Below are 112,740 nucleotides of genomic sequence, written 5' to 3'. Positions count from 1 at the left end.
CTTTTCAATCTGTCTGAGGACATCCCAGAATGCACCACATTGTGTCTACACTATCATTGCAATGGGACTACGCAGATCTCTATCACAGAATGAAGTACTATTGAAACGTGAACCCAAAGCACCAGAGAATTTCACATACAGGAGTTGAAAAAAACCTATTTCCTCTGTCTACTTTATTGAGATCACATATCACAAGTATCCATGTAGTTTGCACTTCAGTATTTTCAAATAGCAGCATTTGCTTGTTTGAAAGCCAAAGCAAAATCTCTGTTCAGGTAGGAAAGTTGCTCAACTCTGCAAGTTTATTTTTTCAAGTCTGTGTAAAACTGTTTCTGCAGCAAAACTACGATAAGTGAAAACCCACAAGGAATCGCACTCTGGCTGTACAGATGTGCACAGAAGGAATATAAGCCCCAGGAATGAAAGTAGATTTCCCAGTAGGCAAAGTTGAGCTGTAGTTTAAGTCTTCAGTGAAATTTTTGAAGCAGAGAATATGATGATTCCCCAGGGAAACCACACAGCCACAATGCCTTCGCATATTTAAAGATTACCATTCAGGGCTTTTAAATCGAGCTCTGTGTTTCCATTAATCCACTGAGCTGCTAGCCCAATCTCACACTGGCAGGCTCACTGCTCTCTAACAATTGAGAGCTTATTAAATATTAAGGTCTTAATCTTAAGTACTTCTGTTTGACTGAGAAATTCTAAACAGCACACCGAAGATAAACATTTTCTCACTAATATATATATAAATATATATATATATACACACATACACACATCTACAGAGAGAGAAAGCAGTATTAGATAAAGGCAAATGTCCCCAAATAGCAGGAGAGTTGTGTAATAAGTTGTGTAATAAATCCATTCATTTTAAAGCAGCCCATAAATCCCCACAGTCACATCCCCTTCCAGTTATCTAGATCCAGCTTTCACAGGTTTACCTCTGAAGGACAAAAGTTCACCTCTCTCCTGGCCTTGAAATGCCAGCTTAGGAATTAGAAAGATGATCACAGCAGGATTCACACTACTCTAATAATGCTACACTACAGGTAAAGAGAAAGACAAACTGTTTTAAATGTAGCAGCACCAGAAGCATGTCTGGTACTTGACTTTCCATTCCATTGTTTTCAAAAGCATTCACCTAAGATAGCTTTTGCTCAAAAAATAGGTTAAAATGCATGTACTGAATGTGCATCCAGTACAAGATTTTCTGAAAAATCATTTTCTACCTAACAGGGACAGGGGTCATCTAGGCAGATGCTTTACTTTCCTCTTGTATTTCAGAAGGATCATTTTAGATCCAGAACAACTTGGGGTGGGTTGGGAGAAACCAGGAAAGCTTTTAGCAGATATTTTTAGATTTTTCATACTAATAAGGCTTTCCACTAGACCCAACAGTAGAAGAGATGGTGACTGAGAAAATGGCCAGCAGCAAACGAGGGTCCTATTTCAGGATCTGTCCTCTGAAAAGGATGCTGAGTGCTGAAATGCCATTTGCCTCTTACACAGATCTGTAGTGCAAGCACTGCTGCCCCCTGAAGCAGGCCTGTGCTATCACAGGAGTGTGGCTTGTTACACAGTCTGTGGAAACAAGACTTTCCCAGATCACAGAACTCCTCTGCCTTCTTTCTCTGCTCCCCTCTCTTCAACCCAAGCCCTCTGCTGGAATCAGACCTGCTCCTCTCCGCACAGCATCACCATTCCCCTGAGGGCTGGCATGCTGAAACCTCTCTGCCAGGAATCAGAGCCACATCAGCTTCCCTACAAACAAACTTCAATTTCTCTTTCTAGACAAGCTCAGATATCAAACAATGGTCAGGAAGGCATTACACCACAGGAGCAAAATGTAGAGCTTGCCAAGAAATGAAAGAAATACAGAGCTTAGAGCCTGTGTGTACACATGCAAACCTAGAGATGGATCAAAACTAGAATAGAAGAATTAGTGCTGAGGTAAAACACAATTAAGCAAAACACCAAGCAGCTGCCTGAGGCTCTTTCAGCAGAGAGGTCAGCACAGGCTGGTGGATACCCTGTCCTGCTCTATGCCAGTGGACACCACTCTGACATGGGCAGCATGTGGGCACTGTCATTCCCATCACAGTATTTTACACATGGGCCCAAGAGAGAAGTTGCAAAACCAACATACTCACAAAAATTTTCCATTATTTTGTTAGATCTCAAAATGCAAACTACCATTTGGATCCATTTTGGCCAGAGGTTTAGCTGAGACTCAGCCTCATATTTCCCTGACCCGTGGCATGTACAGGGCCATTCAGTATGGGACAAAGTACTTTCAATTCCTGATATCCACATATAACATCTCAGAAAAGCAATTTCTGCAGTTAAAGTGCAATAAAGTAACAAGGTAGTGAGGGCCAGAAAACACATAAGGCTTCAAGTCCCCTGGAACAGATAATACAGTATGCAGAATTATGTAACTCATTTTGTACTGCAAGTCAATCCCTTTATTAAAAGGGGATTACAACAACCACAGCATTTGGTGTCATTCACAGACACATAACCCATGTATTAACTCCTGAATATGCAAAACTCAATTTGATGATATGCAGCTGCAGTCTGCTTGGCCTGCCTCCCATTCCCCCTCCCCCAAGTTTTTTACCAACAAGAATGTCAGTAGCTCAGATTTAAATTTCTAAAGAAATGGGGGTTTAACATTTACACAGGATTCTGTGAATGTCTGTCCTTCCTCCACTAGTGGCCCATATGGCCAGAAAATTATAAGATCTGCAGTGAGACAAAGTTTAAAATAAATAAATTATATTCAAACTCCTTTGTAAGACCTACAGGCCAGTCCTCGAAACAACACAGATTTAATAATGAAATGTTCTTCCATTTATCAAGAGGGGTTTTTTCCCCCCCGGCATTTACTTTGGATTGTTCATGCTCTATTCCATACTTGAATACCTATTTTATATAGACAGTCCTTAGAAATACTAATGAAACATGTTTACAAATGGTTCTTTATGTAAAAACACAAAATCATTTTAATGAACAAAACACTTGAGGTGAAAAATAGCTTGAAGAAAACTGATGTGTTATTTAGGTAAGCACAGGAAGGAATTATTCTGATAATCTGCAGAACAATCCATGACTTATTTAATAAAAATAATCTTTTCAGCTTCTTTCTAAATAATTTCTTTTATAATCTTGTCTCTTCATAAGTAAGCCAAGTTTCCCTTGCCATAAATTCTATTCCAATAATAATGGCAAATGATTGAGACATTTATCAGGACACAGGTAATCTGGAAGCTACACCAAACACCCTTCCTCAGGGTGATGCACATTGGATGGGCTATTAATGGCATCCTTTCAGCTGAGCATCCCAGGTTTTACTGTCTGGCAAAAAGCAAAGTTTTACAGTGGAAGAAAAGCACTGCATAGAGAGACACTCCAAGGGCTTACCAGGTGCTGGTGCTTTCAGTGCTGCATTTCCAGACTGCTCCAGTACAACCAGAAATTCAGAAGCATTTTCACGTGCGGTGAGTCAAGCTGCTCTCCTCCTGCTCTGTCAGTGGGTGCAGTCAGTCTGAGGAACATATCCCCATCACCAGGAAGAAACTGCATTTAAGTGCCTGACACCTGCACTGTAGAATGCTTCACAATAAGCAAAGCTTTCATTATTTTGGGGTTGCCCTGAAATAAATAAATTCTTTCAGATGCTACTATTTACTTCCAGAAAAGCCCCAAGTGAGTTATTTAATGCTGCCTGTGCAAATAACCTTAAAATCCTTTTTTATTACAAAAATAGCATTTTCAATAAAATCTGGCTAAGCTACACAATTTCATGGCATAGCTCTGTTCTCAGAAGTGTTTTCATTGTGCAGAACCAACATCTACTCTTCCATTCCAAATAATGGTTTTAAACTTGCTGCAGGATGGGAAGAAAGCATTACTACTTTCTTTATTCCTCCTATTCTTGCTGAGTCTACATGAGATGAAGCAGAATTATGTTTTCATTGGAGATTCATCAAAAGAGCTGCAGTCAAGCTGAGCTGCACTGTTAAATTCTGTTTTAATTAGAAACAACAAAAATCCTTGAAAACAAATGGGCTCCCAAATATGCAAGTCAGTGGCAAAATGGTCCCTGAACATTAGCAGTGACTGAATGTCAGCAGAGGAAAAAAAAAAAGGCAAAAAAGCTTTCACTTACAGAGAAAACAGCTTGGAAATGAAAGCTGACCAGCAGTTTGACTCAGACATCAAACACAGAGACCAAAAAGTCAGTCTTGAAAGAGAGAAGTACATCCCCTGAAGCACATACACTATGAAGCTTAAAAAGCACAGGGTTAGCCTGGCAAACATGATCCACTACAGACCCTGCTCCTTTCTGTCTTTTCAGCTTACCCAGACAACATGCAGAAAGACCAGGTCAGGATGGAGAGAGGATGCCCAGGAGTAAAAATTCACCTTATGACAGGAGGACTAACACACCATTATGCCCCCTTTGAAGTGTGACATCATGACTAGGAAAATAATCAGGCCTTTTAAAGATCCAGCTACTCTCTGTGGCTCTATGACTTATTGCAGCAGTTATTTCCTCTACCTGACTGCGTGCTGTACAAATTACTATTTCCATTTATGCTTTGCATAACAACTTGTCTTCATATCTACAAGCAAAGCCATTTTTCCTCAGTGTGTCGTGGTGAGGGGAAGGACACATCAGTTCTCACATAACAACTCAGAATGGCAGTGTGCTCTGTTCACTCTGACATGCCCACAACCCCAACTAGATGCCAACAGATTGTTCTGCAGTGAGTGATTTCGAGAAGACCCTCACAGTGTCAGTGATGAAGGGACCTTACTTTGCTCTGCCTTGCTCAACTCAGCAGCAGGGTCTAGCCAGCATGTGGTGGGAGACAGAATCATAGAACATCCACAGTTGAAAGGGACCCACAAGGATAATTGAAGCCCAGCTCCTGTCCCAGCACAGCACAGTCCCAAGAGTCACAACATGTGCCTGACGATGTTTTGCCCAAATGCTTCTTGAACTCTGTCAGGCTTGGTGCCCTTACCACTTCCCTAGGGAGCCTGTTCCAGTGCCTTAACATGCTCTGGGTGAAGAAACTTTTCCTAATATCAACCCTAAATCTCCTCTGACACAGCTTCAGGCCATTCCCTTGGGTCCTGTCACTGGGCACCAGAGAGAGGACATCAGGATCTGTCCCTCTTCCCCTCACAAGGCAGCTGGAACTGCACTGAGGTCTCCCCTCAATCTCCTCAGGCTGAACAGACAAAGTGACCTCAGCTGCTCCTTGTATGGCTTGCCCACTAGACCCTTTACCTTCTTTAGATGCTTTTTCTAGTACCTTTATATCTTTTTTATATTGTGGCACCCAAAACTGCCCCCAGCACTCGAGGTGAGGCTGCCCCAGTGCAGAGCAGAGGGGACAATCCTCTCCCTTGCCCAGCTGGTGATGCTGTGCCTGATGCCCCACAGGACACCTGTGGGATCTCAGCCCCTCAGGACTGAGGTGCAGAGTGACCGAGACCACCCCTGGGGGGCTCGGGAGTCCTGGAATGTTGCCAGAAGTGTCTGGTAGCTGGGCTTTGATCCTACACAGGAGACGACATCTGTATGAGGATAGGAGGATTTCACTGGGGTGAATGGTGAAGGGATAAGTTAGTTAGAGTGAAACACAGGATTTAAGATTTCTGTACAGGGGGGTCTAAAGAAGTAAGATGGAGGAATTGGGGCGTGTCCTGTTCTTCTTCTTCTTCTGGGCCTCCATCTTCTGTGGTGATGTTGGCACTTTGGGATTGGCTATTACTAAAAGTGCACTGGTTAATAAGGATAGAAGGTATTGGGGAAAAGTGATAAATATTGTATACCTAACTTCGAGTATAAAGATAGGTGACCGCCCCAGAGGCTCTCAGTGTGTGCTCATGGCTGACTGCTGAGCAGACCTCTGTCGGGCAGAGGGAAAATCTTTTAGATAAACAATTAATAAACACCGAGACCGAGAAAAGATCTGAAGTCCCTTCTCGTCCTTTGAAGCGCGGGCTGTCCAAGGCCACCCCGGGCCTTTCCAGGCCATCTAAACAGCTGGGAATCCGACAGACACCCAGGGTAAAAAACCCTGGCTCCCATTTGACTTTGAGACAGATTTACTATCTGGCACTGCAAAAGTAATTTTCTCTTTTCTTTCCACTTTGTTCTTTGTCTGTCAGGTCTGTTTAAGGCTCTGTGCTCTTTGGAACACTGTCCACTCTACCTTTTTTTCCCAAGGCAGTTGTCCCTAACAACCAAGGGCTCTGAGAAGGAGAAGGAAAAGGTTTCTCATACAACTCTGATTATTTCCTCTCCTATCCATGATGAGTTTAATACTGCACACACTTGAAGCTCAGATTATATACTAATATGTATATAATATGGGAAGGCAACAAGTATTTACAGTATTCATGTTGTCATCTACAAAATTCATTCAATAACTCTCAGCACTCTGCTAAAAAGCACTGGGGAAAGTCATCAGAAAAGTAACCTCAGTTTTGACAAATACATATGCCAAGGACAGAGCACAGACTGCCAAAATATTTCACAGTCCTAGGGTCCAAGACAGACAATGCTCAAAAATGCAGAGGGTTTCGGTTTCATCTTGCTAAGTCTCTCTCTCTGCAGGTCCTACAGAAGGAAGAAAAGGAGGAAGTGCATTTTTTTCTGAAAGCAATTGTTCTGCACCATTCCCTCCCTCTCAAGCAGCAATAAACACTCTGTTTCTCTACTCTACCCTGCCCACCACCTTAAGACACATGGGTAGATAAGCTCACTTGCTGCAGTCAAGGGGAAAAGATGAAATCTGAACACAAAACTGTGACCTTGCTCAGAGATCAGAAGTTTAGGCACTGTATATTAGACACAACAGCAAAGTTTTCGTTCTGGGGAGGATGATTATTCTCCCTGCCACTTTATGTATTTATTTAACTCTCACTAAAGCAATTCAAAAAGCTGGTTCCGTAAAAAAAAAAACACCTCTTAAAAATTACTGATCATTCCCTCTTGTATCAAAGGCATTAATTTCAAAACTTAAAGCAAATGTAAAAGTCACAATTTAACCCTCAGAGCTTTAAAATAGTTAATAAGCTGCTAAACCAGGCTTTCAAGACGTCCTCACCCAGTCTCCTGTGTGCAATTGCATCCTCACACCAACCACAATTTCAGAGTTGATGTGAATGGAGAAAGGAGGAATTAGATGGAATTTTAAATCCCGACCCACTGTTTGACTCAGAAAGTCCATCTAAAACACTTCCCTGCTAACAGCAAACGCAATTTCATTTTAGCAGAAAGTTCTGAGCTATAAATCAGAAGTGGGATGCAGAGACCTCATACTGCAGACAACAATTTAGTGTTGTGATTCTGAAAGCACCATTAAATAAAACACTTTAGAGTGTTAATTTCAGCTAATTATATCAGCAATATACCCAGGCTCAAAAAATCAAGAAGGATTTTAAGTTGGATCTACAGTTGTAAGATGTGATACAACATATTTGTAAAGGGAGACTGCTACTAATTTATGAAGAGACTATTTACTTATGCTAGCAGAAGTGCTCTGCAGGAACTGTGCCAAACACCTCCACCTGGTTCCTCAGTAGCTCCAGCTCTAGTGCAAACAAAGACACTTTGGCATTCACTTAGCCAAGATCATCAGTTGTTTTAATGAGGAAAATGAAAAATATTATTAGCACAAAGGTTTTTCCATACTAAGACATGAAAGAGCAGAGCAAGAATAACACAACCACTTGTTTTACACAAAAGCTCCCAGCACAGCAACTGAAACAAGGGGGAAATCAGGGCAGAGGTAGCTGCCATGAGCAGAGCTGAGCTTTATCACCCTTCCTCCCACAATATCACTCTAATAACTGTAGGGATTAGGGAGCCAGCTTTACAAATGGCATAAATTACTCTCTCCTCCTCTCTCTCCGTGTGGTCACACAACACTCCCAGGCATCTTTTCCCTAACTTCCACAGCACAAGGATGCCAATTTGCTACTGCTGGGCCTTCATATACTCATGATATACAAACGTGTCTGCTCACAGAATTTGTTTTATTCAGTCCGGAAAGGAACAAAGGAAAATAGAAAAAGATTGCAAAACCTATAATAATAGCCACATTATCTAAAGCAACTTCTCTATTCCACATGAGTTCACCTGAAAAATCAGAGAAGATGCCGTAAAGATTGGGTGAAAATGGACACACACAGTCCTAAATAATATCTTACACTGGGCAGCAATTCTATCTATTGGCTATTTTTAGTCACAGTCCCATTCTCCACAGCTGCAAGCAAACACAGCATATAATGGAGTATATGCTTTTCACCAGTGCACTACAAGAAAACTGACTGCAATATATTAAAAGTCCTACCTAGACCTTTCCTAAATGAGACTGTAAGGAATAATAGAAAAGTAGAAATTGAAAAGCTGAAAGTTTGTATGGAGTTTTTTTAAAACTGCTCTAACACTTGAAAATAAAGGAAAACAAAATTCAGTATTACCTTTTGGAGCAGGATGAGCAGCAGAGGTAACCATAATGTGTAGACTTTACATACTGGAGGAAACTGTTGAAATCCCATAATCTTCTACACCATCTGCACTAACCTTTGAGGAAGGTGAGGCAGAACACTCAGCCAGTCCCTGCTGCAGCCATACACAGAGCAGAAACTTAACAGCAAAAGGTGACAAGGCTGGAAAATTAGATATCCCAGCTCTGAGAAAGTGCTCATGGATTTTCAGAAAAATGCAGCAATCTGGGAAGCCTTACAGCAAGTCACATATGCAAAAAACCCCACGGTGTGTAGACTAGACATGAGAGGGTCTGTGCCCTCCTGCCACTATGTGTATGTCCAGTGAGATTAGTGGCTTCTGGCAAATGAAATAAGGAAAGTTAGGAGGTCTCTAGAAATACAATATGCTGCTTATTTACTCTAAATATTTCCACACGATCCTCATTACTGCTCTCAAAAAATCAGGTGGGCAAGGTAATAAATGCCCTGTGATTAAACTCTGCTCACACCTGTGCCCAGCTGCAAACTCACACACAGAGGGACAGGGCTTTAGTTTATGTTCTGCCTTCCCATCCTAGACAATTGCTAAATTTTACTTGATTTGAACTCCACACAATGAGGGAATAAAATATGATAATCTATGTGCCACATGAAGGCAGCTCAAAAGTGCCCATCTGCTTTGGTCTCAGCAGTTAAATGGAGAATAAGTTCTAACATGCTGGAAGTCAAAGCTGACTTTAAAAGCTCTAAAAAGCTCTCTAAAAGCTTTAAAAGGTCTTCATTAAGAGTTTGTAAGAAACTTCCTTGTTTGTTTCTAGGAAAAATAGCATACAAGTTTTTCTACAGTATTTTTACTAAAATAATTGTCAGTTACACTGTAACCAATTAGATATTGAAATTATCGAGAAAAGGTAACTGATATAAGTAGGAATATAAAACAACAAACTGTTTCAAATTTTGAGTCTTAGATTTCATTCACCTGCATTTTTGTGCAAAATAACATTTTGTTATAATGTTCTCATTCCAACAGAATATATTTAAAAACACATTTTGCTTTTAATTTCATATACTAACAAGGTAAGTGATGTTAATTATTTTTGCAACTGTTTGAGTAAGTAGCATTAATCCAGTTGTATTCCAGCTATTTTTTCATATTATGCTTGGTTTTTTTCTAAAGAGATGATATGTTTTTCCCCAATGCAGACTATCAAAGTGATTGCCTGGCAGACTACAAAACACCAATTCAGGCTTATTTAATTTGCACTTATTACATATAAAAGCAATCACTGAAGGAATGTTATTTTCAGCAAATAGTTGCATACAACCTCTTCAGGCTGCAGAGGTAGGATCCATCTGCTTTGTGCTGCCATTTGTTTAACTGAAGTCACAGAGCTGTACTGTGTATTAATCAAAACAGTAAACTTCAAAAGACATGTTCCAAATTCAGGAGAGACTGTAATTACAGTTCCTGTGAACATCCATTAGCTTTACAGTCTCCACAGATGAGCATGCACAAAACACTTCCCCCACTCTTACAAATAATTGCCACTGGTAGCTCACACCAGAAATGAAAAAAGCATTTCATATTTTTGCTTGAGCCTATAAACACTAAATTGTTACAACTCACTCAACAATTCTTTATAACTAAGAAGTGATTAGAGAAACTGTTTTAGTATTCATCCTTTGGTCTACCTTACCACATTTTCTCTTCTTCTCTCCCAACTTTCTTACCTGGAAGCTACACTTGGTTCTGCAGTTTCACACCTATACGTGATAAAAAAAGAAACTATAACATGAAATACTGTAGCAATTTTTCTTGAAGAGTAGCACCTCACAATGAGACAAGTAAAACATTCAACTTACATTCCACAATTCTCTGTTAAATCTTTGTAATCTCTTTACAAAGCCACTACGGCAGGTCAAGTTTTCAAGATACACTTACCACAGGAGATAAGATGGGATGCTGTTCTTCCACAAGAATGGTCCATGTGGTCCTACAAGCACCCAGATAAGTCCTCTTTTCTGTCTCAGTAAGATATTTAGTTGTGTACAGATACAACCCCTGCCCAATACCTGTTAAAAGTGATGATAACTGACAATAAAAATACCAGCTTCATATCAAAGGCCAGCTGCAAGAATCAGCTGCTACTTCTTTTTCTCAGTGAATGCAATAAAAATTGTGCAGAAAAATGTATTTATCTTAACCCTGCGTAAGTCTCACCCAAAAAAGAAAATCACCCAGAAATACAAGAGCACATGTCAGTTGGAAAATTCTCCACTTGGCATCAGGTAGAGAATGTAAAGATACCTTTACATTCATTGTGCTTGAGATCTTATACAAATACAAGGAAATTCTTCTTGCAAGAGAGGAAATTTCTTGCAACAAAATTATTCTTGCAACAGAGGCCAGATAGAGGAAACATTTTTTTAAATGTATCTTAGAAAACTTAATGATAATACACTGTGTTCAAATAAAGACTTCCACTTCACTGCCTGCTATTCTAGGCGTAAAATGTTTTAATAGAAACACTAAATATTTCTCCCCAATCATACCCTTGATCCTTTATGTCCAGTATCTTTGGCCTTGCCCTGCCAAGTACCTCATTTTAGGAACACTTGCTTTTTTTATCTAGGAATAAATAATGAATTACCACTTCAGCACTCCCTCCCACCTTCTGCCCTCATGCAGTTTTCCCCACTTGTCATAAAAGGAGATGCTCTGCAGGACCCTCTTTCATACCAGCATCTCTCTCCCGTGTCATCTTTTCATAAGTGTGTTGAGGTGCAAATTTCAAAAGAAAGCTGTTTTTCTTGTGGCTCACTGGTTTCTCTATTCTCTGTTATTACAAGACAACCTGACATTCCCACATGTTGAAAAATTAGGGAAATGCAAGACCAACCCATCAGAAGCTGTTCTGCATTCATTCTGGAGCTCACAGCCCTTCTGATGCTCATTTCTTCTTTTCTTTTTTTTTTTTTTTCTTTAACAGAGAATTTGATTATTAAGAATAAATTCAACTTTGTTTCTTTTAGAATATTATTTCTAATGCAACCAACATGTTTTGCCTTTAGAGACAAAGGCAACATTCTTGTTCTTAAGCACCAATATACCATGGATGGCTCAAAATCCCATCTGGTACTTCTTACCTGGTATTTATTTTTCAGGAAAAAGCAAGGGTTATTTTTATCTTTTTCAAACACTGAGGTATTTTTTCTACCCCTAAGGATGGAAAAGACATTTCTTTCCAACATAGCTGTACTCAGAGAGAAACAGGAATCATGTACCTCACAAAAAATCATCACAGGATATAAACAAAATGAAAACTGTGATAAATTATGTATATCTTTTCTAGAGAAGAAACAAGATAAAATGAAATATCATTTTCTTCCTCACATCCAATTTGGGAAGCTACCTACTAGCTAATATAAAAAGGGATGCCATTTCAGAACACAACCCCTTCCATTTCTGAATATTTTTTCTGAGACATTGTGGTTCAATAGTGCCACTGAAAGTAGAAAAAACAGTGTAATAGAATTTAATTCTTGTGCTATTCTAGATACCATTGCCAGCGCGACTTTAAATTGCTTTTGAACAAACTAGAAAGTTCAAGTTAATTGAACACAAGGATTCATGTAGCAAATTATCTTACTACTAATGGTATGTAAGAAAGAAACCTGATTAGTTACCCCAGCTGGATACTCGCAATGTGAGAAGTCAAGAGATGCCAGAACTAAATCAGAAAGGTGAAGATCAATAGTTCTTTAATCAATGGTGGATTACAGTGGGATTTATTCCGCTGAAAACAGCAGGGGCAGATAAATTCCCTGCTGAGATTAATTACTGGGAAGGGTGGATGTGAACAGAGGAGTGCAGTCATCTCTGTGACAACTCTAAGTGGCAAGAAGAACACCAGTGGGAGTACAGAGCTCTTTGCCTGAGTCTCTGCTGGGGACCAATGACACCTTCATCAAATTCCCAGCACCTCTTAGTTCCTTAGAAGAAATTGCCTTGAAGCCTGTGGATTTCTACAAACACAAATACTATAAACCAAGAGGCAGGGACACAATTTCTTGGCTTTGTTTTTAAACTGCTGGGTTTTTACAGCCGTTGGGTTCCTAAAAAATCCATATTACGGAGACAAAAGCACCAATGAGTGTAGCTGAATAATGACAGCTTCATGCACAAAGGTGCTGATGACATTTACAGAGCCTGCTTAAAGTCAAGGGGTCGTCAGAGCTGCTGGGGCTTTGTCTGCTGGGATCCATCATGTCCATGGAATCCATGATTAGCATTAGAGCCTTTGTTGCTGAATGTTACAGTTCCCACAAACTGGCCACTAATGCATCATACTCTAGGGCTAAATACTGTAACTGAGCCACCAAGCTGGCTAAGCAGAGTAAAGAAATCACAGAGCATCTCTTGTACCAGAACTGATTTAGCAACAGGTCATAAATTGAAATTACTGTGACTTTGAACTACTTAAGGAATTTACTAACATGACAAAACAAACAGAGCCAACAGCTTAGCTTGTCAGTGCTTGATTTTCTACCAGCTTGAGGGAAAGTCTTCTAATTGGTCTCCCCTCCTGACATTTTATGTTCACTTACCTTACCAGAAGACAGCAAGATACAAAGTCCAGCAGATTTTAAATTTGCTGGGTGGAATGTGATGGATTTATTTGTTCTCTTACTTTGATTATTACCAGTAGCTCTTTGAAAGGTCTCCGTCTTAAACTCTGATCAGATGGCATCAACTTTCCCATTTTACTTCTTGTAGAAAACATTTCAGAAAATATTTTCAACTCTGACTCCATCCAGCTATGTTGGTCTGTTTTCAATACCTTGGAATTCAGGTTCTTAAAGAGAAATTTCTGTGGGTTTTTACTCTGAATTTTATCAGATACCAACAACTATGTCTGTGGGGCAAATCAAAAAGGATTCTTTATTGGGAAAAAAATGCAAGTTTAATACACATAGATATAAATTACAAAAAATGTTTTAAAAATCACCTCTCCAGGATACCCAGATTAATTGAAGGAGCCTCAGTGAAGCAAATAAAGTCTTTCTAAGATCATCTCTCATTTTAAAGCAGATCATAAAAATAGTCCAGGCCTTGTCCCAGTTCCCAGATGGATATTCCAGTGCCCAATTCTTCTGCAAGCGCCAAGCGCAACTGGATGGACTAAAAGACAGATAAAGCAATTATGTCTCATTCAGAGATATCAGACACTCCACACTGCCATCTCTTCATGCCATTACCAGACATTTAGAAACATCTACCCTTGAACCAGCTACTGAAAAACCTTGTCGGTATTTCAAATACTCTCTGGTTAGCAAGCAATCATTCAGTCAAAGACAGTTAATCGTACCAGTTAAGTCAATGACCTAATAAAAGATTACCATCTAAATTGACAAAATGCCACAGAAATAAATCAGATTTATGAACTATGCAAAGGACTATTCTAATTTAGGCCATCATTTCACAATGTACAGAAATTCTAACTCTTCCCAGAAATATCTCAGGGGTAAAATAAAACTTTATCACTGAAGACGATCAGAACAATTTGTCAAATACCATCAAGATCTCTTGCATACCCTTGCCTTTTCCCAGGACAGAGTCACAATTTACATTACAAAAACTCTATTTTAAAGAGATTCTTGGAGATAATAATTAAAAGTATCTCCATTTGATCTCCAGCAATTGATTTAGAAGAGTTAGTTTAGCCACTGGTTAACAAGGGAAGCAATGCCACAATTCACATTCTGCCTTTTTTTTTAAATTCAAACAAAAATAATTATTTTTCCATCTTTTGCTCTCAGGTTTTCCTACGTTGAACTACAGCGCTGCAATATTTAATCTACTCACACTAGGGATGTGTTTAAAAATAATTTTCATGGGAAACAGAATAAAGTATCACAGCATCATTAACAGATCCACTGGGCCTGTCATTCATGACTGCTTTTAACTAGTCATGAACAAACTAATTTTGAGCAACCTGTCAGTGAGTATAATGTTAAAAGGGGAAAGAAGCACAATTTTCATGAGGTAATAACATTCAGTGTTTCCCAACCATCATGACCAGCAAACAAATCTCAAACTATTTCATTACAAGAATGTTGAAAAGGGAAAGAAAACCCATTTCCATGCATTCACCAATCACCACAGGTGAGTGGGGATCTGTTAGAGAGGAAATAATGAAAGACATTTACAGGAATGGGTTTTCTTAACCTGGTTAGTACTGACAATGGCAGGGTGAAATCCTTCCCCAAGGCTGAAGAAAACAGCATAACAGCACAAGCTATCTTTTTTCTGATATGCTCACAATGAAATTTTCTAACGCTCTCAGACACACAGCACTAGCAAGAACATAGATGTGGTAGTTAATATCCCATATGTGATAGTACTTCCACCCATATTGGATTAATGAGGGGAAATATCCCTTTACTCATGGAGCTTAAGATAACAATCCAGAAAAACAGAGCCTTAGATCATTTCCTACTAGTTTATCCATAAAAAAAAAAAGTCTCTGGTCTCTGTAAATATAATGTAGTTTCACTACAGAAGCAATTCCCTTCCAGTACTAAATGCCAGCAGAGGTTTAACACGCTGGCTTTTTCAGGTTTTTTTCCAGTTTAATTTGAGAAAGTCTAAAGATAACTTCCTAGGAACTAAGGCTGTAATTAACCATTTTATCCTGTATTCTGCTCTACTGCAGACTATTGTGTAGAAGTTTTCAAAACACTGAAGTATGTTCCACATACTGAAGTTCTGTTCCACAGAGCTGAAGAAAACAGGGTGATATAGGCTAACAAAGAGAATCAGGATACAGTTACAAAGGAAGGCAAAAGTTCTCCAAGCTTCCAGCCACCATAATGAGAAGGAAAATTTCTTTTGTATCTTGTCTGAGAATCTGCTAACAACATGTCTGATAGTACATGAGCTGTGCACTTGAACAGATCCTCTACAGCACTGGTTTGTCCTGGTCTGTCTTATCTCTAGGCATGCTTTATCTTCAGAGTCCCCAAAACCCCATTATGCATGAGAGAAAAAACCAACCTTCTTGCACAAGCAGCTGAGTCTTTGAATCATAACAATTTACATAACATGTACATGAGGGCAAACTTCTTTCACAAAAGCTTAAACCAGTTCAACATTTTCTGAAATATCTCAATAATGAAAGAGGTCAAGTAAACATCTCTGTCCTCTTAGAGCACTCTGACCTGAGAAAGTGGCACCTACCTTCAGTGTTGGGTAGAAGACTGCATGTTTTCCTCCCTTATTTCTGCAAAACAAGAAAACCAAATAGTCACAGTAGCTTTGATAGATAACAGGATTTTAAACTAAGGCTAGAATTCAAAACCAGGTTTGTCCCTTCCAAACTTAAGCATTCTGAGATACTGTGATACTGTGAAAAGGCTGACAGTGAAAACAGAGGATCCTAGAAGAGATCTCACAACAGAGATGGTTTGATACCGTATCACAGTAAACACTGAGGTATTTTGTTGCAACTGGATGACAAAGCTGTCAGATTGTAACAGGCAGCTGTGCTGATAAATGTGCAGCTGAAAAAGATGAAGACATTTGGTTTTCTGATGCAAACTGTGAAATATTTTCTCCAATTCCCTGAATTACTATCTTTCAGGCTAAATTAACTGCCAGCAGTATAAAATATACAGACAGGGCAAGCTATACTGGGCACAAATACCAAGATGGCATTTTAAACCCCTAGTAATAAGAAGGATGAGTTACAAGGGGTCTCACAGCACCACTTTACCACTTAGGCCAGGAGAAAAAGTGGAGTGCATGGACAGACCAAGAAGGAATTGCTCCTAAAATCCCAACACTTGCATAAGTGAATACCTGCCTGTGCACTGGGACAAGCACTCTGATTTCTGCAACTATTTGTAACAGACAGTCTCTGCCTGCTACACGAAATCATTAGCTGTGCTTTGCTTAAAGATTCATGATTTCATTTCTCAGCTCTTGCAGACGTGCAAGATTTCCAGGTGAGAAGCCTCACCAGGGAAGCATACATATTTCAGGCCTGGCTGCCATCCCTGTCCAAGATAATTGAACCTTTGCAAAACAAAGTGGTCACTGAAAAAGAGTTCCTTAAATAACTCTCCCCTGCAGCCAGCTGAACCCCTCAGCTGACTGCCAAGCAGAGCACAAGTGAAGTTTAGAGTGATTTTCGGACAGAGTGGGCTTCAAGCATCAAAAATTCCCCCAGGAAGCCCCACACAGGAACCTCCAAAGTTTGGCTTCAAAGGAAAAAGAGGAAGTACTACTGACAAGCTATCCCTTTGCAACAAGATCATTTTGCCATGCAAGAAATGTAATTCAGACATGAACCCCAGAAACATGCCCTTTGAACAGAGTCCTCAGAGTTACGCTTTTGAGGGCAAGTTTTCATCTAGTGCTCATTGTGTCTCCAACAGGATTGGACATTAAAGATCAGTAAAACAGAGCTTCTGATTTATTCCTTTTTAGTTAACACAAAAAACTGTAATTGTTTGGTGCAAACTAATTTTGCAACAGGATACCAAATAATTAAAAATGAAGGCATACAGATCCCAGTCCTTTCATACAAACACATGAAAAAAACCCCAAATTTAAACACTGCTCAACAATAGATTTTTTCCCTGATAAATAAAAGAAGAAAATTACAGGCTGAGAAACACCTTGAAAGTTAAACTAAAAATACAAAGGTAGGTGATTTGTAGGTTTAGTTTTAATTTTTGTTTTTTGGTTGGGTTAAATATTGACAAATATTTTAGACCAGATTTTTTCAGAAATAAAGAAGTTTTGATTATTTTTAATAAAAGCTTCTAAAATGTGTTTTACTCTTCCTTTCAGTTGTGTATCTTCACATTAACAATGCATTGAGTAATATAGAAGACACAGCTTTGCAGAAGTAGTAGGATTTGATTGTATAATTTTGATATTTTTGCATAAAAATAGCAAATTATCAGAGGATCAATAAGATACTGCTGAGTTTATTTATTTGAATCTATTTTAAATGGATTCTTCTAGATCAGGAATCCTCTTGTCATTTCACAATAAACAAGGGTGGACAAAGAACACTATTGCTCTTAACGCTCTCAGTTCTTTCAAAAACATTATCTGGAAGTCCCTTAGTTTTACTTCTATTGCATTTCTCTACAGTCCATTCCATCTAGTGGAGGTTTGTCACTTAAACAACCTAACCAGCAGGATTTGTGAAACCAGGCTCCTGTAATATAGATTTTTCTCAGAACTATTTTTGGCTGAGTTATTGGTAATCACCCGACAGCTCCCAGTACTCATCTCAGAGCCTCTGATTAACTGACACTCAATAGATAACTTTGATGGATAATTTCTAAAGATATGACCCATCAGACTTCTCTTCTAAAGATTGTTCTAGTTTATGTAATTTCATTAATCCTTCTCTGATTTTCTCCTCTCACCCAAAACACTCTTTTCTGCTGCAGTTCAGTGTTGACACACAGATCACAATCAGCAGAATTTCCATTTGCTGAATTCAGATGCATACTACAGTCATTGGCCCATGTCCAAAAATATTTGCAGAATGGTAAGTTAATAAATGTAACTCACTTTTTGTATTCAAAGTAGTGTTCAGCAATTTGTTCATCCCAGACAATTTTTGGCTTGTGTTCCTTCAAGGTTTCAATGTACCTATAAATTAAGAACATAGATAAGGAATTAACTTTTCTAAGAAGCAGTTATGAAATTACATTACAGAAATTTCAAAAGAGCAGTTTTACCATGTTTAGATGTTAAGCACAGTATCAAAAATATCTTTTTGTTGACAACTCATTTCCTAAACTACTGTGAAATTTCATGTTGGCATTTTTAGGCTATTTTTTTCTAAAGTGTTGCATATAAATATCTGAGGGGAGGGTGTCAGGAGGTGGTGCCAAGCAATAGGACAAGAGGCAATGGGCAGAAAGTGATGCACAGAAACTTCCACCTGAACATGAGGAAACACTTTACTAGAATGGATTGCCCAGAGAGGCTGTGGAGTCTCCTTCCCTGCAGATATTCAAAAGGTATCAGGGCACCATCCTGAGTAATATGGTCCCTGGAGTAGGGAACTTGGACTAGATGGCCTCCAGTGGCCCCTTCTTATTTTTGTGATTTGTGTGACTCTGTGAATTGATTAATGTTCATTGATAGCAAATCTACAAGAACACATGAAGGCACTGTTGTAATATTTCTACAGTCTGAAACCCATATGCCAAAGCACAGGAACTGAAGTCATCCCTAGGCTGTACACAACTGCGTCCTCCACTATGAGGCTTATGTCATCAGGAAAGTTCTTCTAGGCGAGGGGCTTAGCTAATCTTCTAAAACTGAAACTGTCAAGGAAAGTTCACTGCTAGGTATTCCTGCATATGGATTTTCCCCATCACTGGCTTCTTGGTATTATTACCTTGCATGGACATTTTGAACATGGAATGACCTATCTCCCCTGGCACAAAGTGAGGATAGAGTACTACTTAGACCCAAAACGATGGGGTAGAAGAGCTGGTATGCTGTAAATTTATAGCTCATAGTATCCTCTCAGGGCAGAGACAGTGTCTGCATTTCTGACAGCAAAACAGAAACAAAGCTGCTGGCTGCCACACGTCAGAGGACCAGAAGATGGCAAGCTACTGCCAGTGATAGAGGCCACACAGGTGTCACATAAAAATGAGAAGTCTCATTCCCCTGTCTCTTCTGCATTTTTTAACCTGCATCTTTGGTCATCTCTTTTTGAAAGGTCTATCAAAGCCATCTTCCACAATTGGTCTCATTCTTGCAGTAATTTCTCTGCTTATGACAGGATTTGGATGGAAACATTTTCTTCAAATAATCTTATTTATTATTAAGAAATTTCCATCAGCCACTATCCTGACTGCATCAGTGCTGAAATTCCATCTCACTATAACACATCAAGAAACAGAAAAATTTTGTATTGCTCAGTTTGAAAAAGATTCGTTCTCTCATTTGGTACTATTTGAAATGCAATTAAAATATTCAGCATTGCCAGGATCATCTTCTCTCTTTTGCTGTGGCTTGCTCATTCATATATTGGCAAATTGTTTCCTACTGCTAGCAGGCTTAGAAAAGATTTTCTTTTGTATTTATATGAAATGAACCCACGCCAGGCATGGATTTATCTACATAAGCAAACACACAGGAACATGTGAGCACATGGAAGAGCTCTTGCACTCTCCCTAACCCACACATGCCCTGGAATAAAGGACCTTTTCAAATGGGGTAAATTAGACCTTTGGAACCTGCCCATACCTTTTTAAGACATAAAAAAAATTTAAGTTGCCCCCCTAGAAACATGCAAAGTGACCTAGTTTTGTATATTTAAAATTTAAGGATGGATTTTAACGAACTGTCCCATTCCAGTAATGACAGGAGACTACATTAATATAGAATATGGTACCAAGATGTTCCAGAGCAGAAAACAAAAACTACCAGCCAAGACATCCTGGCACACAGCTTTGTTCCTGACTGTATGACTTCAGATGGGAAATCTTAATTCTACTACCTAAAATTCCCAACACAATTAAAGAGTGCTCAAAATACTTAGGAACAAGCTTTAAAAATAGAAATGCAAGTGGAACCAATTATTATACCCTTTTCTATTAAAGGTATACTATTATATTAAACTTGTTAAGGCATATACCACATTTAATGAGCACTCATCTTGACCACGCACAGAGAATTTATTTCCCTTTCTTCTGTCTCTAGGCATTTATCCCCACAGTATGTAACAGCAAAACTGAACAAGTTCATCTTGAAATCACATCTACAGTGATGAGACTAGCTACAAACTTGAGTTGGGGAAAAAAGAAGTATTAGCCTCCAAATTGTCATTGCTATCCAGTAATCTTAGGGAGCCTACTTGAAACATATGAACTTGGTTTTTATGTTTCTCTGTTAAGGACAACAAAAATTCCAAGCACAATGTTCAAAACAATAAGCTCTCATTTACTTCAGTTGCAACTGCATGCTCAATGCCTACGAAAATCAAGCTTTATCTTTTTCAACGAGACACAAAGTTTCTGTGAAGAGTTGGGAAGAGGTGCATCAGCAAACCACATCTCTTTCCCATGGGTCTTCTATTGCCCTAACTTGGGAATAATCCATTCCCTTCTTGTAGTCATTTCCCCTTTACTTGATTCCTTTTCTTTCAGTAAAAGAAAGAAAGTAAAAACTCCAAGAGATGCCATATTATCCTACTATCTCAGTAGTATCCTACCATGTGCATCATAAGTGTGTAGAACTGCAGCAGCTCAATCACAACGCACTTGCTTGACTCAAATTAATGCATACCAGGCACTCTTAATATATAATCTCCTAGCTGGGGCAGTACTTGACTCAACAAATATTTGACATGCACTGGTTAAAATAAATAAATAAATAAACAGAAGAGCAAAATTTGCCATCGCACCGAACAAGACAAGGGATGTCAATGTGTCTGGGATAGCAGAATTCTAGATAAATTTTCAGGTTCTCAAAAGGAAAAGAAAGGGGCAAGAAGCTCACCACAGCCAGCTTTCCTTTTTTTCACCCCTCATTTCACTCTGTACCTTTCAACTCATATTTATTGCTATTTTTTCATCCTCTCTTTCTAATTTATCCCTCTTACTACTGCCTCTGTGCCAGTTCACTCCTGCTTTTATACTGCTATCCAGACTAATTCCTCATCCATCACCTCCTAACTTACTACCTTTCTTCTTTTACCAAGCTGCCTCAGCAGTTAAGAGAATGAAAAACACTGAAAACTCAGCTTCACAGCCAGCCTTGCACTACATATTTCCTAGGAAGTTTGTGACCATTTGCAGAGCAAGTCATGCTGTTTCTGTGGTGCCAGCCTGAAACAAGGTCAGCACAGATGAAGTACCTGGATTATTGATGCCAGCCTCTACTGAAGCACCAGTGCAACATATAGAAATGACAGATCTGCATGGATCATCAGCAATAGCAACAAAAGGCCAGTGTCACCTACATGTCCACCTTGCAAATATGTGTTCTGACACAGACAAGTGCCATTCTGGCTCACTTAAATTGCCATGCCTTTGTCAAAATGGGCACTACCTGCTATTCAGAGAAGAACAATTATTTGTGTGACAGATACTCCTGGTTACAAACACTCTGGGTTAAGGCAAACACTCCCTTCTGCAAATTAAAGGAGAAGCCAAAGCATACATATTGGAGTTGCTGTAAAGTCAGTCCTGCCAAAGATGTGTACCTATGAACAACCCTAATGTGGCTACACCTACACACTATTGCACTTTACTGCTTATTCAATGAATAAATAAAGGAACCAGATGAAAGTTTCTCAGGATTTATGCCTGGTGTTCCTTTTCTTAGATGCTTTTCTTCCAAAACATGAAAAATGGATGGCCCTGGAATATGTTAAGGTAAAACCCACAATCTTTAGTCCCCCTGAAGAAGCTATTTATCTTCATGGATAATGCTTTTTTCACTGAGAATATAAAGAAACCAGTCTCTAGTATATCTTTTGCAACAAAAATTTACATTCTAGGAAGAGATAGTTTTGTATTTAATTCTTAGACTAGGATTTATTTATGAAGTTAAACTTTTTAATCTTTGGGTGTTTTGCTTTCCTAGTCCTGAATCACTCTTCAACCAAAAAACTTTAGTGAAAAGGAAACCACTACTGAGCATACATTGCATTTTAATGCTCTTTTCTAACACTTTATATTTTCTCCCCAGTTCTCACATGAACAAAACTCTCATTAGAAGCAATAGGTCTCTAATCAGAATGAAGGATCATTTTCTCCTGCTACAGAAAATTGAGTTTACAGTCTTCAACTGTACCATATTTGAGAGATTCAGTCAAAGAACAAAAATACTACTCAGCTTTAAAATCTATACCACACATTTTCTTTTCAGTTTTCTTCAGTTACAATAGGCTTAGTTATTAAAATGTGAACCTACCAGGAATTGTATCTCCATAAATACCAACAGTGCCTATGCATGGCAAGTTTTAGACACAGCTGGACAGGGCCCATCTTCCCTCTTTATAGGGAGCTGTATCTTTTAATAAAAGTAAGAGAAGTCACACAAAAAGCTGTATTTTAGAGCTCAAGAGTTCCAATTTCTGATGCAAAACAAATAGACAGAATAGCTCCAAAACCAGTTTTTACAGGCACACTCCTAAGAACATTCTCCGTACATATCTCCCAAAAAAGCACCAGTCCATTTCTCCACTGCTCTGGGTACATCAGGACACTCTGTGAATGGGAAGATACCCATCTTCAAAACAAGAGGTTTTAGAGAAGTTGTATATATAACCCATAAGTCAAACCCCTTTTTATTTCATGTTTAATTTTAGCCACCCTAACACTTACCATTTAAGGTTTTTCTTAAATTAACCCCTTTTAGTTGAGACAAAATGTCAAGAAACAATATAATCTGGAGACATTTTTTTAAAAAAGTTTTTAAAAGTGGGAATTTTTTGGCCTTCTCTGCTTCTTAGAAGATAATTTCTAAAAAACAAATGCAAAAATTCTGAATATCCTATAAGCTATTGAATGATTTAGTCATGAAACTAACAGTTTTGATAATAGGTGTCTTCCATTATAATAAATAGAAACACAAAAAGAAAAAATTTGAAAAAGAAAAAAGATTTTATACAGATTTTGAGTTCTCAATCACTCAGTCCCTAAAACTGCAGCTTGCAAAAGGCAGAGATGCCCTACAATTTAACCATCTTTATATATTAGCCTTTAAAATACTTTTGAAAGCATTCATAAATTTATGAAATACCTAGCAGGCTCATTAACAACATAATGTTATTTATGTGTGTGTGTGTATGTTTATCTATACAGCATTACACAGTGCAGAAAAAAAGATCAACAACAGACTGAATGATTAAGCTTTCACCACACTGGTTCCATCAGGATCACTTAAGAACCTTTTTACTCATCTCCTCTCTCCACTCAATAACACCATATTTACAATTTTTATGCTTCCAACTTTAAAATGTGGTAATGTTGCATAGCACTTTATCCCTTGCTTGCACATTAAAGAATTCAGATTTTAACACATATCCCACAAGTTCTTTCAAAAGCAAATAGGTTATCCAGGAAAAAGACAGTTACTATGTATGTTCTAGAGAATCAAAAGTATGAACTAACATGGAAATAATTTTTACTCTGAAGATTTATACATCTGAGTGGAGAGCACACTATAAGCCTGTCTATAGGGTATATTATCCAAAAATAATTGTTAAGTCTTTAGATTATTTAATGTAAAAGAACTAATAAAGGCAGTTTGAAGAGAGACATCAATCAGTTAGCTGTTAAAATATCCAAATAGCAGCCTAGAAATGAAAAATCTATAAGCAAGCACCATCTTTCTCTAGTAATCTCTCTGTTGCTGCCTGAACCTTGCTCTGTCAGTTTTAAAGGTAATAAAGAATATTTTTACTATTTTAATAGTAACAGGTTTGCAATGTAGTAGTTTTTCTGGGTGTATTGCTTTCAGTAAGTTTTATAAAATCATTCTCACTGATTTCTTCACTATACTTCATTACTGACTTGATAGATGACACTTTTCAGCACTTCCACACCAACCTCACACAAACCCACTGACCTGGTACTTCTGCCATGATCACCAGCCCAATGAAAACAAGAACAAGCTCAGTGACATTTCTATCATTACTCTGGGCTCTTCAAAAGAGCATCTTGTTCAGCATTTCCAAAGTAATTTGGAAACAAGAATACTTTGCTAGACACAACTGCAGAGAAACAGAAAATTGTTCCTAATTTACAGATTTCAGCAGACACAGTAGACAATGTCAAGCTTTTCAGAAGCATCCTTGTCTCAAGAAAAAATAAGCATCAAAACCTTCTTGTGCATTACTGTGGCTACAGAAGAAAACATAAAAAAATACATATTTCTATGTATAGAGCTTTACATGTTAGTGGTTTCCCTTACTGTCGGCTTCACAGAGGTTTTATAGGGAGACTCACCTGAGAATTTACACAGTGGTACACTGGCAAATTATCCACAGGAATGTCAAGTGCAGCTGAAAGCAATACAGTGCATGCTGCAATTCTCAATATAACCAAAAAGGCAGTTCTTTGCCAAAAAAAAGACCCTACAAAGTTACAGGAGGATATAGGGAGATAGAATATAAGAAAATAAAGGTAGTGTAGAAAGTAATCTCATCCCTAAGGAGTTGCAGCTGGGCCAATTATCAAAGATTAGGAGCAGGCCTGACTTTAACAGGGCACAGCTGTAACCAGTGAGAAGAAGAGTGCTATAAAGAGTGGGGTGGCCCCTTGAGAGGGGAACTGGAGTCAGTGGCTGCTTTGTGAAGAAGAAAGAGGTAGTGCTCTGAGGAGATGACCATGAGAAACACCAAGAAGGCATGAAACTTTTGTGATAAGGAGACAACAGTATGGAACCCCTGCAAAAAGATGACAACAGTTAGATATTGATCTATTAATAGAATTAATCACACACAAGGCAGAAAGGTGTGAGCATTTATCTATATATTTAAGATTTTTACTCAAACTGATGGATTTGGGAGGAACATACGAAAATCTCCTTAAAGAAAACAAGACCTTGATTTTTAAGTCAAAAACGATTTCTTAGACAATGAGGATAATAATTAGATTGAGGGAGAAGGTCTGCTTATCTGTTTGTGTGCCTCCAGTAACACATTGCTGTTCAGCAGCATGACTGTTTCTAAAGGAAAATTGAAAATATGTATTGTTGAGAAGCCAATGTGATTCTTTCCTCAGTTGGGGTCAAACCACTGCACTGACATTACAGAAGCTTAATGCCCATTCTTCATAGAAGAAACACAGGTCCTAACAGATTCCTATAAGGCAATGTATCATCAAGAAACAGTGAAAGTATTAGTGCTTCCTAGACCATACATAAAAACTTACATTCTGCTCCAGCTCACCGAATAATCTGCCTTAGTTTCTGTCTTAGAGTCTCAGACAAGACAGAGTGTTTCTGCTTAAAAATACTTCTCAACATGATGAAAACTAATGTTTGTTTATCCCTACAGGCTTATTTCAAGAACCAGCAGGTTCACCCTAAAAATAAAATCTCTGAAGACAAAACTGCTAGTTTAAGGGCCCATTTCCTGAAATGTTTAAGTAACACTCACTTGAGGTTGAAGCATTTTCAAATCCATCACTCCAAATAAAATACTGTGCTCTATTCTTCTAAGAACTGACATAATAAGCACTGCATTTGAAAAAGTGGGGCTATTTATCTTTGGATGTGAGGCTGAACAAAGTTTAGATCCGCCAATATATCTGCTGCTCAGCTTCAGCTGTAAATAACAAAAACTAAAAAACTATGCTACTTCTGTTGTGTGTCAGATTGGGTTTGTTGGGATTTCTTTTACTCACATCACAAAAACTTTACAGACTTTCTTCTTGCTGAAAGTACACAAATCAGCTCTATTAACATAGTGCTACACAGATTAGCAATGAAAACTGTTATACTGGATTTGGAGCCTGGTCAGATTCAGTTAATCTTAATTCAGTGTATAGGAGATGAAGTTTGATCCACTCCAGTATAAAAATAAATTTTGAGTGCAAACTCATCTACTTTGATATTCTTAATTCTTCTATACCTCCTTCATTTAAAAAGGTACATATTAAAAAATCACATTTCTTTTCCATCCACTTCTAAAAGGTCAGATGATCTTAATGCAATTAAATACCACTCTTAGCTTTCCCAGTTGCTTCTTGTATTTCTCTTCAACCACTCCTGAATTTAAATCATCCCAACACAACACAAGGTCAATAGCAATGTCATCCAGCAGGTTTAGGAAACACAAAAGCCAGCAGGAACATCTTTTCCTCACCCTGTGTCAGGAAGGGAGCAGTGCAGTTCTTCCTCCAAGCCTCCACCTCAGCCAGGCAGGTGCTCATGCCCTGTTTCCAGAGGGTTGCTGAGATGCCCTGTTTGAGTCCCATGCAGGGGCAAGGACTGCTTGGTAGCAAAGGCGAAATGAAGGGAACGTGCATTGGGGAACATGCATCGGGTGCAAGCAGCAGAAGGCACCAAGGGTGGGACAAGGACATGAGGGAAGAGGAAGATCTGCTCCCAGATGACTTATGTCAGGCAGAGCACAAAATCTGCAGGCTGCAGGAAGGACTCTGGGGATATAAAACTGACTGAGGCCAGCAACTGCCTTAGGAATGAAATGCTGCCTCTGTTGTCTCTCCCAAAATAGGTCACACAGAAGGAGAGCTGTCTGCAAGGAACCAGAACTTCAGACAATGAAATAAACAAACTACAGTAGGAGACTGTACCCTGAAAAAGCTAACCACTATTTGGATTCCCTTTGCTTCTGAGAACAAGACACAGAAAAGTATCTGCACTTCCAAGCAGCCTCAGAAGAATGTTCAGGTTCCTTAGCTGACAACCACATCAGGCCTGCAATTTCCACTACTATCATGAATGAGTGGTTTGTCTGCTTAAAGCAACACCATCAAAGGGATTGGCAAAAGGAGGAGCTAAACACCAAACACCTTCTATAAAATAAAAGAAACACAGCTCAGGAATAGTTTTTTTGGCATGTAGTAGTTATAGAAGCACAGTAATAAATTTAAGTTATCAAGCTTAATACAGCAGATAGTTTCATATGAAAGAAATCATAAATTCCATCCTTGGCAGGGAGGATTGTAACTAGAGAAGTTAAGTATCCTAAAGGAAAATCTATGGCAGACCAGTAAATTTTCCAAACCTCCAGTGTCCCATAAAGTATGAACTATATACTCTTTTCCATCTTTTGGGACCAGATGAAGTGAAGAACAAAGAACACTGTTGCTGACTTTTGAGTTAATTTTTCATACTTGGCAGAGGGCTCTTTCTCCTCTCAATTGACGATGTACATCAAGAGAACTAATGCAAGACTTTCAGACTTTGTTTTTTGAAAAGACAGAATGATGACAAATTCATGCAAATGAGTATTAATCTCTCATAAAAAATGCAAATCTCAGAAGGTTAATACATTTTTAACATGCCTTAAAATAATCTAGATATCATATAATTCCTCAATTTTTGGCATGACTTGAATTGAAGACAGGCTATGAAGTCATAAACTATCTTTTAACCAATGAGAGTGGAAGTTTGTGCCCTTTTAAATAACTATCTTTATCAAGGCAGCTAAGTAAATATTTGAGAACATGAATTTTAAATCACTTGATATTTAGTTATACTAATGCATATTCATGTGACAGTGTTCAGTTTTAAAGAAGAGCCTGGGCACTTTTCATCATGAAAAAATGGCAGAACATCTTCCTTATCTTTGCCATAACTCCAAAACCTATTTGTATATTCTTATCTATTTAGTTTCTGCTGAAGACACATATCTTCCTTCTGAAAAAATCTGCTAAGATTAAGACTAAATTAAAAAGCAAAAAGAAATATGCACAAACTTATTTAAAATTATTTCCAAAAGAGCTGTTACTTAAATCAAACAGTAACACTTGCATTGCAAATCAGAGGACAAAATGATGGCTGCCACATTTTTTCCCCCTTTAAATTTCAAAATGCAATGCTATTTACCTCTAACAGGCGTGTAAGTATTTTTTAAAATCTTAAATTAAACAGCACTTATAGCATTAACCTCTCAAAAGATCTCTGGTTGGCTCAAGAAATTGCTGGTTTAAAGGAAGAATTAAAAGGGCATTATACTCAGCATACGTGGGATCTGTGCACATCTAAATTTTGTTAACATCTGGGGAAGTTAGAAAAGAAATTCTTTTGCAGTGCTTGTATGACAGAAGTTTGCTTTTTGCAATTATTTGAACAAATTCAGATAGTAAGTGTTGACAAATTATCCTAGTACACTGCTAAAGTTAAAACAGTTAGGCATTTCTGTCTCCAAAGTTGTTCCATATGCAAACATATTAAATTGCAATAACACTTTCAAAACACTATCACTCTGCACTACCTACACAAGTCATCCAACACATGGAGCAATCACCAGCACAGCTGTGCAATCGATAAAAGAAGAATGTCCTTTAAACACTTACTAACTGTTAAGTTAAGCAAGTTAAATATTAAGACTATGATATGCATGTAAGAAAGGCAAATCCAGAGAGTCGAAAGCAAGATTAAAGAGTGAAAAATACTCCAAAGGATCAATTTCTAAAAGCATAGTGGCTGAGAGATGGATACAATGTAGAACGAAGGCACGTCTTTTTTTCTTTTTTTTTTTTTTAAAGCACAATTCAGAAACAACTGTTGGGGAAAGAAGCTTTCATTTTCCTTTTTTCTTCTGATTTCATCAGCGAACACTGCTTCTTTCAGAGGCCCAGAAAAAGCATTTGATTGCTTTAATTAAAAAAAAAAAATTGTTACTGGTGAATCATGTCTGACAAGATTCTGAAAGGTTCATACCCACAAACAAGTCAAGTTTTCTACCTAGAGGCAGGCCTGAGGGGAGAAGTAAAGCTCTACTTTTCATTGCAAAGAGCTATTTCCAAACCACATGGCAGACGTGCCACCTGGGAATAACTCCCTGTGCCCTACATACCTAATTAACATGAGCTCTTGCTACAGTGGTATGCACAGAGAAGAGGAATGAATGACCTTGTTAGGTGAAGACACATAAAAAGAAGATGAGAGCAAGGCTTGGAGATGAAGAGAAACAGATGGGACTGTCAGCTGTAGAGCCCTATAATGCACCAGCACGGATAACATGGGGAATATTGCTTGGATTAGACAAAACAGTTCCAACTGCAGTCACAGGAAGACTTACTGACCTACATTTGGGATTGGTAAGGCTTTTGCTGCGTGGTATTTTAGTTGTACTTACTTTTACATGAAGTGGAGGGCTGTAATCTGCTCCTCTCTCACTCTGCATTGCAGCCACTCCTGTAAGTGCCAGTACTGCTTTATACACTTTGTAGTCTACACACAGCTACTGCACCACTTCAGAAGCTCTTTAATTTCAATCCCCCACCCCCAGGATGGTACAGTTTTCTCTTTAAGAACCATTACTGCCAGAAAAGGGATTCTGTACTCAGCATCAAAAATGCTCGGTGATCAATTCCAGAAGTCTTGAAGATAAATAAAAATATCTCCTCACACCATGAAAAAAGTGCAGGTTCTTGTCTTAACAATAGGCTCTAATGCCATAACTGAGATTGATTGAACTTATTTGGCAGACTGATTTAGGCACTTGCTGATTTAAAATCCCAAATATTATGTTGTTAGAAATATTTTCTCTCCCACAAAGCTCTATATTTGTGGATTATGATGGCTGCTGTCTTTGATCAAATGCTCAAAAAGTTTTCAAGCATAAGACCAAACTTGGAGGAAAAGAACCTGCTGCAACACACGACTGACAGTCAGAACACAGAGAAATGCCCTGAGAAATCCAAAATGCATTTTATTGGGCCATTTGTCTATGTGGACAAGGCTATCACATACATCACACGTTACAGACTTCCTAAGAGGATGAGAACAAAAGAAAAAAAATCATTGAGGACAAGAGGCAATTTTTATCCATTAATATTTCCAAGCAAGGAACAGCAATTCAAGTATGGTAGATACTTTTTTTGGATCCTGGGGAATGAAGAAATAGATTACTAGATCTATTAATTTACATTCACAAAACATATTCCAATTACAAGTAGTTTCTGACCCTCTCTGGCCCCACAGCCATTGCAAGAACCTCTTTAATTACTTGTCTTTTTTGCAATAAAATACAATTAAGCAGCACTAATTATTTGACACAAGATATTTTAAGTATGGAAGAGGCTAACCAGTTGCTATAACAACATAATTGAATGAACTTGACTGGCAGGTACTATATATTCTTCTCCTATGGCAGAAGAGTTTTGTTCTGCACCTTCACTTTCAAATGTATCATCTTTGCTCTAATTTATACCTACAATAAAATAAGAAGATATTGAATAGAAGAGTGCTGAAAGAATTCACAAAACCATCATTGTTACAGCATTTCAGACCACACAATAATACATAAATATTAAGCAATTATGACAGAGGTGGGAAGACCATGGATTAAAATAAAAAACCTATGTAGAAACAAGGTCTTCTTCTGAGGACCGAAGTCTGGGATAACATTATAAATTAGACAGAAACAATACCAATCCAAAACCAGTCAATAATGATAGGGATTTTTTTATGATAAAACAGTGACTTATCCCTACATGGGTAACTAAAGATGCCATGATGTATAATTGTTTCTTAAAAAATACTGCAACATCATGAAAAAAATTAATTAAAAAAAATCAAGTCAGATATCCAAAAATTATAACTGTCTAAATTTCTCTATGTGATTCCAGATAATCTTCATTGTATTCCCCAAAAGATCACAGAGGGAAAGGGAGGCTGAGAAATTATCAAGTTGGCCCAACTATATTACACGACAGGATTGGGTAACTTCAGGAGCACTTTTCTCAATGTTCAGAACTCAGGATAGATTAAGGAAAGATGAACTGTACAGAAGATTTAAGGAAAAACATAGAAACATTAGGATTGCAAAATAATTAAAATAGCAATAAGCCTGGTTACTAAAATATCAGTACGAAAAAAGTCAATATACTTACCCACACATATTAAAAATGGAATAGACAACAACATTACTCAGTATATCAGATGTGAACAAAAACTACTCAATTTACATCATGGATTATGTTTGTAGAGACAGAAGAATAAAATATATTTTTCATTACCCTAGTCATTGGAAACATTAATATGTAGATTGTGTGCTGAAACTTACTGAAGTTCATGATGATTTTACAAGGCTGAAGTAGATGCTGAGAGCAAGTTTTGATCCCATCAGTTTAGTAAATCTAAGTGACTAAGTAATGAGGGAGCAGGACCTAGGGATTAACTCAGAGAACCAGTTATGAGGTAAATGTTCTGCTGCTGGTTTGCTACTCCTACCTCTCTTTTATGGTCACAGGCAAGTAATTTATCAACACAGAATATCCCCAACATAAAACAAGGCTGTACTTACTTTTACTAGATACATTGAAACTTCACACTGGATATCATGCCCACATTAATTACTTCCAACATTATTTTAAAGCCTCACATAAAGAGACTCAGGTCTCATTTGGATGCACTGTTCATAAAGAAATTCTGAAATTTTAGTTAACATAGGAAAGGGCCATGGAGGATTCAGCAACAATCCGTGCTTGGTGGGAGCCTGATTGCACCATGTTCCTCTGTATGAGCCAAATAATTTAAAACTCCTTGCATTACATAAATGACAAGCTAGCAACCTCTAGAAAACACACTCAGCTAAGCAATGAAGCTGGGGAAGGATCTGGAGCACAGGTCTGATGAGAAGCAGTGCTTAGCCCACAAAAAAAGGAGGCTTAGGGAGAACCTTATGGTGGTTTATGAGTTAAATTTCTGAAACAGAATGCCAGTACAGAAGGTTGAGCAGAAATAGAAATTAGACATAACAATTCATCTGTTTTCTCCCTGCTACTTCCTTTTTTCTTTTCAAAAGCATTAGGAATCACAGAATGGCTCAAGTTGGAAGAAACCACTGGTCATCTCATCCAACCTCTCTTCTCAAACTCTACAGCACATTATTCAGGGTTATGTCCAGGCAGCTTTTGAATAGGTTAATGTCCCGTATCGGCTGTTTTTGATGGCCTGGAAAGGCTCGGGATGGCCTTGGGACAGCCCGCGCTCCAAAGGACGAAAAGAATCTTCAGGTTTTTTCTCGGTCTTCAGTGTTTATTAGTTTTTATCTACAAGATTTTCTCTCGGCCCGACAGAGGTCCGCACAGCACGTCAGCCATGAGCACACTCTGTGCCCTCGGGGCGGTCACTTATCTTTATACCCAAAACTATGTATAAGATATTTACCTATTTTCCCCAATACCTTTCACCCTTATTGACAAGTGCACTTTTAGTAAGAGCCAATCCCAAAGTGCCACCACCACCACAGAAGATGGAGGCCAAGAAGAAGAAGAAGAAGAAGAAGGACAGGACACGCCTGAATTCCTCCATCTTGTCTCCCTAGAACCCCCCTATACTAAAATTCTAAACCCTGTGTTTGACACTATAATTAACCTATCCCTTCACCATTTATCCCCGTGTGATCCTCCCATCCTCATACAGGTGTTGTCTCATGTGCAGGATCAAAGTCCAGCCACCAGACACTTCTGGCAACATTCCAGGACCTCCGAGCCCCCCAAGGGTTGTCTCGGTGACTCTGCACATCAGGACTGCTGTGCTGAGATCCCACAGGTTAAAAACCTCAGGAAAAAAGAGCAATGATTAATACCTAAGGTAATCTCTATGGTAAAATACTTGATGGGTGTAAAGCTTTTCAGTTTTCCTTTGGCCACAATTAGCTAACTAGAGAATTAAAATCAGCATTCAAGAACAAGCTACCAGTTGCTGATCAAGCCTTTCACAGCTGGAGTTGAACAGTAAAGGGACCTGGTTTAGTGCACTTGCAGAGCAGAGGGAAAGAAATCAGAGCCTCAGCCCCAGATGATGCAGAACACAATGAGACAGCAAGGCCCTTCTTACAGTACCTCAGAGTGGCGCCCCAGATATTCAATATGCACTGAATGTGAAAATCAGCTGTAGCTCACTAACAGAAAATTAAATACATCAAAGAAAATGCTGATGAGTGATGTTCTTGTATTGGCTGTCCCAGTGAGGCAAGTCAGCAAAGAGAATTAAGTAATCTGTGGAATGTTCCCCTGATGAACCAGCAGAAGAGGACCTTGTAAAGGAAAGTATGTGGTCTGTTAAGACTGACGTGACAGACAGGACAACTGCTGAATTTAAATGTAATTTCAGGAGAAATAAGAAATTTCTTGAGAGGGCACACCACAGTCCAATGGTTACACTGTGTTAAACACTCATTCTGTGACAGCATTAGTTGCTGCATTTGAAGTATCTGTAAATCAAAATACTGGACAGTTTCCTTGCTACAATGAGAGTACAGTGACTGAAAGGAACATTACTACTGTTTTCAATAATAAAACAAAACAAAACAGTTTTTTCTAATTCATGTCATAAAATTAGATGTACAGGAGTAAGTGAACCACCACATCTACAACTGTAAAATTTTCAAAGCCCAGAGAGAGAAGTTTAATGCAGGAGAGAATAGCACTGGAAGAACCCTGGTAATTGAAGGAGTGCATAGTTCACAACCTTGAATCAGAGAAGAATATAACCATGTTAAAAACAGGAAGTGATAAAGTAGTTTTACACCTGTAAATTCAGCAAAATGTCTTGCTGAGTTATTTTAGGCAAATCATCATGGTAAGTCTCAAATGGGCAGTGGTTGAAGTGTACACATGATCCAGGTAATTCATGTTAGGAAACACAGAGCAGTTTGAGGCTGCTGCAATGACAGCACAGCAAGCTGAAAGAACTGCATTCTATGGTTTGCAATTGACTGTTTCAAAACCATGTGCACAGTATTCAAAGAACTGACAAAATACCAAATTTTCCAAATAGCAGTGTTGAGGAAACAGTGTCTGAAAGACGTACTTGAGGATTTCTCACAGGGAAAACCTGAAAACTTATCAAAACCAAATATTCATCTCACTTTTTGATTACTCAAAATGGTACTCTGTAAAAATCTTCTCCTAGTGTCCTGTTTATCAACATATGCAATAGTAAAGCATATAAATTGCACAAAACAAAGTTAGAAAGCCTAGAGCTGTGCTCATACAAGAGACATGAATGAAAGTCAAAAGCAGTACACAGCTGCTTTTCTTTACCATTTGGATACAACAAACCAGACCTGACAAATTATGATTTATTACTAGTGTTTCTTAAGTCTAAATTTCTATTCCTTCATGTCAATTACAAAGATAAATGTTCTCTTATAAAAATCCTGACTATAAAGGTAAATTCACAAGGCCATGAAACACAGATTGAATGCTTCCATCTCAAATTTGCACATAGCACAGTAACACAAAACCTGCATGCTAGGTCTGACCCTCTAATGCACTGAGCACTGCCTTGCAGGTGGTCAAGTACAGAGCCTCAAACATTTTCACACATTTTCTTTCTATTAAGATCCTTTGCTACAGAAGACTTCAGAAAGAACTAAGTGCTCAAATGCTTTGGGCACCCTGGGTTGCAGACTGCGGAGATCATATCTAAACTGATGGGGAAAAGAGAAGGCTCAGGCCTTAGGAGTTCCAAATCTATCATATTTTCTTTCAAGAGCTGGTAAGGGACAGACTGGTCATCTGTCATGTCACTTAAATATATCAACAAACTTTAAAAAGCATTGAAATGAATAATTAAGAAGATCATAAATTTTGCACTACCCACAAAATGAATGTACTTTATGTTTTTCAAATATAAAAGAAATGCATATTTCATTATAAAACAACATGGACTGTTGGTGGCAGTAAGAGCTGGATTTATGCATTATTCACTCCTGAAAATACTCATTAATTCAAAGACTGTCTGATGGTGTTCATGCCCTTCTGCAATACTAAGCCCAAAGGGGAGTGAAGGCATTTCAAACCCAAAACTTGTGTGTATCACATGGTTTTGCTGGCAGTGCAACTCTGGGAAATACTAGCAGAGCATCCAGTCACTGCCAGTTACACACTGACCTGCAGCCTACAGAAAGACCAACTGAAAGAATATGGCAAAGCCATGGCTGCAGGCAGTGTTTCCAAGCTTACCAGAAAGCATTTGGCATGACCTGAGCATTCTCAGGTTCAGCCCCAGGCAGGGTCACTTCCAGAGAATGGCAGTGCAGGGGTGTGGTGATCAGATATCCTCTGAACAGAGAGAGACATAGCTGTCCCAGGAAAATCCTGGGAAGCTGTGAGAAGTGCATTAAAGTGCACTAAACCAGGTCCCTTTACTGTTCAACTCCACCTGTGAAAGGCTTGATCAGCAACTGGCAGCTTGTTCGTGAATGCTAATTTTAATTCTCTAGTTAGCTAATTGTGGCCAAAGGAAAACTGAAAAGCTTTACACCCATGGAAACTTAAGAGAAAAGAATTAAAACAATTATTATCTCTCTTTCTGTAACTGTTTATAGATATAGCTCTCCAGAGTGTGCTATCCATAGTTCACCAATAGTGTGAGAAGTTTTTACTTGGAGACCAATCAAGTCTCACCTTAGTGAGTCACACTATAAAAAGATCCTCTACTTTCATTAAACTAACCTTCTAAATCACCCTTTGAAGACTATAGTCTTTCATTCCATCCCTGACTCAAAGCATCACACGGGTGCATCAGCCCATGAGTTTCTGTAATTCACTTTCTGCCAGTGGCTAAGTGGGAGCAGAGCATGGCTGCAGATCAAAGTGTGAGCAAGTGAAATGACAGCATTGGAAGACAACAACTGCTCTGGTGCAAGGGACTAATCTGTGTGACCGAAGGATGAGGGCATGTATCTCCTACCAAGGGCAGTGCAAAGGCAGATTGGAAGTAAATTGGGCATACAAATGCATCCCTTAAAGAGAAAACAGCTGTTACATGATTTTCTTTTTCCCCATAATTTTCTATTTCTGATGTTTCAGAAGCCTGGCTTTCTCTGACTTCAAACTCTCTCAAAAGGGAAAGAAAATACAAATAGGAATCCATAGTTCTGCACTGAATAAGGTTTTTTCATCAAATTACTAGACATACGGACTGTTTATCTGGCAACAGTGAGTGGTTGTTTTCACAACAGAAAGAAAGCATAGCATTTCACAAATATCCATGTTGTGACCTCTGCAGTTCACTCCATATACAGAAAAATCTGTAAAAATTAGCAAGGCTGCAAAATTTGTTGATGATATGAAAATACTCAGAGCCAATTAAAAACCAGACTTGCCCAAAATGAGTCACAAAAGCTCAGAGAAACAAATTATGTCACAATAAAATGGCAACTAAAGTTGGATGCCAATAAGCACAAAATAGTAAATATGAGAAAAATATATGGGTTCTGAATGAGTTTCCACCACCCATAAAAATGATCTTGGTGTTTATGTAAGTTGTTCTCTCTCAGCATCAGTCTAGCACTCAAAAATTGCCAAGAAGCAAACAAAATATTAGAAATTAATAAGAAAGGACCTCAGAAACAGGACATACAAGTGATAAACTGTTTAATTAACTACATTAAGTATTCTGGATGCAGTTTGGGTGTTTGGAAGCTCATGATATTAACATTTCAACTAATCATACAGCAACATTCAGCCAAGGGTCACGTTTAACCAACCTTGCCAATTTCCAGCCAACACCACTGTCTGCTACACATTCCTTTGAACCAGAAAATAAATACAAAACCAGAAATCATTTGTATCACTTTGCCCATAAGTACGGTAATCGGTGAGGTGAATGTAAAACTTATGTAGCTTTAGCACCTATTTCAACTTTGTTTTCCCACAGGGCAAGCATGTGCAATTGCAGTAGATGAGGGAGAAATCTAGGTAAACGAAAAAGTCTGGGACAGTTCCATCAGTCATGGTTTAATCTCCATACAGGAACAAGCATTAACAGAATGTGTCAATCACCAGCAAAGTTTGTGGCTCAGGAGGAATCAGAAAAAAGCAGATGAGATACTGAATCATGGTCCAACAAGTGCTGGTTTGGTGCATAACGCTTGCCTGGGTACACGTCAAACTCCAAGGTGAATCTAAGTAAGTGTATTAATTTTACAGTGTTTATAAAGGCATTAAAAATAGAACCAGGTTCTTAATGTTAATTGCAGCAGATTTGGCATCTTACTGCTCTAATTTGCTCAGATAATTGCACAACATACTTAAAGGATCACAGGTTCTGAAATTTGGTATAACATTAGTTTTTTAGAAATATACACCATGCATGTACACTGAGAAATGCCTTAATAAGAGAGTAAGCCATGATTTATCATTTATATATGGTTTCTGTAATACTAACTAGCCATTAAATATGATAATATTTTTTTCTGAAGTCAATTCTATTAAACCTTGGAATGTAAGAACACTGATAAAATGCCTGTTATTTTTAATCACTGTTACAGTATTTCAGCAAGTCAACAGAGATAAGCTACATTTTCTAGTAATTTGTTATTTTTTCACTTGTCCTATTGAGAGCATATTAATTTTCAAAACAGACTGCATACCAACTGGCTCTGCCAATGTGATGTCAGTTAATACATAAATGGATTTGTTACAATGATTTTAACTTCTCTTTCAAAAAGAACAGTTACATCAGAATTATTTTCCAATCACTGTGATAAAAAGGCAGCAAAAACACTATTTGCTAAACTCTAATCACAACTTGAAGAACATACTAACATACTGTGGCATTCTAAAACTTTACTCAAGCAACCCAATATCATAAATGTAGGTAGTACTACAATGGTACCACGGTTGAATATTACAGTTGGAAGTTCATTGAGATTTGCTTCAGAGATTTCATAACTGCAAGTCATAAGCATGAAAGATAACACTTGATGCTGTGAAAGAAGTTCAGACTGATAAAAATGCTGGAAACTTGCAAGTTAAAGTGAAAGATGAGAATTCTTTACTTTTGTAATGAAAATAAACTCCATAAATAACAAGCACTTCAGATATCACAAAGCACATCTATTTCTTGCCAGTTTGCAGTTTTAGGCTATAACACAGGATAATCTTGGTCTTCCTGTAAGTGCACAATCCCTCAAAGTTTAATCTTACAGTAATAATTAACAAAGCAATACTTCATGATAAGACATAAACCCATAAAAGAATGAAACTGTTTTCCCTGTCAAGAAGACCAGGCTAATCTGTGAAATAGTTCATAATTAAACAGTCAATTGGTACATCACAATTTAACCCCACTTTGTGATCCCTCCAAAATGAAAACACACCTATAGGACTGACCAAGATTTTATTGGCAGCACCTGAATCAGCTACTTCATCAGAATAAGTAAAATGGACAAAAAGATAAATGAATCTGCACTAGGGTTTTGTCAGCATAAAGCTTTGCTAGTTAAGAAAATAACTTCTATCACTCTTGTAGTATTTTAGGCAACTACCAACCAAAAAATTCTATGTCTCCATGTCCCCCGGAATAACAATTTTTGCATCAGTATTATCTAATCTGTGCAAATTATGCAATTTAGATAGAATAGGAAAAGGATCAAAATCAAACTGTGTCCTAAGTGTAAAACTCAAATACTTCAATGCCATTCTCTTTCTCTATTTCACTACAGAGATGTAAAAAAAGACCAGTGCTTTGAAGCCCCTTTACATTTTGTGCAAGTGAGAAGAGTAACAAAATTGTTAATGATGTAAATATAGAAAGTTAAAATTTTCAAAATAGAGAAGTAGAATTTACAAATGTAATTCCAAATGAAAACCTGAACTTGGGCAATCCCGTGCACCTAATTTCTTTTCTGCTTACAGCAACTTAAAAAAAAGATGTATGCAGTCTGTCTTCTCATAATTTTTAAAGACTTAAGCAAAAACAGATTCTAGAATCCTAGCATTGACCAACTACGTTTTGTAAAAGCCACAAAGTCTACTTCTTCCACACCCATGTCTTAGCAAATAGTGTCACTTTCACTTGCATTAACAAGACTTTGCATTGCCATTCCATCCATGTTCTATCCAAAAGCAACATCACAATCAGCTTTTCACAACTTTTTTCTGCAGTACAGATCATACAATGTAGTCCACAATAAATCTTTTAAATATAATTTCTTCAAGATGCGTTTCCATCAACTACCTCTGACAATTCCAAGAATGTCACTAAGTTATGAATTTTGCTTAAGGATACAAAAAGGTGGCAGCAGTTATGGCCTCAGGGCACACACTCTGCAGTTCTCTGTCAGAGCAGCAGCTGCTCTCCAAGGCCAGCTGCAATAAACAACCATTTGCTGCCCAGCTACTCAGAGGGAGCAACCTTGGATGAGGTCTTGCTGCATAAGACAAATCTCACTTCACTTTTAACTCTAAATGTACAATTGAAGTGGGATCCTTAGACAAGGCTGCCTGGGAAAGAGAGACAAAGGATTATAAAAGGAGGGGTTACACAATGTCTCTTTGGTGGGAAAACAGCAGGTGGACAACATTTTGTTTCCAAAGCAGAAGGGCAAAAATTTTGTGCAGGAGGGGAATCATGAACTTCTAGAGGTTCTGACATTATCTTCAAACAATACTTTACTGAGGAAAATAAACCCATAAGAAATACACAGACATTTATTATTATGCTCTCTGTATATATTTCCTTTTCTAGCTAAAGTGGAAGGGTGTTTGTTTTCTTGGACCAATTAGCAAAACCCAGTGGATGTTTATTCATTCATTTTTCCTCTAAATAACAAAAATATCCAACAAGACAAAATGCAAAATGAAACTGCACAGCAGGGGCTCAGGAAGAGTCTGTGCTAACAATGAATTGCAGGATTCATGCATATCTAGGAACTCAGACAGTTGCAAAGTACAATCCATTAAGGATCTGCCTCCAAGAAATCTATCAGGGAACCAGGTGATAGCACTGTACCAACCAAGACCCAGCAAAGGTATGGGTACAAGGGTGATGGTGAACTTCAAACCCACCAACCTGCACCTGCAGTGATGGAACCAAGGGGTGCCTGTGCCACACTTTCATTGCTTGCTCAGCCTTTTTTCTGCAGCTCCTGTAAAGACTGTTCTAGGTAAGACGCAACTACAGGAACTTAATTTTTCTGTTAAATCCCTGGAGAAATCTCAGCACATTAATTAGAAGTGCTGCAAGTTGAAAGTAAACATATCAACTGATCTCAGAAAGTTGAGTGAGCTGTTCTGGAGAACTTACCTGAGTACTGATTCCATCCATAGGAACAGGATAATACAGATGTATTTTGGTGATGCTTCAAAGACCTCCCAAACCCTTGATAAAAGATTTGGCTACAGTCCACATGAAAAAGTTTAAGTACTTGATTGCACAGCAGATGCAAATCAAAAGACCACCAAGTGACATTTTATATGCTGTACTGTTTTGAATTTATACTATTTTCGTAGTGGCTTTGGAACAAGAAAGAGCTGCTGAAGTCAGCTGCAGCCAACATTTTACTGGTTTACCTACAGTCCTTGTATTGGTTCTTGTTTATTTACCTGTTGCAGATAAATCTTAAGTTGTTGCAGTAACAGATTTCACTTAAAATGTTACTTAGTAGAGTGGCTTTTATTTATCATTTACTTATACTTTCAATTAACTCACAGCCAAGAAACCAAAAGTAATTTTCGAGCAACAATTGCAGTGTCACTGAAGTTTTTGTTGGGACAGCTGGATGGTTATAGGCCTGATTCTTGTTGCAATGTATCTCATCTACTAAGAGAGGGGGGTTTTTTTTGTGCTACAGTGTCTTTCACACACTTTACACTGGGAATGTTTTCTCTGGTAGCTATACCTGCAAATATTTTTATTGCCAACTCCAAACATTTGCAAACTGTAACAGATGCTTCTAAAATGCTCAAGCAAATATTTACAAAAAATCTGAGGTCGTTAGTTACTTTAGGTGCAGAAAATTTCCTTTACAACGCTGTGCAAAAGAGGAAGATAAAGAAAAACACTCCAGGACATGAAAGAATTCTTTTTTAGAGAGTTGTAGTAGAAGTTGAAAATTTTTGTGCAAAAATTTTGTACTTGAAATCTTAATGTATGGACTTTATGTTACACTGAGGTAAGTGCTTTTCATGCATGGAGCTAGAAAGAGGACCTATGTTAGGCAATATTATTTTCTGTCTTTACGTGCCCAACTGGATGCATGTGCATGGATCATGGCAATGTCCCTGAACAACAATCTGAATCTTCAGCTGAACTGATATTTTTGTAATAGCATGATGGGAATAACAGTACTAGACTAACCACAAGAAAATGTGACATCAGAAATTAAAAAATGCATACTACTAACATTGACAATGCTTGGAAATTTGGTAAGAATTTCCCATAAATTCACAGTTCCAGCTTACATCAGTCACTTGCTCAAAATCCTACGAATCCCAATGAAATTATCCTGTAACAGTAACACTGATTAAACACTTCTTGAGTTCTTTACTATGTTTGGTATTTTAAAACTTTTAGGAATATCTTATCTGTCAACATTTTAATTTCTACAACTTCTTAATCCTTAACTATCTCCCTATTAGCCTTCTATGTTTTATCTTAAAAAACCTCAAGCTGCCAGTGTGTAAGATTAAATAACCACTTTGGTTGAGAAAAATAACATTCAGCCAATCAGATAAAAAATAGAGTACCAGGCTAGCAGTTACTATAGTTACTTAAGTCCTGTGTTTAGGAACAGCTATTCCCTAGACATGGTTTTGTATTACATAGAACTACAGAAAATCCCTAATCCCCTCAAACCTTCCTGGTTTTCTTTATCAGTTTTTCTGTGATTGTGCTATAGTCTGATGGCTGAAAGTTTTATCCTTGCCTTAATGACATGAAAAGCTAAAAAGATCCCCCCAGGCCTTCATTTTTAAATGCTGGTTTTATCTGCTGAAGTAAATTATAAACATTCCCTAAACTATCAGAATTTATCTGGAATTCTGTCTCCACTTTTACATTTGGCATATAGTCCACTTACTCCTTCCAGATTCCAATAATAAGGCTAGTTAGAATTAACAAGTATTGGTTATGATCCAGCCTGTTAATAGCAAGATTGATCCATGGTATGTTTTATAGCTTGTTAAAAGTTTATTAGCTATTGCAGATCATCAATAAAACCTGTTTAATTGGCCAATTGCTACAGCTGCTGCAGTGAGTGATGCTTGCAATTCTTCCCATGTTTAGAGCAGTCTGTTCTCCCGAATTCTGCCTGTCTGATATTCCTTTTACAGGAGACTCTTGCTGCAGTTTTGTATCCAGTGATAACACACCAGTTTTTGCGTCTTAACAGTTCCTATGAGGAGCACTAGATTAAGTTACAGCTGCAGTCAGAAGAATCTTTTTTAAATGTGTGGAAAAAAGCCTTTCAAGTGTCTTGGCTTGATAAGTAGTAACTCCACAAAGTCAGTGCTCTGATGGGCTGACTAAGGATTACTATTTTGTTCAAGCCATTTCACCATCTCACATGGCTCAGCAAGTATTTGCACTGAAAACATTCAGCAACCAAACATTTGGCCAGCTGGAATTAGAAGAATGATGCTATTTCATAATTATTATTAGATGCAGTGTAACTTTATATGAATTATATTTCAAGAGATAAAATTATCATATTTAATGTGCAGAAACTTCATTTTCTCCATAAACCACTTATTCTAATTGCTTGTAATATGAAAATTGTGTTTAAATACATCATGGGTGCTCCCTAAATCAGCTCTTAGCTGCTGCCTGGGAACAGCTGACTGCCAAGCTGTAGTACAGCTGTCTATATGACATTACAAGCTCTTCCAATGCTCTCAGAGCAACCCAGAAAGTCAGTGCAACATAAGGAATATCATCTGAAATTTGCTTGTTAGAACCTGTTGAATGCTGTGTATATTTCAGAGTTTCAGACCTACACTAACCAAAGACAGCCACTCACCAATATGCATTTGGGGCAGCTGTGCTCAGGCTTTTACCAGCAAAGAGCACAGGCCAAGTGTTCTTCTGAGATGGGGCTACACTTGCAGAAATTCCTAAGAAGCAAATGCATACAGTGTTAACTTATTTATTCATGCAATCATTCATTCATGAATTCCTTCTGTAGATACTCAAACACTCTATGCCTGAATAGACAGAAGCCCTCAAACACTGCTCTAAAGTATTTCTACAGGACACCTCTGTATAGTTCTAAGTGGAGAGCAGTACTACAATAGCTGAGAACAGCTTGTTATGCCTGGGAATTTCTTTGCATGCAACTGTGCAAGGTCAGTAAAAAGAGGGAGTGTGTTCTTCAAGTCCCTCTAGACCTTCCAATTACCCTCCTGTCTAAGGGTAATGTAAGATAGCAAAGCTCACAAACACACACAGAAGAGAGATCTAATTCCAGATATTATAGTCATTAATAATTCCAGACTATAGTCATCCTAGGTTAATTTTAAAACTGTACGTCCCTTATAATGGAATTTTTAAGGTTCAAAAAGAACTTTAAGATCCATCAAGTCAAACTTGATGTCTCTAAGTGCCACATGTAGATGTAATGTCTTCTGAACACTCATGAGGATAACGATTCCATCCCTTCTCTGGGCAGCGTGTTCCAATGACTGACCACCCTTTCAGTGAATAATTTTTTCATGATAAACCTCCCCTGCTGCAACTTGAGGTTATTTTCTCTCATTCTGTCTCTTGTTACTTGGGCGAAGATACTGACCCAACCTGACTACAACCTTAGGCAGCACAGCTATGCATTCCTGACATTCAAATCCATCTTACTTTGCCTTCCAGTACCAACTCAACACACAAATATTACACTCTGAAATGCAGCAACACATGACATATTATCTTTCCTTGTTGAACAACAGCAGTGCTGCTGTGAAAACCTTTCTCTTGCAGCCTCTCTCTGCCCCAGATTTTGTGAGATATGAGCACAATGGTTCTGTAGCAGAGAGTATCATCCTAGCAGATTGTTAAATCTGCTCACTAATTATACATTAAGCGTTGATCAATGCTGAAAGCGAATTAATTCATTACAAATACATGACATGTATCTTAAGCTACTATTAAGGCTGGTCTTCTGAATAATGAATGAAGTTACAATGAGTTCTAACCACAGTTCAACAGGATAATCGTATTTCAGAATAATAGTTTATGCTACAAAAGCTTAAGTACCTTCAAAGCCAGTATGAGCTCATCAAGTCACAAAAAACGAGGTCAACTGCAATTCATACTGCTGCTTTAGAGTTTTACACATATTCTTTTAGATCATCTTTACTGATAAACTTAGGTATTCAATTTTTAACCATGTTTCAGTATTTCTTACCTTTCAGAAAGGTATCGTTAAACCATCTTACATAGAAAAGAAAGGGATGAGGAAGAAAGATGTAGATATCTAATAAATATCTGATTAGCACTGCCACCTGTAAGTTTTAGATAAAAACCCATTCATTTCTCAGTGCTGAGCTGCTGCTTCTACTCCAGACCCTCTTATATATTCAATTGCTTTCTGATCATTTCCTGTAACTCCACCAGTTCAGTGTATAAATTTACAAAGATCCTTACAATACTAAATCCACTTAGAGGCAATGTATGAGAACCTGGGAAGAGAATATTGTCTACAGTTCTACCTCTCAATTTGAGAAAACTCACTTTCCTGCATCTCAGTTCCATGTCTGAGATGAGTAGAAACTCTGCAAGCTCCAAGAAGCTGTGATGGTGGCTAGAAGGAATTCATCCCGTGCATGGTACCAATGTCATGGGGCACCTTTTGGGATTTTTGAGATGCCAAATGGCATCCTCTGTTCTATCCAACCAAAATAACTGAATAAGGTATGTTATGCTAAAAAAAAAAAAATTTACTGGTCTAGAACATAAATTCTAAGATAAAACATATAGCTTCCTTTCCCCTTATTCTTTGCTTCCAAACCTCATAGTCTTGATATTCACAGACATGCAAAAGCTCTAAAAACAAATTTGAGTGTTAGCTCCTGATTACAGCACATCAATACTGGGATGCAAACAATAGACAAATTCTGAACCAATATGATGGACAACATAATTTTCTTAAAGTTAAATAAAAGGTCACAGAGTATTTACAGATACAAGGCAAGGCTGTATTAAAACAATATCTAATGCTTTGTGGGAAAATCTGAGGAACAAAAATTGAGAAAAAATGATGTAATTTCCATTGACAGTTTTTCTTCTAAGACAGAGTTGAGAGGACATGCCTGCTATGCATCAAAGACTGGGGATAAACTCAGGTCAGCACACACAACCATTCACTCACTGTGTGGGTTACACTGCAGTCCGTCACCTCTCCTCTTAGGGCAAAAACTCCTAGAGCTTTGTGATTTCCTAAATCTTTTACTAGTGAACAGGAATCAAAAAACAAGGATCTGACAGATGGCATCTTGAGATGGAACAACCAGCCTTATGGGAGGTGTCAGAACCGTGGTTTTGTCAAACTTCAACTTTTAAATCAAATTTCTTAAGAGCCAGTGGTACCAAATAGGAAAGAACACAGGTAAAATTTTCTCCTGAAGTAGCAATCAGAAAGTCATTTGAAAAATGACACTGAACTTCTTCTAATACCATCTCTTAATAAAAGATGAAGATGAGACTACTGGGTTTATGGCAGTGTTTAGTATGGTTTCATGTGTACCTCGGTCAACCCCACGTGCTGGTTAAGGACACAGCCGATCTGCAGGGCACTGAGTAAGTCCAACTGGGCTGATTAAAAAAACCCAAATGGAGGGAAAACTTTCTGTGCTACTGTAGGTTTTACAAGGCTACTACTGTTTTCCTTTAATGCAAAGACCTAAAAGACCTAACAAGATTGGAAATGTGAGCAAAACCAGATACCAGTCTGGAGCAAAGATGCAATGAAATGCAACAAGATTTTGTTTTGATTGATTGAAAGATCATTCTCATGCCAAGTAGTACATGCTTCACACACAAGATGGCTGTTCATACAGTCCTCCACCAGGAACTTGATCCTTTATATGGTAATACACACCATCTCTTTATGGTGTGTATTACCAGAAACTGGAAATAATATCTCTCTCAGATTTAAAGAAATTAGCATGTTGGCTGCTACAACAGCTAATGCTGCATTCAGTATTATTACAGAAGGGTTTTGGAATATACTTTTTAGCTATTAACTCCTAATATAAAGAGTTACCAACTAGTAACAACATTTATCTAGGGAAGGAGAATAAATCAAGCATTTCCCACTACGGGATTGTCAATGTTCTTCTTCTAAAATGTTGATAATCATTAAACTCACTGGCACCTTTACAACATCATAACAAACATAACCCCGGAAACATAATTCAGTCAACCCCTTCTGAACAACCCTTTTGGCAATCACAGCAGGTAAGATATTAACTGTTTGGTTAGAAACATTACCACAACATAGAAACTGAATAAAGATACAATGAATACTGATTTTATGAGCATGTTACAGAAGATTTTCCATGTACTGGTCTAGTAGCATTTAGAACAAAGGCCTAAAGTATGATATTTGGGTGCTAAGTACTATCAAATTATACTTCAGTGTGAGAAAGATCACTGTCATTCTTGGTTATGAAAATGAATGTGCATGTATTCAAAGAGTCAATTCTGATGTATAAACATCCAAATTACTCAGCAGTTTATCATACAATGTCAGGACAGAATCAGCACAAACCATTAAATCATCTTGGCCTAAAACACAGGTTAACTTGCACAATCTGTTCATAAAATCAACCAACCTCACAGGAATTAAGTTTCAATCAGTATTTATTAGTCTGTAGCACTACAACAGGTTTTTGTTAGAGTGTAAAACTATACTTCTCCTTGACTGAAACACTCAAGCTGGTATTTTTCAGTTTATCGAAGAAGTATTATTTCACTTAACACAATAAATTAAATTATACCAATCATTATGTGTGCCCCAAATATTTTTATTTGCCATACTCTAAGTTTTTGTATTACTGAAACTCCTTTCCACCTGAGAAAGCCTTGGTGTCCTACATAGTAGGATGGTCTCACCAGCACTAAATGATCACTATGCAACAGTGCTGCCATCAGCATTGTAATATCCTTCCATGTTAGAATGTCAAAATCTTCACATCTAAACAAACATTTCAGGGCACTGACATGTTTCACAATTTTTGCACTGAGGGAGGGATGGGGAGCCCAACTTCACGCTCAGATGTCAGGTTCATAGCTAGAAAAGGGATTTCACAAATTAAAGTAATTTAAGTTGGTTACAATTCCCTGTGCAAGCATATAATTAATAAAATGGGAATAAACCTTGCTGTACAATTTGTGCCAGCACTTGCTCTAATTTCCCAGACAGCCACAGCCTCATTACCTCCAGATTTGTGCATCTCATTATGATTCTGACACTCACACTTGTGCGATTAGTGATGAAATTACAGATTCATCCTGATTTAGTGTGGCCTTTATTGCTGTTAATTAGGCAATGAAATGTGAAAACTGTTACGGCATTTTAATTATCTGAATGCAATGAGATTTGTGTATTAAAAAAAATAATACACAAAACAACAACCCAAAACCTGGAGAATGGTATTTTTTCTTAGAAATAGCAGCTGGTTTTGATGGAAACAGCTGATTGAGGAGATCTGAAAATTTATTTTGCTGCTAATTGAGGTGATGGCTCGTTTCTCTATCAGCCATGTACAGTTTTATTTTTTACAGGAAGATAAATATGCCTTCTTATCAGAGGGTATCAAAACGTTTAGTAACAAAAACCTGAATGAAATATGGACAGATGAATTGCTTAATCTAAGTAAAATTTTTGTATTTTTTTTGCCAAGATACTTCAAAAAAACCCCTACAGGGGTTGGAGGAAAATCACCGATGGGCACAACTTCTGTGCAGAAACAAAATCTCAAAGGAGGCAGCACAAAAATCCAAAGGAAAAAAAACCACTGAAATCTCACCCTTGTTGCTGGACCTAGGTTGAAGTAATTTCATAATTACTGGTAGTTTTATAACAATTTATGCTGAATGGTAATAACAACGCCACTCTCATCAGACTCCTGCAGTCAGCTGGAATGGAAGGTGCATGGAAATACAACTTCTCTGGTGTAACCACAGCATGTGCTAATGACAGCACATATCTGCAATTAGTCCTGTATGAATGATGTATGTCTGAGTGTCTCTTCTACTATTTGATCTTCTCACTGTTGAAATTAATGTTTCACTAAGCATTATTGCTTTGCTTCACTAATAAACTAGTTATAACTAGTTTGTTAGATTTTGCTAACATCTAGTAATTAATCATCATAGCACATTTTGAAGGAATTTGGTTCATGGGCAGAAGGCAGCTTTAGAGAGATGGAGAGCCAAACACCCTTGTGTGCTGGCACCATGTCTGCCCCAGGACAGCTTGCAGGAGAAGGAAGGCAGCCGGAGGTCTACAGATCTCACAGAAGTCCTCTGTGCACCTCTGGGCTTCCCTTACTGAAGGGGCACATCAGGCAGGCAGGTCATGTGTGGGCACTTACAAGGCACACAAACGCTCAAGTCTGAGTCCTGGGCTGCGCCACACTTTGTGTGTTTGTATTTCTGTAAAAACTTAGCTACAGCAGCCTGTCCTCACAAGACCCCAAGAGAAAGCAGAGGCTGGCAAGCCTTCAGATAGCTGCTCATAACACACAGGTGGAATTTGTAGAAAAGGACTGTTCTTCCTCACTTTTTACTACAGACTCAAATTTGCAGGACATTATTCTCATTGTACCTATTTAAGTCTTTCTTAAACAGTATAAACTATGCGTTACTGTACTTGATTATAAATAACTTTCTATGCAAGATACTTTTATTTTGGTAATTCTGATTAAGCAGCATTAAACCTCTTCACTCTATCATATATTGGATATAATTTCCTTGGGTTTTTTTTTACAAGATCGTGCAACAAAAAAATTAGTATTAGGTTTCTTTGCAAAAATGAAATTGAACTGGTGCCACAATTTCTCAATAGGCATGAGATTTTAAAATAGATTTTAAACAGACAAGCATCAGGAAATTTTAAAAGTAAGGCTCTTATAGAAATGTCAAATTTAGTAGATTTTATGCATGTATATCTCACACACATGTATCTATCAGTAGTTCATAACATTAAAATATAATTGACATTGTGCTGTACTGGGAACTTCTCTGATTTCTCATTTACATCCTCATCTTCATTTATGTACATTATACTTTCTTTTTTAAAATGAAATATCTATGGAAAATATTGTCAAATATTCTATACTGTTCTGTATATCTCCAGTGAAGCCAAATTGACAACATTATGGTGAAAACACTGAGAAGTAGTAGCATTATTGCTACTACAGACCCACTAATTTTCACGATACAAAAATACATCATTTATCTATGTATTAAGCGCAGAAAGTATGAAAAAAACCTGAGTGTTTCAGAGAGATTTCATCTATTGTTTCTCTCATGCCTTCTCCATCCTCTGTACTTTTAACACTACAATCAGTTCCCTGAAAATAATTTTGGGAATTGTACCAGAAAGAAAATATTATTGAATGGAACATGTGCTGGAGGAACTAAATATGGAAGAAATCCTAGAGTGATGGGCTTAATATACAGAAATAAACATTAATTTATTCAGCAATTTTTCACTCTAAAGCAAGCTTCCCCCAGAAGCAGTGTACAAAAATAAGTACCAGCATTTTTCAAATACTAGAAATGCAAATATTAGGCAATTTGCCAATGGCAACACAAGTCAATAAGAGAATTATGAGCAGAGTCCAGTTCCTGGCTGAATTCTGAAATTAAACTGCTCGTCATAAAGTCCTTAAAGTCAGGGCAAACAAAACATATCACTAATAGAAGCTCAGAAATTATGTTGACAGAATATATATAAATATGTGCACACACTCAGTGTGTCCCTTAAGCAGACTCACTTCAGTCCCTTAAGCTTCTTGAAAAAGCAGACATCAAAATCTGTAAAAGTAAAAGCATTGCTATTTTACTTTCTATTTAAAAACACTGCACAGTCACCTGTTCTGCTTCAGAGTGTTCTTAAGGTCATCCATTTTTGCATTATAGGATCCTATCATCCAAACCCCAGACAACAAAAGAACTTAGGGTGTGCATTCTTAATAAATATCCTACTACCTTGGAATTATTTTGCTTGCCAGACAACCTTTCCTTTTTTTGACCATTCATTTGAACACAAAGAAATAACAAAAAAATCTCTAGCTGGATACACACACTACAGGGAAAATTTTACATCTGTCACAAAGCATAGAAAGGATGTTACTGGCTCCACCAGGCCACCTGAGCGCCCCAGCTCAGTGCATATGTTCCCAGAAATTAATCTTCCTGTGAATATGATCCTTTTGGCACACAAGGTTAAGTGCAGCCAATTAATGTAAGGACTAAGACAGACTCCCAGGTGTGAAATCAAATGTATTGGAAGGTCTAACCAGCTTCATTAAACTATCTCAGAATAACGAACATCTTAAAAGTGAAAAATTAATTAATCCTAAATAATTAATAAAGTATATTTTATCCATAACTTTGTACAGCCTTTTTCAAAGGCAAATAAGGAGAAAAGCAATTAAGTTATTCCTGCTGATCCCCTTATTTTTTTGTCTCTGTATGGAGAATGAGACAGTAAACTGTTATTTCTCTAGCTTAAAGGAAAAGGTTAGTGTGTAACACTGAAGTCTAGAAGATGCTTCTTCCAATAAATTTGCAAGTTAATGACTTATGTATTCATAATCTATAAGACTGCTATACAAGTAGATTTTCCATATAATAGTATCTAATCAGTACAAGATGGTGCATTTCATTAAATGTTTTCAAGTGACTTGAGGATGGGGGCACTCACATGAATACTAAAATAAGCACACTGAAATATCAACAAATTATTGAAAAACCCTACTGTACTACCTCCTAAACATCACTTTTCCTTTAATCCTGGCCCAAAAGCTCTCTGCTTCTCATTCATCCCCAGGCAGAGCTCCAGCTCCATGCACTCCAGCTGCTCATTAACACAGAGGGTGACACCTACTCCTCATTTCCTGCCTGTGCTTCCTAAAGATCCCCTGTTTTTCCATTCCAACACTCCAGTCATCTTGATGGCAAGAAGATCATAGCCCTGCAGGCATGCACCTCTCTACCTCCTCTTGCTTATTCCCCACGCTGTGCATGTTTGCACAGACGCATTGAAGCTGGGCCCCCAACGACACCACTTAGTGGCTGGAGTGTCTGCAATTCCTTTGTGCTGCCCTGTAGACGTTCTTCTGCCCACCTGCAATCCCTCTCCAGGCTCAGAGCATTTATCAGTGGTGCAGGCATCAAACTAGTAAGAGTAGAATGAACCCAAGCTCCCCTTCCCCAGCAATCTTATTTTGAAACCAAGCATATGATGTATAACACAAGTGGGGTTTGTCATTAAACACTCCATCCCCGAGCTTATCTGATTAGATACGAGGTGTCCTTCTCCATATTCTCTGTTTGCTGAAACTGACTGGTTATGACAGTGCTTAGAATAAAGGAAGACGGACAAGAGAGATATTGTACAGAAAATCTGTATAATGGAAGAAGACAGATTTGCTGAAGAGATGTCAAGAATTTTACTACAGTTTTCTGCTTAGTAATCAGGACTGTGTCGGCCTCTTGCAATAGCTCACAGAGCCAGACAGCACAACACTAACTTGACCTAAGATTACAAAAAGCTCTCCACAAGCTGAAGTACAGCAACATCTCAGCACTGCAAGAGAAGTATAAAAAACAGAAAGAAGCTGTGTGCTCTTACCCAGCACTGATACTGCAACTGAACACTGAAAAAGCTCAAATTAAGTGTAAAACAGTCCAATTTAATAAGGGCTGTAAATGATGTTTTTTCAGCCTTCCAACATTATATGCCAGCATCATCAGTACAGTACAGCACACTCATGCATGGCTGATAGAATCCATATCTTTCCATCATCCAGCACCCCATACCCAGCCTGTGTTTCCCCAGCAAAGAAGACTGCTTAAGACTATTTTAATTTCTAGGCGTACTTGTTCTACCACTTGTCCTAGCCCCAAGATGACAGCTACACCTTTCACTGAATCTATGAAATTTTTACACAAAAAGAGAGAAGAAAAAAGGCACATGATTTAAAAAGAAAATACCCAGAAGAGGTGGGGAGGCTGGTGAAAAATAGCCAAGCATCAGCACATTACGCAAGCGCTGTCAAGGCAGCCAAGAGGGCGCTGAGAATACAGACATACAGCAGCAGCTAGAGACGGAGTACATGGGAATTCTTTTTGGTAGTAAGCATCACCTTTAGATCATAAAGCAAGGGGTAATTTTCTCCTGAATCTTTTTATGAACACATTAAGGTACAAAGGTTACTCTACAAGAGCACTGCATGACTTAGAATACATTGAATAAGCATGGCAGACACATGAAGAAAGATAAAGTCAAAATGTCCTCGCCCATACAATGTTTACATGCAATTTATGGCCAGTGTTATTCAAGAGAGTGATTCAGGTACTAGAACTTGCTCTCTCTGGTAAAACATTTATTACCTGAAAGCAAGCTAACTCTCATTTTACAGAAGTCAAACTATTATGCCTTAACAATATCTTTTGGATCTTGAAATAATCCCTTGATATAAGACAGTTATGCTTCTGTTGATCCATCACAAGAATTATGCCTTTCTATCAAGTGCTGGCTCTTTGACACCACCCAAGGTACATCTGCTTAACATTATTTAAGAAAAGCTGAACCTAATTTCCCTGGATATCACTTTTAAAATTATATTGTCTTGAAAGAATACAAAAAAATTGAAGCATACCCTCTGCTAATAGCCACTGTTAAGGAAAGTATACTTACTATCCAGGGTAATTAGATACAAGCTTCTGAATGTCAATTCACCACACCGAGCTGAATGTCAGCAGAACAATCAGCTTGACCACTGAGGTCTTTATGAATTGCAGACATTAGCAAATCTCAGTAAGAAAATACCCTGAAGTATGTACTTGCAATTTCCCTGCTATTAGAGAGTATTAAACGTTATTCATACGCCACAGCTAGCATGAGACAAAAACAGAAAGCTTACATAAGCTCCTATTATGAATAATGACTACTGAATGTAAAAGTAATTGAAAAGGAGATTGTAGGCAGACACTGGAAGGCTAGACTTGACTTAGCTGTAAAAACACACAATAATGTAAGGGACATACAGCTGATCCATATCCATTTATAAAGACTGCATGTGATGTGCTTACTGAGATAATTACTGTATGCATATATGAATGTGGTTTAGTAAAAGAGCTATTAAGAAACTGTACATAATCATTGGATTAACAAAAATTGCCAGGTTATGAATGATTCAACCAGAAAACATCACTAATGGAAATACTGGATGTCTTAAAGCTCAAAGCTGCAACAATTATTTTGCCAAAGTTGCAAATCTAAAGGACAGCAAACAACTAGGAAGTAATTTCCAACTTTCACCTAGGCAAAACACATTGCAGAGGCCTGCTGTGCAACCACAGTTTATACACAAGTAGATCACTCAGCACATATTTTAGAAGCAAATTCTCCTACAGGAAGATTATATTTAGAAGGAACACTCAGTAAGACTAGAAATGGCAACAAAAAACCAACTAACACACAAGTCCTGACCAAGGAATCTTTAAGGAAGTGCTTCTTTCAGGTAGATTGTGTATTTCAGGAAGTGTGCTAAAATATCAGGAAATATCTACCATTCTCTAGCATTAAGTGTTTTCAATGTTCAGTATTTTATATGGATTCATTAGTATGAATTGGTCATACAGGGACTTAAAGTTTTCTTTGTAAAGAGCTTAAACACCATGCCTGTCAACATCAATAGGTTCTAAGCTTGTCTAATACTTCCAAGAACATGTGTGTAAAGAAAACACTGGTCTAACAATTACTTAAACTAAAAAAACATTTCCAAAGGAAAACTCTTTTTTCTCCAATCTTCCCAAAACCTTGTTATATAGAGGGTTATGATGCCCACTCACATGTATGTAAAGCAGACAGAGCTCTAATAGCAGTCACAATGTATGATCCCATGCTTTCACCAAATTACAGTGCTTGTTGTTTCACTAACATCCATTAAAGAACCTCCCTAACTGCAAAAACGTGCCACTAAAATAATGAGGAGTTAGAAGGAGAAAGAAAATTGTGTGGCCCTCTGATATTAAGAGGTCATGGCAAATTTAATCAGCAAGTGTTGCCAACAGTGCTATATCCCAGAGTTCAATCTATCTGGAGAGAAAAGAATATAAAATGAAAGCTAAACTGTGACTGAACAGAGAGATTGAAAACAACCTCCTTTCATTTTCAACTGGCCTCTTAACCAAATATACTGTGTACAATGGTGACCTTACCCCCTGAAGACAATGCACTAGAAAATTGGCAAATTTTTTTTACATCATACATTAAGGAACCCTTTTTACTGCATCCTTCAAAGTGTATCAGTAGTAAACGCTGGCCATTCTGAGAATACTCATTGCAATTTCAGAAAACAATTATTCATCTCTGATACACTGGTTTGCTTCATATGAAACTGGAAAAAAACCCTAAACCTCTAAAACACAACAGAGAATTCCATCATCTTCCAAAGAATTCTTCAGTTCCAAAAATACAGAAGCAGAGCATCAGCATGTATTTACAGTTAAAGACCTTTGAGACTTAAGGTCCTTAAAATCATATTAGCAATAATGTCATTCAATATTGAATCTCAAGGAGGTTTAATAAAAAACTACTCTGAAATGCAGCACATCTGTGCAAAAAGAACACATTAAAATAATACAAAATCATGCCAGTCCTGGGAGAAAAAACACTGCTTACATAATGCCCCAGGATAATCTGTGTGAGTGGAGAATGAGTTTGCTTTTTAGGTTTGATGGAAGCTCCTGGTAAACCTCATTCTCTAGAAACTTCCAAAGTGAACCCAAGTTTCTACTTGCACATAAAGCAGACAAGAACTATTACATTGTGAACAAGTATGATTTTGTTTGTCATTATTTTTAAGCAACATGCTGTATTACCTCCAGTATTTAGCACCAGAGGAAGAAAAACCTCTTGAATTAAAACTCCTCAGAAATCTTATGGCAGTTCCAATTGGTTGTACAAATGCACATCTCATAGGAGACTTTGTGCAGATCAGGAATTCCACATACTGAAAAGCAGAAATGCAACTAAGAACCACCAGCACACAGAAGTGATCTGTTCCCTTGTAGTTATTGTACTGAACAGCTGCTCTTCAGTTTAATATTCTAGGGAAAGGTTTCTTGGCTTTTTGCAAAGAATAATAGTAAAGCTATCCTTAAGAAAAAACAAACCATAACAAACCTAAAAATGACCTTCCTTACTAATACCAAACCACTGAACAAGGAATTTTCTAGCTTGTGTACAACAGAACCCAAATGTGTCTCAACAAATAAGGCAACTGAGAGGTATTTTCATACTGGCTTTCTCAAGACATGTACAACTTTCTGTTGCAGAAACAACTCTCTGTTACTTCACTAAATCTGTAAAAAATCTGAATTCCTGTCAGGATTTTTCATTGAAGAAAGCTATTCTAATATGTTAACTTTAATCATAGCCCAAACCTTTAATATTCTCACATCCAACTCTTCAAAATAAAACATTTAAATAGACAACAAAGCCCTGAAACTACACTGACAATAGTGTATAATTGGAAAATATACATATAGAATATTTCTTCTCTACTGAGTATGATTCTGGAATCACTCAAGCATTTTTTTGAAAAAGCACTTTAAAGAAATCATGCTGTTGTTAACTACTTATTTTGTGCACTGACTGTTTTGTTCTTATTTCCTTAGTGACTACCATTATACATAACAAAGACTGTTTAATTTCTCTATAGCTGCATTTCTTTATTGATCTTTTGAGATAATTTTTCAGGTGCTTTCTAAAAGAAGAAAAAAAATCCAAATCTAAATGAAATTATTACTTGAAACATAGCTTCTCCAAACAAATACTGGAAGCAAAAGGTCACAGTTTACTCTTCCAGAAACCATGGTGGCTATCTTTCTTTATTTTAAAAAATTATTTTTTCTAGTGATGCTGATACATTTAATTCCTGTGGAAAACACTTCTGTAAATCCATTAGTTCTATGTTTTTCATTCAGATAGTTGATTCAGGCTTGCCCTTCCAAAGACACCCCACTCAGTTATCTCACCAAAATATATATTCTAGACTGTTCTAGTGGGTAAAGATAAAACTTCCTCAGGGGAGACTACAGTGGTCTTGTTCTGGCATGACTAAAATACACATAACTGCAGGACTGACATTCAGCTGGAACCAGGTCCCAGTGGCCAAAACACTGCCATACAATGATGCAGCACACAAGGTACCAAGCGTGCCATGGGTTGTAGAAATGCTTGTACACAGCATTCCATGAGCTTTTCCTCATGGATACTGAAGTACCGACACAATCTCCCACCATTCCCTTTTGTTGCCTTCCAATATCGCTGCCCACAACTGAGACCTGAATTCCCTTACAAACCATGGCATCTCATTTGATTGCCCTTGGACAACATGTTGCAGCTTTGTCATTGCCCGCATGGAGGAGCAGTAATGGGTAACAGTCTGAGGGCTGCACTTGCCTAAGAGCTTTCCTGGTGATGTCCTTAGCCCAGGCTGCAGGGAGGCAGCGGCCTTCCCTGCAAGGAGGGTCTGTGCAGCACACTGACCCTCTGTTCCCCTCAGGAGGGAGTCACCCACCACTATAGCCCATCTTTCCTTCCTCGTAGAGGTGGGCATCGTTCAGGTGCCAGTCCTTTCTGTTCAGCAGTATCTCTGGTGTGGATGGGCCATCACCCACATCACCCTCTGACTTACCTTGCACATCCAGAGCCTCATCACTGCTGTGTACAAGCATATGGGGAGGCAAGGTGGACAAAGAGGGAGTTTGCCTGCTGCTCCAAACAGGGACTTGTCCTTGTTCACTCTTTTTAAGTTACTGCCTTCTGCATGGCAGGGGAGGAATACAGGATCCCCTTGATCCTGTGTATTTTCTTGTAGCTGTTCTTGTTACTGTCTCAGGGAGAGCAGAGCACGGGTTTGCCAGTTGAATTCTTTCTCATCTCCCTACTAATGACCCCGTGTTCCACTCTTGTACTTTGAAATAGCAGCCAAATGTCCTAATAATGGTGGCTGATAAGCGTGGCTCTGAATAACAAAGTGCAATGTCTTTGAAAATACTGTTTTCCATTTCAAGTAATGACATTAGGCGATTCAAAAGCATTATTTCATGCTTCTTATAATAGCCACACAAAATGGAAATTTCTTTTTTTGCTCACAGTAGCAGACAAATACACATAAAAATGTATTGCTAGTAAAGGGTCATTTACTTCTTGTTTTATGGATTTTAACCAGCATTCACATGAAGCCTGAGCAGAAGCCATGTAATATGACTGATGTAGAATGAATTCTATCTTACTCAAATTATTTTGCAGTCTTTATTCTCATTAGAGAAGAAAGCTCCTGAGGTCAAAAGATAATGGAAATTATATTTCATTTTACCTTAGACTACAAACTCTGGAACTAAACCCAGTGCTTGAATATCTGGATGCATTTAGACCTGCTCAAAGAGCATTTAATATTCTTCTATAAATAGCAAACTCTGTATAAGTTGTCACTAGTAGAGAGATAACTTTTGAAAGTGGTATTATATTTATAGCCAAAAAGTATACCACATTCTATACATGCAGTGCTCTCCACACATATATGTAGAAAATATTACAATAAAGTAAGCATTTTTATACTGCAAGTGCTTCTATTTCTACAATCATGTAAGCTTTTTCATCAAACAATTCTTTTTGGATAAATAACATTTTTTGCTAATTCTAAAGGGAAAAGCACCTAAGAAGTTACCGCATCAATGAAATGGAATGGAGCCAAATGAGGAATATACTATTAACTTCTAGAATACAAAATGTTAATTCTTTAATGTTAACTGGCCTTTTGGGATTTCTAATAAGCTGAGTCTAGCATGCTGTGGGATTTTAGCATTGACACGTTTCTAATGAGAGGTTAATGAATCTAATCTCTCAAACCATGGTAAAACACAAGACTGGGAATCAGGGAGCCAGTTCTGACAGTGGTTGGCTGTGTTCCAGTGGGGTTCACTTATTCATGAAGAAGCTTCCATCAGATACTGATGGAACATGAAGCGAGCTGGAAAAGAAAGGTCTCTGTGGTGTAGAAGGAACTGTCAGCAGCCCAAGGAAAAGGCCAAATTAAAATTAAAATTCATTAACCTTAGCATCTGTCGAAGAGTTTTGAAAGGAAGAAGGAAAGAAGAAAAAAAAGAAGGGTGAACACAGTAGTCTGAGATAGAAAAATTACAACTTTTTACCTGTTTACCAGAAAACTGCCTATTACATCAATAGCCTTATTTCTCCAAGAACAGTTTCTTTGATAAATAGAAATAATGTAACATAGCTAAGCACCATTCTTCCCTGACAACTCATCTACCTGAATATGACACATTTCAATGTAACAAAAATAACTTTCTCGGTCCCAAATTTTTGTATGGTCAAGGAGAAAGTATCCCACCAAGTAAGTCCACCCATCCAAAAGCTACTGCAACATTCCCTGCAATCCACATCCAAAGAATCAAAGGGAGAAATGCATAAGCATAACTTAGTCTGAACAAAATAAGTACACAATGCACAGCGGATAGGAGAAGTGAAGCTTCCTGCACCTTGAGCAGATGAAGTTTCCTACAAGTTGAGTTTTACATGATTCTCTGGCAACCAGCAATCAGCTTATGGTAGGGAAGCTTACTCTCTTCAGAACCCTAACTTAGCTTTGCTATATTCAGGACAGTTTTCATATCTTTGAGAGCTTCATCAAACATGGTTTAAAGTAGTTCATGTATGCAAAGGGCACTGAAAAGGTTGTAGAGGACAACTGCATGAACAGACTGACCAACAGAGGCAGTAAAAATTGATTTTCTTAAGTAATTTAGGAAAAAAAAATCTGAATGGCTAAGTGTGGAATATTCAGGATATGAAATTTATCAAATAAAACTGAACCATGTATTTGAACATTAACATATATGAAACATGCGTAAATTTCTCAAAAGCAAACAGAACTCAGTGAAACTTCATGCACTTCATGAAGAGCTACTACTTTTCACTGGTAGAAGTTCAAAAATTACTTCTTAGCATCTTAATGCATAATTTACTTAAATTCTCTCCTCAGAACTGCCTTTTTCTTTTTTTCAGACTACTCTAGTGAGTACTTGGATTTTGTCTTCATACATTTTACAATTCCTAACACTGGAAAGCACAATTCTGCACTTCAACAGTGACACAGCATGGGTAAATAAATAAATACATTTAATGCAATTTCTTCAGCCAGTCTCACTGCTTTTCAAATACTGCAACATTTCTATGCAACTGTGAATGATTAGCATCCCTCCTTCTTCCCACTCTGTTTAGCTCCCTTTTATGTTTGTTCCTGTCTACAGTATAGACCTTTTTTCAATACAAGCAAGTCAGGATGATCAAAAGTCCAGTAATAGTCACAACATTTTATCTATATCTCCAATTTATTTTCACATTAACATGCCCACTTTCCCCCCAGCGAGATCTTGGATTCAATGCTGGATGTTAATTTAATTCACTTTCTTTGGGAACTCTGTTTCCTTACTCAGATTAGATAAATCCCAATTCTGGCACCAGGAATATCCCTTTTGATGCTGGAACAGTGGGAGAAGGTTTAAGTGGCTCTGAAGGCAACATACTCACAATCTGCTGAAGCATTCTTATTTGAGAACTTTCTATTTCAATGTTTCAGAGTTAAAAATATATAGAAATTAGAATTATAAATAGAATCACTTTTTTAAACTATGCTTTAGCACAAAGTAGGATAAGAGACATGTCATGGGTATGACAAACTTTCCAGGAGATGAACATATATATTAAAATATGTAGAAGTATTAGAGATTCTGAATAAATTGTTGAAAAATCACAGATCAAATAGCTAGCCTAAACAGAACAACTTGGAATGAGATTTACAGCACTGGTAATTATATTGGACTGTTATTTCTTTCCAGAATAGAAGAAACCCAGTAAAATGGACCTCCAGTACTGGTAAAAGACAGTGTCATGTATCCTTCTCCAACAAAGATTATTCTTTCTTGGATGGACAACATTTAAAACTTTTATTCTATAAAGTAAAATAGAAAAGAGGGAAAAAGGCAAATAACTTTGAATCTCCTCAAATTAATTTCAAAGTATGAGAAAATATTATAAAATCTCAAATTATCCTTGAGATAGTTTTGAGATAAGCAGCTCCTTCTACTACAATGAGGACACTGTAAAATTACTTTAATTCTAATGGAGGAAAATGCTGCCAACTAATATTGTGAGGGAAGATAAAATATCAAATGCCAACATTTTCAGAAACACATTTTCCAAATCCAAAACAAGATCCCTTGCTGCACAGTATTACTGGATCATTCTTAGAAAAATCACTTGACAAACTCTAAATTTACTTCATTCTTTTCAAGGTTCTAAAAGGTCATAAAATCTCCCCTTCAGTAAGCTATCAAGTAATGCAGAATGTTCTGATTTCCCTTTATTTATTCTCTGACATAAAGAGAACTGCTCTCCACTGGAAGGCTAGAGAAAGGCTGAGTTCTCTGGCTCATCTCATGAGATGATTCTTGCATTGTCATTTGCATGATAAAAATTATTTACGTGAACCACTGTTAGTATGAAACATGTTTAAGAAGCAAAAGTTCGGTTTGCTTCCCATTATAGTGATTTTTTTTCCCCCCAGCAACCCTGGTAGAGGTTTTGCTTGTTTAGCAGGCTCCATATTTGCTATTTTTTTCTTCTGTCAAAAATCTGACCTCCACACAAATTGTCTGAAGACAAAAGGCAAAGTGACTCCATTCATGAAGACTGCATGACACAAGGCAGGAAGTAAGGTTAATAGAGAAAACCTTTAAGAGAAATCAGAGGAGTCAGAAATCAGGAAGAATGAGAGAAAATGTTAATTAATTAACTGACTACAGGTACGCTCAATTACGATCAATTAAAATAATTCAAGAAACTGGAAATCATTGAAATCTATAACTGGGTAAGGTGAAACACCTCTTTTCCTTTAGTGGAAAAATCAAGATATTCCTTCCTCAAAACCAGCAAAACAAAGCACAGCCCAGCTCGGCTCTCCAAGCTGACAGCCAAATATTTATTATCCTATTACTGCAGAGTGTTCTTGAATTTTGCATTAGTTATATTTGCCATAGCTCAGAAAAATGCACTACCAGTTTTTTAATTTTAAGTGGTATCTTTTCAATTTTAGATACAGAATCACTACAAGCTGCATATTGAAATTAATGCCAAGCTGTTCCATCTGTATTAAAAATCTCAACAGCTGCCAAAATTCAAATGTAGATCTCTTACCAGTAATACTCCTGGAAGTAAAAATCATACGTGTTTGCTTTTCCAACAGCTCAAATAAAGAGGAAGAGGTTAAATAAGCTGCTATGGTTTCACAATGAAGACAACAGCATTGAGAAGGAAAATGAAAAAGAGCAAGTATAGAGCTGTTAAAATTTCTGCCTTTTCACCATTATACTCCTTTCCCTTTAGAAACATAACCTTGATTATTTTTTTTTCTAATCTCACTAGTTACAAGAACAGGGGTCTCTCTCCAGGGATGCCTCTTCTGAATAGGTTTTCCGATCATTGGCTTTCCAAACTCTAGAACAGTTCTAAGTCTCATACAGCATTTTGATTTGGAGGTGATGGGAGGTTTTGCTGACCCTTACATAGCACCATTAGTTGTCAGGCATATTGAGGCATATTAAAGCCAGAGTTAATAAAAATACTGACAAAGGAAAGGGAAATATTTGCACAGTACTGGTCTCCTGAGATACCATGCTGGTATAGCCAGTAGTGAAAGACTGCAGGCCTCAGTCTGACTGTCCCAGCAAAAAAAAACCTGTTGAAGGTGGAAAGTTCCATGTCCCAATGTCAGGTTGTATAAAGAACAGCTTCAATTTGGAATGATTAAAGCTGTACTTCAACATAAATAGACATTGCTTGAAGGAAGCAGAAAAGGCAAGCTAAAAGCATAGCTATAGGCAATGAGATTCAGAAGTTCTGGTCAAAGGTCTCAAATCCATCCCTTTAAGTTGACAAACTGAGTATCTGGTGTTGTTCTTTTTTGTTAAAATAGTAGAACAATAATTCCAGATAAGGATTCCATTGATAAATGATTGGTTAATTATTCTATTAAACTTGAAGACACAACTACAGACGAGTAGTCACTAGACTACTAATATTAAAGTGGAAAAAATTGAAGGAAAGAAAAGAAGGAAAAAAGAGATTTAGTGTGATTCCACTAGAGCATTATAACATGGTCACCCACAATGTACTTCACACCCAATATCTTAATACTACAACCACCTGGAGTTTAGGCATCCTTAAAAAGATAATTGTATTAAATAGCAAGATGCTCCAAAATTTAACAGCTGTGAAATTTAACACACAGAGAATCACTGTGCCACATACTGGAATAAGCAGCTGTAAAAAGAAGTTAAATTGAGAATTTGAGCATTTTGCAGTAAATAAATATATAATTCTATCACTTATGTCACTATTTCATGGGGTTTTTTTTTCCTTCATGGCCCAGAGCCTGTGTAGAAACCATCAACCTCTTTTTTTTTTTAAATCAAATACAACTCAGACTTATTTCCGCAAGGATTTTTCCCCATATTTCTACAAATATTGCTAGTTAAACTTAGCATTAACTGGCTACCAGAGAATACAATTAGACTGTGGAAAGAAAAATCAGCTTCAAACCTGACATAATAGTACTGAATAAATAAATATACCAGCATTTTTCAAATTATATAAATGAGGGAAGGTTAACTTCAAAGGCCTTCTGTCCCCTGAACACTCTTCTTGTCATTATGTGTGATTTTGTGCCAGCTGAGGACTCATTTTCATGAACAAGTAGCTTTTTGCTGGATGCAGGCTTTATGTGTAAAATATGCTAAAATAGGTAAATATCAAATGTGTTTCTCATTCCTAATAACAATCAAAAAAATATTCTAAGCTGAAACTTCAATGTGAAAATAAGCTCTGGAACTAATTTATTATCCTGTGAACAAAGAGTTTCATTGTATAAATCAGCATGTTAAAAAAAATCAGCTCAAGAAACATTCTATTACTAATATTCAGATATCTAAAAATTATAGCTGCCAAAATACTTTCTTGCAGAGATTTCCAAACTCATGGAGGGAGGAAGAGAAACATTTAAACAGCAGGTAATTTAATGTCAGAATCCAAGAATACTCAGAACAGTGGCCAAAATAAAAACTATCAAGCAGCAAATATTCCCTAGATTAGCTAATACTACTCCAGCGGTCTGTGAACACATTCTGGAATTTGGACACTAAGGAGATGGAACAAACAGTTTTGGAAATAACTCATTCTTAAAATTTTAAACCCTCCATAAGTATCAGAGTGAATTACACTGGGCTGCTTTGGTGGTTTTTCTACACAGAATGTATATAAATAACAGCACCACAATTCTAAGGATAACTTCCAATCAAATCCATGTGAACAGAAACACTACTTTTAAATAATAGCTGTCAATATGTAGCAGAGCAGAAGAGGTGATTGTAAATTGTGTCCAATGCAAAGAAGGGAATTCTAGTAACTAAGTGCAATGAACTTGGAGAAAGTGAATGGAATTGTTTAGAATGGAAATCTGAGCAGCACATGTGAAAATATGCACACTAATGTCATTTGAAACAAATGGCTCCAAGCAATTTTCTCCATGCCATTTTTTTCCATGCTGTAAAACTACAACTGTTTCTGATGACATTTATTCTTCCTTACTGCAACTAAAAACTAAACTAAAAAATACATTTTTTCCTGCTCAAGTACAAGATTTCTGAGTTCTTCAGAACAAATTATTTCATCTGTTGCCACAGACACCCTAGTGTTTAAATCTATCTACTAATGCACTTGAAGATTTTTATGTTCCTAATCCACTCCTATTTAAACATCTCTTTCTCACAGTACTATAAAACAGATTCTAATAAAGTACTATATATCCTGGAAGACACTCCTGTACATAGTAAAGGATGCTATCAGTCCTTCATTATGCAGCTTGATAACAACCATTTCACAAAAGACTAATGGCAAACGGTCTCTTTGCAAATTAACAGTGGTTTAGTTTAGACAAGCTCGTGATTCAGTATCAGATTTTTGCTTTAAAACCCCACAGATTTTCAACTACTCTTAATACACCTGCTAAAGAAATGCTGCCAGTCAGCTACAGAGTTCCAGGCACATCTTATTCTTAATATTACCATTTATGGATGTCCTCAAGGAATACTCTAGGGGTAAGAAGCAAGATGAAAACTCTACATTTTTGGAAAGAGGTTTTCAGATCACATTGAAATGTATCGGTGGAGTTCCCTGCAAGCTTGACAAATTACCATCAGTGGTACAGGGCTTTTTTTTTTTTTAATTTGGGGAAAGACTAAATTTACATTATATTTAGCAAGCACCTTCTTCTGACTTAAATTTAACTTGGTTTTCTTAAGACTATGCTGCTTTTGATGGATAGTTTTCACCACCACATTCATCAGATTTCTTTCATGATGAGATTTGTGAGGAAGAATAAAAAAGCAGCTAAAATACTCCTGAGTATAAATCAGAAAAAGTGCCCCACAGATACTGCCATACTGGCTATGCCTTTAAATGGAAGCACTGTGTTTGTTACCCTTATCGACTCATAGTTCTAGAAATTCTAAAAACGGCATCTTCAAGCAAGGCTTACAGACACATTGACACTTAAGATTTAAACAGTTGCAACATGATACTCACTTTATACATAGAGATGCTTACAGCTCTGGTTTTCAGGGTCAACTGTAAGAGAAATTTACACATGACAAACAATTTTCCATTCATCTCTAACTATTCTACCCATTCTCCTGTCTTGTAATTCATGTTCCCAAGGATGCCTTCATCAACAAAAACCAGAATTGTTCAGGACTCCTTCAATATGCAAACTCAAACATAGAAACAAAGCCAAGATAAACTGAAGAAGAATGCCTGGACTCAGCTAAGACTTCGTGTCCACAAAAAGAAAGACTAAAATTCTGAGGAAAGTAAGACTTCTAATTTGTAAGTAAGCAGCAATCAAGGTGATATGAGACCCTCACATCATATTAATAACTCAAAATTACAGTGGTAACTGCAGAGACTCCATGCTCCCCTAATGCTTTCCTTGTGTATTCACTGGGCAATGAGGGCTCAGCAAAGGCAGTTTGCAGTGACCATATTGGTTTCCCAGGTTTGGTACATAAAGGGCTCCCTAAAGATGAAGGACCCATTGATGTCTCTTCATATGCTTACAATCCACAAATGCTAAAACCTAGGAGCAATTCAATAGATTATTATTATCAATAGGTATCTTCACTTCTGCTGTCAATACTAAAATACCTTCCACTTCTATACTGAGTTTGCTCAATGCTGTCCAAAACTCTCCAGTGTCTCTTTATTATAAAATGCAGAATCCAGTGAAATGTAACTACACATTTGTCCATTAAAATGCATTCAAGGAGGTTCATGAATATGGAAAGCAACAGCTTCATTGACTTTTACATTTCTGGATTTATGGCTGCAAGTGAACAATGTATGAAGCAGTGTACCAATCTCTAACCCACAACTCCTTCTCAGCTGGAAACACCTTATTTTCTTAATTTACTGGGGCTCAAACCTCAGGACTCGAGGACATTTGCTTTCACTCACAGGGGAAAAAAAATTGTTTAATACTAATGTGTCTAAATTTGGTAAATACAAACAAACCCTAAAGATAAGACAATCTTCTTTAGGTTTTAACCATTGTAGAAAATTATTTTATATTCAAAATTGCAGGCATCATCTGCTATCTACACCCCCATCCTATATTAGGGGCTGGCAGTAGGACTATCCCCAGTCTCACCCAAACTGGGTCACAGAATTTTGAGTCTCCTCTTTAACCCTCTTGCATGCTCAATACCCTCACTCACAAGCAGTGAGGAGGATGTATCTGCTATAAGCCAGGCAGTGCAGTTACCTTGAACTTTACAGGAAATACCACTCTAGAGGCATTTTCTTTTTCCTCCCAAACCTTAAGGACAGTTAAATAACAAAAGACAGAAGCTACTTGCAAAAGGTTTACAAAGATGCAGTATATGGAGAGATTTTTACTTTTTTCAAATATAGTTTCTTTCTAAAATAGTGTAACATAACCAACATTTGGTTTAAACACAAAAATTACATACATAAAGCTGCAAGAAATGGTTAACTATATGGGTATACATGGTAACTAAAGTATATATTTAAGATATATAGATATACTTTGGGCATATTCTAAATTTCACTGAATTTCCAAATAACTAAGTTGTAATAATTTTCATTATATTTTTAGTAGACATAGTATCAAAGTCTGCCTGGATTTCCATTTTAGTCATGAACAACACTGCATTCTGGCAACATTCTGAAGTGCAACTCTCCTATTTTTAGAGCCCAAAACCCAAAAACTTTTTTTAGGTAAGATTTATTACTCAACATTTTTAGATCTATTCTCCTATGTGGGCATGAATTAATTTGGAGTGGAAAAACCCCACTCTGTTTGCTGGTGCTGCTAATATACTGAAATTGCTCATAAAATCATAAAGAAAAAAATTATTGGACATTGTACCACTATTATTGAATGTTATCACCAGAAACCTTGTTCAATCATCTGCTGTATAATACCAAGTATAAACAAGCTGTTTGCACAAATCAAAGGCTGTTAATGTTGTGGAACACACTTGCACTTCTATTACTTCAAAGACTGTATAGCTATATGCTCCATTACTATTTCCTGTAAGTATTACTTCAAGGCTTCAAAGCTATTCCTAAATCTTATATATTTCCACACTGGCTCTTCACTTGGATATTGAGTCCTGTTGGTAATTTGATCACTCTGAATACTTTGCTGCTGTGATTGCTACTTTTCTCTGGAATTGCAATAAACATGCACATTTTTTATTGCCCTCTATAAGAACTCTGCAAAAAAAAATATTGAGAAATGTAATATTATTTTTAGAGGAATTTTTTTGTTGCCATATGCAAAGAATAATGTTTTGTAACTTTACCTTATTTTCTTTTTTCATCATACTGTTTAAAACCATCGTGTCAAAATGAAAGGAAGCATTTAGGTTGTGTGATTCTGACTATATCTAACTCCCAGCTCATATCAGGATGGAACTTTTACAATAAAAACTAGCACCAGGCCTTGGTTTGCACTGTGGAGCAGTCTCAGAGTGCATAAAACAGATGCTTTTTTGGATGAAACCACTGGAGCAGCACTCAAACTGCTAATGAGTTCCAGCTCACAGGACCAGACCAGAGTCACCTCAAAGGAAAAAGCCCCAAAGACTCATTGTAAGCACTGGGTCCCCAGCACCATTTTTGTGGCAGTCAGCTTGACAGCAAACACACAGCCAAGTAATAAAGACATAACTTCACACAAAAAAAAAGAAAATCAAAGAGCCATGCTTTATCAGGGACTACTTTATGTTTCAGAGCTTGCTAAATAAAGCTTTGGAAAGGGTGCTGTTTAGCAAATGAAGGAGTATATAGTTGTCTTCCTATAAATTCAACCAACTGAAATTACATTTGAGTTACCAAGAAAAGTTCATTTCAACTTTTAAATCTATGCTGATGACATTTAGATCAGTTTCAAAAGGCATATAGAAATTTATATAGAAACTTGAATTTAATTCTGACTGCTTCCCCAACAATCATGGCAATTCAATTCACTGAACAGATTTATGTTAAAATTAGATAATGAGGACTGAAAAATCAGTTTAAGATCAGAAAAACTCCAAGCTACTTGCTTTTTAAAGAAAAGCTTGTCTGCTAAAAAAACCTAACCATACCCTACACATCAAACAATGCACCTACTTGAACAAAATACAAATTATCTCACTACTGTCAGTTTTCTAGTAAAGACAATAGGCAATTAATCTAAAACTCCAGGATTTTTTTTTTTTTTTTTACTTTGGGAAAAGGTCTCAAACTCTCCCTGTTTAGAAATAAGAGTGAAATATATCCAGCTGTCTTGGAGCCAACACCTTAGCCCATGCCTCCATGTCAGCAGTGGATAGGTCCCAGTGTAGCTGGTAAGCTCCACCCAGGCTGCTGTCTTTTGGCTCCAAAAGAGGATGCCATGACTTCAGAATCCATAGATTCCCAGAGGAATCTATCCTGCACACAATCCAACACGTGAGCACAGTGCATTTACCCAGCTCCAGGTATAAAGTCATTTAGCATTTTCAGGAGGTCCTTTTCACACTCATTCCCAACTGAACTGCAATGGAACTGAACACGAGGAGTACCTTGTGAGGGACAGCCAACACCAGGCAAAATTAATGATTACCCTTTCAGCCCTGAGAATGTGAGAGGATGGGGCAATGGGAGCAAAGGGATTCATAGTGGAATGATCTGGATACATACATGGTGCCATCTTTGTCAATTATCATGTAACTGCCTTCAGGTCTACCATTAGTGATCTCACAAGCCCAAGGAAGACTACCAAAGCAACGTGTAGCCACATTTCTCTTCACAGAGAAAAGCAAGGCACAATTCTTCCCAACAATATTTCTGGGTTTCACATTCTCTGAACCTCAGAGAAAGGAAAAACAATTCTTATCATTTACTGTGCCTGTGTTTGTGCAAAAGTAGAATACAATATGGAGATTGTTTACCCAAAGTGATGGTGTTTTGTTTCCTTGGCCTATCAGGGCCAAGTGTGTGTGTGTGTCAGGACTGGCGGCTGCCAGTCACGGGATGCTGTGCAGTGTGTGCAGAGTTGAGTGCTTGGCAGATTCAGTTTAGATGTAATATAGTGTAATATAGTAAAAAATAATATAGTATAATAAAATAATTAGCCTTCTGATAAGATGGAGTCCTCCTCATCGTTACACTCCCCTCACTGGGGACAAAAATATCTACTATAGCAACGAGCTTCTTTCACTTTACAGTGGGCACAAATGCCCACACACAATTCTAAGGACATAAGTAAATTTAGCTTACAGTAAAGGTTTCTGGCTCTTAGTTTTAAACCACAGAATAATTTTTCCTAATTTTATCATGCTGTCTTCTAATGGCTGGAATACAACAAGACAGTAAAGAACAGCATCCTTATTATTTTGTCAATATTTAACTGCCTAAATATTGCCTGTAGCAAATTTGCTATTTAAAAACACCATGGCAGATGGAGAAGAGCATATTTCACAATAATATGCTCACCATTTAAAATGTATATCACAACTGACCAGTTTTTTAAAGCAGATTCACTGGGATATACACACTCACCCACAGCCAATGCCATTGTACAACCGAACCTGGGAACCAATAATTTGCCTAATAAACAAAAGACAGCTTTCCCTCATTTCAAAAGAAATATGAATGTGTTTTACATAAGAACAATTTTAACATCTTTTTCTATTTATCATCACAAGGTAAATTTGGATAAGCTGAAATACGATCCATAATTTTACTTTGTAAGATGCTCTATCTACCTTACATGAATTAACTAGTCTTACACTTTCAGCTAACAGCTCAATTTCACCTTCCATTCCTAAAGGGAGGGAGGGACAGATATACCATGGAAGAGACATGTACCAGAATATTCCAGAGGAAACTTAATAGAATAAAACTTTTCAAACACTCCTGAAATATTTAGACATCTGTAATACAGAAATAACTTCTGATTCCAGACCCAATTGTAACTTAGTTCTATCACTGCCATGATTTTACCATCTGACCCAGCAGTAAAAGTTAAGAAGAAATAGCTTAGCAGTTTCTTGAGCAAAGAGGAGAGGTGGACAAAAGGTCAAGCTGTTCAGTCCTACAAAACTAATGGGTACATTGCTTTACTTGAAACATTAGTATCTCCCCAAAATCCCATGAACTATGAACAAAATAGATTAAATCAGGATACAGAATCCTGGCATACAGGGAAGTAATAGAAATCCTGAGAGAATTACAGCACGAAGAGAAATGTTGTAAAAGCTTTGCTGCTTCAAGAGTAAAAGTGTTCCTGGCACAAGCTTTTTGCTAACTTCTATAATACAAAATCATGAGTCACAGTTGGCCCAAACCTTAAACTGCTGCTTATAAAGACACTGTCATGATAATTCAGAGAAAAAGTTCACCTCTAACTGTTTCTAAGTACCACATTTTATGTGGTATTTGCAGAATGGCCGGCAGCCAATGAAATCCTCAGTAGAACTCTACTATCCTCACATAGCTTGCTAGTCATCTTATTTTCTATCTCTGAACATCACAATGTATTGTAAAATTAGCTTCTCCCTTGCTTCAGCTAGCAATTTACTATATCAATCTTCTTAAATGTTTAAAATTACCATAAAAGTCCTTATTCAGATTACTTTAAATAAAAGATAAGCACACACAGCATTGTTTCAAAATAACAGAGTTGTTCACATATCTATTTTCAATGGCTACATTTGGAACAAAAGCAGCTTGAAGGCAAAATATATTCAAAAATTACACAGAGCCAGATGAAATATTAGAGATTGTATCTTCCCTCTTCCAACACTATAAAAAAAAAGGACAAAATGACATTATCACAAGAAACTTAGCAGGGAGGGGCTCAATAAAGAATTCTGATTTAATAAACACAAGTGACACCATTGCCACCTGACAGCCTTTGATTTATATTGCTGTTTAATTTAATTTAATTTAATTTAATTTAATTTAATTCACAGCTAGCAATGAAGTTTATCCATTCCCTTTTGGCCCAGGTCATAATGGACATAGATTTTAGATGACATGGAATGAAAAACACTGTAACACTGCTGTGCAACCTCCCATGAGAAGGCAAAACAAAACTGCAACTGAAATTTAATGTCCCAATGATTAAGAGAGATTCTGTAGAACAGATAGCTAAAGGCAGAAAAAGTACATTGGAAGTCAGAAGCTCGTGAGATTGAGAGGCTTGCTGACCTACTGCAGGTCTCAAAAAGGATCAAAGATCTCTCAGAAAGACTAACCCATTTCTTCAGCTTCAGAGTATACTGCAAATATTATTTACCCAAGACATACACTTGTGAGGTGAAGAGGAAATACTGTCAGGTCACAGTATCAACAGAGGACATGCTGGAACAAGGTGATCACTAGAAAAGCAGGGAAGCAGCACCAGATGGTTATGTTCTGACAGGATTTTAATACAGTGGAAAGTTAGAATGACTGCATCTCTGCATCTTAACAATTCAGACACCTGATTCTTGACAGCCAGAGGACAGAAAACATTGCCAGAAGCACTACAGGTGATTTGAAGAATCACAAACAGAACACCTTTATTTCCAGCTTAGGATTTCATAAAAATTATGTCACAATGAAATATACTCAGGAATGCAGCTTCCCTGCAGCTAACCAAACAGTACTTGGTTGATTAAAGCACCACAAAGTGCTGTAATCTCTGTGATTGACTCATTGTATTAATAAATAATAGTTGTGGCTGGGCTTTAAGAAAGAAATTGTTGCTGCAAATATAAATTGTAGTTCTTACTGTAACAACACCCAAGGACAAACTACATTGTGCTGCTGTAAGAGAGAAATTGTTTTCATTTAATTTAATCTTGAGATATATCTATATAGATATATATGTATATGCAAGCATATACATATATACCTATTACTTCTCATTGTCTGTATGGAGGAAACAGGATATTACACGGAAAGGCTCTACATCTTTGCAAGTATACCTTCTACCTGCTATCTTTATATTACATTCTGCAATAAAAAAACACTGCCAAATAATATGTTATGCAAATAGGAGTTCTATTGTAAGTTATTTCATGAATTTCTGGACTGAAAAAAATATGTAGTGAATGAAATCCACCTATGTTCAGCATCTCTTTCCATCACATAATTCCTATCCTAAAGAAAAACATGAACTTGAGAGCAGCATAGATTTCTGCATTCTGCATGCAATTCTTTACACTTTGCTAATAATCAATTAAGATGCATAATACACTGACATCAAACAACTTGAGAATACACAGTTTGCCACTGAATCTTTCAATTCTCCATCTCTCTTCTTAAAGAAGATCAGATTCCAATGAATATGTTTCAACAAGAAATGGCGCACCTTGCTGTGTGCCAAGGAGCACTGACATGCTGGAGACTTGTACTTGCAATAAATTTCCTATGCAAAAACGTGAGCAGAAGTCTACAACAAAGAAGTTGACACACACCAGACTGCACTTAAAGGAATAGACTTTGAACTAATTTTAATACCAGTACTTCAGCTCAGGTTCACTACCACTACAGCATATGGACAGTGCCATAAAGGTGAAATGCATCAATCCTTCAGCACTTTTTGCAGGTCAAAAGACTTCCTTACAAATGGCCTGATACCAATCAAGCAGCAGAAAGCTTATTTTACACTAAAACCCCCTTTTTTCTGCTCTTTATGTCAGAAGTTTGGCCTATTTTGAAGCCATTTTACTTTGAGTCTATTCTACTTTTGCATTATTACATGACATATACAACTGTGGATGCTTAGAGCTATATTTCTGGAAAAATAAACATAACCACTGACCAACAGGTAACACAGCAAAGGGAAAATTGATGTGTTTTATGCATAAATTAAAAGCCTCTTAAAGACTTTGTCCAGAACCTTGCTTCTGGTAAATACCTGGAAAACTACAATCTCATGATCTGTCAGTGAAGAATATGTTAACAGAACCATACTGTGCACCAGTGTCTTACTAGGTAAATAGCCTCTTTCAGTAAAACTTAAAAAACTTTTTTAAAAAAGTAAAACTTACAAAGCTTAAAGTTTTATACATGACTCTTGGCTAGGGTATTTTTTCCAAAAATTAAAAAGCAACATGAATTAATATTATAACATAGTCCAGAGGAATCTACAAAAAGTAAAGGCCATCCTAGTGCACAGTGTTTTTCAAGTGAAAACTTAATTTCTAAAGCTGCAGTTCAGAAAAAAACATGAACCTTTTATTCTGCTAGATAGTGCTACACTCCATTCGCAAAAGGAGCTGTAAATATTACAGCAAAGCTACATAATTTTGATGAGCTTGTATAATGAAGTCTGTAAATCAACAATGCTTTGATTATTGAGTATTCTTCCTGCCTAACCATCACCACCAATTTTTCAGAAGTCATTCTAGAGTACTTCCTAAATACCTTTCACTATAAACAATGGCTTTATTTTCCCCTATTCTGTTATTCAGTCTGATTCAGAGATCAGCACTGAAAGATTGCTGCTGGAAACCATTATCAAATTTCAAAGTAACAAGTAACAACTTCAGGAGCTGAGAGAGAGAATCATTAGGACAACTGCAGGAACCCCCAAAATGATGCATAAGACAATACTGCAGAACATTTTTAACACAAAGATGGCAACCCGCATGTATAAGCATGAATAGAGGAAAGAGGGAAAACTACATAAACCATTTTTGCATATGAGTTCTGACAGGATAACTGTGCCATCTATCTGCATTTCTGTACAGGGAAGAAAGTCACAGGTCTTACAGGTATTACCCTAACTGGTGAGCTACTATTGCATGTGCAGATTTATCACTTTTGCCATTTCTGTGTTGCTAACTCATCCATATTTCTAAATAAGACTACTTGTGAACTTCTAATTTTTGTGAGAATATATCATACAGAAGTACTTACAATCCAGAGAAGTCATACCTGCTGCCAAGGATTGGCTCCCCAGAAGTTCCCAAAGCAGAATAGTCCATGCCATAGAAATTCAGTCCTAAAAGTATTTTATTCCTCCATTTTGAATCAGGATCCAGTACTTCAACACAGGCTCGTACCCAGGGAAGGGGGGAATTTGGACCAGGTCTGTCAAGTTAGCAAAAAATCAAACAGACTGTTAGAAAAAGTACATGTTCACACTCAGCCTTCTCTTTTTGACCAGTGTAATTGTAAAAAGAAAATTTTGACACACAAAAATCAGTGAAGATGAACCTATAATTCTATCAATGTTAAATGCACATTCTTCTGTAGCTTGAAGTGCTGATATACAAAACATGATTGCCCCACTCTTGACTTTTTGATTCAATTCTAAGGTGAAGAAACACACAATTCCTTCCTAGAGGTAAGAAAAGGTTTCCCCCTAGCACATTGCTACTGGGTCTTGCACACTGCATATGCTGTAATTCAAAATTCTATATGACTTCAGTTTTTTTCCTCAATGTTTTTGCAGCAATCTGGCAAAACATACTGGAACAAAATTGACCATTTACTTGCAGAAAGAACTATAAAATTAGTGACTATTAAGCAAAATTGTGTAACACTTATTTATGGGAAAAAACCTACAAAGTACCAAACAAAAACCTACGGAAAAAAAAGAGCATAGCCTTAATACACAGAGTAATTGAATTGCCATATACATAACATTATGATATTGTGCTCATTCCATTCCTACCTCACTGGAGAGGAGAGCAGGCTCTGGCTCAAACATTAACATGACAAAAGGCACTCTCTAGCATGGTAACAGGAAGAGGTTATCCCAGTCTTACAAATATCAACATCTGCTACTCCCTACTAATCATCTGCCTCAAAGCCTTCATGATACCTGTGCCATTAAAAGTCAACATGCTAATACAGCAGTGCAAAGTTGCGAGGAACTGTGCTCATATTTAAAGGCAAATGAAGTATCAATTGTTTAAAACTAATTTGTTTGACAATGTTATTATTAGTAGATTATTAGTGGACCTATCCTGCAGAACTGTGCTAAATAACCCAAAAAGAGTTATTTAGCCTGGAAAAGAGTAAGTTATCCTTTTAAAAGAATGCCTTTTTAGCTGGAGTACAAAGTCTTTCATAATATCCAAAGTCCAGATACACATTGCTGTTAAAAATGTACTTAGTTTTGAGCTTCTGGACAAATTGTCTATTTTAATTACTAACCCAGAACTTTAGTATCATATAAGAACAAAGCACTACCCACTTTACTAGAAGTGGTAAATCTGTGGATTTACCAGACCTCAGTAGGAATTAGCTCCTTCAATGCTCTTTCTGGTGTCAGGTGGAATCTTACCGATGTGGTGCTGAATAGTCGTAGGTCATGAGACTGAAGCTGTCTACTGCCGAGGCCAACTGATCAAATTCTCTCTTTGTGAACATTCCTGGCTGGTCGGTCCTTCCAAAACAAAGCAAAACAGAAACAGGAAGAGATAAATAACAACAATGACCAGGCTTATTCTCTTGTTTAGGTTTCATACCATTTGATCACATAAGAAAAATCTTTCACTCTGAGGTGGCCAAAAAAATTAAAATATGAATTTCAGTGCCATTTTTGTAATAAACATCTAAGAAAAAAAAATTCAATGCTATGTAGGTGGCCAGTGGGAAGAATCATACTTCCACAGCATACTTACCAAATAAACATTTCCAGCATGGCTACAACAGTGATTATAAGGGCTGTGGACTAATCAAATTGCCTTAGGTAGCAATCAATTGAACTCTAAAAGCTTTTACAAAACATGTAATTGCTTGGGCTGTTGAACTGGTTTTGACACTTAAAAAACTAAGGCATACTGAAATAAATGGGGGGGTGCAGCTATTAATAGAAAAATATAAACCAAAGGTAATTTTTTTATTGACATCAAAAAGAACAATTTCAGTTTATACCATCCTTAAGAAAGAAAAACTGTTTTCTTCAGACAAAAACAGGTCAATTTCTTTCTTTGGGCAGGGGAGAAGAAAGAAGAAATCCATTCTATCACCTTTTCTAGACAAAAGTCTAGTTATGCCTTCAGCACATCTTGGTATGAAATATGGAAAACCATTCTTCCCCTTTTATCTTGCTTACTCTTGATTTACAAAATATAGACCTGGATTAATATCTACCTTATCTTCCTGGGTGAAGGGGTGTGTATTTTGTCTGTTTTGGACTCAGAGAGGCTATTGACTTCCTTCAATCATTCAAGATGGAAACAATTAGTTCACACAAGTTGCCTGAAAACATTGAATCTATTTCAAAGAGAATTTGTAATTTCAAAATAGCAGCACAAACAGCACAGCAGGCAACAGAAGGCAACCTTAATCACATTGCAAAGATGGGACTGGACTAAAATGGAGCAGCTACTGCCAGAAGAACCCTGTCCTCAACCAGAGGGCTCTGAAGCATGTTAACATGAGACAAACAGGTACAGAAGTAGGATATCGTCCTAGATAATCTGGGATATAGGGGGACATTGCAAAAAAGAGAGAGAAGGGAAAAAAATGTACTTTAACAGCTAAAAACTCTGCAGTACACCTCTGCCATTTAAGAGACAAACTTATAGCATTGTACAAGATTCCTCTAGAGAGCAGAGGAGGGAGCCTGGAGAATCCAGACTTTCCCAATACTACCAGAAACTGCTACTTGAGCTGGAAATTAGAAGCCAAACCTTGTCTAAGCAAGGTATGCTTTTAAAACCACTCACGTTCCATCTTAAATGAAAAAACAAAAAAGATGCTCAGTGACAGATGCAAGTAATAAACAGAAAAATCACATATTTTGACCTTTATCCTTTTTGGATCAGTGTGCAAATTCTACATCCAACAATATGTGCTGCATGGATCACCAGAGCATAACAGTGTCCATTTATCAGTTCACAAGGACACTTTGTGTTCCACTGCATAAGGGAAGAGGTGAACAAAATGCAGGTTACAAACTAGGGCAGATTAAATCACGTAACACGCCTGTCAGATTTTCAGAACTAGTGATATACTGGTCACAGATTTTCAGAACTAGTGATATACTGGTCACTAGCTTTATACTGGAAGGAGAAATCTCATTCTTTTCCTTCAAGGGTTGTAACAAATTTTTAAAAAATCTTCACTTCTGGAACCTACTGGTGGACCTCAGGCTTTTTTATAGTCATCTGCTTGTGATGTATTGCAATTGCAAACTACAGTTGTTCTACAAGAATTAAATAATAAATACATCTTTGAAACAATGTTATGGCAACTTGGATGTCTGTGGGCAAAGCAATTTCCCAATGCAAATTCCAGCAAAACCCATTTTCAGTAAATTGATTGCGATTAGTCCTGAAGGGAAAAACATAAAAAGTAATTATAATGTGTATTAGATATTAGGGCAAGTTGGATTGCTTTATAGATTTAGCCAGGTAGTACTTTAATGAAATTTGCATGTGTAACTTAAGAAGAAACCCACAGGTTAAAGTGGATATTGCCATCATTTTCTCCAAAGCAATTTTGTTACTCAACTACTTTGGTTACAAGGGAATGCCATCTGAGTGGCAAGGGCACAAATTTCCAACTTGGAACAAACCCAGTAGCACTCTTCAAAAAAACAAGCACCACTCACCAGTTCAATGAATAGTCAACTCTGCTCTAGTCATGCACTTTAGGAAACTCCATTGGAACAAAACCAGGACAATTTGACTCACTCCTTTAGAATTGTCCTGAGTCAAGAAACCTGGCACTCAAGAATAAAACCCAAATATTTTTTCAACAGCTATTATACTTCAAATCGAGTTTTTTCAATCATTCTGATATTTATGTAAACTTAACTCAAGGACAGGTATGTTCTACTGACTACTTTGTTGAGAAATCCAGCGGGGAAAGTCAGGAGACTTGGCACAGAATATGCAAAATCCACGTAAGTAATACTTTCCAAGTCTAAGTCAAAAGCTTGTCATTCTTCTAAACTTTTAAGACCATTTCCAAAATAGTCAGTGAAGTGGCAGAAGCTTCATCATCATTTATTAGCTCTGTACAATATACATAGAATCACAGAATGATCAAATGTGCTAAGTTGGAAGGGACCCACAAGGATCATCAAGTCCAACTCCTGTCCTGGCACAGGACAGCCCTGAAATCTCCCCATATACCTGAGAGCATTGTACAAACATGTCTTGAACTCTTCTCCTAAGGTTCCACCATAAAAACAAAAAAAGAGCTTGTACTTACAGTTACTCTTGTTTGCTAAACCACTCAAGCCTAAATCCCACTTTCTTGGAGAGAATTTGGCATAACTTACCCAGTTTGCTGAATATTTCTAGTCTGCTAAACTGGACCAGATTCCACTTTCACTTGTGATTATTTTTTTAACATGGCTTGTTTAATTTAAAACTTTATGAAGAAGATTAAGGGACGTTGCAGAAGGAGAGACAAGTGTAACAATTGAGTTTTCTCTGCAAATCTGCTCTTAAAACTTCTACTGGTCTAGAGCAAGCCAGGGCTCCGCCATGCCTGTTTGCAAAACCAGACCCAAACTTTTCTCCCAAGATCCTGAAACCCTCCCACACCTGGGAGAAGGATAATGATGTAGGAGGGGAGAAGAAAGAATGAAGACAGGATGGAGAAAGGGTGGCACAGCTGGTGCTCCCAGCCCCTCAATCCCCAGCCCTGGAGCTCCAGCCCCCCGGATCATCCCATGCCAGCACTCGCTCCCTGGGGCAGCACTGTTCCATGGTGCAGGGGCACTGGGGAGGCCACACGAGTGATGGGCCTGCAGACATTGCCCTGACCCTACTGGAGCACAGGGCACTGGGATGAAACCAGATTCACCTATGGATATCCTCAGAGGGTTGAAATTCCCCGGCCTTCCTGATAGTACCAACTATAGCTATTCAGCATCCATGGAGGTTTTCAGTAATCTTGATTGAACAAAATACACGAATGTGAATTATAATCAACTGAAAAACTGAACTACATAAGTTGAATCTACAACCAAGCCTGCTACTCAGTGCATACCCTAATGAAACAGACACGGGGAAGAAAGGAAAGACAAGAGGACAAGACTGATTTTTCTGGGATTGTTGAAAACCATTGCCTTACACTATTAACAAGAACCATTTTTTTTTTAAATCTGAGGTACTTGAGGATTTTTTATTATTAACTAGGCCTCAAACTTACTCAGGCCTCATAGTCACAGGTTTGGTTTGCATTATTGTAGAGAAAGCACTGGAGTTTTTAGGTCCTTTCAAATCAGTTTCAATGTGGCAGTGCAATATTATGTCTCAACCTATGCAACCAGGCATTATATTGTATTTTTATGTCTTCTTTATCCAATATGCTTTCCATGTTTTGATGAAAGAGCTTCTCTGGCAAAGATAAATGCTCTGGTGAAAAGTAGATGCAAAGCTAGGAAGTATTCAGACTGGAGTAATCACTCAAACTACTTTTCTGATTGACAATTCAGGATCCAAAAATTCATCTTACACTCATGGTCTACTTTCAGTGCAGAGTATGTGGTTTATTTTTTTTTTTTTGGCATGTGTATTTCAGGCAGGGGAAATATCTAAGCAAGACTACACCAATGCAAAGTATGAAGTGCATAAATAAATCTCCATAAGAAAAGACATGAAAAGTGTGACAGGTATCAGTTCTGTCACTTAAAGAGTGACTTGAAAATGCTCAGACACTGGTAATGATATAAAATTCCACAGTAAAAGGAAAATCAAACTGTAGCCTCTATCTTATACAATTAGTATTTTAAACTAACAATTTGTGGTGAATGTGTTTTCCTTGCTATTGAAAAGGAAAAGCACCTCTCAAAGTAATTAAGCTTTATTTTTTTTCTTTCTGGTTTGAAACAACTGTTAATAAGGAATGATATTTATCCCATATACTTCAATTTTCTGTTTTCTAGAAAAATCTGTAGGATTCTATTTCTAAAATACCAGACAAATGTAAACACTTGCTTAAATTTCTTGGACCAACAAAATTTTTCTAATGGATACAATATCTGTTCTTTATGGTATTTTAAAATATTTATTAAAATTTGTAAGAAATATGGACTTAGCCCAGTAAAAATACATATCTGGAATTAATCTAAAAAGTGTCTGCCACTACAGCTCAACATTTAAAGGATAAAGCACCATACATCAGGAATTCAGAGAGGTGACTTTCTACAAAATCTCTACAAAAATTTCTACAAGTAGAAACTATCAGTGCTGGGAAATTATTAACACTAAGGATAGGAAACAGAGCATGAGACTGCTGGGTGTGCAGAAAGGGGGTGGAGGAACAAAAGGACATTGCAAAGAGAAAATGAGAGTTTTCCTTTCCAGTTAATTTCTGTTTTAACCTAAAGTGGACATTTTTTATGCTGTTATGTATTTTCCTTTTAACAAACAGTAAAGAAGCTGCCTTACATAACATCCACAGAAATCCTTCCCATAAAAAGCCTCAGGAATACAGCACAATCTTTACAAGTTCTCCCTTCAAGGAAGGGAGCAATGGCAACCTGGCAGAACTTACAGAACAATGATTCCCCTGAGAGCATAAGTCTTATTTGCACACATTCCTGAGAATCTGTCAACATTTCCCAATGGCACACTGCCACATGTATATACAAAATCCCTGTTATTGGGACAACATCACAGATCTAGAAGAAACCACCTGTTTTCCTTGGTATTTCCATATACACAGTCTGGAATTCCCCGGTCTCTTTTTAGTATTCTATCTTTTAATGACTAAAATAACTGCAGTGGGGTCTGTTTCACAGCCTAGAATGTTTATTACCTGCATCTTCCAAATTACATACAGTTATATGTCTCAAAATTCCCAGTAACGCTTTACTGATAAGTATTTTTGTAAGGTTTTGAGTTTGTAGTCTTTCATATTGAAAGACTGGGAAAAAATACTTCAACAATGAAAGTTGCTTTCATTTACTTTCAAATGCATCTACATTCTCAATTACTTCTTGTCTCACTACACTGACTCTCAAAATGAAATAAGGAGAAAAAAGGTCTTTTAACTGACTGCTATTCCCTGCAAGTTCAAACTGCATTCTTGCAGGGTTACCTCACCTTCACCCTCCTTTTTAAAAGAGAGGTTTCCTGGCTCCTCATCTTTGAATAGCCTTCATAATGGAAAACTGATTGATTTTCTGTTTCCACTATGATTCTATTTCAGAAGTCAGCCTCTCAGTAATGACTTAATTTTCTTGTCATGTATAATTTTCTGTAGAGCAACTGTTTGCAAAGCTTTCTTCATCTTGAGATATTATTGTTTTTCATAGCTCGTTGCAGGTAGGAGCACTACAAGATAATGCTACTGCATTTTGTGAACACAGACCACTGAATTCAGTTCATGCAAAATCATTGAATAAAAATTCACTGTTTCTTTCTGCATGAAGTCTGTTCTATAGAAAATAGAGGAAAGAGCTAAATGACTACTCTGTTCATCATACAATTATAGGCATTGATAATGAAACAGTCAAATGTGTAACCAAGTTCAATCTGAAACCATTTCCTTTTCCAAAAAAATCCTCGACAGTTTTGTGACTACCCTTTCTCATTTCAGGTTTTTCAAAACTCTCAGAATGACAGCTCACTGCAGTAATTTTCCACTACCAGTACTTAGAAAACAATTCTACATGAATCCCTGTTTCCATGGATGTTTTGCAACTACTTTTCTGGTGTCCTATAGATGTTTTAATTACAATGCCCTCTTACAGCTGGGTCTAGGGGAAAAAAAAGATTTTTTATTTTCATCTGTCCAGGTACATATTTTCATGAAGTAACAGGAACCTGACTATTAAAATTGTATGCCTATCTCAATTTGGCTTGAAACTGGTCAAATGCCAAAGAAGCTTTAGCAGAGAGATGAAAAATGTAAGAGAGAAAGCTTAGAGACACCTTGTCACCTCAGAAATCAGGCTAAAAACAGAATTAAGGTGTGTCTATAACAGCACTGTATGAAGCAGCCAAGTCAGCAACAGGATCTTGAAACAATACTGCTCTTCAAAGTCATGAACAACAATTACAGATGTAATCCCTGCTGTCAAAAGAACATGACCATATTGAATGTTTAACCAACAAAAAAGAGATCCTCAGGTAGACAAAAGCAGATTTCTACATAGTGGGGGATGAATTCCATGCAGCTGAATGCAGACTGTAAAAAGCACAGCATGTTCTCCATCTCTGACCTCTCTCCCTCAGTAAGCACATCCTCCCAGACAAAAGATCAAGGCTTTTGCAGAGATGCATGTTACTCAGGCATTTCAGAAAATGCACATGCTTACTGTAAACTCAAGTACCTTCACTAGCCTCTGAAATACAGATTTTTTTTTTCTCTAATTCCTTTCTAAGGACAAAATGTTGCAAGAGGTGAAGCATGATACAAACACAGTATCTGATCTTGTGGCATACAAACCCAGATCAATATGACAAATCATGGACTGTGCATTTCAAACCCAAAAATGTCCATTGAACCACAATGTTAAGGTCAGTCCATTTCAGGAGAAACAAATAACACAAATAGTAAATGAGTATAAATTTCTCCTCCCAACTTTTTAATGTATTTACAATCTCTGTACAAAAGTCTTATTCCTCTTAAAACAGAATTAAAAATCAAACTGAAAGGGAATAACACAGGTTATTCCATAAAACCAGTGTGATTCTCTCTGGTCACATACACTCTTTCAGTCATGGTTATTCATCTGGTTCTACTCAGAGAACACTCTGCCAGTTTCCCACACTAAGTGCTGGAACAGATAAGGGCAGAAACAAAAGTGGGAGGGTCCCTCCCCTCCTATTAAAGCCCATCTTAACATCTCCAAATCTCATTTTGCTTACATAGTATGAAAGGACATCTTATTGTTAGTAAGTCAGAGAAACATCATCCCAAGAGACAAAAATTAGAAAAGAATGAGCAAATGAGAAAGGAGAATTTTAATGGAAACACAAGAGTTTAGCAGTTCATTTGATAATGATAATGATTCTAACGAGAGTTGCTTTAGCAAACCTGGGCTAGACATTAGGGAGAACCTTCTAAGGGTGTAGGTAGTCTGGGAGTTCTGACATCCATTCATATGTAGCTTTTAAGAGTTTGCTAGATAAACTTCTAGTAAAATTAATGTAGTCATAGTTTATTTTGACTTTTTAAAAAATTATTTGCACCTTCCAATACTACTACTTGCACTCTACTACTATTCTGAATACTATTATTCTGAATAGTAGCTTAAATTCAGAAGTAAAAACTTGCAGCCCTACCTGTGCACTGTCTTTTTCTGGTGTACCTATTTCAGCAATGCTGACACTCAGGTGCCTTCAGAGCAAAAGGTCCCTTGTCCACAGAAAAGATCATAATTCAAAATAAACAACATCTCTACTGAAGACCACAAATCACATTACTGAATGTGTTCAAATTTTCTCAGTGGCAAAAATCTCTTTACCAAATTCTCAGATAAGGAAGATTAATGTAGGTATTTTAAAACTAACAAAACCTAGACAGCTCGACAAGCAAGAAAAGTGTAACTGAGTACTACAGATTCACAACACAGAAGCCCTGGGAGTTGTTCCTTCATACAATCCTAGTGCTTCATATCACTGGGGGACTGTGAATTTTAACAGACTGAAAGTGAAAACTTGCTATATTTTTATCAGGAAGCAGAATGGTATCTCCGTACCTAATGAATTTTTGCAGAACATTCAGGGCTGGCACTCTTCTTTAATACACACATCCCATCCCAGCCATTGTCTTTGCAGTCCTTGCTCTCCAAACAGGGAGAAGCACAGATCTGTTCTTGCCATGGAGTAGCCTACACCATTTTCATGAAGCCAAACTAATTACCTGTGGCCCATCTGGTTTAAACCAGTAACAGAAGTCAAGAAGGGGAAACATGCCAAGCAATATATGCCCTGAAAAGAAAGCATGAAATCTCAGCAGACAGATAGGGACAAATAAGCCTGAAAACTGCTGTCCTCAGAGCTGAGGCATGCTGGCAGACCAGTCACTTTCAAATTCTTAAGTTACAGTGTAACTTTAAAAATACAGTGTATCTAAAACTCTGAAGTCAACATAAGAAATACACATCTGACAAAACCAGATAATCTGACTACCAAATAAGAAAAAATTAATTTTGACACTTGTTGTATTTGCCAGTTCCATTTTTGGGAAAGTCCACTCAGCTCCTTTCATGCTGCTTCCATTACATTGCTTCAGTCTCTTCATAGGAGCCATTTAAGAAAGACTATGCACAAATGAACATCCACTGTGTCACCATTTGCTTCTCCTGATTTCCAAACTATTCGAGTGCCTTTCATGCCAGGGCTGAGTGCCCAGGCAAGCCATGCTCCAACAGCAGAGCATCACGCAAAACAAGCTTGCACTCTGGAACATACGAGCCTCATTTAAAAACTCTAACACACCAAATGTAGCCTTAATTCCTCCTTGCATAAAATGCTCACCATTTTTCTTCTCTTTGTGTTTTGGAAAGTTTTCCAACTTAATACTGAAACTTATGTAGTAATTGCTCTACACCAGCTGGCTCAGAATTGGTAGAGCTACAAATGACAGATATGCAGAGGAATACATTCCACCCTTTCTTCTCTTTGGCTGCCCTTAGCTGACCTACAGATTATTCCAATGATTCTCCCCAGTGGGAATTCAAAACCAGATGCATGCACTCACTTCAGAAGATGTCAGTAGAGTCAGACCTTCATTGCATTGATTTTATATTGTAAGGTATAATCTTTAAAAGAGCCTGCTCTAAGAATAGATTTGTTCCTCTTGAGTCCTTTCTGAATCTATGCAAAATGCATGGAACATCTCATGGCTGCAGTCAGAGCCATGCTGTACTGAGCTGGCAGTCCAACAAAGAGTAGCACAACCAGGGAAGTCATCAGCAAGGGAAACAGATGTAGTTTAGAGCAATTAACATGCATCCAGATTTACTGTCACCAACAGAATTCACTTTAAAAAGAGAAGTGACTGACAGACCTACACTTTGAGCCTTTATACGGGGAAAAAACATGAGCCCAGTAGCATGACTGAGTAGGATTTAATAGTATTACCATAATTTGAAGACATTATTAAACTTGCTCCAGTAACTGATACTCAGTAATCAGTAATAATTTCCTACTGAGTCTTCTGTTCCCCTCAGTATAAATTCATATCTCAAGCTATATCTTGTGATCCAAATCAAACATATTATACAGGTACTCTAACATGCAATAAAAATGACTACACCAGTCAGTTAGCCTGGACAGCCCTCTAAAGAGACATTTCTGTGCCTTCTTGAGTGCTGAATTTTATGCAGAGGGCCCAATTACAAAATTTCTTGATATGTAACTGTACTCCCCATATTCCTGACAGTCCCTTTTTTTTTTTTTTAGGATACTCACAGGAAGATGGACAACTATGGGTACAATAGAGGGCAAAGTGTTATTACCAACTAGGCACAGCAAATATGAAACTGTGCGTATTTAACTTCCAAATTTTCCCTCCAATCCCATTTTCTGTATACTGATTGTCCAATGCAGAGCATATATGATACATACTTAGTAACTCTACAATAAATTAACACCAATTTTAGAATTGCTTGCTTTTCTGTGAGCTCATTTGTCAAACTGGAAAGAAAAGCCAGAAAGATTAGACACATAGAAAAATTCATCAACAGTATTAGTGATTCCAACAAAATAAGATTATTATGACCAGGTTTCTCACAAATATTGTAACCTTTCATAATTATAGGTGTATGTATTGGTAAAGCAAAATCCTACTTAATAAACAGTATTCTACAAATTTAGTTGGTTTTCTAATATACTGTTATTTGATATAATCTGGTAATTGGAAACTTCATCTGGAACAAGCAATATGTTTCCTGCTGGTTTAATCCAGCATTATTTACTTACCAAAATTTCAACATTCTACATTCTGTCCCACATAGTCCTTCCTGAGAATGATGTTAAAAGTGACAGTTCCCATTTCACTCCAAAACAGACACATGTTATAAGCTGCTTATAATTTCATTGAATTTGTTTACCATACATTATCATAAAAATTACCCTGCTGTTTACTTGTATATTCTACATCAGAACTGGTACTTGCCAGAAATACTTCTAAGGGAGACAGTGTGTATATATACACTGGGATAGCAAACCCACAAACACATCATTCTGTATACACAAAGTTATGGCAAGGCAATTGAATCTGCTGCAACTTCTAAAGATGACAGATTACTGATAATGTAATTACAAGTATCTGTTCACAATCAGTTTCTAGAAGACCAAAGCACCTATTTTCTTTATGCAAACCACTGGTCAATTGTGGCATGCATTAGGCTCAAGAGGTGTGAGGTCGATGAGCAGTTATTCATCATGCGCTCTTCCTACTTTTCAGTGAAATATGTAAATATATTTATAGGAAAGGCAGAAAAGAGCATGACAGCACTAAGAGAAGGGACAACATGTCTACCCTCCTGCCAATCTTTCCAAGAGGTAGAGCAGCAAAACTAAACTGGTATCAACTGCTACTGGATAGGAGTAATAAAGACTGCATAGATTCTGGTAATTTTCATTGCACAGCAGCTCTACAAAGAAAAGGCTAATGTACTTAAGACAGTACTTCACATCCACAATGTTTTTGCAGCAAGAATAAAGAATAAACTGAGTAGCTAAAATGTTAATTTTGAAGAAGTGGCAGTTGATGCTTGAAAATACTGATAATACATACCTATAGAAGTTTTAAGTAACAGAAAGAGAAGCTATAGATTTTTTTTTCCTCACATATGCAAATATGAAATCCAAAGCTGGGGATGCTTGCTTTATTTTGATGAGACAAGAACATACATTATGTTCAAGTACTTGAAGATAGAGAGTGGTTTGGGTTCCTGTAGCTTTAAAATGAAAGCAGCTGCACTACAGCTGTGCATCCCAAGAAGTCAATAAAGACAGAATTTTTTTCTAGAAGCTGTGAGGTTAAGTGTACCTTTTATCAGGAAGAAACATGTTTGGTTTTAATTTAAATACTGCTTTGATATATGCTGTCAGAAACCAGTCAGGAGATAACAAATTATTCTAGCTAAACTGTGTGCAATTTGCCAATAGCAGCATTTTTTTGAGAATGTCACAAGGCAGCGACAGCTCCAGTGGTTTGTTTACAAAGTGCTTCACTCTCACTAATAATCCCCAACACTGTGTCCCACAAGGCTGAATGAAACCATCTTGCTCACTGACCTCTGCTTTGTACTGGCAGGCATGTTATTAAAACACAGCTAAGAACAGCAGCTATTTTGCATACAATTACTTAAATCAGAGATCAAGGTTTGACGTATCTGGTTATTATTATGCTAGACTTGACAAAATTACTGAAAGTATAAAGCTACTTTGTGTTACCTGAGGCTTCTTAAACAATTGAAACAATCTCTTTCTAACACTGTCTTCCATGCATTTTAATTACGATTGATACATACAAAGCTCCATAGTTTTAGAGATTTTTCAGCAGATTTTTGATATTTTTTCTCAGAAATGCAGCAGTAGCTACATCTGTAACTCTAAAACTCTTAACAGTGACAAAGTGGGGAAGGTGGGAAATGACAGAGAAGATGCAGCTGCTGCAACAGGCAGGAATTTGTCACCATTGCCCCTATCCCTTAAGTCACATGTTCAATCAGGTGGAAAGATGACAGGGAATCCTTTGTGTCATGTGCCCTGTTTGCCTAAAAGGTTTCTACCAGGCAAGGTAGGATGTGATTCCTGCAATCCATTTCTCTGTTTGGCTCCTGGATACTCCTCAACCAATTCACCTCCTTGTGGAGTTCCCTGAGGGCTTTCCAGCTCAGGAAACCCCCTGAGCAGCACTGGAGTGCCCCACCACAGATCATGCTGGCAGGGCAGCCTCTCACCTCAGCACCTGAGTTTACTTGTTTACTTCACAGCTTACTTTCATTTTTGGGTTCTGTACAACATTAAGAGATAAGGAATCATCTCTTATTCAAGGAGCAGCTACTGTCTTGTAGCCTGAAGAGAGGTGTGTTAAAAAGATATCCATCACACAGGGCAAACTGCCTAGTGCATATCCTAACCATCAAAATGTCAATAAAGAGTATAGTGTTATATCATGAAGTGACACAACCAATGCCATTTTCACTTCTACTTTGCCCAAAGCATTATACTTCAGGGGATGATAAAAGCCCAAGGAAAGCAATCACTAACAACCTAAATATAGGGTTATTTAACACTGTGTTGAAAAAAATTAACAGCTTTTAATGAGTATATACTGAGACTTAACATATTTATATCACATGTCTAAAGTCTGTAATAAACTACAAATGCCAGGAAGGCAATGGTTATGCAGCCATGAATAAACTGAGAACCTCTGTGAAGAAAACACCATACCTACAGCTTCCAGGTACTTTTTGTCATTGTTCTTTCTCACAAGACAGCAAGAAACAGAAAAATTACTGATGCTTCCTCCAATGATAGCTTATGTATATAAACCTTAGTTTCTTTACTCATTATTTTCTTGATAATATTTGGGAAACACAGTGGAAAAAATGGTTGCTGAATCTGGACAGAACATGCAATAATCTAGTCAGATAAAATTCAATTTACTTGCACACAGAAAAGAGTTACTACACAAAGTCTCACTTTTTGTTTTGAGAATACATTCATAACATTATAAAGAATTTAAGTACAGAGAAACAAAATAACTGACCCAATGCCTATGACTTATGAGAACAGGTGCAACCAAATTTCAAGGTCCATTTGCCATATTCATTTTTCCCCCCAACATAGTTATCAAAGTGCATATTTAGGTATAAAGGTAGTACACTCCAGCACAGATATCCTATTTGGAAAGAGGTTTGTGAAATCAGTATAAAAACATTCATACATCTTTACCAAGTATAAAACACTGAACTGCATATACTTAAGGCAGGAATTTAATCAAGCCCAGGATTAGTAGGACCAATGGAGCTACTCACCATGAGAATGGACAGAATATGCCTGGCTACCCACTGACCTTATTGAAAATGATACCCATAGTTTATCCATGCATGTTAAAAGCAGTAAAATTCCAACTTTTTGAGACATTCTGTTGAAAGACAGAGTGGAAGTCTTCAGCAAATCATCTGCTCTAGCAACCACTTAAACACCACTGGAATCCTTGCACGTCTCCTCAGACATCTGTAACTGCAAGACTCCAATCCACAAGGGAGAATTACATACACACACTTCATAAAGAATAGCTTTGGCTCCTGCTGTTCCTCTCTCTTGTAAATCATTAACATTTGCAGGAAAATCATGCAATTCCTAGACATCAGGTAGATGAAAACACTATCTCAATCTCAGTTTTCTACCATGGGAGCTCTACATGCATTCTCTGTGACAGTAAAGCTTGCTAGAGAGATTCCTGCCTCCTAATCAACAACCAAACACATTCCCACATCTTGATTACCCTTGATTATGCCAGCTCAACTGCCTCTGGTTAATGTTGTGAAAAGCTATAAAATGTGTGGATTTAAAAAGAGTGAAGTTTTTGTTTAGACCAGAACATTTTACAAACAAACCAAAATCCAAAGGCACCACTGGAACCTTCAGTTACTAAAGCAAGGTTCAGTAGAGGACTGGTCTCGCTTAGTTTTTGTTGCAGAAGTTGAATTTGAGAAGTTAAACAGATGATCCAACATGTTTTCTTCCTGCATCCCACACTTGATCTCATGTGCAGTGCTGCATTTTCCAGATGGGTTTTCCCTATGCAAACTGGTATTTTTAGCTCTTATGTGTCTCCTTTCAGATAGCATTTGCTGAGAGACTGCTTTGATCTTAATGCATATCAAAAGAGTCTAAATTACCAATTCCTAAATAAACTGCTTACATTTGACTATGCTCTCTTTAAATTTTAATCAGGGTAGAACACAAAAGGGACAATGTTTCAGCTCTTAACATCCCAGTTGGGTAGGATATTCCACATACTGCTCATGTCTCCTCTATCAGTCTATTGCCAGCTGCTGAACTCTGTTCTATTACTTCATTCTTGATGGTACTTATTTCCATGCCTTTTGCTGTATTTTTGATTAACAGTCTACAGTGATTCCAAAAACTAAAGAATGTAAGATGCATTAAAACACACTTTCAACCATGTGGAAATGTTAAAACCCAAAGTGAATTTCAAGACACAAGATATTTAATACACAGTAGGAGGTGCTTTTCAGTTCAAGCCTTGTATCCTATAAATCAAATATTTTCAAGTACAGCTGCTATCCAAAAAGTCAAGTAAGGTAGAAAGAAAATGTCAGAATTCTGATTATTTATATCATTAAATCAAATATATTTCTAAGCTTTAAAGTATACATGGCCATTGTGAGTGTTTTAGGATGTTTCTGTAAGATATGAATCTATTCGCAACAACCTATTTACTCAAAAACTTTGTGGTTTTTTTTTAGTTAATGCAATAAAAACACACACATATAAGACACAGACAGGTGGCTTATGTAAGACTATTGATTGAAAATAATGTGATTAATGAATTCTCCTGGGCCATAAAGGTCTATGGATAAATGCCAAAAACTTTATTGTTTTTGGCATTTATCCATAGATAAATGCCAAATCTTCTACATTGGAATGCAGAGATATATATATAATTGGTTTAGAGGAATGAGACTCTCTTTTATATAAACTACAGCTGTTATTTCTCACAGTTCCTCTACAAACAGGCCATTTAGGAACAGGCATGTAAAACTTATTTCAGATTAAAAATTGCACTTTAGACAGGCATCTCTTTCCAGATCTAATAGTGCATCCCTAAATCCCAGTTCAGAAAGGTTTCAGAACTGTGATCTCACTATTGTGTCAATATTCAGGACAGCAGGAGGTACCAATGACAACACAAGATCCAGACTTCAGTGTAGTGTTCAACAGAGAAATAATCCTGAAAGATAGTTATCTTAAAAATACAAATTCTGGTCCAGGCAAAATGTGCTTAAGAATACAGAGGTTTTACAGAGGCTCCAACTCTTGTTTAGGGACTTACAAATAATAGACTGTAGAGCTCCACATGACTTACAGAAATAAAGCAGAGTTAGGTCCCTCTGGCTGACCTTGGTAAGGTCAATATGTATCACAATGAACAGGAATGTTGAGGTTTATGCTGTTCTCCACTTTCTCCCTACCACCACAACACAAATGCACTTCAAACATGAATGCTGTTTATAGCAATTACTTAAATTCTACCAGAGCATGCATTAGCATTTTAAAAAGCATCTGTGTGATGCAGTGACTGATGAGGCATTTTAGAAAAATGTTTTGAAATGTTCTCTTTTTCTTTACCTGTAATAAAATAAAACTAATAGCAACAGAAAATTACTTTTTAAAGTAACTATCAATTGAGATGAGATGTAGGACGTAAGAGGGCAGCATGAAAGACTGGAATAAATGACAGCCAGGAGATAAGAAATAATAATTTTGCATTATTTTTGGTTTAATCATATCAGAAGAAACTCAAAGTACTTGATAGCACCACTGAAAAGTCATGTGATGCAAAGGCATACCAGCACACAATTTTCCAGAGAAATCTGCAAAACATTAGAGGATTAATGATCCAGAACCAAGGTCAAAGCATAGGTGCTTGAGGGATATGAAGGAATCTCCTCAAAATGCAGCTAGGCCTTCAATCCTTTAAGGAAAGGACTCTGCACAGGTAATATTTTACAAAACTGCCTACTTTACCAATTTACATGGAATTTATTGTTTTCTTTTACCACAGTCTTCAACACATTGTTTCTCTCTCTCTCTCTCTCTATCAAAACTGCATGGCCAGCCCCACACAGGAAGCAAAAGGATTTTTACATTAAACTATCTATGAAAGCATATAAATCAGTTATAGCATGCAACAGAGGAAAATACAAAGAAACAAGAAGTACCCTCAGAAGTACCCACAGAAAATAAACTGCAATCAGATTTCAGACAGCTGTTAAAGAACCAAATCAGGTAGATATTGTTCTGGGCTTACAGTGTTAAGATGGTAGGAAGTACCTATATTCAGGAATTTTTTTGGATGGGGTTACATTACTAACCTACAGAAGAAGTGACACCACAGTTTTAAGGCAGATACTAACTGACTTCAGCACATGGACAACCTTTTAGTCACCTGCTACAGGAACACTGAATCTTTTCAGCCAGATGCATTTAAGCCTGCACAGATAGCTGTAAGCAGAAATGCTTTATTTCCTCAACATACTATAGGACCTCCTCGTAAAACTCAACAAAAACTTGAGGTCATTGCAGAGAGAAGTCCAGCCACAGAAGCAATATTTACCAGACTGCTCAGACATGAAATTTTCTCAGCCTTTTTGGCACTTTGAAAATGAATGTACACTGAAAGATGTGACAGCCTACAAGAAGTTTAGGAGGCTGTACAATACTGTCCTGAAACTGTGCTGTTGAACTGTCATAATCTGTACTGGTTGTGAGCCTATCCATACTGCTGTACAGCCCAATGCAAGAAAAATAAGAAATTGTCATATTTTTCATTAGCTGTCTACTGACTCTCATTTGAAAAAGTACCTAAAAATGCTTCTCTGTTTGACTTACATTACTGAGTTTTTATATGCAGGCAATAGGGTTGCTGAACATCTCAAAGGAAGAAAGGAAACTTGGGGGAAAAAAAATAATCTTTCATTGCCAACTATGCAATGGTTAGCCAACTGTGCACTTGCAGCTGGGAAAGCCAACCACATCCTGGGCTGCACCAAGGGAAGTGCGGCCAGCAGGTCAAGGGAGGGAATTCTGCCCTTCTACTCTGTTCTCATGACACCCCAGCTGGAGTGTGGGGGAGAACAAGGTCCAGCATAGAACCTCTCCTTGTTGGTTCGTCTATCACATCAAAAATTAAGAGGTATGTATGAGAGCACATAGTTACCAAGACCATTCAGTGCAATATGCATGGAGAAAGGACTACCAATCAAACCCAAATAATTTCTTCTTCTTTTAAACTGCATAGCTGTAAACAAAGCTTTGAACTTACTGTTTATCAGACAAGAAAGTATTTCTCACCTGGAAACTGCCATCTAAAGAGGAATACTCACCCTGCTGCAACTGCAGGAGGGATGACCAGTATGAATTTAAGTTGTGCTTCTTGCAGAGCTTCAGAAAGGTGAGTGAGCAAGTGAATCAACTCCCTGAAATAGAAATATACTATTAGAGGGAAAGGCAGGAAAACTGCTGCTATATATTGACAAGAACAAGTAACAGAAGTAATACTTGAAAAGATGCAGCTGGCAAGAGAGACAAACACAATTTGTTGCAAATTATCATAGCAGAAAAAAACAATTAGGAAGACTGATTAGGCTTACTATCTTTAAGGACTACTAACACTGCACTGCTTGAGACAGTCTTAGTTTTATGGGAACTGGTGATCACCTTGGGGTTCTAAGTGTTTCTTAAGTTTTATTTTATTTTTCTAACTATGCATTGTTAGCATGTAAAACAAGCCAGCATACTTTATCAAAGCAGCATACTTTATAATTTCTTGAGGTCATTTTTGGTGAAAAAAAAGATCAATAGAAGAACCAAACACTGTTCTGAAGAAGCAAATTTTGAAGAAAATAAAGTTGCCGCTGTGCTGCTGCACAGAATTTGTGAAGATACTTTCACAGCAGAACATGCACTCTTCAAAGGGATATTTCTGAGGCCTGTGTTTAGAAACATTTCTTCTACTGGTTCTTTTCCTGTATAAGTAATCCTTTTGTTTCTCCATACTTCACTGTTTCACTGAAACAAAATACACGTTTGACAATGTCTTATCTGGAAATAGCATCATCTGTCTGCATCATTTAAATAAAGACTTCAACAAAAGCTGATTTTCATATCCATATTCTTGGTATTTCAATAGTAAAATAAACTTTAAAATTCTTATGCAAACTGGTTTTAGCACTTCTAATTGGAAGGTTGATGTCAATAGAAAACCCTTTAATCTGCAGAAACTAAATTTAATGTCATCTTAAGAGGAATCCAAGAATACCCTAAATTTGCACTACAAACATGGCCCTTCTGAGTGCCTTTCTTAAGTCATTTGATTTTTCAGAACAAAGTTAACTTTCCTATTTTTCACCTGCCCATAAGGGCCTACAAACACAGTCAGATGATACTAGTACAGAACTCTAGGTCTGTTTAGGACTACACTTAAACCAGAACCAAACAGAAAGCAACTTCACCATCCATTCCAAGAGGCTGAAAGTGCTTAAGCAGGCAAGGCAGAATATACAAAAGCCACCATCCAAGCTGTTTGCCCCACTTAAACTGGATCAGACCTGAACTCTCAGAAACAACATCTTGGTACTGTCATGCCTTTCAAGGCAGTATAATCCTAGAGATATTCTCCTGAAGCTATTGCTCTTCTATATAATTGTCAATCACAGTGATTATGCTTGAAACACTATCCAAAGGTAACCAAGTATTTCCATTTACCCTGAAAAGGTTTGATGCCTGATGAAAACTTCCTAGGACCTACAAAAGCCATTACTCTCAAAATCCAGGCAAACAAACAAAGCACGTTTTATCACCTTTCCAATACCAGCAATATTTTGTGCTTACAATTTGAGAGCTGCCTGTGCTGAACAGCCCTTAACAATGAGCTATCACACTGCCACCTGTATTTCTCTTCTAGGGGAAGACAAGGGATTACAGGAATAAGCTTTTGGTCTGTCTGCAGCATGTACTTCTGCCATTCTTGCTTTGGGAATGCAAGTTTTCCCCCTGTTACTTTACCACATGCATTCCACATTAGGAGTGTCACTATTAAGACAAATCAATTATAGCAAAGAAGAATCCTTTTTCACAGGAACCACATTAAAAAATTACAACACTAAGCTAAACAGACATTTATTGAAACAAACCTACACATCTATCACAACTCCCACATGACATAATCTTATCAAAAACCATAATCAGTATTAAAACTAGGTAAGCAAGCCTTCCCACTGATTTGTATCTCGTGGCTTAGTGACCTTTTTAACTAATTATGCCTGAACTACAGTATAACTCAACTTTTATTAGATGTCAGAGATGCTATATATAAAATGAATTTGACCAAAGAATCAACTCCTCTCGCCTTGAGATTATTCTACAGTGTTCATCAGCGGGGATCTCTCTTCTCTGCCTGGCTGCCTTTGTTAGCTGCAGGAGCTTTGAGAACTCTACTCCATGGAAAACATTTGCTGACTTTAACTCTTCAGAATATGAAGGGATAAAAAGAAGGGCAGGATAGGACAAAAAAGCCTAGCATAGGTACAGAACAAGATCACTTTTCCATTTAGAAACAAGGTTAACATCCTTACTCCCGTTCTGCACAGGCAAAAAGTAAGCCACAAAGGCAGTGACATACCCACAAAAACACTGACTGCACAAAGAAAGTCTTATTTTGAAATATATAAGTGTAGAACCATAACCAACAACTGTAAACACAGGACAGAGATTTGTGGTCTGGAAAAGGGGTGGGAATGCAGATTGAATGCATTGTTGAATGCAGTGGGAATGCATTGTTGGTGCTCTCATGACTCTAAAACAGGCTACATCTAAATAGCCACTTCCTACCCTCCCCCCACAAATTTCAATCAGTATTGATCCGACTGAAAAATAATTAACTTCAACTTGAAGGAGGTCAAGAAGAAAAAGGACGGCCGGAAAACTGCAGATTTTTGCTCAAGAAATTCAAATTAGTATCCATTTGCTAACCTGTCAAGCCAGGGTTCTGGGTCCTGAAAACTTTCTGGCAAATCAGGCAGGATTAATGGCTAAAGACTGAATCTAGGCTCACTTCCATGTGTGGCCAAGACAGATGATGTAAATCAAATGTGCACTTTTCCCTCTCCTCCAAAGAGCAATAGCAGAACATTCATTTATTGTGCTATAAATTAAAACTTTACTGTGTCCCAACAGTGTTTTCCAGTGTTTTAAATGCAATATTCTCCAATGTTACCATTGGCAATTTTGAAAGAAAAGCTACTGATGTTGTAAACATTTTAATGAAGTACAGAAAAACAGGAATAGAATCAATCTTTCTAAAAAAGCTTCATTAAATATTTACCAGACACTTCACTGTAGTCAAGTTTAACTTCAGAGTAGCTACTGAAATATTGGCAGCTTTAAGATTCTATCTTGAGCTAACTAAGGTCTACTTCATTCATGCTATTTCAGGCCTTCTTTTATCACTACTATTTGGTAGGTCAATTTTCCAAGTGTTTATGATTTCAAAGTACCTTGTCCCCTATAAAGCTTTCATCACCCATAGTTTGTGGCAAGTTTATTTTTCCAAAAATCACCTTTTCCAGCACTGCTGGTGTACTGTGTTTTGAACACCTTGTAGAACAGTTAACTTCAGTGCACAAGAGTGGGAAGTCAATGCATTTTAAAGGCCTTGCAGAAGATAGGAAAGGTTTTCATATCCTTCCCTTCAGTTACACCACCCTTCAAAGCTCTGCAGCTTTCCAACTTCAGCCACCTTTCTGCACAAATTGGGAGTCACTGCTCTCTAAAATTTATGCCTTGTCAAGAAAATTGGACAAAATAAAGCTGTCTACTTGAAAAAGAAATTGCCCTTTTCTGCCATTTCACTGCCAAGTTAATACCAAGAAACTGGAGTGAATTATGGCAAATCTTTGATTAATAGATTAATTTTTCAGGGACTAACATGAAGGATACAACTACCAGAAGAGTTTTTCCCCCTATACTCCTACCAACATTAATAAGATGCCTGAAGGTCATCTTCTGCATATAGTGACAAAAAAATCACGTTTTTCAGATTGATTCTGTGTGATGGCAGTGCCATCTGTCAAGTAATGCTGGACTGATCAGAATATTGTGTGCATTTTTATGTAGCCTGTGAGAGTATTATAAGTATATTATGCCTTTTTCATAACATATCCAGGTCTCTGGAGAAAAATAAACCCACCCAGTAAACCCACAATTGAGATTAGTATGTGAGATGTGGTCTTATCTAGCTGTTAACTAAATAAGGAGGAGAGCCTTTGCATGCTCACACCTCTCAATATTTCTGCCATGTACATTTCTAAACTTAAATGCCATGAGATTAATAACTTGAAATATTTTATTGCAAAATCAGGCAAGAAACTTTTAGAAAAAAAGTTTTTAAGAAGTAGGTTTAAACTATAAGAAACTGCAAAACATATTAGAATTGAGGTATCATCTGCATAGGATAGCTCATTTAGATTTTTATTAGGAGACTACTTTCCTGTGTGTTAGGGTAAAAGGTGGGCAGCTGAACCCTTTTTTACTGTGCAATGATTGCTAGCATGAAAGGAAGCAGCATCACTTAGATGCAGTCTTTCATCTCCCATTAAATTTGATGTCACTATGATTTGTATATTAATAATTCTACTCCCAGAAAACACAGGGAAGAAGTAGGTACCAGTGCTACAGAGGGTACTTCAAAGTATCTGTATTAGACATCTGCAAGAGCCTGAAGTGGTCACTATAAAGCCCCCAAAACAGACCCACACAGAGGTATCAAAGCAATTCAGGTTCTTCAGATGAAACAGGTGTTATTTCTAAAATTAAGAACCTAAAGAAAAGAACCTCCTAATGCCATTTTAAACAAGTGAAAATACACACACCATGCATTGCTGTGTAGGACGTGAGGGACCAAAGCTCCTACATGAACAGCCAGAGAAGAGGCTGCTCAGGATATCTAACATGAAAGCAGGCAGATACATTCAGGCAAACAATTCTCTTATAAAAATTGATAATGCTGATAAATCAACATTTAATGAATATGCAAAATAAAGCAGCACAAAGGACTTACATAATTTAAGACTTTAGTCTGCTAAGCATTACAGAACAATTCTATAACCCCAAACCAGAATGACTGAAAATGTTTTGGTTCTAGAAAAAACCCAAACTAGTTTGAGTTAGTTCTGCTTAAGAATGCACAGAACAGAAGGTATTTAGTGAGCCTGAAACCACAGAATTTCATGTTTTAGTGGATGCCAGCAGCATAACTTTTTAGCAACATTTCGCCTCATCTGTGATGCCAGCTAGAATTAACAGGAAACTGAAGACTCAGATAACTCCTTGGGCCTCAAAGGAAAAATTTGCACTCAATTTTAAAGTTGACTTGAGTATCCCAAAAAAGAAAGGTTTTCTAGAAACACACAAAGGGCTGAGAGAGAAGTGTCTAAGTTTATCTAATTTTAAAAGTGCTCAGTGATCACAGGTTCTTAAAGAGGCTGGTCACAGGATTTATATGCTACTGAAGAGTTACTCTGCTACTCTGTTAGATGAAGATTCTTACATAATTTAATCATCACAAAGCTTTTAGGCAATTCTTAAGCCCCAACATCAAGGGAGAGCATTTGTTATGAAAATGCCCATCCAATATTCAGGTTCAGCTATTGAAAAAAGGTGGGACACTTACTCACCTGAGGTCAACTGAGAAGAGACCTTCAGCTGCAATTAATCCAGCTTTCTGATATATGAAATAGTTTTTAAATCATAGCCCAGTTTCTTGGTGAGTTAGGACACTAATCATCAGGTTTTCAGATTCTTTTGCAGACTCACCTGCTCCTGGGTGCACTCTGCTAGAAAGTATCACTGCACATTGTCTTCAGAGAGTGGATGCTGATTTTGTAGCTGAAACACTTTATCAGGCACAAATATTCCATAAGCAAATCCCCCCACTGTCACTTTAAGCTGGATAAAGAAACCTTTATCCAGCTTATCAAGCACTGTATCAAGTGTTCCTGCACCACTAAGGCAGTGCATTGGATGGGATCTCAGATCTTTTCCAGAACAGTTAAAAACATCACAGGAATAATTTCCATAGCTTTCCCCTTAACACAGATATATGAAGTATATAGAATAATTAAGTGCCATTTATTAATTTAATGGCTAGGTATGCACTTAATTTAGGTTTTGAAAAATGAAAACCATAATGATTCTCTGTGAAATATTTTTCCTAGATTGACACCACTGCTCTAACATTGCATAAAGCAAGCTGGCAGCTGCAGGGTGTACTCATGCATTTTTATGCACCTGTGTTGAGTTTCAATAATCTGTTGCTGACTGCTTATGTGAGATTATTCCTTTTCCTTATGTCAGGAAAAAAAAGGGATTTTTTAAAATGTTATTTTAAACTAAAACATGTTCACATTAAATAACATGAATAAACTGTATTAGCTAGGCAGGTCTGACTGCTCTGAAAGTAGTTCGAAGGCAAAATATCTGTTCCCAGGAGCATCATTATGATCTTTAGTCCCTTTAACTAGAAGCAGGTTAAGCTACTTCCAAGCATTTGACCTTGAAGGATCTGAACCAGGAAAGCCTACACCTCACCTAACAGTTATGACAGACGCTTTATTTGGAGCATGCACAAATACTGTCCTACAAGCACTTCACCTCTCCAAAGGATTAGGGTTCACCTCTGTGCTGACATCTCTTGCGAACTAATCCCCACCTTTCCAAGGTTAAGAACTTGCTCCACTACCGGTGTTTGCCACTTACGAAAGAGACAAGCTGAGGGAAGATCAGGTGTGACTCATGTTACAATATTGCCACGCTGTGGGCTAAAGGAGGCATTGCGCTGTTCCAACTTTGCTGACAGGAACAAGCGAAGCAAAGACCACCCATGCTTACTCAGAAAAAAACTGCTCTGTGCTATAGGAAACGAACTGATTAAAGTAACAGCACTCAAAGTGCAAAAAATATAGGCTTGCCAACGTAATAAATGCACTTAATTTTGCCCCTTAAGATCCGTTCTAAGAAGTTGCTCCCTCCAAAAAACATTATTAGGAAAAACTGGATAGCCAAGCCACTGAGTTTCAAAGCTAGTGATAGGAAAACACAATCTCAAAATGAAGGCAACGGTCCTACATCTTAGAAGCATCATAAGACAAAATTACCATGTAATGATGTGAGTCTCCTACATTCACAAAACAGCTGTAACTGCACACTGAGCCCAGCTTCAGCTTTCTGTCTCAATTGGCATAATTTAGAATGCTGCAAGCCCAACCCAAGGCACTGTTCAACTTAAACATCCCAACCATTTCTAGGGACACAGCAATAAAAGGAGGAAAAACCCACTGATGAGTTTCCAATGAAGCACTTAGATCAGGCCTTGAAATGGAAGAAAACCTGCAGTTCCCAACTTCTGTTTCCCTTTATGCTTTCTTGGCAAATAATCTCACATTTAAGTTAGGATAATCCTTCAGTGTTGTTCACAGTGGACACACACAATTACACATTACCTACTCAGAGAAAAGGATCCAGTTACCATTATACAGCATGAGAATAACCCTGTCCTTTTCAAAAGTTATGGAAAATACTTCCCACTCCTTTCTATGAATAACAAATAATGAATGGACGTGGTGCTTCACCTAAATAACACTCAGGTAACTGAAGGCTGAGGCAACTAAACAGCAGTATCTCCTGTAATACTAACAGTTTTTACGACAGCTGTTTTTCATAGTGTCCTTCTGGACAAAATGTCCAGCACACAGATAAACTGTGCCATGGAAAGGGCCCTGGGGGTCCTGTTTATGGGAAGCTGGATCTGAGCCAGCAGGGCTCTGGCAGCCAGGAGGGCCAACCCTGTCCTGGGGGCATCAGGCACAGCATCACCAGCCAGAAAAGGGAGGGGATTGTCCTGCTCTGCACTGGGGCAGCCTCACCTGCAGCGCTGGGGGCAGTTTTGGGTGCCAAAATGTGATAAAAATGACATGAAGCTGTTAGAGAGTGCCCAAAGGAGGGCCATGAGGATGGTGAAGGGCCTTGAGGGGAAGCTGTGTGAGGAGCAGCTGAGGTCACTTGGTCTGTTCAGCATGGAGGAGACTGAGGGGAGACTTCATTGCAGTTACAACTTCATCCTGAGAGGAAGAGGAGGGGCAGACACTGATCTCTTCTCTCTGGTAACAGTTGCTGCATCAGAGGAGGTTTAGATTGGATATTAGAAAAAGGTTTTCCACCCAGAGGATGCTTGGGCACTGGGACAGGCTCCTCAGGGAAGTGCTCACAGCACCAGCCTGACAGAGCTCAGGAAGCCTTTGGACAACACACTAGGGCACAGGGTGTGACTCCTGGGGATGGTGCTGTGCAGGGCTGGGAGCTGGACACAATGATCCATCCTTGTGGATCCCTTCCAACTCAGTTTATTCTGCAATTCTGTGATTCTGTGAAACAACACTACTTTAAACCAACATTACTCCTGGAAGAGAACAGTATTTTTATCATGCCACAAATAAACTCACCCTGGAGCTAATAGAAATGTATGCTTTGCTCATGTGTTTCATTTGCAATACAGCACTTTCATGCCAGTGTGTTTAAAATGATCTTCAGTGAGTCTTACAATGACAGTTACACAGTCTGTCTTATATCTGTGTTAACTAATAGGAAAACTATTGATTTTACTTAAATACAGTAAGCACAGTAAATAAAATGACCGCTACCACCCACTTCTGACTGGCAGTCACTAATTGCTTCAGACACCTTCTTGGCTACTTTATTAAGACACTGCAGTAGCTTCAGAGCCCAGGATACAGATTAGCTCTTAGGAACAACCAGGCAAATTACCTAATTATAAGCAAGAGCATACAGCAGAAGGATTACTCATTGCAGGGCAATTGATGGAGCCCTTTATAATGCTAAAAAAGATTCTGCAGTTTCAATTTTTTGTTCCCAAGTATTAATTTTATAGGGAAAAGGTAGGACTGCTAATAGTCCTACCTTTGTTGGTAGGACTAAAAAAAAGTTTGAGAAGTAATTAATACATGCCATCAGTCAGCAGCATTTGCCCTAACCAGAATAACCTTAAGTAACCATTTTTTGAAAGGTGAAAGCCTTCCATAATGAAGTTTGCATTCTGTGCATCATTCTTGAAGCTATTTTTCCCCAGACATTTTAGGTAACAGAGATCTGTAAGAAACACTGTGCTTTAGAGAAATGGATGCCTGAATTTCCTGAGAAACTAATAGAAAATCTTCCAATTCCTGCACTGAATCATTAATTTCACCACCATATTCTGCCTTTTCCTCGTGAAGCAAAAGTTTGGTGTTTGCCTTAGGTCTTGAAAGTGTCACACAGTTCCAAGCCTCAGCCAGTAACCCAAAGCAAACACTGTTATGATAGAGGTCAGTGCCAACGTGGGAATGAGTGTGCAATTGAGGTATCCTCTATGTCCTCATACAAATTACGTCATGCAAAACTCAAGAATGAAAGACTAACACAGCCTGCTGAACCCACTATGAAGATTATGATGTAATCTTTGATCTCATGTAGAGTGAGGTAAAACCCTCTTCTTCATTCATTGTAAGACTAGCAGAACAACCTTTAGTTGTTCTAGAATTAAGTGTATTTATTTATAAAGACATACTCAAATCAACATGGACAAATTAAAAGGATGCTTTAAAGGAGCTGATTTTTAGGAATTGCTTCCTAGAGATTTATACTCACGTTCGCTTTTGATTTCCCAGTTGACTCCACACTTCAACTACAAAGCCATCAAAATTTTCATTCTAAATAAAGAGAATTGTCAACAAAACACAGTTAATGACCATGCAGTTATTTTTCTTGTACTATTACAGATTGAACATGCTTTGTATTCTTACACCAGATTCATCTTTAACACAGCATTTCATGGAGAAGTCCAAGAGAAATTTAAATCATTTAACAAACACAAACATGCAAAAGTTGAAAATCTCTGTTAGTTATCCATTATATTTACTTTTACAGAAAAAGCCAATATTGTATTAGGAAAATTCAGACACTAATGAAAGGTGGTTGTTAAGCAAATAATTTGACACACTTTTACTTGTATATCAGGGAAAAAACTCATTATCTCTTGAGTCTGAAGACACAAATGCCAATTCAGCATAGACATGATTCCAAGTATCTCCCATAATTAGTCTCTCTTTTGAGAATTTATTCTTAGCATGATCAAGGATACTGTTGTACTTGAGTTGACATCCTTAAGAGGTCAAGTGTTACTGAGGACCTAAAATTGACATATTGGTTAAAAATTTTAAGAAATTACTCAGTTTAACTAAGTATATCCAACTTCCTCTAGAGCACTGTAAGATTTCTTTATGTCATGTAGCAAGTGACAACTCTTATTCTGATAATAAATAAACAGACTGCCATGAATCAATCACTAATGCTGAATGTCTTTTGGGTGCAGCTTATCTATGCTCACTCATGGAATAGCTCTAAAGCCATTAGGAAAGGGCTTGGCCAGAAACCTTAGCAAAATTCCTCTTCTCCTCTCCCTAGTCTCTTAACATTTTGAGGAAACTGGTTGATCAGACCTGAGCAAAACTGTTCAGTAATACATATCCAATGAGTGATTCTTGGTATTAAAAGTGGTTCCTTAACTTTACCACACTGAGCCTGAATGCATTCCTGTACAGAAAACAGCACCCATTGCACCCATGACTCTTTTACTGTCCATCAGAAAATACCACTAAGCAGTATAGCCACAGCTCAATAATTATATTTCTAATAGGAGTGTAAAAGAAATTTAAAGCAGGCAAAAATCACAAGTGCAGCTGCCAATGACAACAAGGTTATGTTGATCAGACTGATGTAGTCCCAGGTTAGACTCATAGTCACCTGCACTTAAGTGTTGCTACATTTTCATATTTACAGGAACTGGACACATACTAAGATACACTATCAAGAATCCTGCCTCATTATTGCTTTCAGCAAATTCTATTTCACAGAATGCAAAATCACAAGAAATCAGAAAACATCTATTACAAAAGGAATCAAGTATCATCTCACACAATTTTATAAACATCATAAATAGGATTTTTTACCTTGGCTAGCAGAACCATGTTCTTGGAAAGCTCCTCTATCTCATCTTCACTGCCAAAAACACTCTCAAAGTCTTGGTAAGTCCAGCCATCAAACAACATTCGAGGCACTATGAGGCAAAGTAGTCAATCAGTAGAGAAAATAAGGAATTTATTATCTACAATGGAATGTTTCTGCAGAAACAGAATACAGCAGATACGAGCAGAGATACAATCAAATCCCATGACTAAGGTCATTGCTTTTTCACTCTGACCAACTTCAGCAGCATAGAATGAATTGACACTGTAGAACATTCTCCAGTTTAAGTTTAATTAATTATCAGCACTGATGCAAGTTTTAAGAGAAGATCCTTCCATTTGATTGAACGATCTTAACTGAACCACTACTCAGGGCCTCAAGTAGAGTCTTAGACCAGCAAGAACACAAGACACCAATCTTTAAGTTGTGCATCTGTTCTACCACAATAATGAGGTAGAAAAGTTCACTTCAAACTCTAATTTACTTCATACACAGCCCTACATCACTTCACTCTTCTACTCAACTCAATGCCCTAAGACAAATTTTTACTTTTGGAAAGCACTTGAGCTTGTGTGAATTTTTTTTTCTAAAAACACAAAACATTAAAAAAATAGTCAGGAAAACTGATGTTGGAACAGTTGACAATCATGCCCACAGGAAAAGGCAATGGATTTTATGGAGCTATGTCTAAGCCCCTTCTAACTACCTTGGTTGTAAAAGAGTATTTTAGAAGAGTATAAAGAGATTTCAAAGGCTTTATCCTCTGGCAATTGAAGTACGTTAAAATATCTGACTGAGCGTTCAATTTTTCTAATACATTTCAAATTTCATACTCCCTTCTGAATCAAGAAGCATTTCACAGTTCCACAGTATTCTTGCTATAGACAAATGTAAGAAGCACAGCAGAATCTCTACAGCAATGTTAGCCATTTTCCCTAACGACACACAATGCAGCACATCCCATGAGTTCCTAGCTTCAAGGGGAGAAGAGACAAAGCAGATCTTTTCTATCATGCAGGAAAGTCTGACTGACTGACTCAGATTTGGATTTTTTTTTCTTTTTAACTACAGAGAACCCCAAGCAACAAGTTTGAAGACTTCATTCCCCAGGGAGGCACACAGTGTTACACACTAGTATTGTTCCATGGAGGGCACTGTAACCCAGGATTTATTCAGAGACAAGAAGCTAAGGCAAAACATAAAGGCATCAAGAGGGCCAACACATCAGTTACTTAACTATCTACAGTTAACTGCTTTAATTTTTCTTCTCAGACATCTTCATACAGCTGTGCTAAGGTAATATTCCTTCCTCCCATACAGACCTGGAAGAAAGTCTTACTTTCCTCTCCTAGAAGCTAAAGAAGATAAAAAGCAAGCAAACAAACATAAACCAGAGACTCACCTATTTTTATGTTTTTGGAGGTTTTTCTCACTTCTTTCATCCAGCCTGTCAAATAGTATCAAGTAAGACTGATAAAATATAAATGATGTTGACAATGATAACATATTTTCAAGTATTCTTCGAATGATGTAGCATAGATTCATTATACACATCTTCCTGCCACAGACCAGGAGTTCCTAATCCACCCAGACACAACATCTTGTGATGCACAGAATCTGAAGCCATGAACCTGCAGCACAGCATTCACTACAGCCTTACAACAGTCCCCACCCTCCCTGCTTAGTTCTACCTCACGATGGAAAGCTACCCCAGTGCCTACTCAGAATAACACTTCTGCAGCCATTAGGCATCACCTGGGAGGAATGTCTGATTTTTTCAGATGATACTTTAAAGTGTCCCATTCACTCCTCCTGGCAGCCATTGCATTAGGATGAATTTGTTAGTAGGCACTAACATGGTAAGAATTATAGCTATTTCAAATGAAATTTCACATTCAATCAACTCAAAACCATGAACTAGTACATACTAGCTGAAATTTAATCTTGCTGCCACTTTCCTCGCCATGAAGAGAAAAAATTCTCTTCAAATTAAATTTCTCTTCCCTTTCTAAATAAATTCTCCTAAAGCTTTTGCAAAGGGAAAAAACCAAAACCCACAACAGGTAAACGACTGCACAACACAACACCCAAGACTGTTTTTCCCTGTACAGGATCTTTGTCCTTTTATTTTTTTAAGAGGGGTTTTGTGGACAGCATGGTGGAAAAGCCAATCATTCTACTTACATTTTTTGACAAATAAACTATGTACACTTATGCAAGCAGGTGAGGACAGAAAGAAGTTCAATCTGAAGAAAACCCAAAAAAATGTAATGGATAAAAGTACTTCACCATGTGGCAGAGCCAGCAATACCCACCTACTATGACAAATCTACACAGTCTGCAACAATATTGCAATTCATATTCAAAGGAAAAAAAACAACACCTTGATCAGCATCATGGAGCCCAGTGAACTGGAACCTTTCCTTCCCTCTCCTCTTCACTTGTAACCAAACCGGTGAGATTAGCGTAAATTTGTTTCCAAATATTTTAGCAATGTCATAACCATGGTTGTTCCACTTGAAAAACAAAGGAGACAAAAAAAGTGAGACTCAGAAGTAAGATATACAGTTCACTTCACTTTTGACCGATATAAACTCTTTAACAGAAATGTAATCATCTGCTAGATCCCTACTTGTTCATTTGAGGAAACCTGCTGGGATATTGCTTTCATTTAAATAAAAAAGTACTCCTGAGCTACAGCAACTGGCTTGTAGATTCCCACACAGTTTTGAATTTACAGACTCTGAATTTATGTTCAAGAGAACTTGAGAAAGGTGAAAATTTATAGGGCACCTATTTGTCTTTTGACCAGTGTAAGACAAAAATGAGTGAAAAGTATCCTGTAAAAAAAGGGATGAAACATTTATCATTCAAGAAGAATGCTTTGAAGGAGACAGGATAGCAAAAGACATCAGTTTGACATCAGTTTGACAGCATACAATTGTTACTGTTGATTTAGCAGGTTCGAGTTGCAGCCCTCCTGTTCTGACTTCACTGCAACTTCCCCTGACTCACCACTGACAGGAGAATACTCTCATCCATGCTAAAACCAGCATTAAGGGAGCTTCCCTGTCTGACCATCTAGGAGCCACTCTGGCAGTCACAACATCACCACTCCAAACTTTCACAGCTGAGGGTGACTCCAGTGACCCCAGGGTGTCCCTCCTGGTCCCTGCACACCCACACAGTCAGACAGGGTTTCCTCACTGGCTCAGCCCTGGGTTTCCCAAGGCAGAGTCCCAGTTGTCTGGAACCCTAAAGCAATTTAATTGTAGTGCAGTAACACAGAAACAGCAGGAGCTGGTGCCTCTGGAGAAGGACCCCCAACAAAGGAATCCCCACGTTTTGTACCCTCCATGCCTGTGATAGTCTGGGGTCTTTCTGCTGAGCCCTTGGCTCCTGCTGTGTCCAAGTGTCCAGTCACCTGGCCACTGCCACAGGTCCCCGAGCCCTTTGCTGTCTGAAAGGCCAGCATCAGGTCATGGCCCTTTGTCTGGGGCTCCCACCCAAGCACAACCTGCAGCCCCAATGCAGCTGCACACCCAGTACCTGCCCTAAGTGCGTTGCTCAACACCAGGGAGGAGAAAAACAACATACACCCTCCTAGAAGACCTAGACATCCTCCAAGAGACAGATGGGAGAACAAGGGTTTGAGACCCCCTGAACCCCACATCAAGTCTCAAATACTTGTCTGGCTATTTGACTGTATCTGTCTAGCAGCCCCCATTACTATAAAAATACTTCTAAAACAGGGATGCAAACTTGCAGCACAGTCTGCTGCATATTCATTCAAAGCACAAATTTTATTGATTGTATCAACTTACAGGAGTAATATATCCCAGAACATCTCCTGAAAAATGTCGTTCCTTCATCTTCTTGGAGCAATAACTTTTATGTTCCAGTATAATATCCTTTGCTTTTGGATCCACAACTACCAATCCCCTGTCCTGAACATTTTTATCAGAATGAAGCTTCTGTGGAGAGAAGACAGTTATTAGAACCAGTTATATGAAACAGACACTTTCAATGGCAACAGACTTTAAAAACAACAGCAAAACAAATCACTTCATTAAACTCTGAGCACTCCTTTCAAATGATGCAGAGCACTTTGATTTGCACTGAAACATACAAGTCCTCAGAAACTGTCATCATCAGTAAACTTACTTTGTTTGTAAAAAGCATATAAACTTCGAGGGTAAAAAGCATATAAACAAAAACCAAAGCCCAAGACATTATAAGAGTAAAGAACATAATTTATGACAGCTAATGGTGCTCTGTTTTCTAACCAATGCTTTCTGTCTGTCACCCCCAAAATAATAAAAAGGGGTTAGGAGTTCTTAACCAAGAATTTGAAGACAGCTTTTGAACTGGATATATTTTAGTCTGAGAATGCTGCACTGTGAAGGCCAAGATTTTAAACACTCTTCTTTAGGGAAGATGCTTCAACTGACCCAGCAGATAAAAACAGAACGAGAAGATCTAATGAGATGTTCATGGTGGGTATGCAGAAGGCATCTATTGATTCATTGTAAGGAATTTAGGGATATGGCCTGCCTTAACATCTTGTATTACCATCACTACCTGTAAATTTGGTAGATGTTGAGCAAGTGATACAAACAGTGACAGATGTTCATGCATAATGACAGGAAACAATAACATGCTGAGCAAGTGAAGAGAGACTTCAGCATGCTGGCTGTGCTTGCTCTGATTATTGTGGGACTCTGAATCATTTCTGCCTGCAAAAAAACAACTGATTAGAAGGCTCTTCAAAATCTTTCATCAGGATACAGCCTTCCCATTGGCAATGCTCCATTCCACCAGTAAATGACCTAGAGCTCTTGGCCCAAACTACTGTTCCCCACCCTGATTTCCAAAGGGATGGAAGTGTGTTCCCTGAGGGGACAAAAACTTCCTGTTTCTGCAACTTGCATAGAGGACAAAGCTCCAGAAGTCTACATCATGTGTTTCAAGAAGTGAACCATTTATGACACACAGAAAAGGTGAAGGAAAGGACAGTTTCAAGTTTTATCTGTATCAGCTTCAGTGGAAATGTATTAACACTGTTTTAACAGAGGTAGAGGCCATTTACCAAAGTTCAATTAATTCACTTGACATGTTAGATAAGACAAGAATTTCGGTTATTTCCCTTACCTTTTCCTCCAGTTTTTTTGTAGCACCTTTCTTTGCATCTGTTTTTGACAGGGTACCTTCAGTTAGCCAGCATACCATGGCAAGAGAAAGGGATGCACAGAGAAGCCTCATGGTGTTTTTCCCCATGTCAAGTTTCTCTTCTCCTGAAAACATAAGTTCAAATCTCTGTGAACAGAGGAATATAACAGTTTCATTTGGTTGTCTTGTCTAAAAAAAGTCAAGACATTTTCTTATCTTGTTCCATTTAAAATCAGACTTATTAAGGGAGTGCTTCTGCTCTGGCAACAAAAGCAGTGCATTGTGAGAGATTACTTGTAGTCTCAAACACCTTTTTTGTCCCTTGTTTTAGTAGCTGTATCACAGATGAAGTGTGTTGGACCCTTGCAGCTTCCTTTTTAAGGATAACTTTTTTTTTTTTTTTTTTTGCTCCAACCTAGCCTGGTCAGTGTGTCATAAATTAATTAACAGATATAAAAAATTATAGCTATATGCTTACAGCTATGTGCCTTTACTGTAACAGCAGAGACCTTTGCTTTCAATTCCTTGCCAAGTCACTGATACAGAAATTGAAGAAAAAAAAAGGAGGGGGAAGGGTGGGCATGTCCTTTTTGTCTAGAAGAAAAACTCTGACAGTTTGCCCTAACTCCAGATAAAGGAACTGAGAATTAGGAGACAACAGTTCTGTTGTGTGTTATGCTATCACACCTTGTATCTGTAGGAAGACTTTAAAAAACAAACTCAAATACAGCCAGAGTTTGTTTTTCAATCTCTCCCCAGTTAAAAGTTGCACTGGTTTCCCAGCCTAGCTCCCAGTAGTGAATAAGAAGAAAACAGGAAAAAAATATTTGGCATTTGGGGAACCAGGGCTCTAGATCTGTATCAAGCTGCTTCTCATAAATATGAGATCCTGATTGAGAAGAAAATTGGTTCTTTCCAATTTTCTGAATTTTTGTTGAACTTGAAAAACTATCTTGCTTTTTATACTACTCTACCACTCATTTTGAAGACCTACAAGCTCATTTCTAGAAATCATATTTATAAGATTTGTTCTACTGGCACTGATAACAAGTGCTGCACTTGTTTGAGTACTTTGTTTCAAACTTTCAAAACATCAGGTGCAGATCCCACAACACAAAACTGAGCCTCTGAGTACTGCGGAGAAGGAACCTTAAAGCTTCAATGGAAACGTACTCAATGAAACAGACATGAAATCAACAACTCAACAAACTTGCTAGTATTTGTATGTGTCTGGCTTAGCAGTGAGATTTTAAAAACCAGAGGTATTTATTAAAGGATTTAGGGGTTCTGCAGGAAAAGAGAGTATCAAATATTTGATTAGGCAACAAAGTAGAAGGATGATGGCAGAAGTGCTTGAAAAATACAATGCCAGTATCATCAAAGAACATCAAAAACCTCCTGTACAAAATTATTTGAAGATTTTAGTCAAGTCTTTTATAAACTGCAAAATAAAAGCAGAAAGCCTTCTAATATTTCCTGGATCCATGGAGTGTGGTAAAAGCTGAATTGCTATAAAGCTTGAAATTCCTGTGATGAATAATTAAGGTCTCATGCTTCTACTTTGACTTCAAGGTCACTGGAAACCCCCTTGTTTTCCACATTCTAAAAATGCGACAAAGCAGGTTGCTTTTGATAGTATCTCCTATGTTCCATCTAGCTTGGCAAGATCTATAAACTATTGCAGAGAGGAACAATTGAGAGCCTGAAGAGTCAATACAAGTCTTAACTATTTGGACAGGATATCAATTCTCCCAGAAGCTCGTATATATCGATTTGGAGGTGTTTGATTTCACTTTCAGAAACAATTAGCAACAGCATCACTTCCCTGAAAAGAAGATAATGTCTAACAGCTGAAGAACAGAAGCTTAAAAAACCATCCCTGAACTCTAATTAGACATCAAAATGTGCTCATTTCCTTGACAGGATCGTATCCATCTGTCAATTATTGTTAAGTCAACATCCACTCCTAGATTTGTAAGAAGCACTGAGCCTGTGGCAAACTGGTTTCTGCTACTGACAGTCCAGTATAAACTCTTGGTTGGACACTTATTTTAATAGTTTGTTCCTTAACACCATCAATGAAAATTAAGTAGATGGGATTACTGTAACACAGAAGATGAATTGGTCAGACTTTAAATGCTCTTTATGGAAAATATAAGGATGCATTTTGCAAGCTTTACAAAACTAAATCCTCATCAAACTTTTCTTCTACGAACTCTCTGCCATTTTTTAACACTTCTCAAATTAGCTGAACTCAGAAGAACTGTCTGAGCTTGGCACTCTTTGTTTATCTCCTCTGTCACTGCAAAATGCAAACAGAATTTAAAACTGCCTCTATGTCCTTGTCCAACTGATACTATGGACAACCTAAAGTATAAAACATCATCTGACAAACTGATCTGAAGCCCAGGTTTCTCTCCTAGCCAAGTCACAAATGTTGCTTAACCCCACCTCCACATGAGGTAACATATTTTTGGAAAGCTGTTTTAAATTGTCTTAATTTTTAAAAGCAAGTAAAGCTAGCACAGATTTAGGCTGTCCGAAATAAGCAAGCAAAGAAACTAAATGGATGGTACACAACACTGAGTCAATGTTTATAGTTTATTTATAAATAAGAAACTAGATTCTAACTACATTTGCAGAAAGAACCTGCATCACTTAGCAAAGGCCACGAAACATGCTGTTGATGCGTTTTTAATTGAAAACAATAAAAGCTATACTGGGGAGCGAAGAGTGAGAATAAATCCATTTCTAACCTGTGTAAACATTGAACCCTCCCCCCTTGAAACGGGCTCCACCTCGACGTTCAGAATTCCCTCCCACGCCCGCCCGGCTCTGGAGACACCAGGGAGCCCGCACGCCTGCCATGGCATCGGCGCCGCTGTGGCCGCCCCGAGCTCGGCCCCGGCCTCCCCGGGCTGCCGCCTCAGCCCCACCGCGGCACGGCCAGGCCGGGCCCCCGCCCCGCCCCGCCGGAGCGCGACCTCGCCCCCGCCCTTTCCCCACTCTCCGTCCCTTCCCAGCCCTGCCGGGCCACGGACACCACGTACCGCCCGCCGCCGCCGCGGAAGTGCGGGCCAGCGGCAGCGCCCCGCCCCGCCGGCTCCGGGCAGCGCCGGGGCGGCGGGAGCGCGTGCCAACATGGCGGGGCGGGAGAGGCTGCGGCGGTGGCTCCCGGCGCTCCGGGCCGGCCCAGCGGCACAGCCCGGCCGGGCCCCACCGACACAGCCGCCGCTGGGCTGGCCCGGCCCGGCCCGGCCGGACCCGGGTCGCGGTGCTTTGGGGCTCATCCGTAGCTGAAGAAAGGAAATGCTAATAATGGTGTGATTCTAAATTCCCATAAAGAGCCTCTTGGTTTAGCCCAAGCTATAGCAAATTGAAACAGCTCCAGGTCTAGCCTGGAGAGGAGGAAGTTCAGGGTTACTTTATCACTCACTGCCCAAAAATAGGCTGTAGCCAGGTTGGGATCAGCCTCTTCTCACAGGCCCCCAGCAACTCAAGAGGAAATGGCCTTAAGCTATGCCAGGGGAGGTTCAGGTTGGACCTGGAGGTCCAGCCGGGAGGAATTCCTATACAGAACGTGATGAGACATTGGGAGGGTGGCGGAGTCACCTTCCGAGGAGGTGTCTAAGAAAAACTTAGAGCCATGGTCTACTTGACATTGTGATGTTTGATCACAGGTTGGACTCGATAATCTCTGAGGTCTTTTCAAAACAAATTGTTTCTGTGATTCTGAGAAATAGTGTAGGTAAATCAAGAGCTTGGACTAAAATGCACACACTGACCTGGAGGCAAAATAATCAGATAGGTAAGGCTGCAGAGAGTCTGCAGGCACTACTGCTGACTCTGGATGTGTAGAAAGGAGAGGTCAAACCTCCGATGGCTTTTAACAGACTGTAAAGTAAAAGATTGTGTTTATA

At 37.8% G+C, this 112,740-nt stretch overlaps 1 protein-coding gene across 2 annotated transcripts; it reads right to left on the bottom strand.

The window, feature by feature from the left end:
- Window positions 1–13,446: 13,446 nt before the first annotated feature.
- Window positions 13,447–111,914, bottom strand: CHID1 (chitinase domain containing 1). 2 transcript variants are annotated; one of them, XM_054275987.1, is made up of 13 exons: window positions 111,871–111,914; window positions 108,803–108,945; window positions 107,476–107,625; window positions 106,035–106,167; window positions 105,054–105,098; window positions 103,636–103,742; window positions 102,275–102,336; window positions 92,902–92,994; window positions 75,172–75,273; window positions 73,815–73,970; window positions 18,116–18,196; window positions 15,761–15,803; window positions 13,447–13,702 (listed from the first exon to the last, which is right to left on the bottom strand). In XM_054275987.1, exons 2-13 carry the CDS (start codon window positions 108,926–108,928, stop codon window positions 13,604–13,606), a joined length of 1,197 nt encoding a protein of 398 aa, XP_054131962.1. In that variant the 5' UTR covers window positions 108,929–108,945; window positions 111,871–111,914; the 3' UTR covers window positions 13,447–13,603. The 2 variants fall into 2 exon arrangements, with proteins under 2 accessions (XP_054131962.1, XP_054131960.1); XM_054275985.1 differs by lacking the exon at window positions 111,871–111,914 and having other exon boundaries at window positions 108,803–108,955.
- Window positions 111,915–112,740: the final 826 nt, after the last annotated feature.

Source organism: Melozone crissalis, unplaced genomic scaffold (assembly GCF_028551555.1).
Source record: "Melozone crissalis strain CALT ecotype California unplaced genomic scaffold, PUWL_Pcris_2 ptg000018l_1, whole genome shotgun sequence".
NCBI lineage: Eukaryota > Metazoa > Chordata > Aves > Passeriformes > Passerellidae > Melozone > Melozone crissalis.
Note: the sequence above shows the minus strand (reverse complement) of the source record. Positions and strands in the feature narration are given on the sequence as shown.

What these genes read in the sequence shown, in the direction of transcription:
- CHID1 (XM_054275985.1), bottom strand. Translation starts at nt 108,955, where the DNA reads ATGTTTTCAGGAGAAGAGAAACTTGACATGGGGAAAAACACCATGAGG. An exon ending in CCTCCTGCAGTTGCAGCAGG is followed by an intron (nt 75,274 to 92,901) that starts GTGAGTATTCCT and finishes TTGTTTTGGAAG; the next exon opens with GACCGACCAGCCAGGAATGT. An exon ending in GAGCCAATCCTTGGCAGCAG is followed by an intron (nt 18,197 to 73,814) that starts GTATGACTTCTC and finishes CTTAATTTATAG; the next exon opens with GTACATTGAAACCTTGAAGG.